This window comes from Quercus lobata, chromosome 6 (genome assembly GCF_001633185.2).
Source record: "Quercus lobata isolate SW786 chromosome 6, ValleyOak3.0 Primary Assembly, whole genome shotgun sequence".
NCBI classification, from domain to species: domain Eukaryota; kingdom Viridiplantae; phylum Streptophyta; class Magnoliopsida; order Fagales; family Fagaceae; genus Quercus; species Quercus lobata.
This window is the reverse complement of record NC_044909.1, coordinates 13272381-13394276: the sequence shown is the minus strand read 5'-3', so window position 1 is coordinate 13394276 and position 121896 is coordinate 13272381. Positions and strand designations below refer to the sequence as shown.

General features: G+C 35.5%; 11 protein-coding genes and 1 pseudogene across 11 annotated transcripts; 6 read left to right on the top strand and 6 right to left on the bottom strand.

The window, feature by feature from the left end:
• The first annotated feature begins 460 nt into the window (after positions 1-460).
• LOC115995409 (probable protein phosphatase 2C 13) lies at positions 461-3449 on the top strand. The gene is made up of 2 exons (XM_031119962.1): positions 461-909; positions 2099-3449. Exons 1-2 carry the CDS (start codon positions 694-696, stop codon positions 3098-3100), a joined length of 1218 nt encoding a protein of 405 aa, XP_030975822.1. The 5' UTR covers positions 461-693; the 3' UTR covers positions 3101-3449.
• Positions 3450-4137: 688 nt separating this feature from the next.
• On the top strand, positions 4138-7284 carry LOC115994747 (dihydrolipoyl dehydrogenase, mitochondrial). Its single transcript, XM_031118985.1, has 2 exons — positions 4138-4632; positions 5708-7284. The coding sequence occupies exons 1-2, from the start codon at positions 4354-4356 to the stop codon at positions 6956-6958; spliced, it is 1530 nt and encodes a 509-aa protein (XP_030974845.1). The 5' UTR covers positions 4138-4353; the 3' UTR covers positions 6959-7284.
• Positions 7285-8235: 951 nt separating this feature from the next.
• LOC115993719 (craniofacial development protein 1) lies at positions 8236-11849 on the bottom strand. The gene is made up of 5 exons (XM_031117675.1): positions 11741-11849; positions 9872-9961; positions 9618-9742; positions 9328-9522; positions 8236-8977 (listed from the first exon to the last, which is right to left on the bottom strand). The coding sequence occupies exons 1-5, from the start codon at positions 11769-11771 to the stop codon at positions 8615-8617; spliced, it is 804 nt and encodes a 267-aa protein (XP_030973535.1). The 5' UTR covers positions 11772-11849; the 3' UTR covers positions 8236-8614.
• Positions 11850-15690: 3841 nt separating this feature from the next.
• On the top strand, positions 15691-16245 carry LOC115949861 (pectinesterase inhibitor-like). The gene has a single exon (XM_031067128.1). It carries the CDS (start codon positions 15691-15693, stop codon positions 16243-16245), a length of 555 nt encoding a protein of 184 aa, XP_030922988.1.
• A 1019-nt stretch (positions 16246-17264) lies between these two features.
• Positions 17265-17819, top strand: LOC115949860 (pectinesterase inhibitor-like). Its single transcript, XM_031067127.1, has one exon. The coding sequence runs from the start codon at positions 17265-17267 to the stop codon at positions 17817-17819; it is 555 nt and encodes a 184-aa protein (XP_030922987.1).
• A 2966-nt stretch (positions 17820-20785) lies between these two features.
• Positions 20786-23535, bottom strand: LOC115993967 (stress-response A/B barrel domain-containing protein HS1). Its single transcript, XM_031117966.1, has 2 exons — positions 23264-23535; positions 20786-21212 (listed from the first exon to the last, which is right to left on the bottom strand). Exons 1-2 carry the CDS (start codon positions 23401-23403, stop codon positions 21023-21025), a joined length of 330 nt encoding a protein of 109 aa, XP_030973826.1. The 5' UTR covers positions 23404-23535; the 3' UTR covers positions 20786-21022.
• Positions 23536-32882: 9347 nt separating this feature from the next.
• Positions 32883-38084, top strand: LOC115949859 (annotated as a pseudogene).
• Positions 38085-47968: 9884 nt separating this feature from the next.
• Positions 47969-49780, bottom strand: LOC115950688 (galactinol synthase 2). The gene is made up of 4 exons (XM_031067915.1): positions 49278-49780; positions 48672-48992; positions 48400-48534; positions 47969-48299 (listed from the first exon to the last, which is right to left on the bottom strand). Exons 1-4 carry the CDS (start codon positions 49581-49583, stop codon positions 48087-48089), a joined length of 975 nt encoding a protein of 324 aa, XP_030923775.1. The 5' UTR covers positions 49584-49780; the 3' UTR covers positions 47969-48086.
• Positions 49781-52252: 2472 nt separating this feature from the next.
• On the bottom strand, positions 52253-55627 carry LOC115949857. The gene is made up of 3 exons (XM_031067126.1): positions 54664-55627; positions 53243-54495; positions 52253-53158 (listed from the first exon to the last, which is right to left on the bottom strand). The coding sequence occupies exons 1-3, from the start codon at positions 55625-55627 to the stop codon at positions 52253-52255; spliced, it is 3123 nt and encodes a 1040-aa protein (XP_030922986.1).
• A 2570-nt stretch (positions 55628-58197) lies between these two features.
• LOC115995211 (30S ribosomal protein S1, chloroplastic) lies at positions 58198-62209 on the top strand. The gene is made up of 7 exons (XM_031119679.1): positions 58198-58620; positions 59204-59479; positions 59822-59902; positions 60915-61196; positions 61281-61391; positions 61628-61714; positions 61953-62209. Exons 1-7 carry the CDS (start codon positions 58324-58326, stop codon positions 62070-62072), a joined length of 1254 nt encoding a protein of 417 aa, XP_030975539.1. The 5' UTR covers positions 58198-58323; the 3' UTR covers positions 62073-62209.
• Positions 62210-63028: 819 nt separating this feature from the next.
• Positions 63029-79180, bottom strand: LOC115994024 (nuclear export mediator factor Nemf). The gene is made up of 14 exons (XM_031118035.1): positions 78856-79180; positions 78154-78266; positions 76973-77069; positions 76712-76836; positions 71543-72080; positions 70175-70360; positions 68308-68601; positions 67703-67855; positions 66698-66852; positions 66393-66498; positions 65326-66267; positions 64352-64433; positions 63674-64036; positions 63029-63499 (listed from the first exon to the last, which is right to left on the bottom strand). The coding sequence occupies exons 1-14, from the start codon at positions 78958-78960 to the stop codon at positions 63303-63305; spliced, it is 3456 nt and encodes a 1151-aa protein (XP_030973895.1). The 5' UTR covers positions 78961-79180; the 3' UTR covers positions 63029-63302.
• Positions 79181-81083: 1903 nt separating this feature from the next.
• Positions 81084-101754, bottom strand: LOC115994295 (E3 ubiquitin-protein ligase UPL6). The gene is made up of 26 exons (XM_031118379.1): positions 101237-101754; positions 96567-96664; positions 96281-96408; positions 95832-95943; positions 94738-94918; positions 92148-92330; positions 91642-91824; positions 91304-91376; positions 90742-90860; positions 90331-90632; positions 90057-90153; positions 89600-89743; positions 89269-89352; positions 89087-89173; positions 88728-88868; positions 88459-88584; positions 87629-87727; positions 87091-87158; positions 85914-85980; positions 84990-85160; positions 84726-84815; positions 83841-83921; positions 83247-83320; positions 83045-83116; positions 82671-82760; positions 81084-81871 (listed from the first exon to the last, which is right to left on the bottom strand). Exons 1-26 carry the CDS (start codon positions 101393-101395, stop codon positions 81805-81807), a joined length of 3096 nt encoding a protein of 1031 aa, XP_030974239.1. The 5' UTR covers positions 101396-101754; the 3' UTR covers positions 81084-81804.
• Between the last annotated feature and the right edge of the window lie 20142 nt (positions 101755-121896).

Below are 121896 nucleotides of genomic sequence, written 5' to 3'. Positions count from 1 at the left end.
TCATTTGGGCCCCACAATACTAATTAATTATTGATATAAACAAAATTCAACTCCTGAATATTTTATTTAATAACAAAAAAATTTATCAATTAAGCTAACTAAAAGTACAAAAATGCATTGCACTTAACATTAATAATTTTTTTACCATTTGTTTATTTTTTATAATATGGTCAATTTTGTAACATACTGTCGGCATTATTGGTAGGTGGAGAAAATTTTAACCTGTCAATTTTTTAAAAATAAAATTAGAAAAAGTACACCCATTAAAAAAAGTATAATATATAATATATTTTTGTTTTAATATATTAATTAAAAAAAAAAACAAAAGAGCTCACATTCCACGCGTTCACGTGTCGAGCACACCCCTTAAAAATCCCATTAGAGTAAAAGAGAACTCAAAGTACACACGTGTCAGTTAGCATGATCGGTATTACTCTCCAACCAGGTCTCTGCTTTCTCTAATAGTATTTATAAACCCCGTTACGTTATACACCTTTTCAATTCATTCATTCAAATCCACAACAACAACAACACTCACAAACACCTATTTCTACAGACTCTCTCTCTCAGTTCTTGATTCAACAAATCCCCCAATTTTTTTTTTGTTTCTCTGAGAAATCAAAGAAAAAAAAAACCCTTGCTTCAAACAACAATAACAAGACTACGAAAACGAAAACGACGCCGTTGTTGGATATGATAGTGAGCCAAAAGATGGTGGCGGACGCCGATATGAATTACCAGCCACCGACCCAGAAGATGGTGCTGGACGTGAATTACCACCATCTATGCGTTGCTTCTTCTGCTGACGTGGCGCAACCCTCTTCTTCTTCTTCTTCTTCATCTCCGAGCTTTCGCGATGTACATCGCGTTTCGGATTCTATGTCGGCCGATATCTCTCGCTTCGAACCGGTACGTTCTTTAAAATAATTAAAAAAATAATTTTTTTTTTGGGGATTTCTAGAATGGTCTTTGTTTTTGGTGTTCTGGGTCTATATGGATTTCTTGATTTTGTGGGTCTTATAATTGATTAATATCTTTTTTTTTTTTTTTTTTAATTGAAACCCAAATTGGAGATTCAATTTATTGTTGAGAGAATTGAATTTTCTTTTGATTTTTTGTGTTAGCTTATGATTTTCTTTCTTTTTAATTTTGATGGGTTGGCTTTGGTTTGTTGTAATTGGACAGCTAAAACTATGTTTGATCTGCAAGATTCTTGATTTGAATGATGGTTGATGGGGTTTTTCTGGTTCTTGAATTGTTTGTTTTTTAGTTTTGGGTTTGTGTGGCAATCTTGAGTTATTATGTGTGTTGTCAATTTTCTCTGTGTGTGTGTGTGTGTGTGTGAGAGAGATTGTATTTTTGTTGAATTATGTGAAAGAACTTGTAGTATGAAGAATGGGTTTGTTGGGATTAGGGTTTCTTGTAGAAGACTGTTTGGCTTATCAGAATTTCTTAACTTTATAGTACAAGGTTTAAAACTTTTAGGAATATTTCTTGTAGAAGACTCTTTGCCCTTTCAGAATTTCTCAGCTTTGTACAAGGTTTAAGTAGGAAAATTTGAGGATTTGGTGTTATTTTAAGTATTCTTGGGATGACAGAATGGTCAATCGCGCAGATTAATTGGAGGTTTCTTGATGTTATTGTGAATGGAAGCAATGGATGCTTTATTGTAATTAGGTTTGAATTTAAGGGTTTTTTTTTGGTTTTTGTGTTGTGTCTTATCTATAATTGGATAATTGAGGTTTCGTGATTCTGTAAGATATGTCTGGTAGCTTTCATATCTGTGACATAAGAGTGCGATTAGGGCGTTGTGGAATTTATGGTTATAAAAAAAAAAGATAAGTTTGTTGACAGTAGAGTGGGAAAGAACAAGTTATCCTGATTTGATTGAAAGAGAATTGTTACAAATTGTGAAATCAGATTGATTTATGTATTCTACTGCATAATTGATTTAGTACTGGGTATTATTCTCCTTTATGCTTCCTTGTTAATGGTTTTGTCCTTTTCTCTTCTTTTATTCTTTTTTGGCAATGTCTTGCAATGTATTATGTATATGTTCCTATGGACTCTGACAAAACTTTATAAATGTTTTAACCAGGTTATGAGTTGCTCAGACACTGTTAATGATGCTGCCATAGAGTCTGCTGCTTCACTGTTTGTCCCAAATATTCGTTCTGGTAGCTATGCTGACATTGGGCCACGCGTTTCAATGGATGATGAACACATTAGAATAGATGATCTATCTGCCCAAATGGATTCCTTCTTCAAGTTCCCTGTGCCAAGTGCTTTTTATGCTGTATTCGATGGTCATGGAGGGCCTGAAGCTGCTGCATATATCAAGAGAAACGCAATGAGATTATTCTTTGAAGATGCTGATTTGCCACAAACATCTGAGATTAATGCTGTCTTCTTAAAAGAGCTGGAGGATTCTCATCGGAAGGCATTTAAACTAGCTGACATTGCCTTGGCTGATGAACGCAGCAGTGTTAGCAGTTCCTGTGGAACAACAGCACTGACTGCCCTTATACTTGGAAGGCATTTACTGGTTGCAAATGCTGGTGACTGTCGAGCAGTACTCTGCAGGAAAGGAGTAGCAGTTGCGATGTCTGAAGATCATAAGCCTAATTATTTACCAGAACGAAAGAGAGTTGAGGGGTTAGGTGGTTACGTTGTAGAGATTGATCAAGTTTTCTATCTCAATGGTTATCTCAGTGTCACTCGAGCGCTTGGAGATTGGGACTTCAAATCCCCACTTGGCCCCGCATCGCCTCTCATTGCTGAGCCAGATGTTCAACAGGTTGCGTTGTCAGAAGATGATGAATTTTTGATCATTGGCTGTGATGGTCTCTGGGATAGGGTAAATAGCCAGAGTGCAGTCAGTCTTGTCCGCCGAGCTCTGAGGAGGCATGGTGATCCACAGGAGTGTGCCAGAGAACTAGTCATGGAAGCATTACGCCTATATTCATCTGATAATATCACCGTGATTGTTATCTGCTTATCTGCCCAAAAATTTGATCGTGCTGTTGAGACGTGTCCTCGGCCACGAAGGTGGAGGCCCCCTAGTCTGAATAGATTGAGGAACTTGCTAGAAGGCAACTGAGTGTTGAAAAAAAAGAAAATGAAAAGAAAAAAAAGAAGCAGAAACAGTTAAGTTACTGAGAAAGGATTATAGGCTGTTATCAGATAAGTTTAGATTAGCGGCCAGCAGTTTTGTAGTGCTTAGAAGAGACTTTAGGTTATTAATCAGCCTTTCCAATTGGAAGGTGTGTTTCTTATTGTGTAACTGTAACATGAACCTGAGCTTAATTGTGTTGAATGAATGTACTGGGTTCACTGAGTTAGCCCAACCATATTTGTTAAAATGATTTGTATTGGGCCAACCATATTTGTACCATGCTTCTTGTGATGCTCAACAACTTAAATCATATTCGTTTCATACAGTTCGTTAATTGTATCATATATATTGGTTACTTTCTAATTATGCTTTGCCTACAAATGATTCTTTGAGGATTAGTAGTGCGATCAATATGCGTGAAACTTATTAAACCGTAGCCAAATTAAATTTGCTTTTTTGAAACTTGAGTTTTTGTTTTTGTTTTTTCATTTGTAAAATGGGGTGATAATACTACAAATCTATCGATATTCCATGCCATACAATCAGTGAAGTATGTACCACATAGAGTAATGCTTAAGAGATAAAATGAATGTGCTGGATTTGGACCATGAAACTTGGGCAGCCCACAATAACCTCATCAACAAGTGTTAGAGACAAAAGGCCCTACTCCTCCTCCACCTCCACCAAACATCCAAATGTTGATGATGGTAAGGCGTGTGAGGACACCATTTTCTGTTAGTCATATTCATGAAGTAGTTGGGATTTATTATCATACTTCATGCTCACAATCTCTCCAATTAATATTACTATATCAAACACCTTGTTTGGTTCTCTATTCAGTTCACGCCGTCACATTTATAAATTATAAATGAACGGCTCCAGATTCATATATTTGTTTTTTTTTCATCGGACGCCCCAGATTGAATGGCGTATTTGTACGTCTCTGATTCACCAAAAGTCAAAAATGGTAAGCAGCACACCACGGAAGTAATTCATGAACCGTAGCCACACCAGATCACCCTAAGAAATAAAGTAGTAGTATTTTTTTTTTTTTCTTTTTTCTAGTCCTCTCTACTCGTCTTCAAAGACAAGCCGCCAATAAATTAATCTGAATACCCAAAAAGACCAAAACCAAGCCACACCCGTACCCACACTACCAGCAGGGTTTTTCTTTTTCATCAAAAGCCTCTCTCTCTCTGTGTCAGAAAGAGAGAACCAAAAAACAAAAGAAAGGGGAAATGGCTATGGCAAGTTTGGCGAGACGGAAGGCGTACCTGTTGACGCGAAATCTATCGAATTCGAGTTCCGATGTATTGAAGTACTCTCCTACGGTGACTTCCTTCTCCAGAGGATTCGCTTCGGGATCTGAGGAAAACGACGTCGTCGTCATCGGCGGTGGCCCCGGTGGCTACGTGGCCGCCATCAAAGCCGCTCAGTTGGGTCTCAAGACCGCTTGTATTGAGAAGCGTGGTGCCCTCGGTGGCACCTGCCTCAACGTCGGTTGCATCCCCTCCAAGGTTCGATTTAATTTTACATTATTTTTTTTGGTTTAGTGCTTCTGAGATCTAATTGCTTAATTTGTTGCAGTATTGTAAATTTTAAAATTTTTTTTTATTGGTATTGGATTTTGAGGTCATTGGAAATATTGTTGGAATGGTATTCAATTACAATTGAATTTGATCGCGTTCCAGAATTTTGGTTTTTTATTTTCAATGGCATATGAGGAAACAAGTCTGATTAGGCCTATTTGGTATAGCTTAGTTTGCAGCTTTTTGAAAATGTGTTACTTGAAAATTTTGAACCCAGGAAAAGGGTGAGCTTCTAAAAAAGCTGTATGTTGAAAAAGTGCAGTTTCTAATTGCTGAAAGTTTGGATTTGATGATAAACTACTTATGTTTGTTCTATCCAATGTTTAATGTCTTCGGAGAGTGATGCATATGGTCTGTACTATGATGTACTAATGCAATTAAGACCGTGTACGCAATTAGTTTTTTTCCTTTTTTTTGGGTTTTCACTTTGCATAAGTGAGTGTTAAGCTGAGTTTGCGAAGCACAGTTTTGTTTGCAAGCGTCTTTTACCGCGAGTTTTGGTGCGAGAGCTTTGCTAAGGTAAGGTGTTTCTGCAACAATCATGGTTGTGTATGAGCACGCATAATGTTGTGTCTGAATAGTGTTTATGGTATGATTTGACTGAACTGTTTTAAGTATTCTGTAATTTCACTACATATTTATTTCATAAAAGTTTTGGGTCTAAGACAGATTTTTCACATCCTTAGATGCTAGAAGGATGCGAAAACTTTCCATAAAAGTTTTGAAGGATGTAAGAATCTGTCTTAGGACTAAAGATTTTATTCCTCAAATCATTATTTGAGTGGAATCAGTGGAAAAATGCTTCAGGTCTCTTCTCCTTTGCAAATTTACTTGAGATGTTTGACTGCTGTAATTTAGAGTTTAGTGTCAGCTGGTGAATTGGGTATATCCTGGTGGAGCTGTTTCAGTTTATGACTAAATGCATTTCTCATCACTGGCATTTTAGATGGTACTGGTAACATTTGAAGTTTTGTTGGTCTTAGTTTTATGTTCTTGTGTTCAGGCCCTTCTACATTCCTCCCACATGTACCATGAAGCTCAGCATTCATTTGCCAACCATGGAGTGAAGTTTTCTTCTGTTGAGATTGATTTACCTGCCATGATGGCCCAAAAAGATAAAGCTGTGTCTAATCTGACTCGAGGTATCGAAGGTCTGTTCAAGAAGAACAAAGTGAGCTATGTAAAAGGCTATGGCAAGCTCATTTCTCCCTCTGAAGTTTCTGTGGAAACTCCTGATGGGGGTAACACTGTTGTGAAAGGCAAGCATATTATAATTGCCACTGGTTCTGATGTCAAATCTTTACCTGGGATCACCATTGATGAGAAGAGAATTGTGTCTTCAACGGGCGCATTAGCTTTGACGGAAATCCCAAAGAAACTTGTGGTCATTGGAGCAGGCTACATTGGCCTAGAGATGGGCTCAGTCTGGGGCCGACTTGGCTCTGAGATAACTGTGGTTGAGTTTGCCGCAGATATTGTCCCAACCATGGATGGGGAAATCCGTAAGCAATTTCAGCGTTCTCTTGAGAAGCAAGGGATGAAATTCATGCTCAAGACTAAGGTGGTAGGAGTTGATTCTTCTGCAGATGGTGTTAAGCTGACCCTTGAACCAGCAGCTGGTGGTGACCAGACCATACTTGAAGCTGATGTCGTTCTTGTTTCTGCTGGTAGATCTCCATACACAGGTGGACTTGGGCTGGACAAAATAGGAGTGGAGACTGACAAGATTGGACGGATTTTAGTCAATGAAAGGTTTTCTACAAATGTGCCAGGTGTTTATGCAATTGGGGATGTAATACCGGGTCCTATGTTAGCCCACAAGGCAGAAGAAGATGGGGTTGCTTGTGTAGAGTTTATTGCTGGTAAGACAGGCCATGTGGACTATGACAAGGTCCCTGGGGTTGTCTACACACACCCTGAGGTTGCCTCTGTTGGCAAGACTGAGGAGCAGGTGAAGGCACTTGGTGTTGAGTATCGTGTTGGAAAGTTCCCTTTCATGGCAAACAGCAGGGCCAAGGCGATTGATAATGCGGAAGGATTGGTCAAGATACTGGCTGAGAAGGAGACAGACAAGATATTGGGAGTCCACATTATGGCACCCAATGCTGGAGAGCTCATTCACGAGGCAGCGATAGCCTTACAGTACGATGCAGCGAGTGAGGATATAGCACGTGTTTGCCATGCGCATCCAACAATGAGTGAGGCAGTGAAGGAAGCTGCCATGGCCACTTATGACAAGCCCATTCACATCTAGAAAGCTGGTTATTATTTTGTAATCCTTGTTTTCATTTTATTTTTTGCTTCTAAGAGTTTTGGAATGACTTGTGAAGACTTTCCTTTTTCTTATTCATCCACCCATGGGAGCAGATGAAGTTTCTGAATAGAAATATGCTGTTATAGTATCCCTTTGTTTACAATGACAAAAATAACTTTGTATGTTTTCCTCATTTGTGCTTTAATAACAACATAAGAGGGGGAATGTGGAGCCAATGGGAAATTACAGTCGATGATTTGTTTTCTGCAGGCCTGTTGGCTGTAACTGTTAAACATGCATTCATAACTATATAAATACATTTATCAACATTTCAGTTTATCATCCACGTTTTCCTCTTTATGTAACACCCATCCACGCATGCTTCACTTGCGTAGGCATTCCTCTTTTCTTACTCATTCTCCATTAATCAGGCAAATATTAAAATATAGAGTGTTGTTCACCTTCATTTGCCTTTTTGTTCGAGTCTTTTTAGACTTGGTTGTGGAACCAGGGCATTTGCACTCAAGTCGTCTGCATCTTTGTCAATACAATGGCTTGGGTTTTCATTATAATACATTATTACTTCAGTTAAGTCTTGGGACAAGAACTTTCATTATTTTTTTTCATAATTGCTGAGTTGACATCTTGGGACTACCGTTAAGATGTGATATCAGTGGTTGACCCATATAAAATAATGATATTCCAATTTTAAAGAGTTGTGAATATATAAAAGAATTTGTCACGTAAGAGTTTCATCCATTTTGTTGCAAATTGGTCACAAAATGAGGTCTTGTTTGGGATTTGGGCGTGGGTGTGTATTTTCCTTATGTATGAGGTTGGGTCTAGGAGTGTTGGCAAGTGCCTTTCACTAGAAATGACAGGTCATAGGCTTGAGTCTAGGGATCACTCTTACTCGGGGAAAAAAAATGTGAAGGGGTATAAGACTACCTACCAATCATCTCCTCTCTTAAACCCACAAAAGTTGATGCTGAGAGTTGTGTATTGGGTACGACTACAGAGTGTTTCTTCATGCTTGGATTCTTTAATGCTCCTATAATGCTCGAAGTAGTTTATTTACCTCTGGAAGGTGTTGTGCTAATTGAAAACCAACGTGCTTTCCCAATCTATTTGTTACTAAACGAAATTGACAGGTAAGTCAGTAACCTGATTGTTGGCTCCCTTCGCAATTGTCCATATTTATGATGCAAAATGAGCCTTAAGAGACCAGATCAATAAGTTTTAAGAAAAATCAAAGGAAAAGAAACAGAAAAGGAAAATGGTAAAGCCATAGCTAGATCATTTGTATTTAATGGGAAAAAGCTAAAAGAGCGAGATATGATAATTCATCTGTTCTGTTTCCTCGAGTGGCACTGCATGCTCCAGGCTCTAAAAATCAAGAGGCCTACAATCCCACCAAATAAAAATTGAATAAGAGGACAAATAATCGGTGTGCAATAAATTCTGTCCTCAGAAATTTCCTATTACATGAAATCCCCATAACTTAGGGGAAATCTAAAACCTAAAATTCCCCATCAGCGATATTGAAGGGTTCTTTTCGTCGGCATCAGAGACCATAAAAATTTTGAGCAACTTCCCATCATCTGTCTATTTGCAATTGCTTACAAGGGCATACTGAAACTTGGCAGCATGATGCAATCATGGTTCCTCTCGCATATCTGTCCTCCTCTTGGCCTGCTGAGCAAGCCGTGCATCTCTCTCCCGCTCAAACTCACGGTAATCTGTCCGTTGCAAGAAGGAAACCTTTTCCAAATACTGGTTTGAGCTCTTCTTGTAAGCATCCAACTCCTCTTCCAACCCCTTTTCTTCCTTAAATTCCCCCCAATCCTTCTTTGACTTGTCTAGCACACTGAGCTTTTGTTTCTTCTTTATTTGTTCAAGGACAGCATCAACAGCGGAGGGTGCAGCACCTTTGGCTTTTTCAGAAGCCTCCTTTGAATCAGCATCAACAAGCTTCTTAACTTCAATTTCTTGACCAGCGAAGTCCCGAACTTCAGTAATCTGTAGAAGGAAAGAAATGTGTACTGTTATCAAATTACTCATAAACGAACTAAGGTTTGCCATCTACCACGGCATTTGAAAGAACGTCAGATTTAGTATGCAGCAATATACATGGATAAAAATTGATGTCAATGCTTGTATGAAATATCTTTCAGGGATTCCAGCTAATTAGCAAGAGTAACCTGTTAAAGTTCGCCAGCTAATTAGCAAAGTCCACTTTCATATTATCAATATAAACCATTGACTTTTTTCACCAGACTAATTTCATGACTACCAAGCCCATAAAAGGCACCATTACATGAACCACAAAGGAGGTCAATAAGAAGGGTATTACTAAAAGAAGTGCTTACTTCAACTTTCCCCCTGCCAGCAGCAGCAGCTGTAGCAGCTGCAGCATCCTTAACTGCTGAAAGAGCAGCAGCAGCAGCAAGCCTCTTGGCCTCCTCACTTGTGCTGTCCTGCATAACACTAGGTTCCTTCTGCAGTGAATCTAATTCAACAGATCCTGTCTTTTTTGGTGCGAGACCCAGATACGCCATATAATTCTATGAAATAAAATCAAGAAAAAATAAATGTATAATTCTAGCAAACTATTGTATAATAGTTCCATTAGAAACAGAATGGATAATAATTTCCTCACCGTGGATGAATTTTTTGATTTTTTATTCACAGTTGAGCGAGGCTTGTTTAAAGAAAAATTAGGCGTCTTATTAGGCATGCCTTTATTCATTTGCTCCCACATAGCATCTACCCGGGCTTTAATTTCTAGCAGGATGAAAGAACACATTAGCCACTTTGTTTCAAACAAAAGCCCAATATAAGTATAGTCATCACAACAAAACAAGAATAGAAACGAGAAGCAACTTTCAAAGATAAAGAATCCTAAACCCTCACCAGTTTCTTCATGTTTTGGCTCAGAGTTTGGAATTGGAGCAGTTTCTTTTTTAGGCTCATTTGATATTCCATCCTTTTCGTTTAAAATACCTGAACATCAAAGTGCTTATCAAAAAAAAAAAAAAAAAAGTAACTGAAAATCTAATTACAACAGTTACAGACATAGGAAAACAAAAAATGCACCCCTAATGCAAATGATTGGAAGCCTCAATTAAATATTCTGATCATAAAAGTCTTTGCAAGGAAGAGTTTGGATGAGAATCCATTTCTTTATGAACATCAGCAAAGATGATGGGAAGTCTAGCAAGGACATTAACCTCATTAGTGATTATTACCAAAAATTGATTTAGATAATTGGATCATACATCCATTCTTGATCTACACAAAGGAGGAGGTCTGGGGTTAATCGCATTGTGGGTGAAGGATTATCCTTGTTTGGATGGGTGTAAAACAAAGGCTAGATAGTTCAATTAGCTGTGTCTCCAGACAATTACAGATGTTCCAAGTTCCAATTAATGTGTCACCGAATACTTTGTGACCCAACTAGTGTTACTTGATCAAAACTTACGAAAAGGTGAACTGATCAGTCTAGGATGTGCCTACACTAATTGCAAAACAATTAAGATTTGTTTCTCTCTCAAAACACCCTCGACTAATTTTCAGATCAGCTCTTAAGAGAAAACAAATCATCTTTCACAATCCCATGAAAACATGAAAAATAACCAACATATAATAAGCTGCAGACTCGAGAGCATATAACCAGCATCAAGGACTCACAGGATGTTGTAAAACATGAATCTTCTCACAAAGTAAAATCCTCCAAGGTTTTTTTTTTTTTTTTTAATAATTTATTTTTTATTATATCAAAAAAAAAAAAAAAAAAAAAATTAAGTCTGGGAGCTGGGGAGGTGAGGATTTGAACACTGGAAGTCTCTGTTGGCAAATGAAATCCTCCAATTTACTGATGCAATGTAAAATGGACCTCTTTAGCTAAAAAATAAAAAATCTTATCTACACTTTAACATTCCAGTTTTATTGGATATCCAAAAAGAGGAATTCCCGACTCCCGGTCCATTATAATTAATTCTCTCAAAATTTTTCAGATTCAATTATAGCAACTTCTCATCCCCCTTCCCCTATATATGTGTGTGTGTTTCTCAAATACAAAAGATACTCAGTGTTGTTGAGTCATCCCACATCAGTAATGTGTGATATTGAGAAGGGGTTTATCACTTGCTCCGCGACACTAACTGCCGTATGTAGTTTTGGTGTTGGCATGTGAGTGTATTCCCTTATCTCATCCCCTTCCCCTATATGTGTGTCCCCTTCCCCTATATGTGTGTGTGTTTCTCAAATAAAAAAATAAAAAATAAAAAAAATTATAGCAACTATATAAATAAGCTACAGAAAAACCCAATAATATCACAAACAATGTGAAGATAGATATTACAGCACTGAGCAACAAATGCCAACAACTAAACAAGTCCCAATAACCACAGTACCTCACACCCCCAAAAAAACAAAAAGCCCAAAACCAAAACAATGTGCTTAAACCCACAATAAGCAGCAAACACACATAGATAGAGGATCAAAAGTATGCCTAGCCAAACAGAGTTAAGCAAAACCAGCTACACCCTTTAAAATTGCCAAGTCAAAGAGAGCGCCAAGTCACTGAAAAGATTAACTCTTTACCTTAATCTTTAAGAACCCACTAATATAATTACTTAAAAAAAGCTTCAGTTCTTTTCCTCGGCAAAATAGAAAAAACAAAAGAAATTCCAAACAATTTCCAGGGAAACAAACAGATCCTAAAGTAAAATCAAAGAAACCTTAAATCTCAGAAAAGAGAGAGAGAAATCAAAAGGGTACCTGAGGAGTCGGGACCGTTGGTTGTAGCCATTGAAGAGGTTGTTGTTGTGTTTTGGGTGCGCGGGGCTCGAAGTTGTTAAGAATTTAGATACCTCGTTTATTTGTTTTGTTTTTTGTTTTGGTTTTTTTTTTAAAGAGACTTTTCCACTTTCCGTACTCAACGTCGGTTAGGTCGCTTTCTGGGTTGGGTCTATGATGGGCCTTGTGGAAACGGCTACGAGCCCGAAGATGACCCAAGAAAGATACCTGATGAGAGAGAGAGAGAGAGAGAGAGAGAGAGAGTGTTATTATATAATACAAACAATATATTTAGGAGAAACGATATGTCTACAATATTTTTAGCCCATATTTCAATTTGATGCATAATCTTTCAATTGTGTTAATTTGGACTTTAACCTTTCAAAGTCGTGAAAATATAATTCCTGTTGTTATCTCTTGGATGAAAATTTTCGAAATAAAAAATTAGTTTATTAACACATTAATGGAAACTAATTTTTTATTTTGGCTGTTTACCACTTTAACCATTTCGATCCAATAGATAATGATAGAGACAAAATTGACATGATATTGAAAGGTTAGGAACCAAATTGACATAATTGAAAAGTTAGGGATCAAATTGAAATATTGTATAAAGGATAGAGACTAAATACATACTTTACCATAATATTAATAATAAGACACAAAAAAGTGACAAATTTTTATTGGTAAATAAGAAAGTAATGTTAATAAGTAGTAATATGAGTTCATAAGAAAACCAATAAAAATTTATGAACTCAAATAGTTATGGAAACGATTGTATTGTATGTAGAATGTAACATTACTCTATAGAGTTAGGATTGTTCCCCCCCCCCCCCCCAAAAAAAAAAAAAAACTCTATAGAGGTAGGATAGACAATGACTTTTGTCTAGCATGTGTTCGGTTCCAGTTTTGCGTCAAAATGATTTAGTGGATTTATTAAAAAAAAAAAAATTGATTACCTGATAATTTAAATAACATTTTACATGTATTTTTAATCCCCTGGGCCCCTGGCATATTTACTAGGTTGTGCAGGTAAAGTATGCCTGTATGAATCATCAATAATGAATGGTCCTGTTTGAATCATCAATAATAAATTATTTCAAATTAATTTAAAGGAAAATTTTGTTCAAATCTTAGTTAAGTTCTAGCAGTTTGACGAAATAAAATGGGCTTAAAAAGGCATAATGGGTTGCTACCCCTTTTGTGTACAAGTTAGTTCACAATTTCCCTCCCACCTTTTCACCTAAGCTATAAAAACGTTCTCTCTCTCTCTCTCTCTCTCTCATAATGGAATATTCATATAAAATTTACACAAATTTATAAAATACCTTGAGAGAGGAACTGCAAATGATCAAATTGTTAAGAAGGAAAAGGTGCAAATGACCCAAAATTTTTTTTTTTGAGACAAAACAATAGTAGACTTTATTTAATTAATATCACGCTGTACAATGGGAAAGAAATAGGAGGGGCATTCTTCTAACCAAATAATAGCCTTCTCATTCTCTTTTACAGCACTAGCTAAAGTTAGAGCAGCACAGTTACATTTTAAAGGAACAAAAACAAATGATATACTAACAAATTGTTCACATATAAGCTTAATATCCTCCAAAATCCAAGCCACCTCTAGAGTGCAGATTCTATCTGAATTAATGAAGTCCACCAGCTCAGCAAAATTACTCTCAATAATGACCTTGGAAAAGCAAGTGTTTAGACAAAACACAAGGGCCTTACGCATTACCCAATAATTAAATGGGAGAAAGTGTAGTTTACCCTATTTTTAATATGTTTAAATACTATAAGGATTTTATAAAACTTCTTATATTTATAACCTACATTAGAATCTGGTCACATTATATTTTCTTTAAATGCTACAATAAATAACTTTATAAATAAACCCAATCATAATAAATATCCATTTATAAGTATCATAATTATCAACTTATGGGGAAAAAAAAAAAAACATAGAGGATATTTTTGTTTAACTTTCCTATATGAGTCTAAATTCGGTAAGGATATGGTATAAAACTAAAGTTTTACAACATTCAATAAGAGATTTCTACATTAATCATTTACTTAAAACTAAAAATATCCTCATTCTAAAAAAAAAAAAAACTAAAAATATCCTACCACACATAATTACACCATATCAGTCTTTACTTAAAACTTGAAACATGGTGTTAGTTCAACCGGTAAAATCTCTTATTTACACCCAAAACCAATTGGTGTTTTAACTTGAGCACTAATAATAAGAAAAATCATTATGGAGTGGTGCCATAACAACATTCTTATATGGTCTTGAATGTTGGGTTAGTAACATTATTGTTACCTAATTAGTAATTCATGCAATATACTAGAATGTTCAACAAAAATATAATATGGCCAAAGTTTGACTCCAAACATATTTTGAGTCTTAGGCTCCAACTACAAATAGGAAGATAACTCATTTAACTCAATCGACTAAGAGAGTTATATGTATTGCACACGACGAAACACGTCATCTACCAACAAGAAGATGACATTAGTACTCATCATATGCAATAAACATAGCTCACTTAACCCAATCAAGCCCAATACTCTAAACATGTTTGAAGCCAAACTTTTTTCATATATAGTCTGTTTGGCATTAGATTTAGCTTTTAGTTTTTATATGTATAGTTTTTTAAAACCTCACTTTTTTTTTTTTTTATGTATTTTTTCACTGTTTCAAAATTTCTCAAGGTACAAATATACTTTAGTACACTTTTAGCAAAAAATTAGATAAGTTGTTCCCAAATGAGCACATAATATTCTCTATGATTTTTTTTCCCTAAATATAATGGTTGATAATTAAGATACTTATAAATAGGTATTTATTATTGTCGGGGTAAAATTCCCAAAAGTCAACAATGGGCCTTGGACCCCGCACGGAGCCCAACCACGACCCAAAGGTAAAGCTCATGGCCCAATCCTGTGGAGCCCAGTTTGTCTTAAAAGACGTCCGAGGAGGAATGTCTCCTCGGACACACAAATATGGGCCCAATGTGCGCTCCCCGCCACAGTGAAGAACCATCCCAGACAAACGTGGGTAGTAGGATGAGCCACACACAGCAGGAAAGAGGAAAGGGTAAGACGTCCAGGGAGAAGCCACAACTGCTGCATTAAATGCGAGGAAGCTACTTTTTCAGCCGCATTAATGTGGAGAAGACAGGCGAACAGTGTTACATTGGCCAGTGCAACTCATAGAAAGATTAAATGGATATCCGATGGGACAGGCACTCAAGTGGAGGTCCAGATGGTTAACAAGTGTAAGGTCCTTATCAAATTAAGGAGGCTATATAAGAGAAGGCGATCCCCATATAGAGGGGATCGGAGAATTGAGAAAAAAGAGAGAGGGAGAGGTGAAAGAATTCTGTAGTCAGTAACTAGAGCATGAGGTGCACTTATACGTCTCCTCGGACCGATACCCTGTGAACTTAAATGGAATATTCTCACGTTCAGTCTGTTGCATGGTATACATTTAACTGACGTTCACTTCGTCCAACCCTAGTTCTGTAACCCGCTCTCTACAAATTCATTGTCTAGGGACTTTTGGGCCAGAACCACTTACTTGCTGGGCCTGGGCCCCAAAAACAGTCCCTACAATTATAATTGTGTTTATTTATGAAGTCATACTTGGAAATTTGTGGAATCTGAAATACTAGTTAAATATAGGAAACTTGAATTTCTTGCAATAATAGCAAATAAATAGACAATCTCCAAAGTTTTCAAATTTATAAGTATTCATCAATAATTTTTTTTTTGAGTCAAAAAAGTATTCATCAATAAATGTGTCCCAAGTGCACTTTCTGAAAACAAACCATACACTTTGCTATAGTAATTAGTGACTATATAATGATCTCCTTCTGTGCAATATCACAAAATAAAAAACGGGGGCTCAAAGTATTCAGAGAATAATGGCTTTTACTCTTGGTAACTCCTTTCTGGCTTCACTTCTACTAATACTTTCCTTAGCTACTTTTTCATATGGGAATGGAATAATGCCAAGTTCAATGGTAACTGATGATATGGTAAAAAATATTTGCTCAAGAACCCCAGATTCTTCTCACTGTTTGGATGTTGTAGAATCTGATCTTCGTGTGCCCGAATCTCTTCTAGGCCTTGCCCAATTCACCATCGACTTGGCACATATAAATGCTACGGAAACTATCAAGCTAATCCAATCACTTATCAAGCAGACAAAGAACCCTCAATTAAAACAGCGTTACACATTATGTTCCCAAAATTATGATATAGCCATTGGTGACCTTGACCAAGCCAAAACAGACTTGAGCTCTAGGGACTATGGTGGTGTAAACGTTGAAACGACTGGTGTCTTGAATGAAATTCGTGATTGCGAGGAAAGGTTCGAAGGGGCACCAGCTGATCCTTCAAGACTTCCAAAGAGAAATAAAGATTTAGAAAATATTTGTTCTATCATCCTAGTCATTTCTAATATTATGTCCCAGTGAACTTTGCTTCATTTGAATGCATTGAGGCCAAAATGGTTAATGGCTATGCTCACCCTTTATCGAGATGAATAAGATCTATTTAATTTAGACAGTTGATAAAGTATATTTTTCTTACAATATTAATTCTATTTTTTTTTTTTTTTGGTTTAATTTATATACATCATTTCTTAACACCCTTATAATATGAATGAGATCGAGTGTTTCTAACTCGATATTCTACTTGTGTAGTACAACAAGGTGGATGGTCTAGTAACAAAGCTTACTTATGCATTGTTTGTTAATTTTCACCAATTGATGTCACTAGATTACATTATTTTAATCGGTTTTAATTAGCTTAACTGGTAAAGTCTCTTAGCGTCAAATAAGAGATTTAAGATTCAATCCCCACCTACACCAAAAAAACAATTAGTGTCTTGATATGATGAGAAAGATCAATTATCATGAACGAATGTCATATGTTAAAACTATCTTAAAAGGAAAGGAAGAAAAAAAAAAAAAAAAAACTATTTGCCTATACATTTTTTTTTTTTTAATATTTTAAGAATCCAAAATTCTGCACTTTAATGCCCCTTTAAGTTACAAGTTCAGGTTACTGAACTCGGTTTGGCTATACTTCTTTAGGAAATAAATAAAATCACCATGCTTATCTTGGCAAAAAAAAAAAATGGTGTCGTTTAAACCTCTAGCAAACTGGCACTACAAAATACCATACGTATATATAAGTCATGTCCTAAGGTTTTTACAACCGAATCGTTTGATTCACCCAAGAGGAAGATGATGAAAGGTTACTAGATTTCTTGGTAACGAAGGCGATTTGAAAGGCCATAAATAATGGAGTATCCAAACTACCATAAATAAAAAGGAAACTTCAAATGCATGCATGACAATAATTAATAAATCTTAAATGCTTCACACGCTTAAACTTCCACTTCGCTGACTATATAATGTTCTTCTTGCAATCAAATAAAACAATTCTACAACTTCAGAATAGAGTGGAAGCTATCAAAAAAGAGATACAAATGGCTATTCCATTACCTAGCTCATCCTCTATATGCTCTCTTTTGCTAATGATCCTATTCATAAGTACTCCCTCATCAGCAAATCTAGTTTTGAAAGTGAGCGAGTCTACGATTAATGCTATCTGCACTAAGACCCTAAATCCCTCTTTCTGTTTGGGGATTCTAAAATCATATGCTGATCATCCCCACAAAAGAGACATTACAGGCCTTGCTCGAATAACCATTTACTTAGCAAAATCCAATGCTACAACCACAAGTGACCAAATCCACTCCCTAATACAACACACTGATAATCCTCAACTAAAGGAAAGGTACACTTCTTGTTCCAAAAACTATGATAATGCTATTGATGACTTTAAGCAAGCCAAAAAGAGATTGATAGAAGGTAACAAGAATGGTCTAGAGGATGCAGCGGCTACTGCTATGGGAGAGTTTAATGCTTGTGGAGAAAACTTTAGGCAACCACCAGCTGATCCATCTACACTACAAAAAAGCAACAAGAATTTGTTAGATTTTTGTAGTATCGTTCTGGTTATGACCAAATTTCTGCCTTGATCAAGCATAGTCTTTATATACGTGTATTTGGCTGGATGATCAAGTTGTAACGTCAATATGATCTATAAAATAATCTTACATGTTTTCTTGTAAATATGGTTTTATTTATCGATTGATAGATACGATAGGATTTGAAATTTATGACGTTTTTACTAATGATTTTTCTTTTAGCATCAAGCCAAAATACTAACTTTTTTACTTATTTAATTTTTTGAGGAGTGAGTTGAGTAAATTGGAACTAGATTAGTTATTTATTTAATAATGTTTTAAGCCTAGCTAATTAAGTGTTGGCTTTTGAGGAGTGGTACTATTATATGAGGTCCATTGTTACCGTCAAGTTATAGCATTGGTGAAAACTTAAATTTAGCTCTTTAGATGTAGGCCTTTTGGTTCTCCAATTAAATTCAAACAATTTATTGCATTAATTAATGAAACACAAACAATATTTTCCTTTCCAAAGTCAATTAATTATAGGAAAAAGTTAACGGATGCTCTAAGAGTATTGATTTAAGAAATATTTTAAAAAACTTTTTATGAAAAAAAAAAAAAAAATTTTAACAACTTTTTATATTTCTCATGAAGGTGGTGTCAATACTTTCCTAAAATGGTTTATTAATTCCTTCTCTAAGGGCACCCGTTAACCGGACCCTTCATGAGTTTGAATCAAATTGGGAAATTTACTAATCAATTATACTCCATTCCTACCCATTGACTTATTTCTTTTAGCTTCCAAAACTTGTTTTGGAGAATTAAACAAAAAAAAAAAGAAGAAGAATTTTTTGTGTTTCCAAAATTAAAAATACGTTTGTTTTTTTTATTTTATTTTATTTTTTTATTTTAAGAGTTTTAACATATGACGTTCGATAGCTCTTTATCATCAGATTAACATAACAATCGATTTTTGGTGTAGGCGAGAATTACCAATTAAGCTAATTGCAATCCAAAAAAAAAAAAAGTTTGGTTAGTTTGACTATTAACTATACGATGAACCAATATATTATATATTGTTTCTTAGGTTATTCTATGATTTTTTTATTAATAATAGAAAAAAAAGATGTGTCTAAACAATCACATGCCAGCATAGTAGGTACATGCATTTGTTGCCAGACTAAACAAGCTTACTAAAGTCTAAACACGTAGGCATTGTTTGTATCTTTCAAAACATAAGAACAAGCTTACTAAAGTCTAAACACGTAGGCATTGTTTGTATCTTTCAAAACATTAGAACGAAACCTAAACATGAAGTCTCATTTAACTCTAGGCTTGGGTCGTTTCTTCATATATCATTGGTAATTGATGCTTGAGTTTGTCATGTTTGGTAATTCTGCGAGTCAGGCTATGAACTAAAGAGGATTTCATGGATGATGAGAGGAAAGTGAGTTTCGGTTTGGCCGCAAGTTTAATTTGGACTTTGTTATTGTGCATTTGGTTTTGCCTTTTTGTTTTAGCTAGGACTCAAAGCCTAGACTTCATTAAGTTCATTTAGTTTCTTTGTGTTTTCATAACTGAAAACGGATTATTAGCTATTCTCAGTTTCCTTTGGAAATTGAGATTTGGAAACTATTTTTGTTTCCTGTCTATTTTGAGTTACCAAACAAATTTTTTGGTCTAGAAAATAGAAAATTGGGAAAAAAAAAAGTAGTTGCCAAACATACCCTAGATAGGGATACCACTTCATTTCTTAGGCCCAATAATTAAGCCTATCATCACCTGTCAATGAGCAATATTAAGATGCTTTTAACTATTTATGGATAAGACTTCCACTGTGATTAACTCAACACATCTGGACAATATATTTAGTAGTAAAAAACTTGAGTGAAGATTTAACCATACTCTCCAATATCAAAACATAGAAGATAGAAATGATAGACTTTGAGTTAGGGGTGTCAATTCGGGTTAGCGTGTCGGGTTCGTGTCGTGTCGAGGTAGGGGTATTCGACTAAATAACTCAACCCTAACCCGACCCATTTAATAATCGTGTCATGATCCTTCAACCCTAACCTGACCTATTAATAAGGCGAGTTGACCTGATCCAACCCATTTGACATGCTTAATAAACGAGTCGTGTTGGGTTGACACGAATGTAACACAACTTATTTCAACCTGCATAATATTAAATATAACATCCATCTAGAATTTTTTTTTTTTTTTTTTTTTTTTTACATCCCAAAAAGCAGTGCATACACCTCAAGTCTTCAACCCACATTCAAAATACTATAGTTCAACAAAAATATAACATTCATCTAGAAATAAGTTCTTTACACTCCAAAAGAAGTGCATACACTTCAACCCAAATTCAAAATAACAAAGTTTGACAAAAATAAAATAACATAGTTCAACAAAAATATAATATCCTTGGAACTCGCTAGATGCTAAGTATCAATATTGAAAGAATTTGAGCAAACAGTAGACTAATCCTGATTATGACCACGATTATCATCCATAGATTCTTTATTGATGTCAAAATTCATAACATCTTCCACAAGCTCATCCAATTTTATTTGTGCAAGTTTTATGCCAAAAAAAAAGAAAAAAAAGTATTAGTAATTCTAGGATCTGAAAGTTTCAATTTCTAATTATATCTCTTATAAATTTTTGTAATTACTCACTTTGCTTTTTAAATTTAAACTATATGTTGGATATAAAAGGTATTTGACAAATCTAAAATAAAATAAATATTTATTTGTTATACGACTTAAACGGGTTGTGTTAAGTGGGTCATTTTAGGTTGACACAAATAAATTGGCGTGTCAAACGTGTCTATTGCGGGTTACACGGGTTGACCCGCTTATGATACATTTCTTATTGTGTCGCTTTCGGGTTGACCCGTTTATGACCCAAACCCATTAAGGCCCAACCCTAACTCGAAAAAACCCGTGTTGGGTTCGTGTCGTGTTCGCGGGTTGGGTCAAACATTGACACCCCTACTTTGAGTTCCTTTTTTGTGCTAGAGAAGAGAAACAAAGTAGAGCTTAAATTAGCAGCTTTTTGGAATAATTGAGAAATTTGCATAGGTTTCCATAAATTTATTAATTTTTGGGAACAATCTCTAATCTAACTTGACATAACAAAGATAAAACAAAAAGAAAGACACTTCACCACATTCAATGAGATAAGACCTGATTTTTAAACCTTATGCATAGCAAAGTTCCAATAAGAGGCAGCATAGATGGATCTAAGATGACTGTCACTGCTCTTTTGATTCAGATATCAACGGTAGTAGGTTTGAAGTCAACCACAAGGACTTTATCCAAGCTGGAAAGGAACCCGTTTGCAAATTCAACATGAACAGGATGAGCTATATACTCTGCAAGCCCCTCTTTAGTCTCAAATGTAGATTCAAAGACATGAGTGAAACCATGATGCAGGTTTTCAATGCTGATATCCTTGCCCCTGTTAAAGTAGTTGTAATATTAATATACAATAAGTGACAAACAAAGTTAAGATCTATGAAGTTAGGAAGGCAACTTAAAACAGTATTTCAGTTACCAAAATTCACTATAGATTTTATATATTCAGTGAAGACTTGGTAAGAGAAGATTACTGATTTAATAGCTATGAGCACAGGGGCAGATTTTTCAAAACAAATTCAATGGACATAAACAACTTGTCTAAATTTTGACAAGCTAAAAAAACCTACATAGGTTTGTATATACGTATATTTTCAGTTGATATCCGGCTATCTGATATTCATATTTCACAATGTGTGCTTGACTAAGTACAATAGTTGGGATCATCCCAGATTCAAGAGACAGCCAATAATTTCAAAAACCAGTAGCATTCCACTTCACCACGGATTGCAATATTCCAATCATTATTTTTCAAATCAAACTTTGCTTGCATTTGTGCTTAGTGTTATATATTTTGTTCATAGCCAGTCCTAAGCCCAGGAAAAAGAGAAGGGTTGCAGTAGATTGACGACCAGCATAAAAATTTAAATTCTCTATTAGGAATTTTGTCTAATCAATGTTTTAATTATTCAATTGTTAGAACAGGTGGGTCAGGTGGGATTCAAACCCTGGTTCTTCTTATAAAGCAGACCAAACAATGCCCTAAGGGCCTAAGTAACAAGGCTATTGGCTATTTTATCTAATCAATGTATTCATCTATCCAACAATTTAAGGTCTAGTGGTTGCTTGTAGCATTCATAACCATCAACACAAGTCTCTCATTCATTCAATCAAGATGTTAGAACTGATGAGCAGGCAGCACAAGTGTGTAAGAGCTTGATATCATGCCAAGAAGAATATCATTTCTTTTCTTTATGGCAATTGATAACTAAATAACTAAAGTGGTTTTAATAAGTATTGTAGGGTGATCAATGTAGATATTTTCTCAAATGCTTTGGAGTTGAAACCCTTCCAATCATTACTAAACAAATTACAGAAGTAAAAATAAAATTCAATATCTTGCCTAAGTAAACAATATGTAATGTGTCACATTCAATGTTTTGCTTTATAAAACAGCCTGTACTTCCCCTTTCTCATCTAAATATGATACTCCTAGCATGCAATGCAACCTAAGAATGTCAAGGTGGGAAATAAACAGTCAGACTTAATGTAACAAGTAACAAGTGTGAAGGTAACAGATTATTTGCTTAATGAAATTTGCCGTAAGACACAAAATCTGTCTTCCTTCTTGGGGATTCTGAAATCCAAACCCCATAAGCCATTAAAGATCTTCTAGGCTCCTACCCAATTTTCTATCAACTTTTAGTATGTGACAATGCTACAAACACTCCAAACCTAATCTGCTTTCTTATTAACAAACAACTGGCCCTCAAGTCTCAACTAAAAAAATGATTTAGATTTTTACTTGATAAATTATGACGATGCCATTGGAGGCATCATGAAAGTTGAAACCCAACAAAACTCGAAACTCTAGTTCACACATTAGGTGAATCTTGCAGCATCAGGTTCCATGAACCAAGTTGATGACCGTTAAGAAGACACCTTAAAAGCCACCATCTCATCACCCAAAATAGAATTTAGGATTTGGAAGATCTTTGTAATATACATCTGAGTTGAATTTTATAGGATTTCACAAAAGTCAACAACAATAACAACTAAGCAGTCCCAAAATTTTGGAGTCAGATCCCCAACAAAGTCGGCCACATTTCACTAAAATCAATTTTTTTTTTTTTTAAAAAAAAAAAAAAATCATCTTTATTGGAATTTATTTCAACCTTTGGCGACTGATGATAGCTCTTTATTGGAATATAATTATATAACACACATATTAATTCTAGCTTCCATAATCTTACAGACCCAATTGCCAATTCATCAATATCAAATGTCACCTCATATACAAACGTTAATTTATACAAAAAATGAAAATTCAAAGACAGCAAAAGCAGAAATGGAGATCGGTCAACGTTAAAAGAGTTGAAACCAAAATAAAAAAGGAAATTGATGAGAGTTGATGGGTTTTTTTTTTTTTTTTACCAGTGGAGAGACTTCATGGGTTCAATGATGTTGACGAGGTTCGCATAGCCCTTGATGTATTCCTCTATCTGGTTCTCTGAGATTCCATCTTTGAACTTGGCCAGCAACATGTGCTTCACCACTCCCTTCCCTTCCTCCATCTCTCTCTCTCTCTCTCTCTCTCTCTCTCTCTTTGAAGTTTGAACTTTGAAGATCAGCTTTCTTACCTTTTGTGTCTTTCCTGAGTTTCCTCTTATTAATACCACGCAGTTCACGCCTAATGCTATTTATTATGGTTAATTATGTTGTGAATATTATTATGGGTTATTACTTATTATTATACCACTGGTCAAAGATTTCCTAAAATTCTTGAAGATTTTATCTCAATTTATCTTTACGTATTTAGAGGTATCAAAAAGTTTGTTATTATTTTTCTTACTTTTAAAAATACTCTTAATTTAATTAACTTATTATCATCCCTAAAACATAAAAATAAGATTAAAACTATAAATTGACAAAAATTAAAAACAAAAAACCTATCATAAAACTAAACCATGTTATATAAAACTTCCCACTACCCCATCTACATAACCAAAACTACCCGATGTTCTCATATAAAAAAAAAACCCCAAGTTCCTATATAAAAAAAAATCTATCTAAAAAAAGAGTATCATTACACGCACAATGAGGCTATTATTATTATTATTATTATTATTAAGAGAATTTAGAAATTTAGTTATACCTTCATAAAATGTCAAAAATACACCTAAACTAATTAGATAATCTTTATTCTTAAAAAAAAAAAAAGATAGTGTTTCAAAAAAAATAAAAATAAATAATAGGGTTAAAATTGTAATTCAACAAAATTAAAAAAAAAAAAAAAACTACTTGAGAAACTTTTATCCTAAAAATTAGCACACTCTCTAATTTTTTTTTTTTTGATAAGAACACACTCTCTATTTAAATATATCTTACGCACATTTAATAGATTTTTTTTTTCTAAAAACTAGCACACAGTAAATCCAGTAGTTTATTCTATTTCAAATACTAAATTTTAGTTCTTTAAGACCTTCTCCCCTCTCCCTGTATCCATGCATATGTTAAAATGCTTAGTATTTTTTTTTTTTTAATTAATCAAGTTAAACAACCAATATCATCCATCAATTTAGATTCTTCAAATGTCAAATGCAAAGTTAAATTTAAGTAGAATCCAATGTGTAATTCTAGATAAAATAGTGAATAAGCTTATCAATTGGTTAAATAAATTAAAGAGGAAAAAAACATAAAGCATAATCTGAATAAATAGAAATGACAAACTGAAAAGAAGAATTTTGAACCTGTCAAGATTTTAAAGTCATTTTCACTTTAAATTCAAATAAGATAATTCTTTGTTAAGGAAGAGAGAACACACTATATATATGGTCCATTATTATATAGAGTCTTCTTAATTCTTATTGCTAAACAAAGATAATGTGAGAGCATTTGCTAAACAAAGTGAATTATAGATTGCCATCATTAGAGGGTATTTTAAACCAAAGATAGATCAAAGGGTTAAACTTAAAAGTAAATGTGAGAGCACCAGTTCGAATGAGAGACTTGAGCAGTGTAAAATTTTTGGGGAAAAATGTGAATGAAGCCTCAGGAGTCAGGACAACACGGAAGAAGACGGGTCACCAATGCGTTCCACATGCATATTCCCTAGCTCTCTTATACAGTGGAATCTAAATGCATTAACAGGGAATAATCATATATCTATAAATGAGACAATTGTTGGAGAGAATGGAGACTTTGAGATTCGAACTAACAATATATGATATGTGGCGTGGTCTCATGAATATGTAATTTATGTTACCACTTGGGTTTCGTAATAGATGGTTATGGTTTTGATAATTTGTTCTTTTAATTTTTTAAAGATTATTGGGATTTTATTTGGAAGAAAGGCATATATAATAATGGGATATTATGTTACCCTTGGGATGCTCAATGTATCTAATGTTATCGTTTTGATATTGCTAATTGGATGTTTTAATTTTTAAAAGTGATTCGGCCGGATTTCTATTTGGATGAAAAGTATATGATAAAAGATTTTTTTTTTTTTTTTTTGGGAGGAAATATGATAATAAGAATTTATATTTATAAGTTACACAAGTATATATGATGGGTCATGATTCAACTACCTAACTTTTTAACTTATTCTTACAATGAGGAAGCGTAAGTTTATAGTTTAGACTCAAGATTCTTAGGTAGAAAGTGGATTTTACTTCAATAACAAGTATAGTGAGAGTCACTATTTAAAATAAGGACAAAATTTAGTTATAAAATTTGTTGTAGTTATAGGCTACAACCTTACTCAATATCTTTTTATTAAAGGTCAATTTTGACAAAATCCACTAATAGATTACATTTTCTTCTTATATTCTTCATACTTGTAAAATTACTAGAAAATTAAAGATTAATAATTATGTTATCAATAAATTGTTTAAATTGCAAATTTTGTAATTTAAAATTATGCATAATATATAAATTTATAGATCATATAGTGAATAATATTCAATTGACACAAAATTTAGCATGTGTATTAAGAGCGTAAAGATCATGTAATTCAACGGTTAAATTTTCAAATTATGTAGTAATGTTTATTTTAAGAATAAGGTTGTAACCTTAGGTTACAATCAGTTTTATAACTAAACTTTATCCTAAAAATAATTTTTTTAGACTAGAGTTTGTTAGTTAGTGTGGGGCCCAACAATTTGTGGTCCTGGCCCATTTTTACATTAGGGCCCAAGGCCCGAGCCGAGGAGGGGTAAAGCCGAGGATGTGTAATAAAAATCCAAGTAATCTTGAAATATAGCCGAGGATAATTCTGTCCTCGGCATATCCGAGGTCTCCCTGAAAGTAAGGGCAAGAACAGTATAGGAACAGTTTGGAAAAAGAAATCTAAAATATCTATGTCAATAGAGAAGGGGACCCTAGATAGTATAACGACCAAGGACAAAGGGAAAGCTGCCATTACTGTCATTGAATACTCTGCACCTGACAGAGCCATGCTCTTTACCTTTTACAACCACCCCCAACCAATTTGGGTATGGGCTGATGGAACAAGTATCAGTCTTGGAAAGTTGATCTTACACGTGGACGTAGGATAAGGGATACAGGCTAATATAAAAAGGAAAAGGAAGCAATCCGAAAGGGGTGGGGGGAAAAAAGGTCAAGAACCAGAGCCTCCCAAACCGCCTCAAGGAGAAAGACTCCTCGAGTGAACACGGTTTAATTCTGTATAAACACCACGACTAACCCCCGTCCGGTGACCAAGGCCTAACCTTTCAAACCTACGCTCTATAAGTGATATTGTTTGGGCCTTTTTACGTACGAACCCAATATCATTTTGGGTCGTTACAAATTGAGTCCTTACAATTGGCGTCGTCTGTGGGGAAGGCTTGTGTGTTGGCATAGGCGGTGAGTTGAGACAGTCCCCCCGTCATTTCCAACAGCCAGTTGTAGTGTTCTAGTGTAAAGTTCCACTAGGGGCTAAGTTTCTTCACTAGGGGTTGCGCTTCGTAGCGTCAGCAACACGAATGGTTCTAGGGGCTTAGCCGAGGAGATAATCCCCCTAAACCAAGGTCCCACGCCATAGCCGAGGGGTTAATTCTCCCAACTACTTAAAAATCAAGTTTTGGACAGAACCAAGGTATTGCATGGTCTTCGGACTCAAACCTATGGGGAAACCAACTACTTAAAAATCAAGTTTTGGACAGAACCAAGGTATTGCATAGTCCTCGGACTCAAACCTATGGGGAAACCAACCACTTAAAAATCAAGTTTTTGACAGAACCAAGGTATTGCATGGTCCTCGGACTCAAACCTATAGGGAAACCAACTACTTAAAAATCAAGTTTTGGATAGAACCAAGGTATTGTATGGTCCTCGGACTCAAACCTATGGAGAAACCAACTACTTAAAAATCGAGTTTTGGACAGAATTAAGGTATTGCATGGTCCTCGGACTCAAACCTATGGGAAAACCAACTACTTAAAAATCAAGTTTTGAACAGAACCAAGGAATCGCATGGTCCTCGGACTCAAACCCATGGAAAAATCAGCTACTTAAGGAGAATTCTAAGTCGCTCAATCGTCGGACCAAATACCAGAAAAGACTAAGGTTATGAAGGTCAGTAGAAAGATGGCGAAACACCTTATTACTCAGCGACCCGCAGGGGCTGTTCATTTTGGGTTACATATCCTCAGATGATTACTTTCTACACAGCACCGAGCATTCAGCCATCATCTCGTTCAGCTTGGGGTGTACAACCCTTTTTCAGGTCGGTCTTATTGTGCAAGGTAGCTTCAGTAAGTTCATAATAACATCTTTTTTCTTAGTAAGGGTTTCGGCCCTAAGTATTGTTTTCTCAGGTCGGCATTATTATGCCAGACAGCTCTAATAAGCTCATAATAACATCTTTTTCTTTTTTCTTAGTAAGGGTTTCTGCCCTAAGTATCATTTGTTTAAATCGGCATTATTATGCTGGATAGTTTCAATAAGCGCAAAGTAAGGTCTTTTTATTAACAGGGATTTCAGCCCTAAGCATCGTTCATAACATAAAAATGAAAAGAAGTCATACAGTAGTACATCCATTCATGGCATAACCATTGTAGGAAAGAAAGAATACATAGAATAAAACAAATGACAACTTTTATTAATGTAAAGAAGTAGTGCAACATACAATGAAGGGCTTAAACAAGCCTATATAGGAAACAAATTACAAGAACTAAAAATAAAAATAAAAAACAACAAAAATAAGAAGTCTTGCTAAATTCTACTCTAGTAACTACCATATTGAAAGGAGGACCTCTTTTGATGGATGAGGAGAAGAAGAGGAAGAAGGAAAAGAACTAGGATGGATCTGGTGATGGGAAAGAAGAAGAAGGGAGGTAAAAGGAGGCATCAGTGAAGGAATAGAGAAAGAAGCAGGGATACTTAGTCCCTGCGTCAGCCCTGACTCCTAACATGCTGGTGTCATATTAGCTATGCTCATGTGAGAGCGGCTGGTATTGATAATGGATAACCCCAGCTCAATCGCACCAAAATCTTGATGCGACTAGCATCTGCTTCGGATTTTGGCTGAAGGAGGATGGGAAGCAGCTTGAGTCTCTACCAAACCTGCCCTGACCGAGCCATCTTAAATTTCAGAGGGACATAACACTTTTGAGAAGGATGTGCTCTTTTCATCCCCGCTTCTACTTCAAATGTGTCACACTATAAGCTTTGGCTATGCTGATAAGGAAGACTTTGAGCACAGCTTGAGGGTTGAGGCTTTAGGAAGGTTAAAGAGTCTTTATGCGAAGGGAATACCCTCGCATTTGGTTTCTTATATGGAAGGTGAATTAAGGGGCATTTAATCCGTACAGATTTCCAAGAAGATCTGCAATTAAGGTAGCGTCTGTTCAACTCCCCAATGTCATCTATAATCGTCAAATTTGATCGACCTCGGTGTAAATCTATTAAAGATGCGCCTCGTACATTGAAACGGTAGGAGCGCCCAGTGTGAAAATCTAGACGAATGTTTCGTAACCCAGCGCATTTACTAAATAGATGAAGGGACGCCAACACTAATGAAGATTAAAGCTGAATGAACTGTAATAAAGGCTAGGCATCGCCAAAACCCTCCTCTCCGACTAAGAGGTCGAACAGCAGGATTTTGAGAGGCTATTGTGGGGCCCAACAATTTGTGGTCATGACCCATTTTTATATTGGGGCCCAAGGCCCGAGCCGAGGAGGGGTAAAGCCAATGATGTGTAATAAAAGTCCAAGTAGTCTTGAGACATAGCCGAGGATAATTCTGTCCTCGGCATATCCGAGGTCCCCCTGAAAGTAAGGGCAAGAACGGTATAGGAACAGTTTGGAAAAAGAAATCTAAAATATCTATGTCAATAGAGAAGGGGACGCTGGATAGTATAACGACCAAGGACAAAGGGAAAGCTGCCATTACTGCCATTGAATACTCTGCACCTGACAGAGCCATGCTCTTCAGCTTTTACAACCACCCCCAACCACTTTGAGTATGGGCTGATGGGACAAGTATCAATTCTGGAAAGTCGATCCTACATGTGGACGTAGGATAAGGGATACAGGCTAATATAAAAAGGAAAAGAAAGCAATTCGAAAGGGGTGGGGGGAAAAAAGGCCAAGAACCCGAGCCTCCCAGACCGCCTCAAGGAGAAAGACTCCTCGAGCGAACACGGTTTAATTTTGTATGAACACCACGACTAACTCCCGTCCGGTGACCAAGGCCTAGCCTTTCAAATCCATGCTCTATAAGTGATATTGTTTGAGCCTTTTTACGTGCGAACTCAATATCATTTTGGGTCGTTACAAATTGAGTCCTTACAGTTAGAAAATGGATTTTGTTTTTGGGTAAAATACTATTTCGATCTCTAAATTTTATCAAACGTTTGTTTTCCATCCCTAAACTTTTAAAAGATCATTTTTTGTTTCTAAATTGTTATTATTTTTTTCAATAGTTTAAAGACAAAAATAGAAATAGAAAAATAAAATTTTTTAATAGTTTAGGGTTATTTACAAACTTTTCAATAGTTTAGGATTTAAAAAAAAAAAAAAAGTTTAGAAAAAAAAAAAAAAAACTTTGAGATGAAGAAGAAGACAAGTCTAACTGGTGAGAGAAAAAATAAAATAAAATATTGATTTATACAGCAGTAGTAATAGTGTAAATAGAAAAAATGTGGGTGTAATAGACCCACTAATGTGGGTAGTTTTTGAACAAAAATGTATAAAATAGACAACTTTTTTCTATTTTAGACTGACTAATACGGTTGCTCTAAAGGTAAAATTGTTTTTATCCTCTTTCTAAGAAAAATAACATAAAATTAACAAGCCTAGGGTTGACAAGGGAAAAAAACCAATGTGTGTGGTTACTATTACAATTTACAAAGCCTATTTCTAGCCAATTTGAAAATGAAAATTCTGGTAGAAGAAAACGAACCTAGATGTAGCAAATCTTTTTTAAAAATAACAATAAAATTGAAATTCTAGCAATTAATGTTGTTGAAATCTCCTTGATCTCCACCGCATTGATTATTCACTGGGCCAATAATGTGGGCTCTTTTAGTTGAAATAACCCTAGTCGTGTGGTGCTCTAGGGTTTTCTCACAAGTCTCAACTCTCTTGTGCATGTGACTCAAAAAGAATCCACCAATAAAAAGTGTGGCCAGTCGTCCCAGTCCCCCAACGGTATTAGCATATATAGCTTGAGTTGGGACTAAAGTAAAAAATAAAAATCCTAACTCTAACGTGCCCTTGGGCCTCATGTTATCTCATTAACACCTACTTTTTTTAATTGTTTACTTTTTCACCTAGATAAAATTTAGGTATAGTACATTAGATTTTCCTAATTAAATTCAAATATATGACTCTATTATATATTGTTTTTTCTTGGAAAAGATAATCATGTTTGTATTTTATTGATCAATGTAATCATAATTGTGAATTTAATTGGACAAACCTAATGTATTACATCTCCTAAAGAATGATGCCTAAGTTTTAACTTCTTCACCTACACCTACGCAAATATATATATATATATATATATATATAAATATTTTTGTTATTTTTTCTCTTTTCTTGATCAATTTATTAACTTAGTCTTGAACCCAGGTATATTGGGCTAGGTATAAATGTGCATTTTCGAAAGTCCATAACAAATTATATAGTTTTTGACTTTGGAACGAATAATTAAATTTATAAATGTACACACACACATATATATATATATATACACACTTTGAATTAATTAATTTATAAATAATATTTGTAATTAGTGGTAATCTTGAAATAACAAATCAACACTGAAATATTTCGTTTACTTACTCAAACTTAAACAACTTCTAGTATGGTATTGAAAACTTTGTGTTATAGTAGTTCAAATAAATATAAAAAATCTATTTTGAGAAGTAGGAATTAACTTTAGTTCTTTCTTAAAAAACAAATAAAAAATAGTTGTATCTTTTAGGGAATAACAACCCTAAGTAGTGAGTTGTATGAAACTAAGATAAATGGCTTTATGTTGATTGGGATAAATTGGTCAACCAAATCCTACTTATTTTGTTTTCGTGAAAGGATTGACACTATAAAAAACTGCTATATTTGAAGGATTTTTCTTGTTATTGGTGATGGGCAAGTATTTATGGTGGGCTATGCTTTTAGGCTGAAAATTGTATGAGTGCTCAACAGTTTTAGGCCAATTTTTAGTGAGTGCTTGGTTTACGCAATGCATCATTCATGGGGTCTTTCAAATGCTCCAAACTCATTTATAATATTTTCCTTGGAGCCCAATGAGGTAGAAAAATGAAAGGATATCAGGCCTGGGTTTATTTGGGCTGGAAACTTGTAACATTAAGACTTTAATTTTTGCTTGGACCATTTGCTTTGGGCTTGAAAAAAATGGAGAGCATTAGCACCTAATCTTTCATATATCATATGTTGGTATATTTTAGCACCAAGACACAAAAAACATGCATTATCGGGTTTCCAATTGTAAATTTTTTTACAATCTTGCTACAATGAGGTCTTACTTCTATAATGGTACTGTAGCAGATGATATAATATAAAATTAATATTTTCTCTCTTCGTCTCCCACTCCACATTCTCTATCTCTCTCCACATCATATTTTCTTTGATTCTCTCTCTCTCCTTTAGTCCTCAGACTTCACTCCCTCCCTCTCTCTCTCTCTCTCTCTCTCTCTCTCTCGTTCAAAGCTTGCCAACGGAGATGGGTTAGGCTGTTTTGCATGGAGTTCATCCGTGTGGGCGCAACGCACAATTGGGCCCTTTTATGTAATCTTTGATTCTGATTTCTAGGGTTTGATAATTCTTTATGTAATCTCTGATTCTAATTTCTAGGTTTAATCTTTCATCATATCTCTAGTGATTGTGAATCCATATGAATCTTTAGGTTTCATTTCATTTTCTTAGTCAGCATAAACAGGTGAATGTGTCCATTTTCTTAGTTAGCATAATTAGTTGTAGTATTACGTAAATTTCAAGTTTACTCTGTTGGTGTCTTGTGTCATCTCTTGGTGTCTTGTATATGATATGCATATCATATACAATACAGCAAGGGAATACACAAACACAAAAATATTTAATTATGCTTTTTTTGATTTTCAGATTTTCTCCACTATGAATCCACAACCTTATGGTGCATGCTTTAATTGGCGATGCCAATTAAAATGAAGTGAATGAACCCCCAAATGCAATACTTATAGAATTTGATAATTATGTAATGGATGATGTGGGTCATATGGCCACTAACAATTACGATAATATTGTTTATAATGATCAAACGTATTGTTACAGTAACTTATTGCAACCAAAAATTTGTTGCAACAAATTATAACAAGAATATTTTTATTGCAATAAAGTATTTTTAATAATAATAAAAATATTATATTCCAACAAAACTCTATTACAACGAAATTTTTGTTGCAATAGTCTATTGTCACAGACTTTAATGCAATAGTGGGTAACGAAATTTTTTTCATTGCAATAGAGGTTTATTACAACAATTTGAAATTTATTGCAACAAAAACCCTCAAATGCAATATTAAGAGATTTTGATGATTATCTAATGGATGGTGCGGGTCATGTAACTGCTAACAACGACAATAATATTGTTTATAATGATCAACCGTATTGTTACGATAACCTATCAAAACATAAATTTTGTTGCAACAAATTGTAGGAACAATATTTTTTGTTGCAATAAAGTATTTTTTATAATAATAAAAATATTTTATTGCAACAAAGCTCTATTGCAACGAAATGTTTGTTGCAATAGTCCATTGCCACAGACTTTATCACAACAGTGGGCAACATAATTTTTTCTGTTGTAATAGAGGTTTATTGCAACAATTTGAAGCTAATTGCAACAAAAAATTTCGTTGCAATATAGCTTTTTTATTGTAGTAATTTGTAATTCGGTACTTTATTAGTAATTTCACTAATTTTTTTTCAATTTTTCTTTAATATATATTATGAATTATAATAATGGTTATTTTTTTTTTTTTTACTCGGAAAGTAGGATCTTACGATTCTCAAGATTAATTGAATGCAAGATGGTTGCATTATATGCTGGTTTCCTTGGTGGGTTTTGCTTTTTCAGCCCTTAATTTGTTAACCTTGAAGTTATAGAGGTTTAATTGCTCATGTATGTCACAATTGTGTTATGTAGAAACTGTGCCTATTGGGACTGTGGATGGGCAATGTTCATCTGGGCTTCAAGCAATTGCTGATGTTGCTACAAATATAAGAGCTGGATTTTATAAAATTGGTAAAGAGCATATCCCTCCAAAGGGAAATTATTAGGGCCAGCTGGTAGAGTCTGCCACCTTCTTGCAAGAAGGTGGGCCCCATACACATGGGACACAATCATGTGAGAATGGAATAGGCTCCAGGCGGAGTCAATAATTCACTGTGCCCCACACTGCTTTGTCTTCTTCCTGTATTTTTTTATTTTCTTGGGTTAAAGATAAAGATTTATCTCTATTAATTTCATACAGGCATTGGAGCTGGCTTGGAATCCATGACTTCTAGTCAATTGGCAGGGGAAGGATCGGTGACTCCCAAAGTACACTCTTTCTCTCTCATCATCTTTTACTAATATGCATATGATTGTTGGTAAAAATACAAGACAAGATAATTAGGTTCTCAAATGATCTTCCTTTCATAAGTATAGGTAAAGATTTTTGAACAAGACCAAAAATGCCTTCTTCCCACGGAGATAACCTCATAAAATGTCGTACATCGTTTTGGTGTAACAAGGCAAGAACAAGATCAAGCTGCAGTAAATTGAATGAACCTTTTAGTGTTCAGAGTGATCCAATGCATTTTTTTTTTTCTATTGATTTTCTTAAATTTTTCCTGTTAGGTCTAGTCACATCAACGAGCTACTGCTGCTACTGCCTCTGGTAAATCTAAGGGTGAAATTATTCCTGTACCAACCAAGGTATCCATTATTGTATTTCAATTTTAGGCTTTGATAAGAATTTCACTATTCTATTGCACTTCTAGTAGACTGTTATTGTGCAAGAGCATACATGGTTATTTCATTTGAAATAGATTTTAGATCCAAAAACTAGTGACAAGAAGACTGTTACAATCTCTATTGATGATGGGATTTGACCTAATGTAAGATTTTCAGATCTGGCAGAGCTACAGCCTTTTTTTAAAGAAGGGAGTACCACTGCTAGTATTGGATACATAACACGCATGATTATTTTTCTCATAAACGAATCACATTTAGTTCGATTTTATACCATTTCATAATTTGGTACTTTTATCATAGGCAATTCTATCCAAGTGAGTGATGGTATGGGGGCTATTCTCCTTATGAAGAGAAGCATTGCAGTGCAAAAGGGAATACCCATCCTTGGTGTATTTAGGTATGTAGCTTTTGGATCATGCTTATTCATTTATCTTAGAAGTTGCTCAAATAATGTCCAGCACATAGGCAATATTCACATTGTCACTTTAATGCACAGAAGCCTACTTTATTATAGTGTTTGGTTTCTATTGGTATTCTCACTACTTCTGTTTGGTCTACATATATTTGCTGGAAGCCTCACCACTTACTAGTCCCTAGTTTCTCTTGTTAATAACAAATTTCACAAATAGTTTCATGGACATTAATTTGAAGTGAAGTATCTTCCACCAGTGCTCACCCAAATAAATAAGCATGTAAGTTAATAAGTGTGCTCTGTAATTTCAGTGGCTCTTTGGGACAATGTAGTGAAACACAGTAAAGAGGTTTTGTCATTAATTTGCCTTGTCATGGTTTTACATTGTTCATTGACCTTACCATCCTATATTCCAGGGTTCAAAACACAATAAAGAGGTTCTTACAACTCCACGTAGAATGAATACTTCTCTCACAACCTCAACTTGGAAACCTTATTCATCATGTTTTTATATGTTAGGAGTTGACTCTTTGTGAACCCTAAGTTATCGCCCTGGGTGGGACCATGCCTCAAGACATGGATGCCTCTTGTTTGAATCTCCCTTTCCTCCTCTCCTCCCTCCCCTTGCATGTGCTAGGTGGAGGGTGAGGTCGTGGGTTCAAGAGCCACAGGGTGCATGTGTTATCAATCTAACATTTTTTTTACCTCTTTTCATTAAATTTTTTTTGTTGTTATCAAAAAGTTCACATTGACTTATTTTTACTGTTATCTCATTAATTGCTTGAGCCACTATATTAGTATTAAAAACAAAAGAAAAAAAAAAGGACTATTAACTGCTACCTCCGTCATACTGGTCTCCCACTACCATCAAACCACCGAAACCCCTACCGATAATTTTTTATTTTTTTATTTTTTCTTTTTAAAATAGGGGCTTAAATATAATGTAAGTTTGGGTAATTTGGTTGGATTTTTTTTTTTTTTGGTGTATAAGTAGAGAGAATATTTAGTGCGCAATTTAAAGTCATATTCTACCATGGTTTTAAATTATCTGTAAAAGAGTTGAGCATGCTTTTATTTCATAGTATGTAGTCTGTGAACACAACATAAATTAATTGATTTTCATGGTCCTGTTACTTTTTTGCATTTATTTTTGTTTTCATGATTTCAAAAATAATAATAATATTACCTTGAGAATGCTACAAAAGGGCAATGAAGTTACTAAACTAATTTTTAATATCTCAAAATATATATGTTTCTTTACTCTAATTTAGTTTACTTTTTCTTTATAATATATTTGCAACATTTTCCAAAACCGTCTTATATAAAATATCATAAAATAATCCATGTATCGCACTGGCAACTTACCAGTATATTTAAAAGCAAAGACCTAGCGCATTCTTTGAAATTTTCTTTATTTAGTTTTATACTTTAACAAAGTTTGCATTTATATTAAAGTATTTATTCATTGAATTAGCCAATAGAGTAAATGCATATATTAATTTTCTACTGTAGTACATTAGTAATTTATATTTAAATGAATTTATCTAATTATTTTTTATAAACTCTATATAGAAAATAATTTTTAGTTGGAATAATAATAATAAATTTAGAATATGACATTCTTACTTATATTTAGTTGTTTTGACAACAATTGTCACAAAAGTCTTAAAAAAATTAAATATTTATGAATTCACTAAAATTAATCTTAATCTGTTAAATTTCCTAACTTCTTTGTGTGTGTGTGCGCGTACGCACGCTCATGTGTTTGTGTGGAACTAACATGGTAGTACGTATTCTATGTAATTAGAAAGATTACTAATATAATAAATGTGTTTTTTTTGTTATATTAATTATTTTAAGCATAATGAAATTTTAATATCATTTTTCTAAGATTTATATCAGAAATAATTTTTTTTTTTTTTAATGTGAGAAATAATTGATTTGAAATATGGCATTTTTACTCAAATTTAGTTATTTTTGCAACAATTGAAACCATATCCAACAAAAAGGGAATTTTTTTTTTTAGTAACACATAATCAAGAATGTTAAAAAAAAAAAAAAAAATTGAAAGATATATGCATTTTTTAGTAGGCATGAAACATGCCTATCTATATTAGCTACTATATAATGCAATTTTCAATTTGTAAACACATATATATAATATGATCAAATCACTATACTACTCTTAGTGTATTCCTATTTTGTCTATATATAAAATAATTAAAGATTACAATTTTTTATAATGAAATTTATTGAAATATCTTTTTTATACATCGATAGTTGGGGTGAGGATCTGAATCCTGGATGTTTCAATTGGAAATTGAGGTGCTAATTAATTGAGTTACAAGATTTTTGACGAAACTTATCAAAATATTGGAGAAAACTAATCATAAGTTGCACCGCACATCGTGCGGGAACTCAACTTGTTACTTCTAATATACTAAGAAAATTACCTTCTGTTGGTCCTACAGGACTTTTGCTACTGTTGGTGTTGATCCCACAATCATGGGTGTCAGCCCAGTCACTGCAATTCCAGTTGCTATCAAGGCTGCCGGTTTAGAGCTTGATGATATTGACTTTTTTGAGATTAATGTGGTATAAAACTATTGTAGAAATATTTATTTTGTATTTAGGAACTGTGAATGTATAATTAATTAGGAAATTTGCAACTATGTAGGCATTTGTATCCCAATTTGTAGCTTGTTCTAACAAGCTAGAACTTGATCCAGAAAAAATCAATGTGAATGGATGTGCTACAAGTATATTCTAGAAAATTCAAAATAAGTTAGATTACACTATCTATAATTTTGAAACGCTGATATTACAAGATATATATATAACATGCACCTAAATTCGCAAGATAAATAGTAGATGCAAGCATGATATTATATGGTAATTCTTAAGCTTCTTGTTTGAGTTACTTAGTATTACATCACAAGTGTCTCATGAAGATGCTATTGGTGACAGGCTTAAATTGTTGTCTTATACTTTAGTTGGAGCTTCAACATAGTATGGAGATTGTCTTTTATCAACAAAGAAATTTGTTTGACTATTGTGTCTATTACATGTGCTCGCTATGTTGCTACTCTATTGCATGAGATGAAGCATTGTGGAAAAGACTGCTGTTTTGGAGTGATATTAATGAGTATAGGTACTCTTATTTCCCTTCTCTGTGTGTAAATGATGTGCAAGTGCAAGCATGTTTATTTGCAAGGATATGCCACTCATTACGAATGTTTTTAATTGAAATGTAGGCTCTGGAATGGGGGCAACTGTTGTTTTTGAAAGAGGGATGCTTTTGATAACCTCTGTAACCCTAGGTAATTCAAAGCAACATTGTTTTATCTAAGGATGCAAGCATTGTAATAATTTGACATTATGTTTTGTTAAAAATCTACAGGGACTAAAGGATTGAAGTAACTAGTTAACATTTCTTCTCTACACTCTTATTCTGCATTTTAGTGTCAAGTCAAATCATTTGGTTATGCTTAGGGTGTTAAGATTCAAACCTTCCCAACCATAGGAAGGAGGCAATCCCATATTTGTTTTCTCCAATTTTCAAGAACTCAAACTTTCTATGTAGTAATCATATGGACTTACATGTGCGATTTAAGTTCCCTCAGTGCATTTTGTGCAAGCGAATTTAAGGAATCAACTTTTCCAAATTGAGGTTAAGGTTACTTATCAATCATCATTTCTGAACTATGCAGAAGTAGGAGTCATGTATATTAATTAATTGCCTTTTCATCCTGGAGGAATTTTCCAGCAACCTGCTTTGTAGGTGAACTTCTTCCCTTAAAGAATGTTAATTTAATTGTCATATGGAATATAGAGCTAGCTTGACTTGAAAAATTTATGCTGCCTCATCTTATAGATCGACGGGGCAATTTTTTCTTCCATGATACTAAATCAATTCCTCCACTTTCACAACAAATATTTAAAGTCCTCCACTTTCACAATAAATTTTAAGCGGTAGGTTGTTTTTAGATACAAAATAGAAATTTTACTCTAATCTAATTTAAGTGTGTATGTGTAATGTGAGTAAATCTCTTTTCTAGAGACTTGAATCACCTCACAAGTCCTTATACTTGTAAAGTGACCATTGCGCTATAGGTGCATGGTTGTAAGTGATGGTAGTAAGTGGCAGGTTGTTATTAGTTATTATTGGTTGTTATGGGTGGACAAAAAAATAATTTAAGTTATGGATTTAAATTAGAATAAATAATAACTTACCACATATGATTGTTGTGAAAGTGTTGTGGATATAATACTTTTTTAAATAATTATTTTATGTGACCAATATAGATCTTCATTTTCAGAGTGTGTGGAACTCATATGGTAAGGAAAAAAAAAGAATATATATATATATATATTCTTTTGTTATTTGCTACTGACTAATTTGCAACGACGAATGATGGTATAAATTTCACATACACAATTTGGTCCAAATTCTAATAAATTACAGGCATTCAATCCATATCTTCCTCTACAAAGCTGTAGAGGCTGCCTCTATTACTAGATGTTATGCATGATAGTATTAACTGCAGACGAGATGGGCAACGAGATTGAATGTAAACGTTGACGGCATAAGATAACTTATGCATTGCACGGCTTTCCTTCTTTTCTTGTAATTTGAACATGAAAGCAATATGTGTTAGACGTGAAGTCATTCCTCTTCAATCTCCGTAATTTGTTGATGGATCAGTAAATTGTTGATTTGTCATGTATTGGAATTGTGATAGAAATTTGGATGAAGTTTGGTTATTAATTTATTTAGAGTGAGAGCTAGTTTAGGGTTTGAGTAGGGTTTTTTACAATAACATCTCAGCTATTTCTCGTTTTGTTGTCTATTTGTTCTAGGAAAATTTACAATGACTCGTCAATGTTGCGAAAGTTCCTAGATGGGTTTTTTGAACCTCTGTGATTGCTAGTTTTTGTGAAATTGTTCATGTTTTTGTTGAGCTTTTTACTTACAAATTTAGAATGATAGTTTTTGATGTTCTGGTATTGATCATGATGTGCTTCTTCTAGCCAAGCCACAGGTTTGTGTTCTGTTCAACCTTGTTTCCATGTGGTGGTGTTCTATTACCATTAAAATAAAGTAATGGGCAGTAGTTGGAGTTCTTTGTATATCGGCGGGGGATTCACCTGATGAATTGTGTGGTTAGTTCACTATACCAAGAGCATTCTACCACTGTCATGACATATTCTCAATCCCCCTAACATTAGAGCCATTCTTTCTTTTGAGTAATGACTTCCATGTTCGAGGTGGAGGCAGCTGCTTGACATTTTGAAGCTTGCAATTCTTTCTTTTCATTGTTTGAAGAGGACGCTCCTTGCTTGCTTTTCTTTGCCTTTAGCATTGACGCAGGCATTAGGCATACCACTCTTGTACAAGCAGTTCCTTGTATTTCTTAGTAGTATTAGCATCACTCAACTTTTTCTCATCAATTTGACTGGGTAGTGGGTAATGATGTTTGAGTTTCAGAAACTTCTCTGTATCTTGACATGCAAAAAAAATCTGCGAAAGGACAATTATGTATGTTTGCATCCCTTTCTCATGATTTTGCATGCACCACATGCCATAATGTCCGTTTCAGAAGCATAGGAAGAAAGTCATAAGTGTCAATTTCCTAATCAAAATTGAGAATCTATATATTGTGTATGGAAACCTCTGCTTGATAATATTTCACTAAGTACTCTTGTATGTATAAGAGGCAACCTAAGAAAATATCACAAACAAATAAGGGGTAATTACCGCAAAGTACATGGCTCAAAGAACTTTAATGTTCAAAAATAGCAGGTGGGAAGCCTCGTCATGTTGCACAAATTGTGTCTGAAAACCTGCAGAATAGTTAAATATAAACAATATTCATGATCTTATCAAAAAAAAAAAAAAAAAAATTCATGATTGGAGTTCCAAATTTTATAGTACTAGACTTAATTAAATAAAACAAACATCTACCAAATCCTCTGGTTTGAAAACACATACCGGTAATTTCTAGTAGTGATTTGACAGAGCCATAAAAATGAGTTGTTATTTAAGTACTCCGAAAGTATTCTCTTTCCCTCTCACAGAAAGGTGGGTCTCGCCTACCATCAGCCAATTTCTATGTTTCATGGAACAAACACCCTCTTAGGGCAATTTTCTCACCATTTGCCTCTGGCACCACTATCTAGTTTTTGATAATTTAGAATTTTTGATACCATGTACAGCCTTTTGAGCTCTCTGGAGTGAGGAGGAGAAGAAAGAGGCAAAATTTTGAAGAAAGCAAATACCCCAAGCATATATATATATATATATATATGCACACATTTCTTTATGTGTTTTCTCATATATCTTTATTATATCCCAAACTTTATTTGAAAAAGAAAAATAATTTCTTTTTATATTTTATTAAGTTTTTTTTTTCTCCAATATTTATAAGCTATGAAAGAAAAACAAATGTTAAAAAAAAATGAATTTATTTATTTATGATAGAAATTCTACTTCAAGGACTAACTAAGGAGGAGGCCCAAAGGAGCCCAGTCTCCTATGGGCCTAATGAAAAAAATTAAATTAAATTTAGGCTCCTCTACCAAGTAGCTTGACACCTTCCCTTTCAAAATGATCAATCCAACCTAATCTTGTCTGGCTTAAACCCATGTAAAACCTTAACCCAAAATATTAAAAAAATTTATTAAAAGAGTTTTTAAAAAATAACAAAATAAAAACCAATGATGTTTTGTGTCTTTTATTTTTATTGGTAGATAAATGCACCTTAATGTATTCAAAAATAATGATTTTGGGTATTTGTCAAGGTTGATAGTTCATTAATATTATATGGATGCTTATTTGAAGTTTTTTTCTTTTTCTTATACCCCAATCTCCCCTATCTTGAAATCATGGGTCCGTTCCTATCTTATTCTAAATGTGTATGTGTGAAACTCCCTCTTAAAGATTTGAAATTTTTAATAGAGGAAGAAAATATTATAAAATAACTTTTACCTTTTAGAAGTGTTAGGAGCTCAATTTTAAATTTAGTAATTGTGCGGCCAGAGAACTTATGATCCTGCCCACGCTCTACTGGGGCCCAGGGCTTGTGCCGAGGAGGGTATTTGCCGAGGACGAATTGGGAAAGGCCGAAATGCCGGGGGCACAACCGAGGATGACCTTGTCCTCGGCATTCCAAGACTTCAAATGGAAGAGCAACATCTCGTTGAAGGCTGCCCCCAAAAAGCTTCCTGAAGAAGAGGCGAGTAGAATGGGACCCACGTGGGGGTACGATGCGGAACTGGTTCAAGGTAAATACGTCCCCTCCGCATTAAATGCGTCCGCCAACGTCCTAACCATATTAATGAGAAAAGACGTCTGAACAGGGTGACTTCGGTTATCGCAACTAACAAAAAGTAAGGGGAGGCAGCTGATGGGACGGGTACTGAAGTAGGCACTTGCCTGATCAACAAGTGGAGGGCTAAGATCAACCAAGAAGGGCTATATAATGTGAAAGTTGATGCACCAAAAAAGGGACTGGGAAAAAAGGCTAAGAACCAGAGCCTCCCAGACCGCCTCAAGGAGAAAGACTCCTCGAGCGAACACGGTTTAATTCTGTATGAACACCACAACTAACCCCCGTCCGGTGACCAAGGCGTAGCCTTTCAAACCCACGCTCTATAAGTGATATTGTTTGGGCCTTTTTACGTGCGAACCCAATACCATTTTGGGTCGTTACAAATTGAGTCCTTATAGTAGACGTTTTGTTTGTTCCTCGGCCTGTTTTTGAGCACCATCTAAACCCGCCGAGGCACTATCTCTTCCTCAGATAGCCTCCTTTAAGGCGTCCTTAGCCTTTGCGAGGTCGTCATCGGAAGCTTTGAGAGTCCGTGAGGCGTCTAGGAGTTTGGAGCGTTCATTCTCGGTGGCCTTACTCTGTTTGTTAACTTCCTCCTCCATTCTATATATGGCCTGGAGAGCTTGTTAAGTGAGGAAAATACATTGTGAATGACAAAACAGGGAGCAAGAGTTAATAAATTTTTAGGTTTCAAGAGCCTTACCATTCCCCAGTACCTCTTCATACTGAGGAAAACCTCCTGCATCCTCATTTTCTTCAACTCATCCACGTCCTTGGGAAGCAGCATAGTTCTCCCTAATGCGTCGGACACATAACCTCCTTCGCCATCTCCAAGGTCCCTCATGGATGCGGTCTCCAGCAGTGGCCCCCCGTGGAGCATTGGGGCGGGAAGCCAAGCGCTTGGCAAGGATTGGGCTTCGATCCCCTTTCCCTTGCTTTGGGGGGATTGGGCTTTGGTCTCTTTACCCTTGCTTTGTGTCCCAATCTTCAATTGCTTCACATGCGGGGCTTTATCCCTCTCCTTGGAGGATTGGGATTTTCCCCCATCCATGGCTTCCTTACCCTTAGGACTCCTCTTCCTCTTTGAGTCAGTGGGCCCCGGCCGAGGAGGCAGAACTGGTTGGGGAGGAGCAGGAAGTTTGGGGCGGGGGGATTGTGGTTGCGACTTTGTGGAGGATGACCTAGTCTAGATGGTCTGGGGCTAAGGTGGTGGAGACGGAGCACTAGACTGCAGTGTTCCCTGCACACCCTTCCCCGGTTAACCCTCGAGGAGGTCGAATAAGCTGGTCAAGAGTTTTCTTTTAAGTCCCATCCCGGTTTGGGAAGATGTGCCTACTGATGACAATTCCGTCTCGGACAAAGCCGGGTCACCTATATCACCAGAAGGATCCTCGGATTGATCGGCTAGGTCAAATACCCCAAATCCCTCCTCGGATTGATCTAACTCGCCTTCGTCCTCCGCTACTTGATGAGATGAGGAGAGGTCCACCAGTGGGATGCCCTCTGGGACAGATGATCCTTCGGAGATTAAAAATCCTGATTCGACCATGGTAATTTTTGGAAACTGAGGACGGCTGGCGCTGATCACGTGCCTAGGGTCGGCAAATGACTTCTGAAGGGGAGCGTACCCTAAGATTTTGTGAGCGGCTCGAACTTGACCATCTCTGTCATTTATGAAAACGGCCGCTTGAAGAACAGTCTTCAAGTCCACCCGGTTAACTAGGTGAAAGTGCCGGTGAAAAGCGTGTGGATCTGCAAAAAAAAAAAAAAAAAAAAAAAAAAACACATGCGCATGGTTAGTTACCGAACCACATCAAATTAGAATGGCGCAAAGGGTCGACGCCCTTCCATTCGCTATACCCCACCTGGTTCTCCTTCTACCGTGGGGCACAGATCGCCATCATGCCATTCATCGGAGACGATAAGGAAATCCTTGTTTAATCCCTTGTTGGAATCAGGGAGGCATTGAATTAATCGAACCCTCTCGTCTCTCGTCTTCATATAGTAGGATTTTCCCTTCAAATTTTGGAGATTATAGCACCAATTCACGTCGTGGTGAGTCAATCTTAGCCCCATCTTTTCGTTTAAGGCATCCACACAACCCAGAATCCTAAACATGTTGCCGGTGCACTGGGTGGGGGCTAATCGGAAGTGCCTGAGGTAACCCTTCGTTACCGGCCCCATGGGGATTCTCATACCCTCCTCTACGAAGGCGAGGACAGGAATGACCACCTCGCCCGTTCTCCTCAGATAGTACCATTCCCCTATCTTACAATGCCTTAGACTCACGTTGGGAGAAATCCTATAATCGGCGATGAACTTTTCTATCGCCTCCTCAGTATCGACTAATTTCCTCAGTCTCAATTTAACCATCTCTACGAGTTACTAAACAAACTCAACCAATGACGGGAGAAGAAAGGGAACCAGAGAAAAATAAACCCAGAAAAGAAAAAGCACGAATTAATGGAGGTAGGGAACTTACAGAAAAGAGGAAAGGCGCTTCGGACAGGCTTTTTGTGCTGGAGATAGACTTGAGTTTGGAAGAAAGTTCAGATGAACCTAGGGTATACGCGCTAGAGCTCTTAAGTACAAAACTGAAGAGACAAATCCGTTCCAAAAATCATTTATGCTTCCTATTGAGAGTAACTGCACGAATTTTCCCGCCCATAAAGGCCAAGAAATCCCCACCGTTAGATCTCCATCATGCCGTAGAACGTGGGAAACACAGAGCCGCCCGCATTTAATGAGGCCACGTTTCACCTTCCAAAGTCTCCAGAAACATGTCTCAGGCAGACGGAAAGTCTCGGGAACCGATAGGTGATAAGGATTGACAGGCATTGACAGATGTCTAATGTCATCAAAACCCTCCTATCCGTCCGAGGAACCGGATAGCAGGATTTTGAGGGGCTATTGTGGGGCCAGAGAACTCATGATCCTGCCCACGCTCTACTGGGGCCCAGGGCCCGTGTCGAGGAGGGTATTTGCCGAGGACGAATCGGGAAAAGCCGAAATGCCGGGGGCACAGCCGAGGATGACCCTTTCCTCGACATTCCAAGACTTCAAATGGAAGAGCAACATCTCGTTGAAGGCTGCCCCCAAAAAGCCCCCTGAAGAAGAGGTTAGTAGAATGAGACTCACATGGGGGTACGGTGCGGAACTGGTTCAAGGTAAATACGTCCCCTCCGCATTAAATGCGTCCGCCAACGTCCTAACCATATTAATGAGAAAAGACACCTGAACAGGGTGACTTCGATTATCGCAACTAACAAAAAGTAAGGGGAGGCAGCTGATGGGACGGGTACTGAAGTAGACACTTGTCTGATCAACAAGTGGAAGGCTAAGATCAACCAAAAAGGGCTATATAATGTGAAGGTTGATGCACCAAAAAAAGGGCTAGGAAAAAAGGCCAAGAACCAGAACCTCCCAGACCGCCTCAAGGAGAAAGACTCCTCGAGCGAACACGGTTTAATTCTGTACGAACACCACAACTAACCCCCGTCCGGTGACCAAAGCCTAGCCTTTCAAACCCACGCTCTATAAGTGATATTGTTTGGGCCTTTTTACGTGCGAACCCAATATCATTTTGGGTCGTTACAAATTGAGTCCTTACAGTAATTATTATTCTTCATAAAATAAGTGTATAAGTAACAAAATTGGAAATAATTAGTGTGTACATGTGTATGTGTATATATATATATATATAAACTTCAAATTTGATATTATTTCAAGTTAAGCTATAAAATTTTAAAAGCATAAACCATTGCTATATATGGTTTAAAATTGTTATAATTTAATCATTTTATGAGTTTAACAAAAATTATCAAAATTGATGTTGTTTTGGAAATAAATCTTTCTTGATTTATCCAAAAAATTTATTTTATAAGAAAAATAATAAGGAGATGCAAGAGCATTCGCATCAAGTTCTTGTAAATATTTTTGTCTATTTTAGCATAAAAACTTAATTTTTCTATTTTACATACTCACTTAAAAAATAAATAAAAAATAAAAATAAAAACTCAACATAAGATTATCTCTTTTACACTACATTTAATTAAAATATTATTTCTTTATAAATTTTATTATTATTTTCCAAAATCATATCTCCCTCTCTTTTCAACCAAAAACCACATCTCTTAGTCTCTCTCTTCGAAATCACTCTCTTCTTCCTTTCCAAACTCTCTCTCCTCCACAACCAGACTCTTCTTCCTTCCAAACCTAGGGCTCTCTCTCTCCTCCTCCATAACCAGTCTCTTCTTCTTTTCTAAACCCAAGACTCTCTCTCTCCTCCTCCATAACCGATTCACCCATTGCACAGATCCTCCACAACTAGTCAACGATTCTAGGTTCTCCCACGAACTGATGAGCCTGCATAATCACTATTCTCACTCATGGTGGTCTAATCAACATCCTACCCCGTCATCACAAATCAACCCAAAACACATCAGCAACTAGATCCGTAAAAACCTAAGAACCCAATCCACCAATAGGATTGATCAACGACTTTAAGCAACGAGCCCATATCATCACCATACTCAATTGTGGTGTTCAACAAGTTTATTAGTGGAAGAGAGAGAGAGAGTGTGTGTGTGAGATGGATAAAAAGCAAAGGGAAGAGAGAGAAAGCAAATTTGACATGGGACAGTGGAAGAAAAAAATAATAAAATTCCAAGCTACAATAGCCATGTAAATATACATGGCTACTGTAGCAATTTTGTAAATTTCCACATATATTTAGAATGAGTAAATTTCCACATAATAGCAATGTGAGTATTTCTTGGCTAAAATGAGTAAATTTTACATCTTCTTCTATTATACACCCATTGATATGAGTACTCTAAATATTATAAATTGAATTATGAATAGTAATATTACTCAAACTACCAAATATATATTTAGAATGGCTTATTTTTAGGAAATGGTCTTGCTTTTTAATTTCTCTTATCACACTATCAATCCCTTTAAGGATACTGAAGTGATAAGTTCAATGGACTTGCTGTAAACCTAGAGCTATCAAGACAAAGATTGTAAATGGGTTGGGTCTGGCTAGCCTTACCCATTTTTACTAGGCTCATAGGCCTAATAGGCTAGGCATAGCGGCTTGTTGACCAGTTAATGGGCTAGGTCAGTTGGGTCGAAAGAGAAAACCCTAGCCCATGACCCTGCTCATGGCAATGCCCATTTTGGCTTTAGCGGCTGTACGTAATGGCAATGAACAAGAACTTGGGTTAGCGTCTTATTTTATTAGTACTTTTTTATGAGAAATTAATCAAATTTTTTTAAGGGAATAATCAAATTTTATTTTTAAGGAAAGAATCAAAACTATTTAATTTTTTATTAATACTTTAAATAGTTTTTTTTCTTTTTTCTTTTAATTAAAAAAATGTCCAACGATTAATTCAAAAAAATAATTATTTAATAAACTAAATAAGGATGGCTATTATGCCAATTTCCTTAGTCCCCATAAGGACTGTCTTTTAAGATTTTTTATTAGACTGCAGGAAATCAGAAATTTTAAATTTTTGTTCAATCTTCCCTCATTTTTGCGGCTACTAATCAATCCAAAAAATAAAGTCAAACCCAAATCTAAAATTTTTAGTAATATACAGAAGATTACACGCTGATGACAAAAACAGAGAAATTAAGAAACTACCAAATCGTACGTAGAGATGAATTACCTGCAACAAGGCAACAACCCCTCTTCGAAGTTCGGAAACCTTCATAAAATTTTGTAGCTTTTTTTATCCTACCTAGATTGATAGAAAAACAGGAATATAAGGGGATGAAATTAAAGAACGCAAGAGAAACACCTGAGAAAGGAAGAAGAGAGAAGCGGAGAACGCACCATTTACCAGTAACTGATATCCATTAAAATTAAATAAATGATCAGGCTTAAATCAACATTAAAAAAAAAAAAGCATTGTTCCCACATTATTTACTTGGCAATATCCAACGGCCAAGGTTGCTACTATAACATAGCAAACTACCCTACTTGTCTTCTTCTAATATTAAGACAGTGGTAGAACTTAGCAATACTAGAAAAACTATTCAAGCAGCCGATGGAGCATCCGTGTTATCAACCACATCAATCTCCTCTAGCTGTAGGGCCTCAAATACAGGTTGAGCTTTTGAAACAGCAATGACATTCTTGTAATCCAAAGACTCGTCCTCATAAATGTCCCACCATTTCTTAATCAGTATCTTGATGTCTTCTCTTTGCATGTTTTCTTCTTTTCCTGTGTACCTCCAAGGCTTTGAACCCTTTATCATGAAAATGTACTCAATTGATTAGCAATAATACTAACCTAATTAAAAGGTGTACTAATTGAAAGCAACCAAAAGTTAATCTTTATTAACATACCGCAGCACAATAGTGAGCAACTTTTATTTCATCAAAGTTGAAATTTTCGGGGTGACGCCAAAGCATGGCTAAAACAAAGTTGTATATGGGAGGGATGGGCTTATATATATCCTTGAAGTACATGTTAAGGAAGTCCTGCAAAACATTGCCCAAAACAGTGTATTTTTAAGTGAAACAAATAAAGAAAGATGGGAATTAATGATGGTTACAAAATCAATAAGATAAACGAACAAGAACAAATTAAAAATAGTGCCAACCATTAAAAATGTTACCTGCTCAGCAAATAAAGTTGGAGGAGTGACTTTGACAGTCTCCAAGAGATCATGGTAAGTTGAAAGCTTAGGCTCATAAACAAACATGCCTGCATTGAAGTAAAGTGGAGGAGGAGAGCCCATCTCAACTGGCCACTGAACCCTTTCTGGACACTGCTGGCAATAGCCAATGTTGTGTTGAGTAGAATTGATCCATACATTCTCACAAAAGCAGTCCATCACAGCATAAAAGTGCCCATCCGGCAAGTCAAACAGGTGATCAATGTTGTCAAACACTTGTATGTCACCATCCAAGTAGATCATCTTGTCATACTCCACAAACTATACGTACCAATAACCAAATCAAATATTGATTTTATCATACAATATATAGCAATCACATCCTAACCTTTGCAATAAAGACTGTTTTTTTTCTTTTTCCTCAAAAAAAAAAAAAAAGACTGTTTTTTTCTTTAATCAAGAAGTAAAAGAAATATTAAATAAAGAAAAAAGAAAAAAAAAATATATATATATATATATATAAATGTTTTAGATAGGAAAGACTTTATGGCTTTCGTGATGTGCACCATGAAAAACATAACAAGGGTTCATAAGCAAAAGATTTACCTCCCAAATACGAAGTTTAGAATAGTTAATGACATAGTATGCCATAGCAAATTGATGAGCATAATTCTCCGGAGGGCTCAAAGGCACAATCTCACGGACAATACAGTCTTGAGATTCAAGTATGCGACGGTGCTCCTCAGGCACATCAGGCAAAATGGCCACTACAAGAGGATAGGCTGACTTGGCCTTTCTCAGACCCTTAGACAAACCAACCACTCCCTTCACATAGTCACCATTGCCAGCCAGGAAGGTCACATAGGCTCTCTTAGGGACACTCACAGTTTTGGTTGTTGCTTCTGGTGCCATCTTGGGATTCAAAGGAAGAGAAAGAAACAAGATTTTTTATAAAAGAAAGAAGAAAGAACACAATACTGAGTCTTGCAAGATGGGTTTTGAAGATTAAGGGTATGGCTCTATATATAGGGGATCAGTGGGTGGTGAAAACGGAATGTTTGATATTAGAGGAAATAAATTATTCTATTGTATCCATTTGTCAAATATTATGGCTCTGATTTGGTATGTTTCCATGCAGATGATAAACTCTATGGCTCATTGTGAAGTATGGACATTTTGATGAGGCGATCAACGGTTTGTGTATTTTCTTGTTTAGTTCTTTTTCCTTGCATGGTAGAAATAAAGGGTGGATAAGAATGATCATGGAATGTGATTAATTTTCTGAGGTGATCAACGGTTCCGATTGGATCTAAGCCTTGCCAAAGTAGGTCTAAATCAGTCAATAAAGCAAAAAAATTGCGACATCATTTCCAAGTTTTCGGAGATTTGGTACATTAATGCAAACAATTACTATCATATATTATTTCTTTCAACGGAAAATTAAATTTATCATAAATTCAGTTAAGAGGAGAAAGCATTTGCTATAATTACTCATCTTTAACGAGGAATTAAATTTTAAATCCTTTGGAATTGGAGCGAAATCACCTATTCATTTGTTGCAGTTAAAACGTTGTAAGTTTTATGTCCCTCTTGTTGTGTCTCAACTCTCAAGCAGATTATCAAAAAAAAAAAAAACTCTCAAGCAGATTGCCACCTCTCTCGTGTGCATAGATGGTTATGCCAATCGGATTTGGATCCTATGAAATGATTGTATGGTGCAACTAACATAAGTGTGCGAGATGTAAAATTAGAAAGATTAAAAAGTGAAAAAGTAAAAAGTTTAAAGGTTAAAAAATTTTCTAATCCAATAATTGAGATAAAAAAAAAGAATTTTTAACTTTCAATCTCGTCCTCTAATTCACTTGAGCCGACCTTGCGTGTCATGCAATAACTGGGATCGGTATGGATTCAAATCTGAAGCTATTAATTTCACCATGCAATAGTGAGCAATATGATAATTGTTTTTTTTTCAAGAAAAAAATATTGTTAAGTTTTGAATTTTTATTCCACCTCCAAAAAAAGTTCACAAAATATTGAGCTAATATAAATCCATTTTTATTGAAACAGTAAACTATTTCAACAAAAAGATAATTTTTATGAGTCTGTTGAATAATCATTGACAAAAATTTTCAAACAACTTGTGAAAGAGATGTAGATAAAACATAAATACAAATTAAAACTTATTTAGCAATTTTTTATATCAAAAAACAAGAATGGTTTTAAAATGGAAAAGTGTATATAAAATAAAAGGTCAAATAAATACTCACTCCGTCCCAATTTGTTTGTCTTGTTTGAAAAGTCAAACCTTTTAAAGGAATATCATTTATTGTCTTATTTGCCTTATAAAAATGTATAAGTTTACAAAACTATCCTTAAATAAGTTTATCAGTTTTTTTTTTTTTTTAAAGAGTTATTCTTAATAAGACAACTAAAAAGGTGCCCCAATTAAATTAATTTTTTAAATATTTGTTAGTTTTCTTTTCAAATAGTTTTGAAAATAAAGTAGGGGTATAATAGGAATATTAGTAAATTAATTAATTTTATTTTTAGAAACAGGACAATATTTTGGAACATCCAAAAATAGAATAGAGGACAAACAAACTGGGACAGATAGAGTAATATTTAATTGATGTTTACTATTAAAAAGCCCACTATAAAAGCTATTAATGGCCATCTTTGTGATACATTTTCTACAAACCCGATTCAACTAAGTTCAACCTTCTTGTGAGCCCAATTCATATATTATACTTATGTTATTCTTTTAAGCATGACCTAAGCCCATGTGACATATTAGGAAATTGAGGGACTGTAGTTTGAAGAGTATGAATCAGTTTCTTTTGAACCTTTTGCATGAGTCTACTCATGTGTACTACTCTTTTCTTTTCTTTTTTTTGGTAAACAGACGATTTCATTAAACAACTAAACAAATACAATAGGTTCAGTGCACATCCTATTAAAATATACACCATTCAAGTCTTCCTCAAAAACATTGCAAATGTCCACAGGTGGACTAACAAAGGAAATAAAATCACTTTCCTGAACAGCACCCATTCTAGCAAGCAAATCTACACACCGGTTGGCTTGACGATAGCAATGTTTAAACTGGATTTGCTGGAAGCGCGCTGCCAAGTGTCTGCAATCATCCAATATGGGAGAGACAATGTTATTTACATAAGCATTGTTCTTCAAGTCTTCCACCACGGCTTGAGCATCCAATTCAACAACAAGGGCTTCAATGTTTAAATTGTAGCAAAGAAGAAGGCCCTCTCGCAGCCCCCATAACTCTACTGTGAAGCTATTTGTTGAACCAATATATCTAGTAAAACCCGCAATCCACTCCCCTTAATCATCCCTTACTAAGCCGCCACAACTAGCTCTATCCACCCTTCTCAACCATGATCCATCAGTATTAAGTTTCTTCCAACCCAACGGAGGCCTTTCCCATCGAAGACTCCTATTAATTTTTCGGTTCGGGCTCCTTAGAGAGTGCACACAGTATATAAATTCCAAGACTTGGTTCATAATATCCTTTGACAGATTGTGGTTCACCCTCTTCCCCTTGAAAACATCCATATTCCAGTTTAACCATATACACCACACAGCAAAAGAGAAGGTAATTTTCCAAGGAGGTTTTTCTTGGCATGGCTACACTTGGCTTTCCCATTGAGGTTGATCCAAACTTGGAGATTACTCATCCAAAATTCCTGATTAGATATGCTCACACCTAACTGCATCCAAACTCCCTTAACCCAAGCACAATCTCTAATGGCATGAATGATTAATTCAGGTTCTCTATGGCAGATTGGGCATAACTCATCAACTTCCACCCCTCTCCTAACAAGGCAACTCATTACACCTATGCTGTTATGCTGGCATCTCCATAGAAAAGTTTTGATCTTAGGCAGCGTTTCAAGCTTCCACATCCACCTAGAATTAAAGGGATGAATAGCTTCCTCAGTCGTGGCAATAAAGTAGGCACTCTTGAGGTCAAAGGTACCCCTCGGGTTGCCCGACCAAGCTAGCTTATCCTGCCCTCTACTCATAAAAGAAATGGGGATGGCTTGGATTAAGGATTTGACCTTGAAAGGGAGATCGAGAGGAATCTGCCTCCAATCCCAACTAAAATCTGAAAGTATCTCACAAACCTTCCATTGGTCGACTCCTCGGGTTAAAGGACCTTGTATCATACAGCGAAGAGGCCCTTTACCCGTCCAGTTATCCCACCAAAAACGGAGATTACTATCCCTTCCAATCGTCCACATGCTGCCCTCATTGAAAGTACCCTTCCCTTTCTTAACTGCTTTCCAAATCTGCGAACATGGCAACTTGTCTACATTGGCTGAACTGATTCTCCTCTGGCTGCAATATTTTTGCCTTAATACCCGAGCCCATAAAGCTTCTTTTTCAACATTCAACCTCCAATTAAGCTTGGCTAGTAAGGCGGTGTTTCTGCCTTTAGCAGATTGCAAACCAAGGCCGCCTTCCTCCTTTGGTTTTGTTACCTTTTGCCACCTAACCCAGTGAATTTTTTTGGACGACTCCGTCGACCCCTAAAGAAAATTTCTATTCACCCGATCAACTCCCTTTAGGATTTTATTCGGAATGTAAGTACATTGCATGACATATGTTGGAATAGTAGCTGAAGATGCTTGAATAAGGACTGCTCGACCAGCCAAGGTGAGCAAGTTAGCTTTCCAACTCGCTAACTTGTTCTTCACCCTATCAAGAATGTAGTTAAAATCTTGAGAAGAAGAACCAGGGTGCTTAATAGGAATTCCAAGGTACTTGCCAAGCGATGGCATTGAGGCAAATCCAAGGATATCACAGAACGACTCCCTTGAGTCCCTATCCATATTTGGTGAGAAATAAACTCTAGACTTAGAGGCACTCACTAATTGGCCCGAAGTATTGCAGAAAGCATCAATGACATCCCTTACAGTCGAGCAATTGATATGGTCAGCTTTGGCAAATAAGACCAAATCATCTGCAAAAAATAGATGTGAAAATGCCGGCCCGCCACATGAAGCCTTCATAGGCTGCCATAGTTTAGCATTACATTTCTCTTCAATGAATTGACCTAGAAATTCCATGCATAGAATGAATAAATATGGAGATAGTGGGTTTCCCTGCCTTATACCTCTCGATGGATAGATCGGGTCAAGAGCTTCTCCATTAAATAAAATAGAGGTCGAAACCGTGGATATGCAACTCATAATAATGTCAATCAAATCAGCCGGCAAATTAGCCCTAATGAGCATATCTCTTATGAAACTCCACTCAAGTTTGTCATATGCCTTTTCAAGATCAATCTTAATGGCCATGTACCCCACCTTTCCTCTCTTTCTACTGAGAGTGTGAATGATTTCTTGCACTATAATCACATTATCAATGCCTTTCCTTCCCGGGACAAAAGCTGTTTGGAGGGGAGAAATAAGCTTGTCCAAGAAAGGTCTAAGTCTAGCAACAATAATCTTTTTAATAATCTTACACACGGTGTTGCACAAGCTAATAGGCCTATAGTTACTCAACGTCTCAGGGCTTTGTATCTTAGGAATTAAAGTAATAAGAGTTCTATTCAAGTATTCCGGCACAGACTTTTCCGCAAACACCTTCTTTACTACATCAACCACTAAGTTACCCACAATCAACCAAAATCTATGGAAAAAACTAGCATGCAGCCCATCCGATCCTGGGGCTTTGAAAGCTTTAAGAGACCATAGGGCAAATTTTATCTCTTCCTCCGATGCAACCCCACCAATACTCTCCCTCTCCTCATTCGTTAAGCTAGCCTGCCATTGGGATATACCAAGAGCAACTCGAGAGCCTGAAACAAAGGAAGAGGTATAAATACCATTGAAACCGTTTCTAAAGACCTCCTTAATAACACTCGCCTCATGTACCCACTGCCCTATAGAATCCTTGATAGCTAAGATCTGGTTCTTTTTCCTTCAAACAAGGGTGGACACATGGTAAAAGGTAGTGTTACGGTCACCTTGGATCATCCAGTTAACATGGGACTTTAACACCCAAAGCTCCTCTTCTTGGCTCAACACTCTGTCTAGCTCCTTAAGGAGCTCATTCTCCAAATATACAAGGAAAGCAGAAGGTCTCACAGATAGTGCCCGTTGAATCCCATTGATCCTAGCCATAATGTTCTTTTTTCTAGTAAAGATATTGCCAAAATGAGAAGCATTCCACCTAATTGCTGCTTGGGTAAATCTGTTAACTACCTCTCCCAGAGCAGGTGAATCACTCCACGCTTTTGACACAATAGAAGGGAAAGAAGGTTCAGACAGCCAGCAAGTCTGGAATCTAAAAGGCCTCTTTCTCCCCATATTAATTATCAGTTGCATCTCCAAAAGAATAGGGCAATGATCAGAATGGCATCTGGTAAGATGGACCACCCGAGCTTCCGGGTACGATAAACACCAGTTGGGGTTAACAAAAACCCTATCTATTCTATCATGTATAAGTGCTTGAATATCTTTTCTATTAGTCCAAGTAAATCGGGGGCCCGAAAACCTGATATCAATCATATTGCATTTATCAAGACACTTTTTAAACAACAACAATCTACTGACACTCACTGCTCTTCCCCCGAATTTATCTTCCCCCAACAAAGGTTCATTAAAATTGCCCACCACAACCCATGGCAAATCATGTAACTCAGCAGTTTTAATAAGATTATTCCATAAAATATGCCTTTCATCAGTTCTAGGACTAACATACACAGTAGTAAAAACCCAGCTAGAATTTGCATTACGTACCTTAACTGTAGCATGAATTTCCTGCTCAGTGTTAGCCAACGGATTGACATCCACCCTTTCTGAATCCCACAGCATCCAGAAACCACCTGCATACCCAACGGTGTCCGTATGAACTGAGCCATCAAAAGGCAATCTATCAATGATTCCTTTTGCCCTGTCACCCCCAACACGGGTCTCCAAAATTACCATCATCACTGGATTATGAATCCGAACCAGCTCACCAACATGTTTTTGAAAGGAGGGTTTCAACGCCCCTCAACAATTCCAAACGATAATATTCATGATTAAATATGGTCTGGGAGGAGCAAACCTTAAAGGCTAGCAACAACTTCACCTTCTCCCTCAAAATCCATCCTTTTTGCTTCAGCAACTCCTACATCACCCCTCATTACATCTCCTTTACAGCCATTTGAAGACTGTCCAGAATAGCCAAATGGAAGACTTACACAACCTCTGCCATGGGTCTGAACCCCAATTGATTCATGGTGCTCGGAAGTAGTACTAGCGTCTTCAACTCGACTAAGCACTTCGGTGGGTTCGTTTCGCCTAGTATCGGAATCGATGATCTCCATGTTAATAACATCCATACCAAGCCGCCCTTGCTTCAACTCGGGTTCAGATTAGCGATCTCTCCCTTTAATCTTAAGGCCCACTTCCAAGCATGTCGCGGCTGTGAACTGAAAGTCTGAAGAAATCTGTGGCCGCTGGTCACCATCGCAACTTTGAGCAGTTCAGCCTTGTGTGTGGTGATTCAGTGAGGGTATTTTTTTCCTCAGCTGCTCTAACAGTGCCAGGGGAGTTGACTTTAAGAGCCCTAGCACGCGCAAGAGCTTTTTTTCTTTTAACCGAACCGCTTTGGTTAGGCACACTCCGGCTAGGCTTGGGCACTTACTTCTCCTCTCCAAGCCCAGTCCGGCCTATAAACTTCTCCACACCCACACTATCTGGGCTTCCCACAACATCCTTTTTAGCCCATGAATTGGGCGTCTCCCCTAGCCATTGCAAGGAGCTAGCCAGCAATGGCCCATTTAAATCTCTAGTGGCCGAGAGTCTATGCTTCATTTCCTTCCCAAGCCCAGCATTATAGCTGGGTTGTACATTATCCATGACATTTTTCATCCTACTCCCATTCAACACAGGACCACTCCACGGCTGATCATGTACCTGACCCATGAAGGACCTACCAGCTGCCTGTTTCCTTGTCCCATTGCGCTTACGAGCCACCACAACCCATGGGCCGTACGTACTTTTTGAGTCCTCCTCCTTTGCACTCCCATTCACAGTTTCGTTGCTGCCTTGTCCTTTCTTGTTTTTGTCAGGTACTCAAGCTCATGAAAAAAGTCTTATATCTTAAATTTTCACCACAATAGAGGTTTTATGCTCATGTTGTCTATGTCCCAAGTTTTTTGCATTAACCTTTTTTGCCTTTAAAACATAGTTGGCTTTCATTGGCTAACTTCAAGTTCTAGCCATCGCTTAGATGAGCCTCTCAAGAGCTTGAAACATCTGAAAATGGGGAGCCAATGAGGGCTTAGTCGAAATTTTCCCTTAATAATGATAAAAGCAAGTCTTCATTTTATCCAAACAAAAGCAAACCTGAAAATAAATCCTTAATTAACACATTGGGGTCCAAAACCTCTTCTATTGACTAAAAACTAGTCATTAAGAGCACCCAAAACTCAATATAAAATGCCTCAATTAGATTCAAAACAAGCTAGCTATGTTTTACCCTTAGAACTGAAATTTTAGAGCAAAAATTCATTCAGCTTGCGAAAATTTTCACTATTCTAAAGTTTAGGGGTGTAAATATTAGTATAGAGAAACCTTCCCTCTCTCTCTCTTGCGACCTCTGTCAATTTCCTCTTCATGCTGTCAGTGAGTCAAAGTCTCAGACCTGATGTTTTAAGTGTATTTTATGCATTTTTGTCATTGTATTTTCGATTTCTCTTGTTAAAACACCATAAGCCTTTGTTCATCATACATTTGAAAGTTTGGACTTCACTTTTCTCAAATAATCATTTCTAAAAAACCTGATGGGAGATGTGGACTATTCTTGCATTTTTTACCCTTGTCACAAAACACACCTCAACAAAAGCCTGTAACTTACATGATTTTTGAAGAAGATGCTTTAAACGTGATCCTTCCATTAAAGGAGAACAAGGCCCTGCCATTGAGCTACAAGACTCTTCACCACAATACCCCTTTTTCATTTGGAGTGTACTAGTAAGCTACAAGGCTCTTTTCAATATCCCTCTTTCATTTGGAGATAAGATTTAATAGCTACTTTTTTAAAATCCTCAATTATTTATTTATTATTTTTTTTTTTGTTGTTGATAATTTGATAGTTACAATATGGGAAGAGGATTTGAATCCTAAATGGCTAGATGTTATGGACACATCACAAGATGCTAACTAGTTGAGTTATAATGTTTTTGGCATAAAATTATCAGATTTAATATATAACTTTTTAGAGATTAAGTAATAACTCACTAATAATGGGGTCTTTTATAGTGTTTGCATACACTCAATAAAATAGTAAAAAAATAAGAAGTTTGGTTCCTTTGTATAAATTTTTTTTTTTTTTTTTTTTTTACTTTTATAAAGTTTAGGGACCAAAATAGTATTTTATCCATTATCAAATCTCTTAAACTACAGGATTTAGAATGAGAAATTTTCAAGAACTTTTCTATAAATTAATTAATTTAAGGTAAAATGATGTCCTAAGAAAAATAAAAATAAAAACCAAAACCAAAAATTCAACCGGTTCACCATTTTCTGGTATCTATTATCCAAAGTGTGCAACATGTTGTTTTGTTCTGGTCCTCTTTTTTCTCTATCTTATCTGACCCCAACGAAACACAGGAACAAAATTGGAGTGAGTGAATATGGCGTCTTTGGCTCAGCAATTCACAGGCCTAAGATGTTCACCACTCTCTTCTTCTCGCTTCTCAAAGTCAAAGCCTTTCTATTCAAAGCAAACCCACAAGCCCACTTTGTTTCCCATTGTCTCAGCAGTGGCAATCTCAAACGCACAGACCAAAGAAAGGGCTGAGCTTAAGAAACTCTTCGAGGATGCCTATGAACGGTGTCGTACTACGCCTCTTGAAGGTGTGCCCTTCACTCTCGATGACTTCAACGCTGCTCTTGAAAAGTACGACTTCAATGCTGAGATTGGAACCAAGGTTGGTTGGTTGGCCACTCTTTTTTTGTTTCAATGTTTTTCTTTGAAATTGTGAGTAGGAATTGGCTTTTGAGTGAGAGTTCTTTGGTGGGTATGAGCTAGAATGACTAATTGTTGTGTTGTTCAAAGTGAGGCACGCATAGAATGGAACTTTGTGTTTGGGTTTTAATGGCTGTGAGCTCAAATGAGGAATTGCTTAGTGGGTTTTTATGTGCAAGTTGATATTGTGGGTGTGTGATTGGATACACGTTGAGTTCCACTGAATATTGTTAATGGTTTTTTTGACATATTTGATTGAATTATTTAACTTTTTCTGAATTACGTGCTAAATTGATTCATTTCTTCCACATTTGTAATCTTGAGGAAGATATGCTTGCATCAATTTTATTCAGGAAAGAAGAAGAAGGATATGGTTTGCATTAATTTGATTTTTAGGGAAGGGAATTTTTTGTATGATACACTATCCGTTAAACCTCTGTCTACTTTCAAAAGCCCAAAAAGTAGTTAAAAAGAAATACACATACACATACACATACACAAAAAGGAACATTAGCTTGATGCGTTTGATGCATATTTTCTTACAGGTCAAAGGAACTGTGTTCAAAACAGATAACAATGGTGCACTAGTTGACATTACTGCAAAGTCATCAGCATATTTGCCTGTCCAAGAGGCATGTATTCACAAAATAAAACATGTAGAAGATGCAGGCATATTTCCTGGTTTGAAAGATGAGTTTGTAATTATTGGTGAAAATGAAATTGATGATAGCTTGATTGTTAGCTTACGTTCAATCCAGTATGAACTTGCATGGGAAAGGTGTAGACAGCTTCAAACTGAGGATGTTGTCGTCAAGGGTAAGGTGGGTTTTTTCACACCAAAAATTTGCTTCTTTTCTGTTTCTTCTTTTGTCAGGAATATTAGTTGTGATCCTTGTCAAGTATTTTCATTTAGGTAATGAGTAAGATGCTAACCATCTTGAGTATCATTCCCTGTAGTGTTGCAGGTCAAAGGCTTTCTTGTACCTTAGTAAACTCTAAGTAAGCAGTTGAGGAAGTTCTTGCTATAGATCCTTCCTTTTCTGCTTCATGTTGTTTCTTTTACTAATTTGATTATTCGTGCATTAAGAGAAATTTATGCTGTTCAAATAACTGCCCTATTTTTTGGGGGAAAAAATGAACTAATACCTCGAATATATATGCAGGTTGTTAGTGCAAACAAAGGTGGAGTGGTGGCTGTGGTGGAAGGCCTTAGAGGGTTTGTTCCTTTTTCACAGATATCATCGGTTAGTTCTTAAATATGGCTTGCACGTTCCCAATGCTCAATTTGATTAGCTTGAAACTAATAGTAATCATATGTCTGGGAGGTTGCAGTAAGGTATACTGTGTGATCATAAAATACCTATTAAGTTCAAGGGAAAATTTTGTAAGACTACTTACAATAAGACGTGCTATACTCTATAATACTAAATATTGGGCTATTAAGAAGCAACATATACATAATGAGTGTTGGTAAAATGAGAATGTTAAAATGATAAGTGGAAATAGACGGAAAGATAGGATTCAAAATGAGGAAATTTTCTTAAAGATAGGGGTGGCCCCAATCGATGAAAAGATGAGAAGAGTGCGCTTGAGATAGTTTGGTCATGTTCAGAGGAGCAATTAATGTACTAGTAAGAAATTGTGAGTTGGTTCAAGTCGAGGGAACAAAAACATGTAGAGGAAAACTGAAAATAACATTAATAGAAGTAATGAAAAAGGACATGTCAATTATAGAAGTAACGGAGTGTATGGCTTTGAATAGAATGACAAAAAAGAATGTATGTAGCCAACCCTGATTAGTTTGTTCACTCTATTGAGGATCCATAGCCAACCAAAAAAATTTTGGACTAAGGCTTGGTTGTTGTTGTTGTAGGGGTGGCAATAAGGTGTATGGGAAGTAATAATTGGTGAAAAAGAATTGAGAGTTGGAAGTAGTAGTCGAAATCAAAATGATCTGGCTGTAATATGGCCCAAATTTTAAGCATGTATGAAATAATGATAACCTCACAACTAAGTATGCTTGATACTTGTTTGATGTCATGTTAAGAAGTTTCTTCCATACTAATGTATTAGGTAAGTATTCTACCCACCATTGTATATGTGATTGGATTTTATCTTGTATGATTTAGAGAATAAGATCATCATCACAAATTTTATTCTTTCTTCTGGCATGCATTTCTTTCGTTAATGAGTTTCATATTATTTGTAATCCATTTTTTAATACAAATTTGTCACTCTTTCTTGCATATATATTAGAAATCAACTGCCGAAGACCTTATTGAAAGGGAGCTTCCACTAAAGTTTGTGGAGGTTGATGAGGAGCAGTCAAGGCTAGTACTCAGTAACCGCAAAGCCATGGCTGATAGCCAGGCACAACTGGGAATTGGATCTGTGGTCATTGGAACTGTGCAGAGTCTAAAACCATATGGTGCCTTCATTGACATTGGTGGAATCAATGGCCTTCTTCATGTCAGTCAGATTAGTCATGATCGTGTCTCAGATATTGCAACGGTACTTCAACCTGGTGATACTCTCAAGGTATGTCCATAGTACAAGTCCTTGGCAGAAAATTTATGCTACTTGGTAGATGTGAACATTTTAAAACTAATTCTCATGGTGTAGGTCATGATACTTAGCCATGATCGTGAGAGAGGCCGAGTAAGTCTTTCCACCAAGAAGTTAGAACCTACTCCTGGAGACATGATTCGCAATCCAAAGCTTGTTTTTGAGAAGGTATTTTCTGACACATATCCTAAACCTCACTACCAGTTGCATGTATGATTTTACCGTAAATTCAGATTAGCCATGCTTTAAGTGTGACTAATATTTTGTAGTTACAGTGGATAGAGGAAGCTCAAAATGTTGTATTTTGAGTTGATGTTTCTTTTTCTATGATCCATGAAAGATTTCTATCTTGCTGCCAAGCAAATTTGAAAATTATGGTTATGTTTCTGATTCTGTTCTGACAGGCGGAGGAAATGGCTCAGACATTTAGACAGAGAATAGCTCAAGCTGAAGCCATGGCTCGTGCAGACATGCTTAGATTCCAGCCTGAGGTACTTGTTTAGTTACTATATACTTACATATTTAATATGGTCCAAAATAGTAAAAAATAAAATATAGAAGATCAAAATATATATTTGACTTTAATTTGAGTTCCAGCCTTGTGGCCAAGTACATGAACTAGCATTCCTGAAGGCTAAGGGTGCTTGGAGAGATCATTGGTGTGTTTTTTGAACGAGTATCTGTCCAATTTGGCAAGCCTAATTGTGCAAATACTTTATCTATTTGCAGAGTGGACTGACTCTCAGCTCTGATGGAATCTTGGGTCCGCTTACTTCTGACTTACCAGCGGAGGGTCTAGATTTGACTGATGTTCCTCCAGCTGAAGAAACAGGGTTGCCAGTTGCATAACTTTTCTCCTTTTGTATGTTCCTATGTTATTTAGCTTGTAAAATTGTTACCGCAAGCCTATAAGTAAATTTGTTAATCACATTGCCTTAATCCAAACTTGTTCTTTAAGTCTTTCTAAAAAAATAAACGTTTCTTACTAAGGTTACTTCATGCGCATAGTTTCCTGGGTTTGCTGTGATAGTGTCATTGATTAGCAGTCTTTGATTAAGAACCGAACACCCTGCCACGAGATAACTGGGTCTTAAATAAGCATTCTAATGTGACGTGACACCAAGAAATAAAATGTTCACACTATAAAATAGACTTTCTTCATTTTAAAAGAACTAGAGAAGATCGTGTTCTCAAATTCTAGGCAAGTTGTCGAATATTCAGGACTGACCAAGGAAAAACGTTTGGAGTAAGCACTTTCCTAGGCATGATCACCCTTTTATTATTTACTTATTTATTGATTTAGATCTAACACACATAACTCAAATGTCATTGTTTTTATCATTTCGTGGGCAATGCCGATAATATTTTTAACATAAATTACTTGTCGGTAATTCTGAAGGTTAGTATTTCAAAAAGTTTTTTTTTTTTTTTTTTCATAATTTGATAGTTGAGTGGGGAAATTTGAACCTCACATCTCCGTTAGAAACATCATAATGCACCAGTTGAGCTACAAAACTCTTGACAAAAGCACGTATTTTTTAGTATTGAGTTACAAATGATGGCATCTCGAATACATATTTTTTTAGTTTTTAGTAGCAAGTTATACATGCATATGATAGCAGACCTCTTTTAATTAGTTAGAAACTAAAAAAAAAAAGGGTATTCAAACTTGAGAAAGCCATGAATTACAAGGTACTCGTCAATTAAAAAAAAAACCTTGATGTTGGGTGACCTGCGATCAAAGAATTAGATATATACCTAAAAATTTCACTCTTTGTTGTTGACAAAAAGGAAAGTAAACAAGGAACACAGAAATGAATGCCGCTTAGACTCTTTAGTCTTTACTGTCAAATAACCATATTCATTGCGTATGATCTCAACAGAAGCTCTGTAAGATTTCAGCTTCTTTGAATGTCAATATTGGCTAATCAAGGACTACACCGACATTTACAAAAGTCATATCAGCTATACATCTCGCTTTTAAAACTTTAATCCAAGGAAACCAGTTTCCTAAAAGACAGCCAAATTTGAAAAAACCTCTGGCTTGATTTCAAAAAGACCCATTACACAATTTGCTGCCTAGCTTTCTTGTTTGCTGCTGCTCTTCTTGCCTTTCTTTTGTTTCTGTTTCAACTGAGTCAGTCCAGCAGCTGTTATCTTCACATTGCCAATAATTGCTGCAACTAGCTCAGGATCTGTACAGGCTTTCATTAATTCCTTTTCTCTACTTGATGCTTCTGGCATGTGGCTAAACAAATTCATGGCAGTTTTTGCAGCTACAAAAAGTGAAAAAGAAAAATAAATAAATGTGTAAATCTACAAATATATAGCATGAAAAATAGAGGAGCAAGTTCCGATCACATCAAAAGAAGGATGGAAAGAAGACAACTTTGAAAGAAACAAGTAAACTTTGTTAAACTGTAGATTTTAGGAATAGAAATTTTGGATACCTTTTCCTTTCTTTGCAGAGCCAGGAATAATCTTAACACGGTATTTATATGATTGAACTGCATTATAAGGACCACAGACAGGCACAGCGTACAAGAGAATGTCACCAGGCAGTGGATTCCCGGTCAAGTAATCAACATCATTTAATTTCCCTTTGTCTTCTTCACCAATCTCATGAATATCATCCTCTTCCATGGCCACCTTGTCCATCTCTGGAGCAGTATCACCCAAACCCACATGGGGATCACCTTCAACACTACCATTTGCATGATCATTTGAAGATTCGTCTGGATTCTCTGGACAGTCCCGAGACAGGTGACCTGCCTTCTTACACTTGTAACAAATTTTTGAAGCATCTTCAATGGCTGCCAGATTAATGAAATTGACATGAAAGGATCACATCAGATAATCATGAAACAAAAACAAAGATGATACAAAATATGTTTCATCATTAGTGTTCTGTGATATGTGACAACTTGACTTATCCACTCCTGACTATGGATTCTCTATCATCAAGTAATGGCTTTTGAGAGGAATAAACAATCATGTATAGTTCAAGCATTGATAATCAGCAACTAAAAATTCGATAACTATAAATAACATTTCTAATGACTAAAAACTTGGAAAACATTCATTCATTAAAGCAAAAAAAAAAAAAAAAAAAACCTTGGAGAACATACCACTGCCAGGCTTCTTCTCTTTGGCTGTAGCTGCATTTATGCTTTGTGTCTCTCCATCTGCCTTGTTCATTTTTCCAGCAGACTAAAAATACAAACAAATTGTCAGTTTTGGAGCAACATGATAATGGGATGACAACAAAGAGGCATTGGACAAGTTTCCAGATCACTATTTCTTTTCTTTTTTTTGGATAGGTATGTTACACACAACCAATGAGTCTTGAACCCACGACCTCACCCTCCACCTAGCACTTGCAAAGGGAGGAGTAGCCAGTTGAGCTAGAGCTCTTTGGCAAGTTTCCAGATCACCATTCTCAAAAGAAATATCATCCCATAAACATTTTTTGTTTTTTTTTATAGGTAATAAAATTGTATTAAAAAGAGACTACTTCATGGAAAAACAACATAAAGCAGTCTAAAGAATTACAAACAAATACAAAAAGATAGAGACTCAATAAACATGGGAACTGAATCAAACAAGGTACCAACAAAATGAGCTATATGTTAGTCCCTAGTGCTCTACAAATCCTCAAAAGTCGTCCTAATCTGTTCTTGACAAAGAATCCACATCAGAAAAAGTGGAATCATATCCTGATTGGGCATATTTTCCACAGGTTTTAGTATTTGGCAACTACAATTATGTGTGTGTATCCAAATAAACAATGATTTCATTAAGTTATGGATTTATTGAGTATACCAAAATTTGTTATATAACAACTTATACCAATTCATTGTTGGTATACCACATTCAACTTAATGTTAGACTTCATTTCTGAAAGGAAAATAGGTATTTACTGTGTGGTAAAAAACACTGAAAACTTGCATTACCCTAAAAAAAGGGCTACACACAGAGAGCATGGTCCGGATAAAAAGGCATCAACACATTAAAAATAAATAAAGGAACCAAGAAAAAATCAATATATAGAGGGGTAGAATAAAAAGCAGTATCAAACAATAGCGCAAGTAATTATACTCACAGCCAGTAAAGCCATTCGAATGTTCCTTTCTTCTTCATCTTGATCAGCATACTTCTCCTTCATCTTCTTTAGTTTACTCCTCTGCCCACGGCTAATTTTTACACCACCTGGATTTGTAATTTGAACCTTTTTCTCTTGATTACCAACAGAAGCATCAATTTCTTTTGGTTTTTCAGTTTCCTGCTCAATATTTGCATCTACACCATTACTTTTCTGGCCTTTCTTGAGCTTTCTTCTATCAGCCTTTGAGACATAAGGTTTATCTCTGATCACCACTTTCCTCTCTTCATGATCATGTTCCTCCAATGGATCAACATGAGATGCTTCAATTCCATAACTTTTACCAGATACACTAGCAGATCCTAATCCAAGAGCTCGATCGATAAGATCCTCAAGATGCGGGGTTACTGAAGCAACAGCATTTCCAGCAATACTGGATACATTATTCTTATCAATGCCATCCAAGTTAGTCTTCTCCTCAACAGGAAATTCAAGTGAATCAATGGCTTTAGTATTGGTGGTAGTCAATCCACTAGCAGGTTCAAATGCGGTTCCTTGTATTACTGATTTATACAGTTCTGTAGATGAATCAGGAACACTTTCCAATTCTACTTTAAGTTTTTCATCTGTGGCTTCATTCTCCGACTCATTATCAGATATTTCTTTGTGAGGCTGACTTTCTTCAACATCATTTATCCCTTCCTCTTCACCTCTTACCCTCCTTTCATTTAAATGTGATCCCAAGGAGCTCTCATCCAAGCGAAATAATAACCCAAAGCCCATAATAAGAGGATGGGGAGGGAGAAAGTTTTTCTTCCCTCGGATCATAAAACTCCCAACTGTAAGATATTCCCCAGTAGGAGCTGTTTTACTGACCTGGTGAGGATAAACCCACCAAGCACTAGTGACAATCTTTGAATCCCATGCCTTACTATGGCAAACCTACATCATCAATTGAAAGATACAGTAGAGTCATCCCGCATCTAGTGCTCTTATTCACTCCACCGCAGAAACACTAGATAAAGTAAAATTAAAGCTAACAACATATGGAAAGATTATTGGCTTACTGTGAAACATCCAGCTTGGTTTAAAGTCAGAGGAGGTACAGGTTGTTCTGGCCTGTGATTTTTTATCACAGTACTAGAAGCTCCATGCAGTTCTGCATGGACATACCTGTTACATAATTAAATCAACATCAGAAGTAGACATCAAGCTTAATCCTCATTAACCCTAATGACTAGCATACTTATAAAAGCTGAAATCTTTGAAGATATACTTATTTTTCCTAGAAAGATAATGAAGATAAAAACACACCATTACCCAATCAGGAGTTGGTACATATTATAATGACAACATAATAGCATCTACTTACAGATCTCCTTTTGACATATAACGCTTGACTATCATCTCATTCTGCTGAGCATCACACCCACTGATAACCAAATAGTTCTCACTGCTGATAAACCAATTGAATTTCTCAAACCAGTGAACTTTGCGCATATGTGAAATTGTGGCGACGGTTTTCTCCTGCATTATTATTTATGAGAAGAAGACACTCAGCAATAAAAACAACAATCAAAATGAAAGTTGGCAGGATGGAAAATAACAAAATGACAATCATCAGTAATCATTTATCAGTTTCAAATTACCTTTTACCAAGAAATATCCACTCAGAGATATCGGCTTTGATATAGAATGGTAGATATGGACTACTAGAACTGCCTTACCACTGTCATATAGAGCATGTAATTTCTTTCTAATTTCAGAATTCAGATTGTAATGTTGACATCCTTTTTACATTGCAGTTCATACTATAATTCTTGAATGAAACACAAACATGGTGCCCCCCTTGCAGAAGGATAACATTTGAGATCTCTAATGTGTGTGGTGAAGTTATTATTTATCTATCTTATTTACTGATTTTAACATTTTTAGCCAAATCATAGCCATTGTAATCAGGTCAGATTCAGGTGGAAAATATAGTTGTGAGGCTCACATTCCGCGAAGGCAATTGACATTACACCATAACATCAAACCTGCATCCTAAGTACCAAGTTTTGCATCGGAGTTAACCCTAATTAACTTTCCACAACAAGATAAAATAAGGCATTATTAAATCCCAAAACCACCAGCTACCTAATTTACGATAAGCCCACCAACCTCCAACAAGACACCCACAGTTAAAAACCACTGACATGTTAATAGTCATCTGGTCCTGAAATTAATGATTGCTGACTTTAGATTATTGAAATTCAAATAACATGACCCAATAGCAGTGGACCATTCAGCAATTTGATAATTTTGAATCAACATACAAAGCTAGAGTATCAGCAGTCCAGCACATCATATGTAAAGTATCACATCAACATGAAGCTACCTGTGAAAGCTGTTGACGAGTCTTTCTCTCAGCAGCTTTAAAAGCCTTTTCATGTGCTGTAATCGTCTTTTCCTGTTTGTTCTCCTGTTTTTTCTTCATTTCATACCACCGTCGGGCATTGGCATGCGCCGAAAGAGCCAAATCAACTTCAACCTAAGAGGTACGATAACAAAAAATACAAGCTTTAGACACCACATCTTTTTTATTATATAGATAAGCAATGCTCAAAATAAAGCCCAAAAGAAAGCTAAGCTTCATAAGAGAGATTGTAGGATATATGATGATGACAACAATAATAACCGAACATTTCAGAATTGATAATACTAATATATTTTTTATTACTCAACCTATAAGAAGAATTTAAACAGTTTATTAGTGACTTCTCCACAAACATCTTATAGTCAACATCATTAAGATGATAATATGGCACAAAACTGTGTGCAGCCATGCTTATCACTATAGATGCCTAAGAAGAAAGTAAAACCAAATAAGCAAATAGAATCAATGAGAGAAATGCATAAAATGAAGAATAAACTGCAGTGCTTCATCACTTTCAATCTCAAGCAGATGTTGAAATAATACCAAATGTATAATTAATGGAAAACCTTATCCGCTGGGAGTGTCTTCTCATCATCATCCATTTCATCAAGATTGTTGCTCAACAGCAATGTAATGGAATTCCTTTCAAGATGGAGCTTGTCAATGAGGCCTGCCACAGGGTTTCCAGATTTCTTCTCCTCCTTCACCATACGAGCAAGGTCCTCCCAACTCATGCCCTTTGCAAGAGCTACACGCACAGCTAGTATGGCAGCATCCACATCTTCCAGGTTGTATTCTATTAACTCCGCCATTTTAACACAACGATCAACTTCACTCCTTAGAGTATGCACACGATTTTCCTACAGTGTAGGAAATAGTAATAAACTCAAAAAAAAAAAAGGAACAAGGAAGCTGGAAAAGTAAGACTCTTGTTGACATTAATGCATAAACTAAACGTTCAAATATGACTCAAAAATATCCTGGAAAAAATACTAATCCAAAGGATCACTGATTTCACGATGATATTTTTCCCCCATGGAAACCTAAGTAGTGTAAAGAAAGAACAATAACTATTTGTTCACATGCAAACATGAAAACTTATGGTTTCTAAGCTGAATAAAATGACCTATGGCTGGCTACTTTATCATTTTGACTTAAGACCATCTTCACCTACAAAAATGTCTATTCAATTTTATTTCAAGATCAGATCAAGTGATGCTGAAAACAATTTGATCTTTTACACTTCGGCTTTCATTAATATGTCAACAAATATACATTTGAGCAAACAAATTAATGCAGAAATGAACTCATCTCCCTCCCTCCCTCCAACTACAAAAAGATACCGAACTCACAAGTCACCTAAAAACCTTATTTATGACGAGTCATTAATTTGCAGCAGAAGAGGCAAACTAAAGCCCCTTATACGTTCAAAGAAATTATGCCTTGCACACATAGAATTGAAATTGCATGGAGGGGGGAGGAGAGGGAAGGGGATGGTGATGGTTTAATTCCCTTTGCTTGGATGTTTTTAAGTGAGGGGAAAGGGTTCAAGGGATTTGGAGGGGTAAGATACCCCTTCAAACTTCTCATTTTCAAATCCTCCAATTTGGGAGAATTTCAAAGGGGAGGGGTTCCACTTATACACACACACACACACACACACACACACACACACACACATATATATATATAATAATTTACCTTTTTTTTTTTTATAGGTAAGACAAATTTTCAATAAAAAAGACTACTTCATGGAAAAAAAAAAAAACATGAAGCAGCCAGGAGAACACATCAAAGACTAAAAATTAAGTACAAAATTTAAGGGAATCTATAAACATAGGGAGAGAATCATTGGATGTGATTCCCCAAACCCGAGACTAATCGAATAAAGTCCCTATGAATGACACAAGTTTCTGCTCCACCAAGTTCTCCATATCCTCAAAGGTGCATCTATTCCTCTCCCTCCAAATACACCACATCAAAATTGCCAATTTTGCTGTTATGATGTCAATTATTATCTATTTCTTTAAAGGAGAGGGACACCTATTCCCCTCCCCAAATCTCTTTAATATAATAAATATATATATAATTTTTACGATAAGTAATGAAAAAAATTTATTGAATAAAACAGATTTCCCCTCCCCCTACTTAATTAAAACATCCAAACAAGGGGAAAGAAAGACCATTCCCCTCCCTTTCCTCTCCTCCCCCCTTTTACCCTCTACTCTCCTCTCCATCCAGACTACCAAACACACTGTAAAAGAAGGGAATGCAGGGTACAGTCATTTAGTTAAGAAACGATGGCCAGTGAATATAAATGACACATAACTATGGAATTTTTTAGGACACACAATGCACTAAAACATGAGGGACAGGATGTAAATCTAAAAAATTCTTTGTAGATAAACAATATCAGCAATTACAGATGCAAACCTGATCCAAGCGTATTTTATTTAGTTTCTGTTCAGCAGAGCTTTCTTTTGCCTTTTGCTGTTGTTCTACCCTTTGACTTTCAATTTTACTGTAAAACTCATCTAAAGCTGCATCAAATGTTTCAAACTTCACATAATCCCTTGTCTTCAACTGGTTCAGTAAAATGGGGCAGAATTCATCATAAATCTGCAAAGGAAATCCAAACAACAGTTATAAAAATACTTTGCAACCAGATATTCAATAAAGATGCTTAGATATGACCAGAGCTTCCTGACCATTACTAAGGTACTAAAGTGAAGTTTTGGAAGCAAGTGTGGTGTGGGGATTGTTCCCTCAAAGAGGCTTTTCCAGAACTTTACGGTCCTAGCAGGGCAAGGGATTCTTCAGTGGCGGAGGTTATGGGCTGGTCTGGTGGGCAGCTGCATTGGAAGTTTCATTTTCGTCGTTCACCGCAAGATTGGGAGGAAGAATCTTTTGATCGGTTCATGGACATTGTTTACTCTTCAAAAGTGCGAGGGGTTGGTCCCGATAAGGTTTGTTGGAAGCTAGCTAGGAGTAGAGGGTTTGAGGTTAGTAGTTTTTATCTTTCTTTTTACCCTCCTTCCCTTTCTTTCCCTTGGAGGTTGGTGTGGCAATCGAAGGTTCCTTCTTTTCATGGTCAGCTTCTTTAAGTAAGATTCTTACAACTGATAACCTTCGCAAAAGACGTATTGTTGTTCTCGATTGGTGTTACATGTGCAAGAGGTGTGGAGAGTCGGTGGATCATCTTCTACTTCATTGTTCCTTAGCCCGTGAATTGTGGTCATTGGTGTTTTTTTTTTTTTTTTGTTTGGGCTGCATTGGGTTATGCCACTTACGGTTATTGAGTTGTTTGAATCTTGGCAAGGTAAATTTGGGCGGCATCGCAATATAGATTTTTGGAGACTTTTGCTACACTGTTTGATGTGGTGTATTTAGAGGGAAAGAATGCTCGCTGTTTTGAGGGATGTGAATGGTCTTTACTAGAGATTATGTCCTTTTTCTTACACACTCTCCTTGTTTGGAGTGTGGCCCTGTCGCATTTTTCTTGTTTTTCTCTTCCTCTTTTACTTGATCATTGTAATCTTGGTTCTTGATTTTTACCCCCACAGTACATCTCCAATGTACTCGGGTTGACTATTTTTTTCTTAATAAAATTTTTAGTTATTTATCCAAAAAAAATAATAACAAATACATAAAGACATTTATTTTTATCAATCTCTGAAAAGAGATTCAAGAATAAGGTTAGTTGATAGAATGATAAGAATATGCCAAACCAAAGATAAAATAATAACTGCACTCTGATCTAGTGCATGTCAAGGAAGATGGACAAAGGACTACTACACTAACCTGGCCAGTACTCCCTGGTTCAGATGAGACAGAGTCCTTTCCCAAATTTTGTTTCTTCATCAAAATGAATCCTTCAGGAATTCTCTCTCCTGAAATAATATCCTGCAGCCAGTCCTCAAACTTCATAACAGCTTGGAGCAAACCCCGAACTGTCTCATCATCCCACTTGTTATCTTGTGAAACTTTTGTATTAGGAATAAGACCAGCATCTAGTATAATATGCTCAGCAAGTGCAGGTCCATAGCCCAGTCCCTCCCCAAGAACGTTTTTCAATGTGGCCTGTTTGTTCCGAGTACCATCACTGGTATTTTTACTTGACTCAGATGACTTCCCACCTTTACGACTAACCTGCTTTTCTTTTGCTGTAGCAGACACATTAGTTCCAGCATCATTATTGTCAACGGGTTCATTTTTATCAGGCTCCTTAAAAGAAGTAAGGGTCATTTGCAACTTTGCAGCAGTAGTTCTCTCAAAAACTCGACAAATTTCAGTTGGATAAATATGGCGTGACATGATTGCAAACCCTTTATCATCATCCCTGTTGTTGATGAGTTGTTAATATCTAACTAATATTTAAATTCAACAGGGAAAAAGAGAGCAAGAGAAAAAACAATGGTTTCATTTTTACCACTAAACAAGAAAGCAAAGGAAGAGCTAGCGAAGGTTATCCTGTTAATGTTTTAAGGAAAAAGTACTAACATCCAACAATATTAAAATCAATCAGTCAAAAAATCCTTGCCACACTATGCAGTTGAACCTCCCAAGAAAAAAGCATGACCTAGGAAGCACAAACACTGATACAACATGGCGACATGGCAATTTCAAAAAAATTAGGACACAACACGGCTGGGATAAACATATTAATTAATTATTAAATATATTTTTATTTATACTATTAAATCTTGTTAAACATTTGTTTTTCATATAAAGCTAAACATATATAAATTTTAGAGCAATAATGGATAATAAAGTAAATTTATGACTAAAAAATGATGTTGGGCAGAGCTAGATATTGTGAGATCACGGTGGCTTTTGGCTTGGTGTTTGTTTGGAGATTTCAATATTATTAGATATCTATCCGAGAGACTTGGTTGGATGTTCTTCGTTCAGTCAGCCATGTTTAAATTCTTGGATTTTATTGCGAAACACTCTTTGGTTGATTTGCCTTTGGAGGGAGGTGAGTTCATGTGGTTTTGTAACTTTGACAGACCCTCCATGTCCAGAATTGATAGAGCATTGGTGTCTGCAGATTGGGAGGATCATTTCTTAGATGTGACTCAAAGAATTCTTCCTAGGGTGGTGTCTGATCATTATCCTCTACTATTGGAGGCAGGAGGGATGTCTAGGGGGAGGAGTCCTTTCAAATTTGAAAATATGTGGTTAAAGGTAGAGGGCTTTGTGGATATGGTGCGTCAATGGTAGAGTAGTTATCATTTTTTGGGACCTCCTAGTTATATTCTAGCATGTAAACCGAAGGCTCTCAAAGGGGACTTGAAACACTGGAACAAGCATGTTTTTGGAGATGTTTCTTTTAGGAAAAAATGCTTGACGACTGAACTCTTAGACATTGATATGAAAGAGGGGATGCAAGTTCTGACCCAAGCGGACAGAAATAGAAGAGTGGTGGTTATATCTTATATAGATTTTTTGGCTTCTTTGGAAGAGACTTCGTGGAGGCAAAAATCTAAGGCACTGCTTATTAAAGAAGGTGATAATAACACTCGCTTTTTTCATAGACTCGCCAACTCTCATAGGCAAACCAATCAGATTAGGAGGGTGGAGGTTGAGGGGGTTGTCTATGAGTTGAGTCTGAAATTACAAATCAGGTAGTGGATTTTTATAAGAAATTATATCAAAAGCCGAAATCTTGGAGGCCTACTATTGATGGTTTAGACTTCGCATGTTTAGACGAAGCTGAGAAGTACTCTTTGGAGAGGGAGTTTGAGAAGGAGGAGGTTCCAGAGGCTCTTACGGAGGTAGAAGGTGATCAGGCACCTGGGCCAAATGGTTTTACTATGGCATTCTTCCAAAAATGTTGGAGTGTACTAGAACAAGATGTCATGGCTTTTTTTGTGGATTTTCATAGTTAGTGTATTTTTGAGAAGTCTCTCAATGCCACTTTTCTATGTTTGATCCCTAAGAAAGTCAATGCAATCAATATTAAAGACTTTCGTCCTATAAGTCTTGTGGGTAGCCTTTATAAACTATTGGCTAAGGTGTTGGCACATAGACTTCGCGGGGTTTTGGATAAGTTGATATCTGCTTCTTAGAATTCTTTTGTTGGGGGGAGGCAAATCCTAGATTCAATTCTAATTGCCAATGAATGCTTGGAAAGGAGATTGAAGAGTGGTATCCTTGGGGTCATTGTTAAGTTGGACATTGAGAAGGCATATGACCATGAGAATTAAAATGCCTTATTTTATCTTATGGAGAGGATGGGTTTTAGGGCGAGGTGGGGGAGATGGATTAGGGCCTGTATTTCTACAGTTAGATTCTCAGTTCTGGTGAACGGGTCTCTTGCGGGTTTTTTTGGTAGTTCTCGTGCTATCTGCAAAGGGGATCCCCTGTCTCCATTGTTATTTCTCTTGATTATGGAGATGTTGAGCAGGTTGTTGAAGAGAACGGAAGATGGTGGTTTTCTTTGTGGTTTTTAGGCAAGGTCTCGTCTGACGAGGTTTGAAAATTTCTCATCTTCTTTTTGTTGATGACATCATTTTGTTTTGTGATGCCTCGAGAGAACAATTACTATACATTCGAATGGTATTCATTTTTTTCAAAGCTATTACGGGCTTGAGAGTCAACGGTGGTAAGAATGAGATTGTGCCAGTGTGTGATGTTGAGAATTTGAATGTCTTGGCACGTGTTTTATGTTGCAAGGTGGGTAGCTTGCCCATGACTTATTTGGGCATGCCACTTGGGACTTATTATAAAGAGTCATCGATATGGAACCCTATTATAGAAAAGATGGAGAGGCAGCTCTTTGGATAGAAACGTCTATATCTGTCAAAAGGCAGTAGGCTTACTTTATTAAAGAGTACCCTCTCTAGTCTTCCCACCAATTTTTTATCCTTGTTTACTATTCCCCAAGCGGTGGCAGCTAGACTAGAAAGGATTCAGAGATTTTTCCTTTGTGGAGCATCTGAGGATGTTTTTAAATATCCGTTGGTTGCTTGGGAGAAGGTTTGTTTGCCGGTGGAGGATGGTGGTTTGGGGGTCCAAAGGGTTGGGTTGTTTAACCAAGCTTTGCTTGGTAAGTGGTTATGGTGTTTTGGGAAGGAAAGTAATAGGTTATGGTGTCAAGTTATAGCAACCAAGTATGGTAAGGCTAGAGGAGGCTGGTGCACTAAAATTGTAAGAGGTACTCATGGGTGTGGAATGTGGAAGAGCATTAGAGAAGGAGCAAAGAAGTTCTTTGGACAGGTAGTGTATAATGTGGGGGATTGTCATCGTATTAGTTTCCGGCATGATCCTTAGTGTGGGAGTAATCCTCTAAAGGACCTTTTTCCTGATCAGTTTACCCATTCTCGATCTAAAGAGGCTTGGATTTCTGACCTCATTGTATCTGCCTCAAAAGGGGGAAGTAGGAGCTGGAATTTTCATTTCCGTCGAGCTCCAAAGGATTGGAAGCAGGAACATGTCTGTTCTTTCATTGAGTTTTTGTATTCCCATATGCCGAGGGGTGAGGGGGATGATACTTTGACTTGGAAGTTGACTAAGAAGTGGGTGTTTGATGTGCGCTCTTACTATAAGTTGTTGTCTAGACCCTACAATGAGGTTTTTCCTTGGGAGTGTATTTGGTGTGCAAAGGTGCCTAAACGGGTGTCTTTCTTCTTATGGGCAGCAGCTAGGGATAGAATACTCACTATTGATAATCTAGTTAAGAGAGGTCAGTCCTTGGTTAACAGGTGTTGTTTGTGTTATTGTGATGGGAAAACCATGGATCATTTTCTTCTCCACTGTAAGTTTTCTCATGCATTATGGATGCATTATGGAGTGCAATTTTCAAGGTTTTTGGGATCAAATGGGAAATGCTGAAGACAGTTAGCTCTCCTCTTTGCTTGGAGAAACTAGTTTGGAAAGCATCTATCAACCATATGGAATATGGTCCCGATATGTTTAATGTGGCTGGTTTGGACAGAACATAATACACACATCTTTGAAGACAAGGAGAGAACCTTAGATCTTTTAAAAGCTCTTCTCTTCGGTACTTTGTTTCAATGGGTGCGTGTTTGGGGTTTTACGAATTGTATTTCCATTTCTAATTTCTTACACTATTAGATTAAGTTTTTGAACCTGCTGTATTTTTTCCTGATCAAAATGTTCACCATTGTGAACATGATGCTTAAGAATTTTTGAATAAAAGTTTTATTACCTATCAAAAAAAAAATGATGTTTTGAAATTACAATACAAACTAAGAATAAGATCCAAAAGAGTAAATAAAAAATAACTAGATAATTGTTCAAGATAGATAAGTGCCCCTCCAATGTCCTGCAATTTTTCCAACCAAAAAAAAAAAACTGGCTAGGACACGCATGCAGAGGTGTCATAGACGTGTCCCGTGTTTGACACGGGTATGGCACCCCCCAATGAAGTGTCTATGCTTCCTAGTCCTAGAGCATGACCAGCAAATATTTCTTTCTTTTTTCTTTTTCTTTTTAATATAAGTGAGTTTTGGCCCCAAGGTGAGGGAAAAGGGAAGGTTTGAACTAGTGACCTCTGCTTCATGACCAAGAAACATTCTGAATAGATAATTCTTGATACCTCCATAAAATTCTCAAATAAGCCAACTAAATAGATGCGGGTAAATGATATTACAAAGCACATTTACAAGCTATTATAAATTGGCAATTGCATCATAACACTATCTCTTAAACTCAGTATAGGGAAAAAGGGGAAAGGAAAAAAAAAACAATAGCAATGCTACTTAGTAAATGGATTTCACTAAATTTCTTCATGAAATTACTTTAATAAAAGAATTGAATGAAGACAAAGATTGCAAAAACCCCAGCTTTGTTTCTCTTCAAACATCAGCCAATCAGTGCATTGGGCTGCAAAGGAGTCTATATATCATAAATTACTGATGAACCAGGTATTTTGTGAATTCCGAGGTAAGGCATACAAATTTCATTGAACAAAATCAGATTGGTTATTGGAACTGAATCACCAACCTGTGTGACCGGAGAAGAGTCAGGACCATAAAATCAGAATCTGTGAGGAGAATATTTCCTTGGGCATATAGCTCCAATATAACATAGTGCGCATTAGAACCCAGCCCAAATTGAAAGAGAATAATCTGTAAGGAGGTTAGGGTAAAAAATAAAAAATAAAAAATTCATTAAAATAATCCAGATGAAGGAACAACAAAAAAAGAAAAATAATTCTGATGCAGTCTGAAGCATGAAAGAAGTTCTGCATGGTTATAGTTATACCCGATCATATCCAAGCTGCCGTACATCCTCAAGCCTTCTGGTGCGAATATGCTTCCTCAATTTGAGAGTAAATCCTGAAGGTGTATTACTTTTGTCCCTATTGATGGTAAAATACAGAGCTCAGTGGTTTTAATTGTTTCTTTTTCTATCTTCCCTTTTACTTTGCAGGCAGTGCCACTCCCCCAAAATTTGAGCTAAATCAATGACCTCTCAAAATTTAATATTAACTCACTGGCCCAATAGTCTACCAAAAAATAACTGGCTTAGGTGGCTCCCTAATAAAAGAAAGTTCTACCCCTTTCTAACCAACTGCGCCCATGGAATAAAAAATTGGTTCTCAATAATCAAACCTTTTTTTTTTATTTTCTTGTGAGTAATGAATTTGTTTTAGTTTTCAATTATATGTCAACACTTTATTGAAACTCAAAAAAGTGGTACTCAATGCACAAGGCCCTCACTTTTGCAGGGCCTCGGAGTGGTCATGATAGACAGCCTTACTCCAATTGTTTTTTGAGCGGCTGATTCCTAGACTCGAACCTACGACCTGTCGCTCTTGGTGGAAGGCACTTGCCATCGCACCAAGGCCCGACCTTTAAAATGCTGAATTCATTATATTGCATAAAGGAATAGGTTAATAGGGAATATTTAACATTATGGACAATAATACTAAAAAGAATAAAAGAGATTTAGAAAGAAAAAAAAATGCATCAAAAGAATGGTGATTTTGTTTGGCAGCATTCAGAAATGGGAAATTTTTAAAAATTATATTAAAATTTCCAAGAATTTCACTAGGTAAATGATAATGTTTTGAATTTATCTTGAGTCTCTTGATTGATGTATCAATAAACCCCCCCACCCCACCCCCCCAAAAAAAAAAAAAAAAATTAAGGCAAAAAACTTTGGCTATGCCCCTATTTGCAAGTCAGCAAAAGAAAGTAAGAAAATAGAGACATGTATAAACAATTGTAAGAATTTCCTACAGTTGTACTTGCTATCTAAAAAAATAAGAGTTTTTTCTTTCTTAATTAAAAAAAAAAGGTGGATCTATGAATGCATTTAAAAATAAAAAGAGAACCAAAAGATAACTATTTCTTTCTTTTCCCGATTGGATTACTTGGCAACCAAACACTTGCTGAAAACAAGAGGAAAAAGTTCTGTAATGTATATTAAGAAAGACTCACCGAACATATGCAGTAGTATGCAATCTGGCACCACTTTCCATCAACAACAAAACCTTCTCACTCTCCCCGGACTCCGTGATTCCACTACTATTCATCAGCTTGAATACATACGTCTGCAAATAATTCATACCATAACCAATACGCGACACAACATTACACACTTTTATCTTTCCAACATAAGCGTAAATTAAACATTCAAAATAAAAAAAATTCAACATCACATCCTGTCAGACCATTCATCAAACATATAGTAATCAGCAACACACACACACACACACAAATCAATCCTCTGTATGTATGCAAATAAATCACACCATAACCAAATTCATAACATATTACACACTAAGAATTCAATAAATCCAACATGATACTTAAATTAAACATTCAAAAATAGATAAAATCAATTCAACACCACATCCTATCAGGCTATTTATCAATCATATAAGCATGCCTTCATAGCAGTTCTACATTTAACAAGTCGTCGCAAGAATTCAAAGAATTGCATTAAAAAAAAAAAAACTTAAATTATATCAGAGAATTCACCAAACAAGTAATAAAGAATTATATGTGTGCGTGTGTGTAAGGTTTTGTTGTATTGGTTGAAGCTATTAACGGTGGTGAATACTTAGAAGAGATAAAATGGAAATTAATTAGGGTTTATGGAAAAAGGGAGGGGAGAGAGAGAGAGAGAGAGAGAGAGACCTTGGGGGAGAGATCATAGATATTGGAACATCGCATGCCGATTAGCCTTCGCAAGCACTTCACCTCCGCCGCCACATCCGCCGTGTTCATGCGAACCTTCACCATCTTTGTCTTTTTCTTTTTTTGTCTCTGAATCTGATAGTTAGGTTTTGTTTGTGAATTTGTGGAGCTTTGGTTTTTAAATGAAATGAAATTAGCAGACTCGATTAGAGAGCTTCGGACCCTTAAGAGTAGAGAATGGAGCCTTTTTCAGAGAGATTGCAATTACACCATCTGGCACAAAATAATAAGGGGGGAAATTAATAAATGTTTTGGTCAATTTCTCAAATGTAAATCCATTTTCCTTCCCCCGAAGTTAAAATGTTTTTTTTTTTTTTTTTTGGGTTAAAAAAAAAAAGATTTTGATCATGAAAGATTTTCGAGGTATTAATTTCACCATTTCATTTACATAAAGTATAAATTTTTGAAAGTGAAAATTGCATTTTTTAAGGTTTTGAAGGAAAAAATCTATTCCGCGTAAGACGTATAAAATTTATGCAAATACAGGAAATACTTTCTCATTTTGAAGAGAATGATCACGTGCTCAAGATAACTCTTATATGTTGTAGACACCAATTGACATCACCAATTAAAGTAGGCAAAAATCACAACAATATTAAAGTGACAAATCATGACGAGGATATCATTTTTACATAACTCTTCACCAACCATACTTTTATTGTAAACTAATGACAACATATCACTTCAACCATTGTAAAGAAAGGAAGTGAAAAAATTTACAAGTCACTAGATTTTTTTGGAATCATAAATTTAAAAGATTGCAATGTCTCAAATGTTTTGTGTTTTAATCTCATGGTTTAACATGCAAGTGAGAGAGAGAATTTTCCAATTTATAACCTTAGAACTGTTTTGAGATGAAAAAGGTTTTCTTTTTTTTTTTTCTTTTTTTCTTTTTTCTTTTTTTTGTGTGGAAATCTTCTTTAACCCATTATGTGATAACTCATAAAACCATCAATTTATATTATCTAAATAAGTCACATAACTCATTAGAGAAGTTATAATACTAAAAGTAAATAAGTTATAATACTAAAAGTTTATAGGGATGATTTTATTAGAGGAAATTTCCTCCAAATTGATTTGGAGATGAGCTTTTTCTTTTTGATATAGATAGATAATGAAAAAAGGAAATGAAATTCGAATCACAACATGGAACACTACAAAGAATGCTATTATCAATAAGAAATCACTTGATACCCAATTTATAACGTTAAAACTAATTGCTTCATCAACTATGCGCCCTTAAGAACCAGACTGAAATTTATAAAATTCAACTTGGAGATTCTTAATATTCGTTAACAAGTGCGATCTAAATGGGAATCCGAGCAGTGCAATGCTAGCAAGATTTTAGTCACCTTTTTGCTGAGGCAAATGCAATAAAGTAAAAAACAATACGAAACAAGCGTAATAATAGCAATAAACCTAATAATAATATCAATATTAACAAGTAATCTGCTCTCTTAATTTTTTTTTTTATTCCTTTAAAATAAGTAGAGATAGGGACAAAATTTCTCTCAAAATTAGTTTGGAGAGAAGTTTCAAACTTCTCATATGTTTCTTTTTTTAGTGTGAATTTTAAAAATTTAACCATTGAATTTGATACTCCTTATGTTCTTAACATGTATATCAAATTTCATTCAAATTGAATTTTACTTACTATTCAATCAATAAACTTATTTTTTATACACAATTTTAAATCACAAAAATTTGAAATTTTTACATTTATCTAATGATATAACCATTGATCTTTAATTTTCTTGAAATTTTGCAAACATTAAAGATATAATAAAAATATGCGATTAAATTTTCAAAATTCACACTCAATACAAAAATGCATGAGGAGTTTAAAGGGTTTTTTTTCCAAATTAGTTTAGAGAGACTATATTCACGAAATTAGAACCCAGGTTTTCCCATGAAAAGAACTAAGTAAACACGTCTTGGAATGTTGCTACTGATCACGGTAAAACTATTAAAAACAACCATATAAAACATACTCTTTAGCTAAAATGCCAATGTAATAATACATGGCTACCTTTTTTTTTGAATAGCTTCAAATTATCTCCTACTTATAGGCTTATAATGTAGCGTAGTGTAATAGTCTTTCTGGAGGCCAATAACTGAAACAGATGAAGTAGAAAGAGAGGACATCATTCAAAATTTCATAACAAGGATTTCACACAGGAGAAACAACATTAATACAAATAATATGTTCTCGAAATTTGGTTCCCAAGTGGCTCAACCAACAAAAAGACGAAATAAAAATCATTATTATGCCACAATAATAGTTATTAAATCGGTTTACAATGCGAGCAACTGAGCATATTAGAGATATGAGACTCCTTCATTCCTCTAATTTACAACACATCATATATATGTAAGATAGGGACAAAAAAAAAAGGTGGAAAAAATAGAAAACTGCCTAAGCACTGAATTTTCTACAAAGACCTACTTACATGTGGTCATCACTTCATTTTTTTTATTCTTTTTTTTCTTTTTGCTTTTTTCTTTTGATAGTCGTGGTCATCCCTTCTCATTTACACAAACATATAAGAGACCTTTTAAAAAAAATTAGAGTCTACAAAAAGATCACATTCATTAGACCAACTAGTCCTGCATGCCTGCACTACACAATGCCGATCTATTTTATAGATATCACTTATGTACATTTTGAACTTAAATAAGCAGGCTGGCCAGAATATCATTTACATGCCAATTTAATCAGCCTACACTCTGCCTTTCGATCTTTGTAGTCTTCTAGGAAGTTCTGATGGTCATTGACACTTCCAAGAATGCAGAAACATAAAACCGATAACACAGATCAGAGTCACAGACTGTCTACCGACAGTTTTCCTCCACTTGACATACATTTGGCATGGTTGTCATGTGGGTCAATCAGCTCAAATCAAAACCAGCATCAGCATTTATAGCATATAGCAACTTTGTTTCCAGTTGCTCTTTGCTGTAAAAAAAGCATGTCATCAGAGAATCAATAATCTTCAATAGAAAGTGACACAAGAAATAAGAGACAACAATTGACAAGAACAAATAATGAGGCAAAGTAAACAGTTCAGAAATTTTTTCTTTAAAAAGAAATATCTATTCTTAGGCTGATTATGAATTTAGATATTTGGCTACAATTGCGTTGGGCCTTCTTTCAGTAGGAAAGGAAGTGCTAATGAAAGCATGTAGGTCCTTAAGTGAGAAAAAAAAATCGATGCCAAAACTGGTCCAAATGATCAGATGATCAGAGTTTGCTGGCAAGATGTGGCAAGTGGTAGACATCCACAAAAGAGAGTGAAAGTTTAGAAGATTTTAGAAACTTTAAATGTCATATTCCTAACTGCGTGTGTATCTTCCAAAAATAAAGGACTGTGTCAAACCCTCCATGAAACCATGGGTTACACTTATGTCATTCACAAACAAGTACATAATTAAACAACATAATATTTCTTAGATTAATATATTGGAATGATTGCACTTATCAAAGAAGGCTGACTTACAACCTATTTCTGGTGAGGTTATAAATTGTGCTATTGAAAGTAACATATGCATATAGTACAATACTCATTCTTTTTCATTTGTTTTACTTTGATTGTTATCTTCTAGTAATATGGCAGGATCTTTAGAATATATATGACTACATAAGTGCTTGAGGTTGAATCCATAACTCCAAATCTTGTTTATGGGAAAGAAGACACTATATGGTCCCAAGAAAAACTCGTTGCATTTCCAGAAAGGAATTTAGGACTGGGACAAACCTTCTATATGGTGGAAGCTTTAGAAGATTCATACAAGTAGCTGATGTTGGTAACCGGTCGAGAGCCTCCTCAGAAGCATTACCAGCAGCCCTAAAATAAGAGAGGCAAACAAACGGTCAAACTAGAGAGAGGGAGATAGAGGGAGAGAAAGAGGTGGGGAAAAGATTTGACAGACACTCTCAAAGCCATTCGGCTACGATCAAATACCATAATTTTTTTGATAATTCTATAATTACAATTGGAGTGGGGGGATTTGAACAGTCGATGCCTCCATTGGAAACACCAAGAGATGCCAACCAATTAAGCTGCAAGGCTCTTGGCAAGATCAAATATTATAATTCCCCTTATCAAAGTAAAATCGGTCAAACAATTACCTTTGTATGCAAAATAAAGGCTCAAGATATTTGAATCCAAGGAGGGGTCCTCGTGAGCACCCAGTCACAAACCTGAAAAAACTCCAATCTAGTTAATCATCCTTTTTAATATGCATTTTTTTAAAAGCTAACAAAATACATGAAATTAAAGCAGCCTACATAAATAAACAGAATGGATGTTATGGTAGATTATATAACTCACTTCAAGAATTTCTTTTGATTTTCCAACGAAAAGCTTTTGAGGACTTCCCAGAACATCTCTATGACATAATGCTCCTGCTTGAACAATAAAAATTTAGTAATTGCAATTGGAAAGCATAAGAAACCAAATTTTGGTTCCGTAAAATGGGCAATAGTATATGTTTTAAATGTCATCTTGTTATCATGCCATGTAAAACTTATGCATAATAAATATCTACATTAAATTGTATGCTTCATTGGAATGAAACCTAGAAATACGACCACGCAATTTGTGATAAAAACTCTAGTAACTCAAAATGCCAGAGAGCTTAGCAGCAAGAAGTCTAACTCTTCATTATGCCCTTGAGAAAGCACATGCAGCCCAGTTGCTATTTTAATGACAAAAAAAGAGCAGAAAGCAGTATCTATGTAGTGATCACTAAGTTCATCTTGGGCAAGAACCATCTAGGAGAATACATATAAACAATCAAGTAACTACAAAGACACTACAACAAACGCAACAAACTATAAATGGATTTATACTGTGCCATACATATACTTAAAGCCACTTTGTTGAGTACATCAATAAAAAGATAAAATTAAAATGGAATCTTACTTTATGATATCCACCCGCATAATTAGTGTGCAATCGTAGATCATCAACATCCAAGCTTTCAAGTGAACCTGAAATCAGAAGCTGGAAAAAAGAAAAAGAAAGTGTCAAAGTGGGATGTAAAGACCAATATGATACATTAAATTTCTAAAAGAAAGGAAAATAAATTGTCATATTGCAAGTTGCAACATCATGCACTTGCCCTCAAGTGACAATTTGAATCAGAGCTCAAGTGCATTGCTATTATAGGTGATAAAGTTTTGTAATTCATTTTAAGTGCTCAAACACAAAGTACATTCTTGGATAGATGAAGCCACCACCAAGTGGCGGGTAACTATGATTTTCATCTGAAATTATGAGATGGCAGGAAAACATATCATAGCATGTATATCAGGGTTGAACTATCAATAAAAAAATAGCAACTAGAACATACAACAGATGAGAACAAATCATCTGGATTCCTAACACTACAATTTGGAATAAGTCAGTATGGGTGAAATCACTGTATTTTTTTGTTGGACTGTTTACACTATTTCTGAGCAAGACACGACTTTCTGTGGTTGCTCTAATACAATGGATTTTCCAGCAAAGGAAGAAAAACAAAAGAAAGCAAAGCAGGTTAATGGTCCAGAAAAAACATTGTACCTGAAGCTGCAGGCTTCACAATGATAACCACATCCAAATATCTTAGTTCACAGATCAACCATTAGGACCATTAATTAATTTTTTTAAATGATGTGCAACTTTACTTTTATTATCTGTTATTTATATTGTAATGCATTCACTGTATAGATCCCTTCAAAAGCAATTCCCAGCTAGAAGTAAATAATATGATGACAGTTTCATGCAACAAAGCATAACTTATGAAGATAGAGTGGACAACAGTACCTGCAATTCATGCTCATTAAACATGTCAATCCAATCTTTCTGTATAAGTTGCTGAAAACCCCTCAAGAAATGAGAACTTTGTTGACGTATCTGAAAGCAATATTATTAATCATGTCATAACTTTTTTTTTGATAAGTAAGAAAGATATATATTAAAAGCTACCTCATGAAAACACAAGGCAGAACAGAGACAATCATGTCATAACAATATAAAAGAAGATACAGTCTGGGATGAAACTTGAACTAATGAAGAGGATTACGCTACCTGAAAATTCAAACGGTGATTGGCTACAAGATGAATAAATGTAATAACGTTCTCATTAGTAACACGCAAGTTTCTTCCTCCTGGAAGTAGGTCATCTTCTGTTTGCTCTCCATATTCATTATTGACAATAACAAAATACAGTTCCAACTCTGAAATGTCACCTTCATAATGCTGTCACAATAAATGAGCAAAGAGAGAGTGCTTCCGGTTAGAATAACCAGTGAGGGTGCGAAAGGATGCCCTATGGAAATATAAATATCCCTTCTAATTTTCCTTATCAAGCAAAGAAGGGCTCACTCCCCTCTCCCCTCCATTTTTTTTTTTTAAAGGAGAGAAAACGGAGGTAAATGATCATCTGCATGCAACACTAATCTAAAAATTCATTTGAGTGAAAATAAAGGGTAAAAAGAATTAGTAATCAGGCATTGGCCTTTTAATTATAAACATAGTGGGGAAACACAAAAGTAAAGACTAAGATTTTAAAAATCAACAATAAGTAAAAGGGTCCCAACTTCCAAAACTTGTAAAGAATGCCATTGACTTCCCTGTAGCAATGGTCCAAGTATGGATATCACATAACCCACTACAAGCGCCTTATCAATTTTACAAGAAAAGAGATGATGCAGACCATAAACTAAATAAGCACAGGTCATCCATGAAATTGGTCATGATATAAGAATCATTCTTTTCTTCTCTCTGATTATAGCAGCCTTGCTCTTTCTAAGATTAGACTAAAGGTAACAAACCAGGCATCTCTAAAACCATGAAGAGGAGGTAGGATGGGCAGTTGGTCAGATCTGGTATAGTTTTGCTATGTTGTAACAGAGACACGAATGACGATATGAAAAAATATGTAGGCCTGTCAGCCAAATTTAACAATAGCATAAGACATGAAAATATGAGGGGAAGACAGCAAAACATTACCTTCAAGAAAATAAGATGGCGATACAATTCTGGGTCCAATGACGGCAAGTCATTCAAATAATTATACCTATTCAAAAAGAAAAAAGAACATGTCAGATATGATACTGCAGGGAAAACATTAAATATGATTCGTCATGAAAAAAAATCAAAGAGGAGAAATGTGAAAACGTTAGACATTTCCCACAATTTATTCAACTCCAATACTAGGGGTGCTACTAATTACGTATAATAAAGCTACTAAATCTCCAGAATTACTTAATGGCATTGGCAATCCACAGCAAGTATAGCATGTCGCATTCATCAGTTCATTCATTTTATATACAATAACGAGATAGAATCTCTCTCTCTCTCTCTCTGTGTCTCTCTCTCTCTCTGTCTCTCTCTCTCTCCCCTTGTGTGATCATAATGATGGCAGAAGCCAAATTCTACCAACAACATCATTGTGAACTAAATTTGCCACTGGAACTATTACATTGATTATCACTCTTAACTCACTGAAAGACTCATGGTTAGTGCCTTTAAACATATATAGTAGTAGAAGAGGAGGAGAAAATGTGTGGTCAAATACAATTTTTTGGGGATGATAAACAATAAAATTCAAAAAAAATAATAATAATAATTATTTGTACATAAATCCATAGATGTCAAAAAATGGAAAATACCAGTCAGGTGTATAACAATCTCACAGTTGATAAATGAACGTGTGACACAATAGCACATTCAAAAAAAGCAGGAGCAGAAGTGCAATAATGGGTATTGGGGAAAAAGTGGGCCCAAATCTGATTCACCTAATTGTCATCTCCAAAAGTGTAATAGTAAAGCTTCGGATCAACTATAAGGTGAAGTAACCCTAAAAATATTGGCTATAAATTAATACATTTTTGTCGTTTCTCATGAATCTTCAATACAAAAAAGTGAACCCTATCATATTTTTTCAATCGGTATATACCCGCATCTGCAGCAGATATGATCCAGCTTTTAAAACCTCCAGTCTTTTTCCCCAGTATATTATGTTTTAGCACAAACTTTGGTATGCTTAAGTAACTTTGATTTCCCATTTCAGGTGCAGATTGTAACATGATTCAACTATAGCCATAAATAATTCAGAGGAAAAAAAAATGAAAAAGCAAACAAGCTATTGAAATGAATAAAGCAGGAAGTCATTTTGAAACCTTACTTCTGCTTTAATTTGCTCAAGAAAAATGTTGCAAATGGTATATCAACAAGAATGCCTTCAAACATAGCCTACAAGGACGAGCTACATTAGGTCGCATCAGAAAGAATAGAAGGAATTAAATTAGCACAAAGACAAATTAAAATCATCCAAAATTTAAATAACTTTATATTGGAGTATTAAAGTAAGCTGATTGAGCAGCCTATCCCAATAGCATTTTACTGCCACTCAGAAGCAGCTGATAAAGTCACCTTAACTGATAATAAAAAAATCAATTCATGTTAGTCGTGTCATTTGCATGCTTCATCGTTTCTTTCTGACCAAACTGCTTCTCATAAATTGCCTTCTCAATGAAAAGGGATAACTAGGCAAGTTGCCTTTATTTTTATTTTTTTTGATAAACAAGTTGCCTTTATTTATCTATTCTTTAGTCAATACTTGAAGAGCATCGCATTGGATGCTCTTCAAGTCTCAGCAAACCAAATGCAGGTCCCTAACATATGACAGAAAGAATGCACTAGCAAGGGAACACATATCTTACCTTTGCAAGAAGAGTTCCAAGAAAATGGAAAAATTGGAGATGCTGTTCATGTATCATTCCCGATCCAGGATTAGGGTAGAGCAAGTGATCGGTTGTTTCCTGGATATAAAATCCAAGCAGAGAATCAGTAGAACACAAGGCACATATTTACAATGAGGAAAAATCAGTAGACATTAATAAGTATTTGGACTGCAAATTCTTAAAGTTGGCCATCGGGACTAGATGTAGTATCAAAATGGCGCATTGATTTAAGATGAATGCCTCCCAGATTGTGGGCTTATATGGTTGTGCATTGAAGAGCTTGAAAAACTCGAAAGTGCTTTTTTTTGGAGGAAAAGGGGTGTGTAAAAGTGGGGAAAAGGGCTTTAAGACCCGTAAAGCTTTTCTGTGGTTTTAGAAAAAGCTCAAATCTTGAGCTTTTAAGAATAAAACTCTACAATTTACTGTGCATGCTTTATAAACCCTGAGCTTTAAAGTACTATTCACTGTAATTTGCCAAACTCTCAATTTGTTGTACGACTAGATAAAAAAGTTGAAATGTTCTATAAGGTTTTGTGCGACTTGGGGAGTTAGCAACTGAACTTTGACCTACATGTACTTTCTTAAAATATCTCCAGTAACAACTAATGCTTCCTTTAGACTCCATTTTTGGTTTACAAGAAAACTTTGAGGTAACCCGATCTTAACTTTCTCATGACGCGAGGCAACATTTTGGGAAAATATGTTTCCTGCAAGAAAAACTGTTACTGGTGGGTGCCACATCTTTTCCTAACCACCAAAAATATCTCAACGTTAGAGTTATTGACTCATATAGGGCACTTAAATACAACCTTAAATAAACCATACTGGACATCAAAAGCTGCTCGAGTGATATTCTCCATGAAATCCTTGAAAATTCCACCACCATCGATGCCAGCTTCCTCAACTCCAAATTCATTGACAAATGTTACACGAATCTGTAAGTAAACAGCCCACCGTAATTAGTCTGGTACTAAATAACAGCAAACATATAGTTGTCTTTCTATGACACAACAAAGATTTAGAACTACAGATAGCAAATGTGAATATGTTATAGACATAAAGACAAAAAGGGACTTACCACTCCTCGAAGATCTTCTTCAGACAATGCACTCATCTGATTATAGGCATCTTCCAGAATATGATCCCTTCGTATTCTGAATCGATTTCTACTAAAAACAGAATTAGACCCATGTCTTTGCCGGACTGTTGTTAACTGTGACTGATAAATAGATTGAAAGAAAATAGTTACAGACACTTTAAAAAATAAAAATAAAAAGCAATTCAGAATTAGTTCAGTCACTTGACTATAAAAATAATAATTATTTATCTAAAAAGGGAAATCCAAAAAACAACCATTGTTTATGCACAGTCAATTCTATCATTCACAATTAATGACACTCCCATCTTGAAACTGAGTGTAAACAGTTAACCACTTACATTGAATATTTTAACCCTGCTCGTAAATGGTACCAAGAAAGGAGCTTGCTTCAATATGTCATTTGCTCGTGTATTTTCCATTACAGCCTGGCAAAAAAAATATAAAAACAAGAAAAGGTTTGAAAACCAGAACCATAGATTTTTGTTCTAGGAGTGTCAAGATGCAAGAGAGAATCTATCACCTGAGAAATAAAGAATTCATTAACACCATCAGCATGGAAGTCACTGGGGGATGTAAACTGCCGTCTGTTGTTCCAATCTTGCAACTATGACAATAGTTTATACAATAAATTAGAAGTGCAAAAGCAAAACAGAGCCCAATATTATCTATATGTCATAATTTTGGTCCAACGCAACTTAAAAATCCTTAGCAATAATGAAGAAAAATATAGTACCCATAACCCGTAATGACAAATAATCGAAAGCCTAAAAAAACGACATATGACTTCTAAGTAGGAGATATGATTTACCAAATAACATCACAGATATTCAAGAACCCATGCTTAAATGTACCTGTGAGAGGAGCTCAGATGCCACAATGCCAACCCTTTCTTGAATGAATTCCTCAGTATGCCTCTTATTGGAAGAGGTCTTCGTGGCAAATTTCATGGAATTTGATGGGGTTGTAGGATTTACCCATAAAAGCTGCCATAGGGCCTGCAGAACATGGCATAGTGCGTATTACAACAATGTCAATTGAAATGATCGCAATCTAATATTACCAGTTATAGCTGTTAAACAAATAGGTGGTAGGTGGCCTACACACTACTACGGATCATGGTTATCATACCAATAAAAGACAACCAATCACAGTTCTATAATTGCTGATCCATACACCAATGGCACCCTCTGGCCAAAGGATATGAATTTCAAAAGTATCCAGACATCCAAAAAGTGTCTTTCAGGAACAAGTTTATAAAGTACTTCACATTTCCAAATGTGCCTTAAGATGCAGATTTTCCAACATTACCTGTCTTAGAATAATGATAAGACATCTAATATCCTTCAATGACAGTGGCTTCTCCTGCTCATAGAACTCCTCATTATCAACTATTGTAAGCATGTGCCTGGTTAACCAAGAGGAGTTAGACAGGTTAATTCAACTTGTATCAACCTCAGAAACAGCTAGAAGTCAATTCAACATCAAATACAATACAAAAACAAGAGTAAGAATAGATAGATAACTGCACATCCATAAAATACTGTATTACAAGGAACTACCAGAATTGAACAAGGCCTCTTACTTGTACACTGGACAGAACACAGCCAGGGGTAGCAGCCAACCAGGAGCATCTCCTGATAGATATGATAACTGCTGTGACAAAGATGACCATTTCTGATTCTCATGGCAGCGCTTCATAAAATTCCAAAGCACAGAAACGAGTTCAGTTCTGTAAGCTAGTACAGTCATGATTCGTTCAAGAGGTAAAGTGTTGAAAGTGACATGTAGAAAAGCACAAGCTGCACCAACAGCTGCCACCTCTTTATCATCTGGTCCATCGTGTGAATTACCGGCAAGTGAAATTCGTCCAAATAACAAATTTGTCTGCACCAGACAGCACAGAATTCCAAGTTTTGTTACAATTAAGAAGAGATTTTTATTAATGTAAATTTTTCATTTTGAAGACTAATATGAAGTGTCAAGAAGGCAATACCAGTTGTAGAAGAAAGCGGGGATCCATAGCATTGCATATCTGTTGTTCCAAATCCCTATTCAAAATTACTTCTGTTACTTCATCATCTATAATCATATCATCGTCAACCAGCATGGGACCTGAAGCAAACATAAATATTTCAATCAAGTTTTTGAAAGAAAAGGATAAAAGTTAACACAATTACACTTTTTGATAATTCGACACTTGGGGGTGGGTGGGGGGTTTTGAACTCTGGATTTCTCCATTGGAAACATCAAGAGATGCCAACTAGTTGAGCTACAAGACTCTTAGTAGGTACCACAATTACACTTACACAAGTTGTATTACCAAATTTAATTTGTCAGTAAAACAGAAAAAAATAAAAATAAAAATAAAAATTGAACAAAAAGAAATAATATACAAAGCAAATAACAATTAGAAAAAGGGAAAATAACCAGATTACATAATAGCTTTCTAACTTGAAAACTTGTAGCAAGTATCAAGTCATGAATTCAAGAGAGTGAGGATGGAGAGAGGGAGAGAGACTCAAGCATATAATAAGAAAGAGCCATAGTTTCCTTACTCTCTCTACTAGATGATTTCATGGAAGGAAGCTCCTCTAACAAAAACGTTGTAACAGCAGCAAGGTCAACAGCCTGATCAAGTAAAACAAAATAAATCAAATTAGCTTCAAAACCTAACAGAATCACTGCACAACTTGATCATGTCAAAGAACAGCCTTACTTGTTCCAAAACCTAATAAACCCAAGGAATCCAATCCTTTAAAGGAAAATAAATATAAAATGAAAGCATGCCCACAAATTCTCAACTATTTTCATTCTTAATGAAGTACCGAAGAATTTAAAGCATAATGAAGAACAACAGATGGCAATCTAATCATAATTTGTAACAGTTGCTTACCATTTCAAATGAGCAGTTAGGCTGAGATAAAGCAACTCCAGCAGTTTCTAAAATATTTCCAAGAAGACAGGCATGACCAGGAAATTCAGCGGATATATCATTAGGAAGTAAATTAGCACAATTTTGCACACAAAATGCCATCTGATGAAGGTAATGTTGGCTTAGGCCCCTTGTTGCAAAAACCTAGATGGCAAAAGATCACTTGAGTTAGATCAGAAGACAAGCCTTCACAATAATTAACAGGAAAAAAGTAATTCCCAAAAAAAAAAATATATATATATATATATATATATATAGATGAAGACCACCCAGCAGTCCTGCAGCTTAAGTAGGAAATAAACCAGGAAAATCTACAATTTGTTATATTAAGCAGAATCTATTAGAGTGGACTTCATTAAAAATAACCCAGGGGCTCTTGAGTACTTTGTACCTCCACTAAGTACCAAATGAAATTAAAAACAATAACTATTAAGTCCCCACAAGAGGGCAATCAAAAAAATTGCTACCTCTTTTAAGTATGGGAAAAACTTCCATAAGAAAGGAATTGTAAGAATCTGGGATGAAAAACTCCATTGTGGATCAATATTTGGACAAGTGCATGGCTTCCAACCAATGTGAGGAATTACAAGGGCAAGCACATGCTCCAACGACGACACTTTCCCATTGGAAGCAGCAATCTTTGTACTTTCCTGCAGAGCATAAAAAGATACTTTCAAGCACAGTATATGTGAATGCATTATGGAAAGACCAATATAGAATAAAAAGAACAATCTCTAGAAACAAGATCACTGGACAAGTTAAACCAATCATGAGAAGACGATTGATACTAGTGACATACATTCCAGCAATGAGAAGCAAAACAACAGAGAGAGAACAATAACATAGCTAGATATCACCATGACTGAATTTGTCTTCTCACATTCCTTGATTTTGATTTTGATAGTTCTAAGATACTATATAATGTCCAGAAACATTCAGATCAAGTTCATTGATATATAGAATAAAAGTTTAGTTTAATTCTATCTTTGCACCAGCCAGTAAGAAGGGGAAATGGAATCACTATAAAACTGAAGGCTTTATAACATCAATCAAATCTTTTAGTGCCCATTTATTCTTCTTTCAGCTTCATATCTTTCTTTCTTAGCCATAGAGATGCCTGTTAACTTGACCGTAGAAATCGCATTCTAAGATCAATAGTTAATACGTTATGTGAAGTAGAACCTACCAAAAATCAATCAAGCAACCGGGAACTCAGAAATATCCTTTGTTAGCAAACATCAAGAATGCATGGTTATCTTGATTTATTAGAAATTGAACAGGTAAAGAAATTTGTCATTGAGTTACATACTTGTTTTACTCATTTAAAAACAAATAAACTGCAGTCACTGTAGTCGGCAGCTCCAAGAAAATAAAACCTGACAATTTGCATCATTGCAGTCATTTAATATTTATACAATTACAATTATTTACATTCCCAATGTGCCTATGATGTAGCATCAGGCAGGCTAAATTTCGTACTGTCATTATGCACAGAAAAAACATTATGTCTGAAACAACCTTAAATATTACTCTAATAATTTACTTTGAAAAAAGTAACACTTAAATGTTTGGTTTAGAGGAGTAAAGACATCCAACAAATCCAACCATTTCCCATCTTACAAACTTGATTATGCCATAAAACCATGTCCATGAAACTTAAAATGCAAACTCACACCTCTAGATACTAAAACTAGAAACAATCAATAATATGTGAACTCAAAGAAGTATCAGAAAAAATTTATATGACACCATATGTCTTAACCAATGAATACTCTAACAAACCATGTTTGGATTTCTGGCATTAATAATCCTTATCCTCGCCAAAGAAAATAGGAATTCAACGATATGATCTGGGGAGCATGCCATTTTTAAAATTTAAAAATTATTATTATTTTAAATAAATAAAAATACGCTTATAAAATTAAAAATTAAATATAGATATATATATATATAAATAAATAAAAAGAATAAGAAGTATACTATTAACAAAAGGAGAGATCCCACAGTATATCCAATTTTCCAACTCAAAAGCAAAGAAATATTAGCGAAATTGTTCAAATGACTTTCATCTCAAACTTCCATTCACTCTTATCAGTTACTTGGAATTCAAACAGAAGCAAACATTTGCTCATACCCACAAAAAACCAGATTAGAACTGTAGATAGATTTGGTTCTAGCATCCCAGCCTAAAATTTAATCTCCAAATATAAAATTTCACAAAATTAGAAACAATTCCAATAAGTTATCCAACGCCAAGGTCTAAAGTTAAGGGGAAAGTTTTATAAGATTGTTATAAGATTAGCTATGCTCTATGAACTAATTGTTGGATTGTTAAGAAGCAACATATTCATAAAATAAGTGTAGCTGAAATGAGAATGTTAAGATGGATAAATAGTAGAAATACACAAAATAATAGGATTCAAAATGAGGAAATCCTCTTGAAGATAGGTGGTCCCTATTGACAAAATGATGAGGGAAAGTCGCTTAAGATGGTTTGGTCATATTCAAAGGAGGGCGACTAATGCATCCATAAGAAAGAGTGAGTTGATTCAAGTCGAGGGAACAAAAAAAGGTAGAGGAAGACCAAAAACAACATAGCTGTAGTTAAAAATGACATGTCAATTAAGAAGTAGCAGAAACTATAACTTCAGATAGAATAGATTGGGGGAAAGAATACATGTGGCCAACCCTGACAAATCTGTTGAGAAACCATAGCCAACTTCAAAAATTTTGGGACTTATGTATGACTGAATAGCATATCCATTTGGAAACATACTCAATAAGGCTAATGAAAGGCCCCTAACAATAATCTTAGGGTGTCAGGTAAAAAAAAGTCAAATATAATGGCTTTCAACATACTTTGACGACCATCAGAACTTGCAGTGTTAGGATACTCACCTATTACAAAGAACACACTCCTTAACACCAAAGATTTGGGGACAAAGAAGCAAATTAGGGGGGAGAGCCTCACATATAAGAAATGCCTTCTATAGGATAAACTAAACTAGAAGAAAACAAGGAAAAAAAATGAAGAAAAAGATGCTGATAAAAACATACCTTCCATGCAAGAGCAATCTCCCTAAACAGACTGAATGTCCTTCTTTGCAAAAGATAGCCAACTATGTTACAAACCCATGGAAGTTTTGGATCTATCAATGAAACTACCGCTTCCAGCAAGAGAGTCATTGAGATGCTAGATTCCTCGGGTTTCATTAATAGTTGCTCCTTCAATCGATTCCTGTCCAACAAAACAAATAAGCAACACTTGCATTTAACAGCAACACAAACAAAGGAAGAAAAAATTTAAAGTTATTAATTTAAAAAGTATTGTCTATCCAATAACTTCATTATACTCTTAGATTAAAAAACACATAAAAAGGAAATGATAAAATACAGATACGATGATAAAAGAAAAAAAAAACTAGCAGGACACAGTAACACATGGATTTACTGAAAAATAAATCTTTTCTCACATCCGAACAATTTTTTGTTAGACTGGTACATACCCATTGGTTATTTTGTTATAGTTTAGTCATGTAACTATTCTTAATTACGTGTTAGTCAAAACATAGGGCACACCCTTAGTTGTTTTCAGTCGTGTACTTTTTTATTCTATACCAAAGAGCTTCATAACCTTATGCCAAGGCCTATCTGATACTTACCGAGTATTGGATTCCCATTGTGTATCCAACAAGGATCAGATACCTTTCAAAAGTTAAAACTAATAAGTTTAAATATTGTAAATATTTATGAAAAACGTATCGAATACTATATGAGGAGTATTGTATCTTATATGTATCTAAATACAGATATAGCTCCCTTCTAAAAGTATAAAGCCTGTGTATCACTGTAGCTCTTAGATACAGAAGGGGGTTGAAGAAAGACAACATTCAAGAACCATTATTTTGCTTGTAAAGAAACAATACTGTGGTGTGCAGAATAAAATGACTCCAGTTAACGCTTAGGATGAATGACTGACAATGGTGATTTCATATAAAAAGTATATGAAAATTTTGATGCCAGCCATATATAATAAGTGAACATAACAAGCTCACACATAAAGATGCAATAAACTCTTGCATTCTAAAGAACTGAATCTCAGCAATTTTGCAAATTTTGCGGGAGTGGGGAGGGGAGTTAATATAGCCAACCTATTCTGATGCACGGCCTCAACACAAGCATATGCAAGCTGCTTCACTCTGTAGTCCACCAAAGCATGATTAGATGAATAATCCCTGCCTGCAAAGAGGCTCACGGTGTCCCCTGTTGCATGATCAGATATTGTTAAAACCATCAAACAAAGATTCTAAGCAGCAAAGCGACACATGCAGAAGCAGCAAAGATTCCAATCAGATACTGTTAACATTATCAGATCACATTTCAGACGTACAACGAAGAGCAAAAACCAATCACATGCTTCAATATCATGATAAGTACTAAATACAAAGTGGAGAACCGCTTCAGTATGCGTGTTGTCCTTTTTTTCAAAAATATGTACAAATCATCCCTTTCATCACACTAAAGTTTATTGCATAACAAAATTACTCAAACAACTTGTACAAAAGACAAATCTTTGAGAAGGCACACTGATGAAACTTACCACCATCTCGAATGAATTGCACAAGTAATCGGCATGTCTCCACAAGAGTTGCAAAATCATCATCTTTTCGTGCGTTAAAGAAAAAAAGTAACTGGCGAAGGAACTCTGAATCCGGGCTAAAACAATGCCTGATTGATCAAGTGGAAGAATTCATTCAATATAAAGAAGATGCACGGTTCAAGCAAAGCCATTGCACAACATACTACCAAATATATATTAGGGGAAACTACAAGCAAAGAAGCAATTAAACAAATTTGTAATGTCAACAAGGATCTAACACTGCTACCTGTCTACATTTTGGCAGCACTTCCCATAAGTTCCATAGAACTGCTCTCGCACCTTAAAATGTTCAGCTTTTACTGCCCTTCTCCCTCTGAAGCATTTCTGCAGTTAGTAATCAGTCAACACAATGCAAGAGATTCATGAAACTTATTTTCATTGCCCACATAGAGAACAACCTCAGTAAAGCCAATAGCTGCATGCTCTTTAAATCAAAATTATAATGTAAACTACTAACTAGATTATTACACAACAAGTGGGATTTGGATCCAGTGCAAATTGCCATAGCTAGGGCTATTGCACCGTACAATACCCCAAAATCATTCACAAAAAATTTCAACATTTACTTTTTTACTTTTAACCTTTTGAATCCAATGGCTGAGATTAAAAGTTAACCTTTTAATTTTTTATCTCAACTATTGAAAAGGTATTGCACGGTGCCTAGCTATTTCACCGGATAAGTGAGCAAATATCAGTTCATGATTTCATATTTGCGCAAGCATCCAATAAAATTCATCCTATAAATGTTAGACACGACTAAATCATAAAAGTCCAAGGCTCAAATCCAAAAACAAAACCCAAAATAAATTACAAGATAGGAATATCATGTGTATTTTGACACGTGAAATAATAACTTCACTCAAAATGGATCTAGATGGTCCAATCTGATTTTCATTAACAAGTATAAGGATGCTATTTTTTTTTTTTAAGTAATATGTGGATGCTATGTTTTATTACACACTTCTTTAAAATAATTGACATTGTTTTTAGAAAATAAAAAGGTTCCGATAATAATGTTAAATTACCAATTGTCACAAAACTTTAAGCTATTAGGAAATGGCGAATTTAATCACTTAACCATAATTCTAACACTCCCCCTCACTTGTGGGCCTAAACTTCCCCTTAGTAAGTGGGGGCCCAACAAGTGGGAATTTAACATTTTAAATGGGAGGTAGAGTGAAGATAGGGATCAAACTCAGTATCTCCTGCTCTAATACCATATTAAATTACCGATTATCCCAAAAGCTTAAGTTATTAGGAAATGGTGAGCTTAATCACTTAACCATAATTCTAACAAATAGTGTACATTCTTATTAGGCAATCTAGATGCTAGCTACACCTTCAACGCTTTTTTTTTATATGTATATAACAGTAATTTTTTTTTACTGAAATGATAAACATCGCAACCCATGTACACAAGAAGTGCACCAGAGTTGCTACAAAATTATCTAAAGTTACATAAATCCAGAAATTCCACTGAATTAGGGGGAAAAAAAAAGTTGACCACTTAAATCAACCATCCAATCATACGTAGAGAGTAAGGAGATCTTTTTATCCCTTCACATGTACAATTGTTGCACTCTCTCCAAATAGTCCACATGATGCACAGTTTTTTTTTTTTTTTTTTTTTTTGATAAGCAAATAAATTTATTAAAGGTAAAAAGCAATCCCAATACACTAGTTGTGTACACAAGAAAGCGAAAGAGGGGGAAGAAAAACAATTTGAAACCCTAGATACCAACACTACGATGTCTTCCAAAACCCCCTTTCCAACAAGCCAACAATTTGAAACCCTTCTTAACCAAAAACCAATGAATACCGAACAAACAAATTACTACCAACCATAGAGTATAATGCAAAATCCCAATTAAGGATAAAGGAATATATGGACTCCGTACTCTTCTTGCACATGCAATACCACTCTACAATACAAAAATTCTTTTTTAAAGATCATCCATTGTAAGAATCTTTCCTCCACTGGATGTCCACATGAAAAAACTACTTTTGTGGGAACCTTAGCCCTACTAATTTTATTCAACAGAATGATTAGTAGGTTTATGTTGCACAAATCTACTTAGAGCATTATTGGCCAGACCAAATATAACTAAAAAATATTTTTAACTTTTCTTTTTTTCTTTTTTCCTTTTCTATAATGATCGCATCAAGTATGTACTTATCAAGAAAAACAAATGATCACATCGAATATGCGTAAGAGAGAGAAAGGCCAAATAATTAAATAACATAAAATGTGCTTATACATATAAAAATAGATGAAAGAGTATGACAGCACTACTATTGCTAGCTATGACCTATAATTTTCACTTTTCTCTCTTTTTTCAGAAATCAATTATGATCAGCATTTGACAATCTGTTCTCTCTATTTTCAGACCATCTCATTACTTACACACATATTACATTTAGATTTTCCAGGTAATGTTTAATTTTTATTACATTCCCTTGCACTTCCATCAAAACAATGTGAACACTCAGTCAACATCTTCAGATCATATCACATTCCATTCCTAACATAATAAGGACTTAATTTTAATAATAATAATAATATTATTATTACAAAATCGCTTCTAGTTTTACTTATAAAAAAATAATAATATTATTATCCAACCACTCCATCTAGCAAAACTACTCTGAAAATAATTTCCCCTTAAATATGTCCCAATGTTGTTACATTTATTTTTATAAGTAGTAAAATTGTATAAATCATAAAAAATGAGTCACCCAAGTATAGAGGAAATATACTGGGGTAAACAATCAGTTACAAAAGTTACATAAATCTAGTAAATCAACAACAGAAAATAAAGAAGAGTTCCTCATGGATGACAACCAATCCAATAAGGTTCTAAAAAAGAATAACTTGAGATCAAGCATAGAATTCCCCGTGTCTTCAAAACTCCTGCTATTCCTTTCCCTCCAAATGCACCACATCAAGCAAGGGGGGATGATCATCCAAATATGACTATTCCGATTACGAACACATCGACCTTACCAACAAGCTAAAAGCTCTAAAACAGATTTTGGCATCACCCATTGAACTCCAAACAAACCCAATATCATGGACCATAAGTCTAAAGCAATAGAGCAGTGTAGCAAAAGGTGACCAACAGATTCACCATTACATTTGCAAATATAACACCAATCTGTAATCCTTATTTTCCTCAACCTTAAGTTGTCAATTGTCAAAATCTTACCTAAAGCAACAGTCCATACAAAAAAAGGTTACTCTCAACAAGGCCTTTGATCTCCAAATGATTTTCCAAGGGAAAGATTGATGCTTGGAGAGGCACCCAGAAGATGGTAGAAAGTACTAACCTTGAAGCCCTTTTTCTGATCTTGTTTCTAGCACATCTTATCCTCCCCAATCCCCCTAATAACCATACCGTAAATGGTATCCATGGAGGTCATCAAAGAATCCAATTCCCAGTCACAATGTTGTTACATTAAAAATTAGTTATTATCAACTCTTTGATAACCAAGCCTCTCTCTCTCTCTCTCTCTCTCTCTCTCTCTCTCTCTCTCTCTCTCTCTCTCTTCCACATCATCCACTGATCTAGCGCATCAAAATTCATAAAGTATGGACTACATAGTGTCCCAGTTGAAACCACAATTTAGTCTAACAACAAACTTCAAAACTGTCACTTCAATTCGTTGCATTCCCAATTCCAAGACTTGATGTAAAAAATTACACTAAAAACACCACAATATATGCATTAAAATTAACTTTCAAATCCATTGCCTAATGTACGCACCCCTTCATATAGTAACAAGCAAACTTTCAATTCCTTATGCTAACAAGTATATATAATTTGCAACAAAACAACTAAGTTCAAAGATTGAAGCACACATAAAAGAATGAACCAAATTTGGCACTGTAAGCCTTGAGTCTCAAATCCATTGCCGAATATCACACACCCTTTCCGCGTGGTCTCTACCGAATTTTCAGCTCCTTACGCTAAAAACCAGAATCAATTTGCAATGACAAACAACTAAAATTGAAGATCAAAGAAGCACGGGTAAAAGCATGAACCAAATGTGTCATTTTAAGCATTAACCTAATAACACCTTGCCCTTTTCACATAGCCACTACCAGATTTTCAGCTCTTTACCCTGAATATGAGACTCAATTTGCGATGAAACAACTAAACTTGAAGATCATAGTACCGCACGTAAAAGCATAAACAAATGTGTCATTACAGCATTGTGTCTCAAATCCATTACCACATATCACACACCCTCTACCTAATTTTCAATTCCTCACTTAACAAGTATAAACAATTTATGACAAAATTAATAAATTAGAAGATTGAAGCACACATTAAAGTATGGGAAAAAAAAATGCAGCAACATAAGCATTCTAATTAACTCTAAAAACCAAGACCAATTTGCGATAAAACAACTAAATTTGAAGATCAAATAAGCACACGTAAAAGCACGAAAAAAAAATCCGTTTCAATGTAACTGTAAGCATTAAAATTAATTTTCAAATCCACTACCTAATAGTTTTCTCACCGAAACTACCAAATTTTCAATTCCCTAAGTAACAAGTATAATCAATTCGTGAGAAATCAACTAAATTCGAAAAGAGCAGCAAGAAGCATTAAAATTAAGTCTCAAAATCCGATTACCGAATACCACATGGCCTCTACCAAATTATGTTCCTTAGCTCAAAACCAGAACAAATTCGCGATAAAAACAACTAAATTCGAAGATCAAGTAAGCACATGTAAAAGCACGAAGATAATTTCAGCAATGCAAGCATCTAAAATCGATTACCTAATAGTACTTCACACAGTCTCAAAAACCAGAATCAATTTGCAAACAAAACCGAGACTCTAAATTTGAAGATCGAAAGCAAGAGCAAGCAAAAGCAAAAAAGCGAACCTGAATTTTGAGGGCAGCGGAGTTTTGCTGGCGCAACCACAACCGGCGGTTCCGCTCCAATCTGGTCTGTTCCAGAAGCTTCTGTCTATCTCTCTCCTTCGAACTCCGACCTCCCAAATCGACTCGCTTCCGAGTCGACGGATCACCCGAGAAGTACATGTTCCACTGAGTCGACTCGCCCAATTCACAAAGAAAAAAAAGTAAAAAAAATATATATATATCTCTCTCTCTCTCTCGCGCTCTCTCTCTTTCTCTTTCAAGCTTGTTGAAGAAAAAGGTTACCCTAGAATCGAGGAAAGAGAGGTCTGTGAAGTAAACGATTGATTGGGTGGAAAGGAAAAGAAAGAAAAGGAGAAGAGGAGAGAAAGGGGTTTTCCTTCTACTTGTGCTTCTTTTTTCTTCTGCTTGTGTTGTTTCTTGGTGGTGACTTTGGTTGATTTTTGATTATGATTTTGATTTTGATTTTGATGTGTGCTTGCTACAAAACACAAAGTAGGCGTACGTATGCAACCAGGTGCAGCGTGCAGGAGGGGTTTTTTTTTGTCGGTCTTTCCACTTTATATATATGGAAATTCCCTTTTTCTAATTCCATTTCGGATTTGATTTTGTCTTTGTGTGTAAATATATAATGCGTCGACGCTGGTTTTCGTCTTTACAACTTTTAAATTTCGCCTCTTTAAATTGTTTCCGGGGCGGTTTATTTACGTTTCGTTACAAAAAGGTCTTATTATGGCGAATTATCAAGGCCTTTGACCAGGATCTAGTGTGTTGTCCCTTTAAATTATAATGTAATTTAAGGAAAAGTTAACCGACGGCTTAGGATATTTTTTATAAAAAAATTACGAGAAAAGAGAAAATTAATTAACTTTTTAAGATTTTTTATATTTTTCATAAAAGATTAATTAAAACTTTTTAGAAATTGTTTATTAACAATTTATCCTAAAGATACTCATTCCGATTTAGTGCAAGTATTATCTATTTGGGTCCAGCTTTTTCTTTATTAGTTTTTAACTTTTATGTACAACTTTTTAAAATTCCTTTTTTTTTCTTACTTTTTTTTAAGTTCAAGTATTAATCTTTAACACACTTTCAGCAAAAAACTAAATAAATTGATGTTAGACACATTAAAAAAATCTTAATCCTACTTCTATTACAAATATTGTGACCCTAGATTAGTCTAATATATAGAGCTTAATAGTAAAAATGTGGTTATTATGATTCTAAAAAAATGACTTCTTATTGTGGATGTATGCTTCTAAGAATGATCCACCTTTAGATAAAAAAACTAAGGGTTCGTTTGGATACCACTTATTTTACCGAAAACTGAAAACTGAAAATGCTATAGCAAAATAATTTTTAAATGTGTGAATAGTGCCGTGAAACCCATTTTTAATTAAAGTTTTGGTGAAAAAAGATGTTTGTGGGTCTTGTGAACAGTACACAGGACCCACTGACAGTGCCATTCCAGTGAAATGTGTAGACGTTCAAAGAGTAGTGGGTCCCATGCACAGTGCACGGGACCTACTAGCAGGTCTATGTTCCATGTGAATGTGCTTCTGGTATAAAAAAATAAAAAAAAAAAAAAAAGGTAACGTGAAACGCAAAACGCACCATTTTCATCCGTATCGAAACGAATACTAAATAAAATGATGTCAGACGCATTAAAAAAATCTTAATCATACTTTTATTACAAATATTGTGACCCTAGATTAGTCTAATATTAGAGCTTAATAGTAAAAATGTGGTTATTGTGATTCTAAAAAAATGACTTCTTATTGTGGATGTATGCTTCTAAGAATGATCCACCTTTAGGAAAAAAAAAAAAAACTAAGGGTTCATTTGGATACCGCTTATTTTGCTGAAAACTGAAAACACTGTAGTAAAATAATTTTTAAATGTGTGAATGATGTTGTGGGACCCATTTTTAATTAAAGTTTTGGTGAAAAAAGATGTTTGTAAGTCCTGTGAATAGTACACAGACCCACTAATAGTGTCATTCTAATAAAATGTGTGGACGTTCAAATAGTAGTGGGTCCCGTGCATAATGCACGAGACCCACTAGTAGGTCTGTGTCCCACGTGAATGCGCTTTTGGTAATAAAAAATTAAAAAAAAAAAAAAAAAAAAAAAAAGGAAACGTGAAACGTGAAACGCAAAACGCACCATTTTCATTCGTATCCAAACAGATGCTAAATAAAATGATGTCAGACGCATTAAAAAAATCTTAATCCTACTATTACAAATATTTTGACCCTAGATTAGTCTAATATATAGAGCTTAATTGTAAAAATGTGGTTATTGTGATTCTAAAAAAATGACTTCTTATTGTGGATGTATGCTTCTAAGAATGATCCACCTTTAGGAAAAAAAAAACTAAGGCTCCGTTTGAATATTATTTATTTTGCTGAAAACTGAAAATACTGTAACAAAATAATTTTTAAATGTGTAAATAGTGCCGTGAGACCCATTTTTAATTAAAGTTTTGGTGAAAAAAGATGTTTGTGGGTCCCATGAACAGTACACGGGACCAACTGACAATGCCATTCTAGTGAAATGTGTGGACATTCAAAGAGTAGTGGGTCACATGCACAGTGCACGAGACCCACTAGCAGGTTTGTGTCCCATGTGAATGCGTTTCTGGTAATAATAATAATTGTGGGGCCCAATAATCTATGGGCCAGACCCATTTGCTCGTAGAGAGTCCGAAGGCCCAAGCCGAGGAGAGCTATGGCCCAAGCCCGATAACATAGAGTACAAGACTGTTTTGGAATACAGCCGAGGACAGTTCAGTTCTCGGCAGATCCAAAATTCCACCGGAATAATGGGGTAAAACTGGTATAGGACTAAACTTGAAAGGAGACCTAAAATATCTTGGGAAAGTTACCCTTATGACCCTTTCCAGATAAGACTCTGCACCTAGCAGAGCCGTATTCTTCAGCCTTATCAATCATCCCCAACAATTCTGGGATTAGACTGATGGGACAAATATCAGTCTTGTAAAGGTTGACCCTACACGTGGACGAAGGACAATTAACGCAGACGAGTATAAAAGAAGAAAGCAAGTAAATCTAAGAGGAGGCCCATCCCACCTCCAGAAAAAGAGAGACTACATGGGTGAGAACACCTAAACAACACCTGAGATGACGGAAAAAACCCATCGTCGGGTAACCGGGGTAAGACCTTAATGGTCCTCGGATCAAGTCCGAGGAGACCCATCCCATAGGATGCGACGCCGTAGGGCTTAAATGTTCAAGTCCAAATCCTTTTTCTACACGAATTCCTCTAAAACCAAGACCGGGCATCGCCCCGTGACCAACGGCTAGCTTTTCAAACCCACTCTCTACAAATCATATTGTGAGGGATCTTTCATATGCGAGCCCAACACCATTATTGGGCCACAAAGGAATTGTGTCCTTACAATAATAATAATAATAATAATAAAAAAGGAAACGTGAAACACAAAACGCACCATTTTCATCCGTATCCAAACGGATACTAAATAAAATGATGTCAGATGCATTAAAAAAATCTTTATCCTACTTCTATTACAAATATTGTGACCATAGATTAGTCTAATATATAGAGCTTAATAGTAAAAATGTGGTTATTGTAATTCTAAAAAAATGACTTCTTATTGTGGATGTATGCTTCTAAGAATGATCCACCTTTAGGAAAAAAAACTAAGGGTTTGTTTGAATATCACTTATTTTACTGAAAACACTATAGCAAAATAATCTTTAAATATGCGAATAGTACCGTGAAAATCATTTTTAATTAAAGTTTTGGTGAAAAAATATGTTTGTGGGTCCCGTGAACAATACAGGGGACCAACTGACAGTGCCATTCCAGTGAAATGTGTGAACGTTTAAAGAGTAGTGGGTCTCGGGCACAATGCACGGGACCCACTAACAGGTCTGTGTCCTACGTGAATGCGCTTTTAGGGGAAAAAAAATGAAACGTGAAATGCAAAACGCACCATTTTCATCCGTATCCAAATGGATACTAAACAAAATGATGTCAAACACATTAAAGAAATCTTAATCCTACTTGTATTACAAATATTGTGACCCTAGATTAGTCTAATATGTAGAGTTTAATAGTAAAAATGTGGTGGTTACCAAGGGCTTTCTATTGTGATTCTAAAAAAAGGACTTCCTATTGTGGATGTATACTTCTAAGAATGAACCACGTTGATTCTCTCCATTCTTTCTTTGCCTTTTTTCTTTCCTTTCATACACTTTGTCATCTTATCAAAGTTATGTACACATGTTCTAATATGGTATCAAAATCATGTGTCATCTTTTTTAATAGATTGTAAAATCATAATCTTTGCCTTAATTGTAAATATATAATTTTAGAAGTAATAATTTATAAGTTGCATGTTTAATGAATCATCCAAGCTTTAAATTCTCTCATCCAATTATTAAATTATCAAAAAAATTGTGTGGTTAATGCTTAATGTTTAATGCTATCTGTGTGCACCCCAAACGAGCTTAAAAGGTCTGTCTTGTTCTTGGGCTCACAATATATTTATAATGTGGGTTTTGGATTTTCTACTCTAGGTGATTCTAACTAGAGACCCAGCAAGATCTCTCCAATCTTTGTATCGTTTTCCTCTCACTTTTTACAACTATTATTCTTGGTTCTCAACTTTCTTCCTAAACTTTCAACAACCTCCTTCCTTTCCTTAGTCTCATATATTTATAGCCCAAAATTAGTGGAAAAATCATGATTACTCTTATGGCTAGTGAGAATGGAGGTCCAATATTGTTATCGCTAAGTGAATGTTTAGTTAGGAGTCGGGTGTAGTGAGAGTGACATTGAAACTGGTTCCCACTTCAAGGGGGGGTGATGTTCGGCGGCAGAATTTCTCAAGGAGTCGCTGAGCATTTGGGATATGGCCTTCCCGAGCAGTCACACGCATCGGAGTTGGGACTCGCCGGACAACTTCCTGACCATGAATTAATGAGCATATATTTCAACGACCGGCCCAACGAGTTCTGGGCCAAACATGAGGCCATAGGATCTGTGCCCATGGCCCTAGTGGGCCTTAAGCCCAATTTCTGACATGGGTGTCAGGAATCGTGGGTCATACTGTAGAGCTGAGGTCTAAGGCCCAAATGGCTCTGGAGGCGCAGTGCCGTACACTATCTCTAAGAGAAAAAATGGGTGTTTAACGCAAAAATTATCTTTTTTTTCCTCAATGCAAACATCATCTTAATTTTAGTTCACGTAATTTTTTTTTTAAATATTTTTTAGTTTATGAAGTTATCGTAATTCAAAAAATGTTCAGCATGTTTGGTTTTTTAGCTATATAACTTATTAGGTTACATATATATAGTTTTTGTACCACTTTTCTTTTTTGGTTTTTAATACAACCGTACCTTTATTCAACTTATTTTTTAAGCAACTGTATCTTCCCTTTTATTTTTCATGTCGTTGAAGGGTGATTTGCTTTTAATAGGTGAAGAAGATGTGTTAAGGTGATTTTCTTGCTTTGTAAATATAATATATTCATTTTAATTATTTAAACTCTACTTTTATCCATCCATTCATTCCCCACAAAAAAAAAAAATATATATATATATATATATATATATTTGGTAACATGGTTGTAGCTATGAAAATTATTTGATTCTTATGTCTAGTTGTGTCTATGAAAATTATTTCGAAACATTTAATATTGTTTAACTCGCATAAAAAATTCATTAATATTCATATAAAAGTGGTAATGATAGTAGTGACAGTGATGACAGTGATACTAGTGGTGACATTAGTGGTTGTTTGATAATGGCAGTGATGACGATGACAATGCAATTACAACAACACAAAGGAAAGAAAGATTGACAAAATTTGTTTCTTAGGGTGAAAGTTTTTCAAAAAGGAATATTTCTTTTAATGTGTTTGATTGCAACCCAAAAATAGTCCCTAAAAATAGTTTTATGTAGTTTGGTTTACAAGGAGAATCATTAATATTCCTTGCAAGTATAATGATGATGGAGGTGGACGCTATGGATGCTTACCCCACGACAATCAATCTCGCTGAGCCGCTATCAAATAATATGACTTCCACAAGATTAACAAAGATCATGATTAGTCATAAATATCTTAAAACCGTCGAGGTTAGTGGTAATCACTACATTATCCACCCTCGTCAACCGCATCTTTTTGGCATTTGGTAACACAATCAACATAGTTTTTTTTTTTTTTTAGAAGAACAATCAACATAGTTGAAAGGCTCAGAAAAGAACATTGGCAACATAACGAGGTAATTTTTTTTTTTTTTTTTAATTTAACCCTTGTCGACAATTGACAAAAAAATGGAAGTTAAACTTGTAAAGAGAAAAATGGAGGAATCAATCTAAATTCTAAAGTTATTATTATTTCACTACTCAATTAATTACAGATTTATTTCTTATATAGAAAAATAAAGATCAATCCCTAATCTAACTAACTAGTTGTTACATTGCTAAGCATAACAGAAATTTATTTTAATTTACTAACAACACTAACCAATCTAATAAGTATGCCATTTTTCTCTTAAGGACAAGGCTTGTGACCAGTGGAAATTTCCACTAGACACGGTCGGATTTGGACACGTGTCCACCATCCAACGTGTCCAGTGGAAACTTCCACTGGACACAAGCCACACCATTCTCTTAATCGTGCATGACACCGCTTCAACTACATGCAATGATGCACTCAACTTGCACAGTAAGTTATTTCTCAAAAAAGAAAAAGAAAAAAAGACTTGCACAGTAAGTGTACGACATGTCGCATAACATAGGAAGACTGTAAACCTGCAAGTTGTTTACTGTAAGCTTAGGCACCTTGCTTGTTCAATACTCCCCATCAAAATGAAGCATATATATTAAGCATGCCCATCTTGGTAAGTATAAATGGAGAATTGTTACGACCCAAGAGCTTTAGTTAAGAGATCGATCACTTGATGATTGATAAACACATTAAGAGTTTTGATAATACTATGAATATTTTCTCTAATAAGATGACAATTCAATATGCTTTGTTCTTTCATGATATATAGGGTTAGCAGTAATGTGCATTGCAGCTTAGGATGTCTATGTGTGTTCAAATCATATTGTTCTATACTTTGCCTTAGTTGAAGTGAAGACCTTGACAATGTACGATGTTTCTTTAACTTTTGAGACACAAGAGTCTCCAAGGAAAACACAACATCCAGTCATTGATCTCCTTGTGTCAGAGAAGCTAGCACAATCTAAGTTAGAAAAGGCCTTGATGTTGTAATAAAGATTAGGGATGATAAATGCTTTGAGATATTGCACCACACGGTGTGCTACAACCATGTGTGGTATCTTTGGCTTATCCATGAACTGACTTAGCTTTTGTACGGAGTAGCTAAGGTTAAGCCTGATCAGAGTGACATATAGAAGCCTTCCAATCAACCTTATATATACAAATGGATCTTCTAACAAATCACTATCTAATTTTGTATGTTTGGGAAATTTCATAGGTTTATAACATAGGAATCCATTGTCAAATAAGAATTCTAAGGCATATTTCTTTTCTTCCTATTAATGGGTGTCTTTACTATATTTCTTAATAGGCAATTTTTAGGAAAATTTTAATACCACTTTTATGAAAAATATAAAAGGTTGTCAAAAAATTATTATTATTATTATTTTTTCCTATAAAATGTTTCTAAAAATGTTTCCTAAATCAATATCCCTTAGTACATCCATTAATTTTCCCTATTTCCTTTAGCAAAGTAAGATCATTTGCCAAGAAAATCTTTCACATTAATTCCCCAAATCCCTTAATTTAAATTGATCGTGTAGGAACTCTTTTAAAGTAGTGATTGATGTCATATATATCTTACTATTAATATGTCATCTAAATTGACAAGTAAGGCTAAAGCACCTAGAATCTTGGTAAATAAAGAATCGTTAGGCTTGGATTGAATGAAACCTTGTTGAAGGATGGTCAAAGAAAATTTGGGAAATTGAAGCAAGAGATCTCTCGATCTCAAAAATTTTAGGGCCATTGCTTTGCTAATAATGAACGTTGTGTGTGATCATCCCAAACCACTTTAACAGTATTCCTATAGGTGACACCGATTGCTATTTATTGAGAGAGGGGATCGAGAAGCCATAACAGGACAATGTTATTGCACCTGATCCATGCCTGAAATAAAGGATCAATGATCGGTGTTGATGAAACTCACTTTATTAATGGCGATTAATGCCATAATAATGGAGAGAAGCCATGTGTGATAGTTGCTACCAGTGAACAATTGAGTGACAAGCAATGTTCCTGGACCATCTCCATGATATAAGAAATAGGAATTGCCAAAATCATCGATATGCGTAGAAGAGCATTGAATTGATGAGGAAGACATACTTGAAGCCATTGATTGCTCAAGAAAACACTCGATCCAAGTTTATTTGCTTTGATATCATGACAAAAATGAGAGTTAAACTTGCAAAGATAAAAATGGAGAAATCAATCTAAAGTTAAGGAAAATTATAGAATACTTGGAGAGTACAAGAAGTGTGTACTCTCTCATCTTAAATAAATAGTGGGTCTTACTACGAATATAATTAATGGAACTAACCTTTATGTGAGAAGAAAGAGTATATATTAATTATCCTCCCAAAGTATTTTATAATTTCTCTAAAGTTATCATTGATTCACTACTTAATTAGTTACACAATAAATGCTTTATTTCTTATATAGAAAAACTAAGATGAATCCCTTATCCAACTAACTAGCCATTATAGTTATTGTGCATAATAGAAATTTGTTTTAGGGGTTCGGTCAACGGATCCCGTTAGAACATTTGTTAATTGGTTATTTGAGGAAAGTTTTGATATTATTCCTAAACCAATACCATGAGAGCATTCATTAACTTTTCCTTTATTTTAATTAACTAGAGCATCTCCAGTAGAAGAGCTAAAACCAAAATCATAAGCAAAGTAGAGAGTTAAGCCTTAAAAACCAAGTCCAACACTATCTCCAAATAAGGCAATTTTATTTTTTATTTTTGCTCATCTATTGTCATTCTCTTTATCTATAGGTTACTATAGTTGAGCAAAACAATTTAAAATTAATATTTTCTCTTTCATCTCTCCACATCTTTGTATCTTTTTATCAATGTAGTTGTTGGGGATGAATAAAAAAAAATTAAAAAAAGAATGATGAAATAATATTTAAATGGGATAAGGAAATGATAGAAAATCTGTTGGAAAATATATTTAAAAAGTATGCAGGCAAAGGTAAAAGTAATTGTTTGCCCTTCAAATAGTACCAAAATATGGTTAAGTTGTTGAAGATGCTCCGATCTAAATAACCATTTGTCTCTTTAACTTAAACAGTAGCCACAAGTGTGTCTTAAACTGCACGTGATGATGGACACAATTTGCAGCATTATAAATGGACGACATTACACAATAAGGGTTTGCTTTGTTGGAGGAGTGAAAAAGTAAGAAGATAAAAAATTAGTAAGAGGATAGAAAAGTGGGAGGATATAAAAATTTTAATTTTCCCTTGCGTGTGTTTGGTTGGAGGGGTGAAAAAGTGGGAAGGAGAAAACTCTTTTGTTTGGTTGTAGAGAACAGTGGGAGGATAGAAAATGTATTTTATATAAATTAACTCTTATGCCCTTATTACATAATAGGTAAGAAATGGATTTATTTATACTCATTAAATAATATAAAAATTAATACATCATACATATAAATTTATATTATTTTTCTTTGTTATTATATATAATATAATCTAATATATATACTATATTATAATATATAATATAGTACCATTCAATGCAAGTACTATTCAACAAAATCTGTGAAGAGTCTGGAATGAAGAGACAGAAGAATGAAGATTGATGAGAGTTATTTGGTTAGGTGAAGGTAGAAGAGAGAAAAAAATGTTGGGGCAGATTTATATTTTACACGCAACTTGCATTTTCGTTTCTCTTTTCTCTCCATTTCGAAGAGAAAAGTTTTGTGTGGGCCTCGGTGGAAAATGTCTGGGCCCTACCTTCCAGTTTTATTTCCCCTCCTCCCAACCAAACAATACACAAACCCATTTTTTCTCCTATTTTCTCTCCAAAGTTTTCCATCCACCATATTTCACCTCCAAACAAACATACCCTAAGTGTATGATATGTCACATAACATAGTAGTATGACCAATAGTGATGTGGTGCTCTCTCGTCTCACATTCATAGTAGACCCCACTATAAATTTAATTAGTGAGATTTACTATAAATGTGAGAATAGAGAGCACTACGTCATTGTACTATAGGAGTACCTAATATATAATTACTCCTGATAAACACCGACGATAATTGTGGTTGAAAATCTTGATTGGGTTGTTTGGATGATATAATTAAAGTTTTGATAACCAAAATTTTGCATTACTTTTTGTAAGCTTGAAACATATGGTACAATAGGAATTACGCCTATCATTCATGGTAAAATGACAATGGAACTAAGGAAGAATGTATCTCAAAGCATTATTATTGGTGGTGCTAAAAAATCACATTGCTATTTTTAGCACCACCAATTATAAAAAGTAGGCTGCAATGGTGGAGCTAAACTTAAAAATTTTAGCTCATCATCTATAGTGCACAACCATTTATAGTTGTGCATTGTAGCAAGAAGTTAAAAAAAAAAAAAAAAGTATTTTATTAAACCTCTCATTAAAATAATGTTTCTTTCCCATTTTTTTTCTCTTCCCGTTACACAGACTCTCTTCTAACCAAGTATCAAGCATGTGTGATACTCCCTTTGCATGTGTTTAGTTTTTACCTTTAGCTTTGCTCGTCGGTTTTTTTTTTTTTCCCTAGTTTTTTTGCTCTCTTTTTTTGTTCTTCTTCATTGGTTTTTGATGAGTATTGGTTGTAGTGGTGGGGTTGTGACTATGCTGGTTGTTTCCTTGGCTTTGATGGTGGTTGTGGTTGTGTTTTGGTTGTCGAATGAAATATTATTTTGTTGTAATGTTTATATTATTTTATTGTGTTAAAAGTTAAAATAAAATCACTGATATTAGATGTTTTGTAAAGTGAGAAAGTAAAATAGATAAAGTAGGTTTTTGTGATGCCAAATAACTAAAAAAATAGTTCCACCAATGTGAATGCTCTCATGCAATAAAAAATAACATTGAAGAGTGACAAACAATCTAAGATTGGGAAAGTCAACCCAAAAAACAAAATATTTGGAAAATTCTAACAAATGGCGTATTGAAAGATAATATGATTGGAGCAATCTCCAAAGACAAGTAATGGCGGATAATTAGCAGTACCAAGCCCCCCCAAAATTTTTGAAAGAAAATTAAAGAAATTTTTTTTTTTTGGAATTATTCTAAATAATTTGAAAATTTTTAAATGAACCTCATCATTTTGGCCCCCCATACTCGATAATATACACATATATATTTAAGAAAGTCTAAAAATAAACCTAACTTTCATTTAAATATAATACAATTCCTAAATATATATGACAAAAATTACAATAATTAAACATTTAGCATCTTTAAAATGAACACATAGGTATTTTAACAATTACATCAACAAATAAAAGGAAAAAAATTCTAATTTTCATCTCCACACATCTAGGGCTTACTTGTACCACAACAATAGAAAAATTAAAAGGTTAGAAGTTTTGTTGATTCGCCGCACCATCAAGTTCCCCACACAATTGCAAAGCATTTGGCTCTTAGTGCTCTCATAGGTGACTCTTTCTCTGTCGGCGTTTGTCTTCTTCTTCTTGTGTCCTTTTAGTTATTTTCCTTTTCCCACTACTGCTACAGTTTTGTGTTTACAATATAAAAAGTAAAAGTTCTGTGTGTTTACAATATAAAAAGTAGGTATGACTAGACTAGACAAGAAAGAGTGAAAGACAAACTTGAAACTTCCATAAGCCCTCACCCCTATGCAATGCTTTTGTGTCACTTTATTTTTCATTTGCTTTGTTTTGATTTCCTTATAATATATTATTTGTTATTATAATAATCAATATATTATATACAGTATGACATTATAATTTATAAATGTACTTGATTAGTTTGATTAAAATATACCGTATATACTACTATATTAACATGTATTTAGTTGTTGTTTATAGTACATATTGAGTTATGAAGTATTGTTCATTACTAGTATTTTAGATTTCATACACACACAAAAAAATTTTATATATAGCCTCCCCAAAGATAAATTCCTAACTCCACCACTGAAGATAAGCTTCATGCATAAGTATGTAGGTGTTAATGTGTTATTGTGTGTGGTGGTAAACAAGAAAGGAAATACTATGAATGCTAAAACAGTAGCAAGAAAAGGCCACAAATCAAAAAAGAGTTGTCTCTCCAAAATTTGTTTTTGAGGGAGATTCATTATTATTGAGAGTTGCTTTACAAAGGTAAGAGCAAAACTACTGTTCATTTAGGGTATTTGGTTCGCAGTGATGTTATATTACGCCATAATATTACGTTATTATAATCTTATATTAATGTAATCTCCATATAAGAATATAACATTACATTGTTTAGAAATGTGATGAGATTAAGATGATGCGATATATTTTGTAATTTTAAATTATGATAATGTTAGAAAAAATAAAATAAACCGAAAATCTTAAAGTCACATCATTGTAATGTGCATTACATCAAGAGCACATCACAATAAACCAAACATTCCTTATAACTATATTTGAAAATGCTATCTGTTTCAAAAACTTAGGGGCTATTTGACACTGTTGTTTAAACAACAGTTTTTAGTGTTTAAACAACCATAACACTTCTAACACGTATCTATATGTATTTAAAAATTGAAGCGTAGTATTTATTGTTGCTACACTCTAGTTGAGCCACATTAGTTTCCACGTCATTATTATTTTTCTTTCTAATTTTCCTATACTTTTTTTTTATAACATTTACTCACTTTTTAAAATATTTACACTTTCTCTATCTCTTATTTTTTCATCTTTCCACTACCGTCTACCTTACTTTTTCATCTCCTCACTACCCTCTACCTTTATATCACTCTTCATCTTTCCCTTTCCCTTTCCCTTTGTCTTTTTTTTTTTTTTTTTTTTTTTCTTATTCACACCCTCTTACTATAAATTTTTCATTCTCTTTTCCATTCTTTACATACTTTTCCCTCACAAAAAAAGGCTCTCTCTCTCTCTCTCTCTCAATTTTTTGGTAGATTTTATTTTTCTTGCATCTCTGCTTTAGGTTGATAAATTGTTGTGTTTTTTAGAACTTTATATTGAGCTGATGTGATCTAGTTTTGTGATTTAAGTTTTTTTCTCTCTTTAATTGTTAGTTTTATTATGTGTTTTTCTTTAAATTCTTAGTTTGGGTTGCTTTGAATTCACCTATTTAGTTGTTCTAGATATGTTATTTTTGTACAGCATGACATTTGTTCTATGAAATTCCTTTTAGACTTGATATGTTATCTTTTCATTTGATTTTCTTTTTCTCTCCTCATGTGCAGTGATTGACTTCTAACAAAAAACTATTCTATTTATATATTTAGAAATCTATTTCTTCTTAATTCCAACAGTTTAAATTTTGTATGGGCCATAAGGAACAAAAGGGTCTATAATGCATTCATGTTCTCCTCATATCGTGATAAATCTGAGTAGTTGAATAGTATTGTTGTTTAATTTACCACTACAACATATTTTTTCTTGAAAGCTACATACCATCGATCGTAACACCAAATGGATACTTCAAAGTTCATTTGTATGATTACTTTGCTGTGTGGTGAGTTGAAACATTGTTTGGTAATGATGTATGTTAGATTGTATGTGTAGCCTCTTGACTTGCAAAGAGTAAGTACTGATTTATGCCAAATTTTTGTTATTGGTATTCATTTAGAATTATAATGGTTGATAGGTCTAATGAGACTCCATTAATTTATGTGAGGCTTCAATCTCACCCAAATGACAAGAAATAAAACAAGACAATTCATTTAAGCTTTTAGGTTTTTTATTTTATTTTATTTTATTTTTTTTAAATGCTTAGCATTCTGGTAACCACCAATTTGTTTTGTTAACTCAACATCATAATGTAACTTTAATTTAGTTATATAGATAGGGTTTATCATTTTTCATGTTGCAAAAATATATATATTCAAGCTAACTTCAATATCACTACTACAACTGGTCACTTCAATTTAGTCATATCCTCCATATCATTAAATTATTAATATTTGCTCTCATTTTTTTAATTTTTAAAAATTAAACATATAATGTTTTAATTAGGCAAAAATGCAAAACTGACCCTTTAACTTTTAGTCTTTTGCATTTCAGTCCTTTAATTTTTAGTTTTGTCATTTCAGTTTTCTAACTTTCAATTTTTGTCAATGTAAAGTTCCGTTAGAACTCAGTTAGGGGCTACCATTAATTGAGCCAAAACGACGTTGTGGGGCCCAAACGATTTACGGGCCGGGCCCATCTACCTGGGGAAAATCCGAAGGCCCAAGCCGAGGAGGGCTATGGCCCAAACTCGACCAAATAGCCTATGGACATCGCCGAGGACGGCTCAGTCCTCGGTAGACCCAAAGTTCCCCCCCTGAAAGGAGGGCAGAAACGGTATAGGACCGAAACCAGGACAAAAGATCTAAAATATCCAGGGAAAGCTGCTGTTATTGCCATTTAATGCTCTGAACCTGACAGAGCCGCATTCTTTGGCTTTTACAACCATCCCCAACGACTTTGGGGGATAGGCTGATGGGACAAGTATCAATTTTGGAAAGATTGACCCTATACGTGGACGAAGGACAATGAACGCAGGCGAATATAAAAGGAAAAAGAAGTAACCTAAAAGGGGGGTTGGGAAAAATGGCCAGAAACTAGAGCCTCCCAGCCCACCTCCAGGAGAAAGACTCCAGGGGTGTAGGGAAACTTAAGCTCGCACGAACACCGCGAAAACCCACCGCCTGTTAACCAGGGCCTAGCCTTTCAAACCCACGCTCTACAAATGATATTGTTAGGGGCCTTTTCACGTGCGAACCCGACACTGTTACGGTCCGTCACGAATCGCGTCCTTACAATTGGCGCCGTCTGTGGGAAGGCTTGTGTGTTGGTATAGGAAGTGGGTCGATAGAGTTTCTTCGTTATATCTAACCGTTGGTTATAGAGTTCTAGTATAAAGTTCTGTTAGGGACTCCGTTTCTTGACTAGGGGCTGGGTTGAGGAGCTAACTCCCTTAAAGCCAAGGTCCCCTGTAAAGAGCAAACTAGGCACTTGGTAGCGTTAACCGTATGGATAAACTCTAGGGGCTTGGCTGAGGAGCTAACTCCCCTAAAGCCAAGATCCCACACAAAGAGAAAACTAGGTTTTGGACAGAACCAAGGCATTGCATTGCATGGTCCTCGGACCCAAGCCTCAGGGGAAACCAACTACCTGGATGTGGAAAACTAGGTTTTGGACAGAACTAAGGCATTGCATGGTCCTCGGACCCAAGCCTCAGGGGAAACCAACTACCTGGATGTAATGAAAACTAGGTTTTGGACAGAACCAAGGCATTGCATAGTCCTCGGACTCAAGCCTATGGGGAAAACCAACTACCTGGATGTGGAACCAACTATGGCACGTAAACCTCAAAATCCATCCGAAGAGGACTCCTAGTTCACAAATGGGTTAGTACCTTGAATGCATAGATTCCACAATCTGCCCTCAAGTCCCTAGTGTCAAAGGGGTTGATCCGGTACGACGCAATTCATTACCCAAAAACACAATCAAAGTCCCTCGCTACTTAGCTACCCTTTCAGACGAATTATTTAGAGATTATCGTTCTCGGACATTGGTCTAGCATGCGTCGCGTAGTACTCAGCGCTTATCCCGGTTAGTCCCAAGAATTTAATTTATTGAGAGTTATCATTGTTATACTTGATAATATTTGTGAGTTTGAATTAGTAAGAACCTGTATTAAAGCATTTTTTCTGCTCGGAATATCCTTAAGAGCAAGCTTGCATTTAATATTCATGCATACAGTAGTTGTTACGGAGAAGAAAGATATGTATAGAGAAATGGACTCATGTTCTATTAAGACAAAGGAACAGTACAGTGTACAATGAAAGGCTGAAACAAGCTTACACTAAAGCTGACTACATAAGTAAAGGGAAATACAGGCGAGTGGAGAGAAAGCCGTGGGGACAGCTCAGACGAGAGGTTGGCTACTGCGCCAAGTCGTTGTCTAAGGAAACTATTCCTCGACACTTCTGCATGCCTATAACTCAGGCAGCCAAAGAACCTGACCTCAGGCTAACACCATCTACAGAAAAGGCGCAGGGAGCCGGAAGTTGGGAAGCCCCCGCAGGAATTTGCCTGCTACAAGGCAGACAGTGCTGATGGTGGAAATTCCTCCTCTGGACATACCGAAAAACTGGCATGACCAGAACTTGCTTCGGATTTTGACTAAAAGAGGGAAAAAGACCCTCTCCCCTATGACGAAATGGAATGCTCCCTTGAACTTGCACCTCCTTGGCCCGTACCTCCCTACTCTGAGTCTCGGAGGGACATGACGCCTTTGTGGCGGAGGGAGCTCCTTTTTCCCAAGCCCTGCCTCAAGCATGATGAACTAAGGGAGGAATCTGAAGGATTTGTGTGTGGATAAAGTAACTTTCTCTCCTATTTATATCAAAAGATAAGATAGTGGCATTTAATTCACGCAGCGTCCCAAGGAACGCTACAGACAAAATGTCTCTGGCTCGATTTCCAACGTCATCTGCAACCCTGAAGTTAGAGGAGTCTCGAGAAGGCGCACCTCGAATACTGGGACGCCCAGAAAATATCGCGTGGCCTGAGAATACGGAAATACCCCCTAATTTTGGGCCCAGTCAACTCACGGCCCAGGCCCGATTTAGCATAAGGGCCCGGGGACAGAACCTAGGTCTTGAATGGTCCTCGGACTCAAGCCTATGGGAAACCAAGTACGAAAGATGAAAATTACAAGTGTTGGACAGAACCTATGTCTTGCATGGTCCTCGGACTCAAGCCTATGGGGAAACCAAATACTTGGGTAAGTAAAGGTTTGAATTTCGTAAGATGGGCTACTTGATAAAAACATCAAGTCACTTCGTCTACGGCTTAAACACCATAGAAGGTTAAGGCCAATAAGGGGGTAAGGAAGGTGGTGGAACGCCCCAGCATTTAGTCGTATAAGAGGGCTGTTCATTTGGCAGGGGATATGTCCTCGGACGGTTATTTCTCACACGGCGTCAAGCCTTCGGTTCTCTCCTCGGCTAGTTCCGGGTAAGTACTATTTTTTACGGGTCGGCCTTATTGTGCCAAGCACTTCTGTCAAAGCTATGACGACATCATTTTATTATCAAATATTTTGGTCTTAGTCGTCATTGAGTTAGATGCTATATTATTGTGCCGAGCAGTGCTTGCAAGTTTATGAAAACATAAAGACATAATATGCGAAACAAGGTAGACAACAATCTTTATTGATATGAAAAATTGCTACAACATACAAAAAGGGGCTCAAACGAGCCTATACAAAATGTAAACTGCCTAAGCAACCATTACATCTGTAGTACAGAAAGGTAAACTGTCAAGCGTCTTTTAAACTCGTCTTCAAAGTTTCTCCAATCTCTGCCTCATTGCTGCTCATACTAAGAGAGGGACTCACTTTAAAAAATAAAATGAATGAAGAAGAAGGAAATAGTAAGGAAGAAATCAATGACGAAGACGAAGGGGATGAATAAAGAAAATGGAGGACATGAGTAAAGAAGGAGGAGAAGAAGAGAGGGGGATGAAGAGACAAAGAGAGGAGCAAAAGATAGAAAAGAAACAGCATCAGGGCGGAACTGGTGCTGGGAAGACAATAAGAAGAGGGAGGGGGAGGGCACCAAGGAGTAAAAGAGGGAGAAGCAGAAGCACTTAGCCCCTGCCTCCGCCCTGACTCCTAACACGCCGGTGCCATATTAGGTACGCTCGTGAGGAGCCGGATGGTAACGATCTTGGGTGTTCTCGACTCAGTCACGTCGAAAGTTTGACGTGACGAGTCCCTGCTTCGGATTTTGACTGAAAGAAGGATGAGGTTGATTTTGAGTCTTCGCCATCCTTGTCCCGATCGAGCCATGATAAGCTTTATCGGAACGTGGCGTTTTTGGGAGGGGTGGGGCTTTTGCATCCCTTGTTGTTATGGTAAAGTATTTTACGATTAAGTGTATAAACCAGCGAGTAAACCGAATCTTAAGGGAGGCTAAGTATTCCAGAGTCGCAGGAGGATGAAAAGGGATTTTTGGTAAAAACAATCACCTCCTCCTGTCTTACTTATACAGAGGGCGGAGCGGGGGGCATTTAATAGGTTCAGATCTCCAAAGGAATCAGCAAACCCAAACACGCCGGTTCCGCTTCTCCATCCCATCAAAATAAACCGTCGAATTAAAGTAGTCTCGTAAATAGTGATTATTCAAAGCGCGTTTTGGGTACCCCAAGCGATAAGAACGCCTCAAGCGCGAAATTAAAAACTATCTCGTAGACCGGTGAATCTCTTGGGCATATGAGGAACCGCCAGCATGTTTAATAGGCCGAATAGATTGGGCCACAGGAGAGGTTTGGCATCACCAAAACCCCCCTTTCCAACCAAGAGGTTGGACAGCCGGGTTTTGAGGGGCTATTGTGGGGCCCAAACGATTTACGGGCCGGGCCCATCTACCTGGGGAAAATCCGAAGGCCCAAGCCGAGGAGGGCTATGGCCCAAACTCGACCAAATAGCCTATGGACATCACCGAGGACGGCTCAGTCCTCGGCAGACCCAAAGTTCCCCCCCTGAAAGGAGGGCAGAAACGGTATAGGACCGAAACCAGGACAAAAGATCTAAAATATCCAGGGAAAGCTGCTGTTATTGCCATTTAATGCTCTGAACCTGACAGAGCCGCATTCTTTGGCTTTTACAACCATCCCCAACGACTTTGGGGGATAGGCTGATGGGACAAGTATCAATTTTGGAAAGATTGACCCTATACGTGGACGAAGGACAATGAACGCAGGCGAATATAAAAGGAAAAAGAAGTAACCTAAAAGGGGGGTTGAGAAAAATGGCCAGAAACCAGAGCCTCCCAGCCCACCTCCAGGAGAAAGACTCCAGGGGTGTAGGGAAACTTAAGCTCGCACGAACACCGCGAAAACCCACCGCCTGTCAACCAGGGCCTAGCCTTTTAAACCCACGCTCTACAAATGATATTGTTAGGGGCCTTTTCACGTGCGAACCCGACACTGTTACGGTCCGTCACGAATCGCGTCCTTACAGACGTCGTTTTGGCTCTTTTTTTTTTTTTTTTTAATAATAAATTTCAAAATTTAAGGAAAAAAAAAAGAATCTGTAAAAAAAAAAAAAAAAAAAAAAGAGGAAGAAACCAATGTAGACCTCCATCATAACTCCATCAACGAACTCCAATGACAGTGCATAATATTAGGGAAAAAAAAGAAGGACAAATCAAGATTTCTTTTAAACAAAAGCACTTAACGTCGTTTTGGCTCTTTTTTATTATTTTTTTTTTTATATAATAAATTTCAAAATTTAAAGGAAAAAAAAACTGTAAAAAAAAAAAAAAAATGAGGAAGAAACCAATTCAGACCTCCATCAGAACTCCATCAACGAACTCCAGTGACAGTGCATAATCTTGGGGGGAAAAAAAAAGGACAAATCAAGATTTCTATTAAACAAAAGCACTTATACCAAAAGAAAGCCTAAACGATTAAGCATAATAGTCACCACCTGCAACTTCGCCGACTCCGTCACCATCTACCTCCACATCGTCGCCGATACCACCTTCATCGTCCTCAATGCCGCTGATCTCTCCGTCCATTCTGCCTCCCTTTCCTTCGACTCTTCTTCTTCTTCTAAGGTAATTATCATCATCTTCATCTTACCTTTCTTTTCAACTACAGATTGATTGATTGATTTGCTATTATGTTTATTTGTTTATTTATATATATATATATATATATATATTTTTACAAATTTTTTTTCTTTAAATTTCGAAATTAAAAAAAAAAAATCAAAACGATGTTGTTTTGGCTTAATTAACGGCAGCTCCTAACTGAGTTCTAACGGAATCCTGCATTGACAAAAATTGAAAGTTAAAGGGTTGAAATGACAAAATTGAAAGTTAGAGGACTGAAATGAAAAAGACTGAAAGTTAGAGGGCCAGTTTTGCATTTTTTCCTTTTAATTAAATACAAATAAATAAAAAATTTCTTATAAAATCGTACTCATTTTTTTAACATTTACACTTTTTCCAACATTTCTTATTCCTTTCACATTTTCATCTCCCCACTATCTTCTATCTTAATATCACTCTTCATCTTTCCATTTATCTTCATTTATTTTGTTTCTTCTATTCTTATCCTCTTATTATAAAATTTTCATTATCTTTTCTATTCTATATTTCAATGTGTAATTTTGCCTCACAAAAAAAGTTATTTCTCTCTCTCAATTTTTTGGTGGATTTTTTTTTTCTTACATCTCTACTTTAGGTTATTAGTTTTTTGTATTTTTAAGAACTCTAATTTGAGTTGATGCAATTTAGTTTTGTGTTTTAAGTTTTTTTCTTTTTTCTTTTTTGTTCTTTCTGATCATTAAATATTATTCTATTGCATTATAAAGAATATAATATTATTCTATTACATAGCATTATTTGGATAATTTTACCATA

Coding starts and splice junctions, on each gene's coding strand:
- LOC115993967 (XM_031117966.1), bottom strand. CDS start 23,403: ATGGAGGAAGGGAAGGGAGTGGTGAAGCACATGTTGCTGGCCAAGTTC. Junction 21,213..23,263: donor CCCATGAAGTCTCTCCACTG/GTAAAAAAAAAA, acceptor CTACTTTAACAG/GGGCAAGGATATCAGCATTG.
- LOC115993719 (XM_031117675.1), bottom strand. CDS start 11,771: ATGGCTACAACCAACGGTCCCGACTCCTCAG. Junction 9,743..9,871: donor GCCAAAACATGAAGAAACTG/GTGAGGGTTTAG, acceptor TCATCCTGCTAG/AAATTAAAGCCCGGGTAGAT. Junction 8,978..9,327: donor CTGGCAGGGGGAAAGTTGAA/GTAAGCACTTCT, acceptor TTCCTTCTACAG/ATTACTGAAGTTCGGGACTT.
- LOC115995211 (XM_031119679.1), top strand. CDS start 58,324: ATGGCGTCTTTGGCTCAGCAATTCACAGGCCTAAGATGTTCACCACTC. Junction 58,621..59,203: donor ATGCTGAGATTGGAACCAAG/GTTGGTTGGTTG, acceptor ATTTTCTTACAG/GTCAAAGGAACTGTGTTCAA. Junction 59,480..59,821: donor ATGTTGTCGTCAAGGGTAAG/GTGGGTTTTTTC, acceptor ATATATATGCAG/GTTGTTAGTGCAAACAAAGG.
- LOC115949857 (XM_031067126.1), bottom strand. CDS start 55,627: ATGGTAATTTTGGAGACCCGTGTTGGGGGTGACAGGGCAAAAGGAATC. Junction 54,496..54,663: donor TGTTAACTGGATGATCCAAG/GTGACCGTAACA, acceptor CCTTTGTTTCAG/GCTCTCGAGTTGCTCTTGGT. Junction 53,159..53,242: donor TCCTAAAGGGAGTTGATCGG/GTGAATAGAAAT, acceptor ACAAAACCAAAG/GAGGAAGGCGGCCTTGGTTT.
- LOC115994024 (XM_031118035.1), bottom strand. CDS start 78,960: ATGGTGAAGGTTCGCATGAACACGGCGGATGTGGCGGCGGAGGTGAAG. Junction 77,070..78,153: donor CATACTACTGCATATGTTCG/GTGAGTCTTTCT, acceptor TACCATCAATAG/GGACAAAAGTAATACACCTT. Junction 70,361..71,542: donor AACCAGGGAGTACTGGCCAG/GTTAGTGTAGTA, acceptor TTTCCTTTGCAG/ATTTATGATGAATTCTGCCC.
- LOC115949860 (XM_031067127.1), top strand. CDS start 17,265: ATGGCTATTCCATTACCTAGCTCATCCTCTATATGCTCTCTTTTGCTA.
- LOC115995409 (XM_031119962.1), top strand. CDS start 694: ATGATAGTGAGCCAAAAGATGGTGGCGGACGCCGATATGAATTACCAG. Junction 910..2,098: donor ATATCTCTCGCTTCGAACCG/GTACGTTCTTTA, acceptor TGTTTTAACCAG/GTTATGAGTTGCTCAGACAC.
- LOC115994295 (XM_031118379.1), bottom strand. CDS start 101,395: ATGTACTTCTCGGGTGATCCGTCGACTCGGAAGCGAGTCGATTTGGGA. Junction 95,944..96,280: donor GCAATTCATTCGAGATGGTG/GTAAGTTTCATC, acceptor ATCATGCAACAG/GGGACACCGTGAGCCTCTTT. Junction 90,633..90,741: donor CCCGCTTTCTTCTACAACTG/GTATTGCCTTCT, acceptor TGTCTGGTGCAG/ACAAATTTGTTATTTGGACG.
- LOC115950688 (XM_031067915.1), bottom strand. CDS start 49,583: ATGGCACCAGAAGCAACAACCAAAACTGTGAGTGTCCCTAAGAGAGCC. Junction 48,535..48,671: donor CAACTTTATTTGCTGAGCAG/GTAACATTTTTA, acceptor AATGTTTTGCAG/GACTTCCTTAACATGTACTT. Junction 48,300..48,399: donor TTGCTCACTATTGTGCTGCG/GTATGTTAATAA, acceptor TTCATGATAAAG/GGTTCAAAGCCTTGGAGGTA.
- LOC115994747 (XM_031118985.1), top strand. CDS start 4,354: ATGGCTATGGCAAGTTTGGCGAGACGGAAGGCGTACCTGTTGACGCGA. Junction 4,633..5,707: donor TCGGTTGCATCCCCTCCAAG/GTTCGATTTAAT, acceptor TCTTGTGTTCAG/GCCCTTCTACATTCCTCCCA.
- LOC115949861 (XM_031067128.1), top strand. CDS start 15,691: ATGGCTTTTACTCTTGGTAACTCCTTTCTGGCTTCACTTCTACTAATA.